The sequence below is a fragment of the Pristiophorus japonicus genome, chromosome 2 (genome assembly GCF_044704955.1).
Source record: "Pristiophorus japonicus isolate sPriJap1 chromosome 2, sPriJap1.hap1, whole genome shotgun sequence".
Lineage (NCBI taxonomy): Eukaryota > Metazoa > Chordata > Chondrichthyes > Pristiophoridae > Pristiophorus > Pristiophorus japonicus.
Window position 1 is genome coordinate 174,832,625 of NC_091978.1, and position 144,179 is coordinate 174,976,803.

At 44.7% G+C, this 144,179-nt stretch overlaps 2 protein-coding genes across 4 annotated transcripts; one reads left to right on the forward strand and one right to left on the reverse strand.

Moving 5' to 3' along the window:
• Positions 1-8,797: 8,797 nt before the first annotated feature.
• lias (lipoic acid synthetase) lies at positions 8,798-64,232 on the reverse strand. Of its 2 annotated transcripts, XM_070870405.1 has the most exons (11): positions 64,123-64,231; positions 55,400-55,572; positions 52,318-52,411; positions 50,491-50,571; positions 46,377-46,533; positions 40,064-40,121; positions 39,648-39,776; positions 35,222-35,367; positions 34,049-34,119; positions 15,917-16,028; positions 8,798-10,049 (listed from the first exon to the last, which is right to left on the reverse strand). In XM_070870405.1, exons 1-11 carry the CDS (start codon positions 64,159-64,161, stop codon positions 9,997-9,999), a joined length of 1,113 nt encoding a protein of 370 aa, XP_070726506.1. In that variant the 5' UTR covers positions 64,162-64,231; the 3' UTR covers positions 8,798-9,996. The 2 variants fall into 2 exon arrangements, with proteins under 2 accessions (XP_070726506.1, XP_070726507.1); XM_070870406.1 differs by lacking the exon at positions 39,648-39,776 and having other exon boundaries at positions 64,123-64,232.
• A 4,017-nt stretch (positions 64,233-68,249) lies between these two features.
• On the forward strand, positions 68,250-79,959 carry rpl9 (ribosomal protein L9). Of its 2 annotated transcripts, none has more exons than XM_070870409.1 (7): positions 68,250-68,285; positions 69,925-69,971; positions 70,064-70,179; positions 73,477-73,572; positions 74,445-74,577; positions 74,666-74,746; positions 79,782-79,959. In XM_070870409.1, exons 2-7 carry the CDS (start codon positions 69,926-69,928, stop codon positions 79,889-79,891), a joined length of 582 nt encoding a protein of 193 aa, XP_070726510.1. In that variant the 5' UTR covers positions 68,250-68,285; position 69,925; the 3' UTR covers positions 79,892-79,959. The 2 variants fall into 2 exon arrangements, with proteins under 2 accessions (XP_070726510.1, XP_070726508.1); XM_070870407.1 differs by lacking the exon at positions 68,250-68,285 and adding an exon at positions 68,351-68,398.
• The last annotated feature ends 64,220 nt before the right edge of the window (positions 79,960-144,179 follow it).

The following is a 144,179-nucleotide window of genomic DNA, read 5'->3' on the forward strand; positions in this document are numbered from 1 at the left end:
GCTATTTACAATATACATCAATGATTTACATGAAGGAATTGAGTGTAATATCTCCAAGTTTGCAGGTGACACCAAGCTGGTCGCAGTGTGAGCTGTGAGGAGGATGCTAAGAGGCTGCAAGGTGACTTGGACAGGTTAGGTGAGTGGGCAGATGCAGCATAATGTGGATAAATTTGAGGTTATCCCACTTTGAGGGCAAAAACACACAGGCAAAATATTATCTGAATGGCAGCAGATTAGGAAAAGGGGAGACCTGGGTGTCATGGTACATCAGTCATTGAAAGTTGGCATGCAGGTACAGCAGGCGGTGAAGAAGGCAAATGGTATATTGGCCTTCATAGCTAGGGGATTTGAGTACAGGAGCAGGGAGGTCTTACTGCAGTTATACAGAGCCTTGGTGAGGCCTCACCTGGAATGTTGTGTTCAGTTTTGGTCTCCTAATCTGAGGAAGGACGTTCTTGCTATTGAGGGAGTGCAGCGAAGGTTCACCAGACTCATTCCTGGGATGGCAGGACTGACATATGAGGAGAGACTGGATCGACTGGGCCTGTATTCGCTGGAGTTTCGAAGGATGAGAGGGGATCTCATAGAAACATATAAAATTCTGACGGGACTGGACAGATTAGATGCAGGAACATAAGAACATAAGAATTAGGAACAGGAGTAGGCCATCTAGCCCCTCGAGCCTGCTCCGCCATTCAATAAGATCATGGCTAATCTGGTCGTGGACTCAGCTCCACTTACCCGCCCTCTCCCCATAACCCTTAATTCCCTTATTGCTTAAAAATCTATCTATCTTTGACTTGAAAACATTCAATGAGCCAGCCTCAACTGCTTCCTTGGGCAGAGAATTCCACAGATTCACAACCCTCTGGGAGAAGAAATTCTTTCTCAACTCGGTTTTAAATTGGCTCCTCCGTATTTTGAGGCTGTGCCCCCTAGTTCTAGTCTCCCCCACCAATGGAAACAACCTCTCTGCCTCTATCTTGTCTATCCCTTTCATGATTTTAAATGTTTCTATAAGATCACCCCTCATCCTTCTGAACTCCAAGGAGTAAAGACCCAGTCTACTCAATGTATCATCATAAGGTAACCCCCTCATTTCTCGAATCAGCCTAGTGAATCGTCTCTGTACCCCTTCCAAAGCTAGTATATCCTTCCTTAAGTAAGGTGACCAAAACTGCACGCAGTACTCCAGGTGCGGCCTTACCAATACCGTATACAGTTGCAGCAACACCTCCCTGCTTTTGTACTCCATCCCTTTCGCAATGAAGGCCAACATTCCATTTGCCTTCCTGATTACCTGCTGCACCTGAAAACTAACCTTTTGGGATTCATGCACAAGGACCCCCATGTCCCTCTGCACCACAGCATGTTGTAATTTCTCCCCATTCAAATAATATTCCCTTTTACTGTTTTTTTTCCCAAGGTGGATGACCTCACACTTTCCGACATTGTATTCCATCTGCCAAACCTTAGCCCATTCGTTTAACCTATCCAAATCTCCTTGCAGCCTCTCTGAGTCCTCTACACAACCCGCTTTCCCACTAATCTTAGTGTCATCTGCAAATTTTGTTGCACTACACTCTGTCCCCTCTTCCAGGTCATCTATGTATATTGTAAACAGTTGTGGTCCCAGTACCGATCCCTGTGGCACACCACTAACCACTGATTTCCAACCGGAAAAGGACCCATTTATCCCGACTCTCTACTTTCTGTTCGCCAGCCAATTCTCGATCCATGCTAATACATTTCCTCTGACTCCGCGTACCTTTATCTTCTGCAGTAACCTTTTGTGTGGCACCTTATCGAATGCCTTTTGGAAATCTAAATACACCACATCCATCGGTACACCTCTATCCACCATGCTCGTTATATCCTCAAAGAATTCCAGTAAGTTAGTTAAACATGATTTCCCTTTCATGAATCCATGCTGCGTCTGCTTGATTGCACTATTCCTATCCAGATGTCACGCTATTTCTTCCTTAATGATAGTTTCAAGCATTTTCCCCACTACAGATGTTAAACTAACCGGCCTATAGTTACCTGCCTTTTGCCTGCCCCCTTTTTTAAACAGAGGCGTTACATTAGCTGCTTTCCAATCTGCTGGTACCTCCCCAGAGTCCAGAGAATTTTGGTAGATTATAACGAATGCATCTGCTATAACTTCCACCATCTCTTTTAATACCCTGGGATGCATTTCATCAGGACCAGGGGACTTGTCTACCTTCAGTCCCATTAGTCTGCCCAGCACTACCTCCCTAGTGATAGTGATCATCTCAAGGTCCTCCCTTCCCACGTTCCTATGACCAGCAATTTTTGGCATGGTTTTTGTGTCTTCCACTGTGAAGACGGAAGCAAAATAATTGTTTAAGGTCTCAGCCATTTCCACATTTCCCATTATTAAATCCCCCTTTTCATCTTCTAAGGGACCAACATTTACTTTAGTCACTCTTTTCCATTTTATATATCTGTAAAAGCTTTTACTATCTGATTTATGTTTTGCGCAAGTTTACCTTCGTAATCTATCTTCCCTTTCTTTATTGCTTTTTTAGTCATTCTTTGCTGTTGCTTAAAATTTTCCCAATCCTCTAGTTTCCCACTAACCTTGGCCACCTTATATGCATTGGTCTTTGATTTGATACTTTCCTTTATTTCCTTGGTTATCCACGGCTGGTTATCTCTTCTCTTGCCGCCCTTCTTTTTCACTGGAATATATTTTTGTTGCGCATTATGAAAGAGCTCCTTAAAAGTCCTCCACTGTTCCTCAATTGTGCCACCGTTTAGTCCTTGTTTCCAGTCTACTTTAGCCAACTCTGCCCTCATCCCACTGTAGTCCCCTTTGTTTAAGCATAGTACGCTCATTTCTGACACAACTTCCTCATCCTCAATCTGTATTACAAATTCAACCATATTGTGATCACTCATTCCGAGAGGATCTTTTACGAGGAGATCGTTTATTTTTCCTGTCTCGTTACACAGGACCAGATCCAAAATGGCTTGCTCCCTTGTAGGCTCTGTTACATACTTTTCTAAGAAATAATCCCGTATGCATTCTATGAATTCCTCCTCCAGGCTACCCCCTGCGATTTTATTTGACCAATCGATATGTAGGTTAAAATCCCCCATAACTACTGCCGTTCCTTTTTCACATGCCTCCATTATTCCCTTGATTATTGCCCGCCCCACCATGAAGTTATTATTTGGGGGCCTATAAACTACGCCGACCAGTGACTTTTTCCCCTTACTATCTCTAATCTCCACCCACAATGATTCAACATTTTGTTCATTGGAGCCAATATCATCCCTCACAACTGCCCTGATATCATCCTTTATTAACAGAGCTACCCCACTTCCTTTCCCTTCTTGCCTATCTTTCTGAATCGTCAGATACCCCTGTATGTTTAATTCCCAGTCTTGGCCACCTTGCAACCATGTTAATGTAATGGCCACCAAATCACACCCATTTGTAATGATTTGTGCCGTCAACTCATTTACTTTATTTCTAATGCTGCATGCATTTAGGTAGAGTGTTTTCATCCTAGTTTTTAAACCATGATTTTTAGTTTTTATCCCTCCTGCAGCCCTTTTATATTCAGTGGCCCTTTTTGTTTCTTGCCTTTGGTTTCTCTGCCCTCCACTTTTACTCATCTCTTTTCTGTCTTTTGTTTTTGTCTCCTTTTTGTTTCCCTCTGTCTCCCTGTATTGGTTCCCACCCCCCTGCCATATTAGTTTAACTCCTCACCAACAGCACTAGCAAACACTCCCCCTAGGACATTGGTTCCGTTCCTGCCCAAGTGCAGACCGAAGAATGTTCCCGATGTTGGGGAAGTCCAGAACCAGGGGACATTGTCTAAATAAGGGGTAAGCCATTTAGGACTGAGATGAGGAGAAACTCCTTCACTCAGAGAGAGTTGTTAACCTGTGGAATTCCTTACTGCAGAGAGTTGTTGATGCCAGTTCATTGGATATATTCAAGAGGGAGTTAAATATGGCCCTTACGGCTAAAGGGATCAAGGGGTATGGAGAGAAAGCAGGAAAGGGGTACTGAGGTGAATGATCAGCCATGATCTTATTGAATGGTGGTGCAGGCTCGAAGGGCCGAATGGCCTACTCCTGCACCTATTTTCTATGTTTCCGCTGCCTGCGCTTGTTTTCTGCATGCCCTCAGTAATGAGATTCGAGGAGCACAGCGCCCTCTCGGATGTACTTCCTCCACTTAGGGTGGTCTTTGGTCAGGGTCTCCCAGGTATCAGTGGGAATGGTGCACTTTATCAGGGAGACTTTGAGGGTGTCCTTGAAACATTTCCTCTGCCACCTTTGACTCGTTTGCCGTGAAGGCATTCCGAGTAGAGCGCTTGTTTTGGGAGCCAGTTCATAGGGCATTGTGAATTGAGACTGGCAGGGCTCACAGTCTAGCTCGACAGTGGGAACACTCGCTGATTTTCCTTTTGCGAACCCAAAAGCGTTGTTGACAACTGTAATGGTACTGAATTAAAATTCCATCTGGTGATATCTCACAGGAAAATAAAGAGCCTTGCATGTGGCCTGCCCAGCGGAGCTGATCAAGTGCGGTCAGTGCTTCAATGCTGGGGATGTTGGCCTGGACGAGGACGCTAATGTTGGTGCGTTTGTCCTCCCAGGGAATTTGTAGGATCTTGCGGAGACATCGTTGGTGGTATTTCTCCAGCAACTTGAGGTGTCTACTGTACATGGTCCATGTCTCTGAGCCATACAAGAGGGCTGGTATTACTACAGCCCTGTAGACCATGAGCTTGGTGGCAGTTTTGAGGGCCTGAGCTTCAAACACTCTTTTCCTCAGGCGGCCGAAGGCTGTACTGGTGCACTGGAGGCGGTGTTGAATCTCGTTGTCAATGCCTGCTCTTGTTGATAAGAGGCTCCCGAGGTATGGGAAATGGCCCATGTTGTCCGGGGCTGCGCCATGGATCTTGATGACTGGGGGGGCAGTGCTGTGCTGGAGGACCTTTGTCTTACGGATGTTTGACGCACTCTACCACCACCCATGTGGTGACGTCATCGAGTGTGCAACACCCCTTTGGCGCCACGGCTGCGCTATTAGGTAGGCTTAGCGGCTGCACCAACAGGCATTTGTTCCGACTGGAAAAGCTGTCGGTACATTGGGGATCCCAGGGTGGTATCGCCCAGAGATCAAGATAAGTTGTTAAATATATGCAGAAAAAAAAAGTAAGATATTAATGGCACCAGTGGGGAAGTATGGGTGTGGGGGAAAGAAATTTTCAAAAACTTTTTTTCCCCATTTTATCCGCTGGGATGCCGGCAGCCGACCGTCGGAAAATTGAGTCGGCCTCCTGAGCTACTGCTCCGTTGGCACCTGAGGATGAGTGTGCAATGCCTCTTTTAGCACTGCACTCATCTTTGGGGCAAAATACTGAATTTGGCAATTTGAGGCAGTGATTACCGCCTGGCAGTAAAATCGCCCTTCAGGCGGTGTCACTGCCTCAAACGGCAGTACCGAATTTTGGCCCCTTTGTCTATTTTTGTAACTGTTAACTTACAGTATGATCTTGGGTTAGATATAAAAACTTTGAGTACACAACAGCAGTTTAATTAATCCGAATTATCAAACATCATACTATTTTCTCTTGGTAATTTTCTTCCCTCCCTGCGGGTTTCGACTTCTCGCTGGGATACGGTTCTACAGATTCCAGTCACCTCCAGTATCTTGAGCCTCGACAGTGAACACTACTAGCATTGAGGAATGGTTACAAGGATGTAGCAAGTATAGTAGCGAAAGTGTAAAATTGCAGGGCTCTGCAAATTATCTAAAACATACTATAGCGACAAACAGAATGCACCGCAGGAAGGAACTTCCAATGGTTAAATCACCCTGTCTCAATTCAGACTGTTAAAAGATGAATTTGCATATAAGTCAGGGCACTTAATAGTGCTATTTAATCTCAACATGCATCACTACTGAGCATGACCCTAAGCTGGTGACTACACACATGCATTTTTACCCAGGGTTGCTGACATAGCACCCTACCACTGCCCTAGCTGTGATCAGCTAGATCAATAAAGATCAGGGATCAAACCTGGGACCTTCCTGGTTTGTATGAATCAGCTGTTCCATGGATTAACTCACTGAGCCATCAAGGAAACATATTTGCGAGACATGGCAATTTAATCAAAAAGCTGAAACACACTATGAAAGTTACCACTGGTGAGTTGTGCTTTTAAACATAGGGCATTGTGAATTGAGACTGGCAGGGCTCACAGTCTAGCTCGACAGTGGGAACACTCACTGATTTTCCTTTTGCAAACCCAAAAGCGTTGTTGACAACTGTAATGGTACTGAATTAAAATTCCATCTGGTGATATCTCACAGGAAAATAAAGAGCCTTGCACGTGTGATAATGTCCATCCTACTTGTTCCACTCTGCAAGCAGTGCACTTTGGTGATGTAAAAACATAAGGGCATCGGGTTATTCAACATCTCTTTTTGAACTTTATGAAGCCTCTCATAACATGGTTACTTTCTAAAAAAAAACCTGCAAAATCGCTTTCGTATAATAGTATTGAACATATGTTTTTTGAACTTGATTTTAAAAATGTACTTGTGGGATCCATTTTATGTATAAAATTATCATGCGACAAATTAAAAATGTGTTCCATTAAAAGTAACACTCTAGTTGAGATGGTAGACAGTTTCACCTTAACTGCAGCTAACTCATCCCACTGTTGAATATCCCAATGTCACAAGAATAAAGGAATGCCAATAGCAGAATACATCCCGAGGTCTTGTCATTGGGGGAAACCACCGGTACTAATGTTACCACACAAATACAAAATAGTTTAATATGTTATGTTTTGCAACTTTGAAAGTTGTGTACCATTATACTTTTACATATTTAAACAATAAAATGGATTTATAACAAATGAAATTACAACACCTCTACTTAAGAATGATGGGTATTTGACATTGTTGAGTCCTAATCTTCAGGCCCTCAACCTAGAGTTGCCCTGGCGTCTCCAGGAATTGAAGATTCATCTCCTGGACACTGCTGTGAGCAAACATGAGAAAATGAATAGGGACATCAAAAAAAATGGTGTGTTTCATTTTCTTTGAATATTTTTGTTTATTAGTTGCAAAAATATTGGAGATGGGGAAAAGGGATGTTTTACTGGGTGGGGCAGTTGGAGGCAGGAGCTCATGTGGTGAAACCTCCATGAATATGTCTAACTACCTCACCTCATGCACCTAATTTGCTGTACATTGCATACTGCAACATGCGATTTCAGGTGTGAGGCTATGTTGAAAGCAGAGCAATCCCATGATCTACATGGAAATAAAGAATTGTAGTCAGGTGGTATCTGAAATCATGCACATGTGGTTGTTATTGAGGAATCAGCCATTATGTTTTTATTATAAGGCAGTCCTCAGTGCCCATGTTTGTTGAAGAAGCATTTGAAGGATGGTTCCTAGGACATGGGTTAGCCTCAACTTCCATGGTTGCTGACCCCGCAAGGAACCCCACCCCCCAACAAGTCTGAGCATGTTTGCTGTTCATGGGAAATGCCTATTTATAAATGGAAATGTCTAACCTAATGTTTGCGCGTTGACAATTTTAGGCAAGGCATATTTTATATTTCGGAGATGTAACTTTTAAATTTACTTTTAATTTCAAATACAAAACGTGTATTTCATTTCAAAGATTACATACTTTGTTTTATTCAAATGTTAATCATGATATGGATTTTTAAGAATTAAAGTTTTGATTAAATTTGGTGATGACGGTCCAGTGCATAGGTGGAAAAATATTTATCTGGTCACCTTGTTGATAGGTAGTGAGTAATATGGCTCAATATGTGGAAGATGTCCTATGATATATGGTTCAATTTGACAAAATCATGACCGCAGTGTAAGGTCTCTGATGCCAGGACCACAAATTGGGAATTCTGATATACATTTCCCATCCATTATGAATTTTAAATCTCAGGCTAGGAGAGATGTTTATAAAATCATCCTCCCGGAAACCTTGCCAGCTGGGTGTGTATATCGGAAACTTGGACAGAAAATCATGGCTAAATTCCAGATTTGTGCTCCCGGTGGGCAATCCTCCACACCAGGAGCTTGATTTTGTAAAATCAGCCCTCCAGTGAAATCTTAAAATGTAGCACCAATGGTTTTGAGTAGAGTAAGCACTGCTGTTATTGGTATAGTGTGGATTTGGGGCCATTATGATCATTTCACACATATTGGGGGGGGGGGAGGGGGGGAAAGAGGAGGAAAGAAACAGATTTGATTAACGAATGCAGTATTGCAAGTGAACAAAGCCAGTAAAAACTGGCCATCCTGGTGTTTTTGGATATGGTAATTTTTCCAAAAATAAACTCAAGTTACTTCCCCTTTCTGCATTTTTTCATGTACGAAGTGCTTATGTTCAAAATAATGAAGAATGGATTTATTATGAGTTATTGGGTGATCTGATTTTCCTCCTGATGAGATTTCCCTTTTTTTTTTACTTTTCCTGAAACTTAAAATCCTATCAATCATTGGAATTGTGCTGTTTGAGTGATGGAACCAGATGTGGGATCATCTAGAACCAGCAAGTACACTTGGCACAGTCCTCATTTTTAATAAATATTAGCTCAAATACAGATAATATGCTAAAAGTCATACTTTAGTCACTAAGAAGAACTTCAGAATTCTGCATTCTCTCAGATGGTGTTGAGTACTTGGATAGTGGAGAACCACTGGCATAGTGCAATTTCACAAGCAGTTTTCTTCAAATCTTATAGTCATTCACATAAAAAATAAAGTGAATAAATAAATGGTTTTATTCTTAGTAATAACTGCAAGAAAAGTAATTGAGTGATTATTAATTGTAGAATTACATGTTGTAGTTATTCTTATTAACAGTATCATATTTAGTCCATTACATGTCATTTATTTATGGAATAAGAGTACAATACCTCAATGCAGCTTCACTGTAGGGGGGTAAATATTCTGGCATTCCAACCAAAACCTAGTGCTGAAAAATGTATTCAGTTTTTATTTACATGCATCAATTTCACATCAAATTCAATACCTTGAATGTTGTACAAGTGTAACATTTAATTGATCATATTAGTGTGCATCGGATGACTCAATAAAACATATATAAATCAGCACATCAGTTAACCCATTTTACAAGGGATTTATTTCAAACTTAAATAGTCATGTACTGGTGAACGGGTTCACTTAGTAAGTGATTAGACTGGTGTAGGTAAGAGTGAGACAAGTCCAGAATTGCTTGCTGGTCAAACTTCAGATGGAAACCCTTTTTAAAAAAAAATTTTTTTTTCAATTCCTAGAGAAACCTTTTGATCAAGACTTTAAACTACAGCATGGTAGGAAAAAGTAACTTTCTGAATTCTCAAATTCTATCAAATGATTGCTTTCATAAAGTTATTTACTGGATCGCTAAATTGCTCAATTAACAGTTTTTATTCCCCAGGTCACAGAAACGTAGTCATATTGTGCTTGATGTTCACAAGCCAAACTCCTGTGCAATGACCTACCCGTACAAACAACCACTGTAATTAGTCACTAAATCAAATTGTTTGTTTCCACGGTATAATTTGCTCAAAAAATGCAATAAAGTTATTAAATATGTTATGGAATGCAACTTCCAAATTCCAGTCAAAATTTAAATGGATTTTCATTAAAAGATAAAATATCACCCCTAGGAGAGATTGCAGCTGAATTAGAGCAGCATGGCATTTTAACAAGTGGTTGATAACTGGTATCTACATTCTCTACCTAACACCATCGTGGGAAAACCATCACCACAAGGATAACAGTGGTTCAAGATCACCCCATACTACCATCTCAGAGCAACTATGGATGGTTAATTAATGCAAACCCCTTGAACAAATTTTTTTAAATTAAATTAGGTGGAATACTAGGAAGGAAAGTACAAAAAAATTCATCTTGGTGTTCAAGGTCATCGATTCGATTGTTTTCAGAGTCATCTAACTCGTCTCAGCCGTTCTTTTATTAAGTAGCTTCTTCAAGAAATATTCACCTGAATATAAACAGAATGAGGAGAAATTTATAAAAGAAAGATCTTTGTTAAGAGTACGTTTACCTAACTTTATTTATATATTTTTCTTTTTTTCCTGCATCCCTTCTCACCAGTTGAAGGGCCAGAGATGACTTGTCTCCTAGGCATCTACCAATGCCACTAGGAGATGTTCAAAACACTTTACTCGTATATGTCTCATGCTTAGTGTCAAATATCACTGCTGTAAGCAAGCCCTCATTCCCTATGGAGTGTGACTTTACATGCACAATGTGATAATACAGCCTCATTTAGAGGTCAAACAGAAACCTATGTTGCTGAAATTATACTTACACACACTGCATGCGCACACACACACTACTAGTCACCCAGCTGCCTCCCATCGCTACTGAACATATTAAAAATACCACTAAAAGTGAAAATTGTCCATGCATCAAAACATCAAGGTGTATGATAAAAGATGTCCACTGTTCCCAAGAAAGATACTTTATCTTCACTGCATTACATTTTCCAGTCAGACTAGTTTTACGTAAGATTACATAGGATATACGACACAGAAACTTGGATGAAGGGACCGAGTGTAATGTAGCCAAGTTTGCTGATGATACAAAGATGGGTGGGAAAGCAAGTTGTGAAGAGGACGCAAAAAATCTTCAAAGGGATATAGACAGGCTAAGTGAGTGGGCAAACATTTGGCAGATGGAGTATAATGTGGGAAAGTGTGAGGTTATCCACTTTGGCAGGAAAAATAAAAATGCAAATTATTATTTAAATGGAGAGAAATTACAAAATGCTGCAACATAGAGGGACCTGGGGGTCCTGGTGTGTGAAACACAAAAAGTTAGTATCCGGACACAGCAAGTAATCAGGAAGGCAAATGGAATGTTGCAAGGGGGATAGAGTATAAAAGCAGAGAAGTCCTGCTGCAACTGTACAGGGTATTGGTGAGGCCACACCTAGAGTACTGCATACAATTTTGGTCTCCTTATTTAAGGAGGGATATACTTGCATTGGAAGCAGTTCAGAGAAGCTTCACTCGGTTGAATCCTGAGATAAAGGGGTTGACTTATGAGGAAAGGTTGAGTAGGTTGGGCCTATACTCATTGGAGTTTAGCAGAATGAGAGGTGATCTTATTGAAACTGAAGGGGCTCAACAAGGTCGATGCAGAGAGGATGTTTCCCCTCGTGGGGGAATCTAGAACTAGGGGGCATAGTTTAATGAATAAGGGGTCGCCCATTTAAAACTGAGATGAGGAGAAATTTCTTCTCTCAGAGGGTTGTATATCTGTGGAATTCTCTGCCCCAGAGAGCTGTGGAGGCTGGGTCACTGAATATATTTCAGGTGGAGATAAACAGATTTTTGAGCGATATGGGAGTGAAGGCTTATGGTGAGCAGGCAGGGGAGTGGAACTGAGCCCAAGATCAGATTAGCGATGATCTTATTGAATGGTGGAGCAGGCTTTAAGGGCCAAATGATCGACACCTGCTCCTATTTCTTATGTTCTTAGAAACAGGGCATTTGGTCCAACCAGTCCATGCCAGCGTTTATGCTCCACTCGAGCCTCCTCCCGTCTTTCCTCATCTAAATCTATCAGTATAATCCTAAATTCCCTTCTCCCTAATATGCTTGTCTAGCCTCCCCTTAAATACATCTATACTGTTCGCTTCAACCACTCCCTGTGGTACTGAGTTCCACATTCTCATCACTCTTTGGATAAAGGATTTTCTTCTGAATTCTCTATTGGATTTCTTGGTGACTATCTTATATTGATGGCCTCTAGTTACACTCTGCCCCACAAGTGGAAACATTCTCACGGTATCCACTCTATCAAAACCTATCATAATTTTAAAGACCTCGATTAGGTCACCCCTCAGCCTTCTTTTTTCAAGAGAAGAGAGACCCAGCCGGTTCATCCTTTCCTGATTTGTATACCCTCGCATTTCTGGTATCCTTGTAAATCTTCTCTGCACCCTCTCCAGTGCCTTTATATTCTTTATATAATATTGTGACCAGAACTGTATGCAGTACTCCAAGGGGCTGAAATTTCCCTTCCTATAAGGCCTCTGGTCGCCTGAAAACGGCGGCCATGCATTGGTGTGGAATGGCCGCCAAGTCTCCACGGAGGGGCCGCCATTTAAAAAATTGCCCTTCCTCAGGTTTGGAGCGGTGTCTGGGACTGCTGCACCCATTTTCCCGCCACGACGAGCATGTGCTGACCCTTTACCGACTGGCGGGGACCCCTTCCCAAAATTGCCCCTCGGGAAATTGCCCCTTTCCCGGAATTGCCCCGCGGGAGCGGCACCGCTGCTGATCGGTGCCCCCGACGAGCAGCGGTGCTTTTGGTACACTCTCTGTGGCTTGGCGGCACGGCCGCCCTTAAAAGGGAAGTGACACTGCCGTCGGCGCCATGTTATTTTTCTTTGTTGGCCAAATGCCAGGTCGGGCCGACAATTATGCCCGCGGGTTCAGCCGGGCCCAGCTGAAACCCTCCCTAGTGTCCCAGTGTTTACCACAAAAGTGGCTGCAGAGTTCATGACTGCAGAATTCGCAGCGGCCCCCTCCCTGTAACTGAAGGGGAGAGACGTTATGATGCGTCAGCGCGATGCGGCACATCTGCATCGACATCATTAGCGCAGCGCTGATGACTGGTCAGGGCGGCGGACCTGCTGCAAGGGCACTTCTGCCCTGCATCCAACCAGAACAATGCAGAGGACAGAAACATTTCAAAGAGCTGAACTTCTCCGGTATCTCCACCCCATGGTCTGGGGCAAAGAAAAACTTTCAAAAACGGTATGTGCGTGCCGTTTGGGGCGGGGCTCAATTTCAGCCTCCATGTGTGGTCTAACCAAGGTTCGATACAGGTTTAGCATAACTTCCCTACTTTTCAATTCTATACCTCTAGAAATAAACCCTAGTGCTTAGTTTGCTTTTTTAATGGCCTTGCTAACCTGTGTCGCAAATTTTAGTGATTAGTGTATTTGTACTCCGACATCCCTTTGTTCCTCTACCTCACCTAGACTCGTGACCTTCAAGTAATAAGTGACCTCCCTGTTCTTCCAACCAAAATGTAATAGCTCACATTTATCTGTGTTGAACTTCATTCGTCAATTATATGCCCATTCTGCAAGTTTATTAATGTCCTCCTGTAATTTGTTGCAATTTAGAAATTGTGTTTTTGATTCCAAAGTCTAAATCGTCAATATAAATTGTGAACAACAGTGGTCCCAGCACTGATCCTTCTAGAATACCACTACCCACCTTCTGCCACTGTGAACAGCTACCTTTTACCTCACTCTCTGTCTTCTTCCTTAAAGTCAGCGAGCTATCCATTCTGCTACTTGTCCCAACTCCACATTCTCTGACCTTGTTCATCAGTGTATTATGGGATACCTTATCGAAGGTCTTTTGAAAATCTAGATAAATTACATCTACTGCATTCCTATTGTCTAATCTCTCTGTTACCTCTTCAAAAAATCCAATTAGTTTGGTCAAGCAAGACATTCCCTTTTGAAATCTATGCTGACTATTCATTATTATATATTTGGTTTCTAGATGTTCTTCTATTTTCTCCTTTAGTAGGGATTCTACTATCTTTCCTACCACCGATGGATGTTAAACTGACTGGTCTATAATTCCCTGGACATGTTCCATTCCCCTTCTTAAATATAAGTATTATGTTAGATTCCGCCAGTCCTCTGGCACTACTTTTTCTAATGAATTATTAAGTATGTGTATTTAGAAATCTGAATAAAAATTCTGCAAGTAATCTTCAAAAGTATGATTTTAATAAGAAAAATATTTTTTGAAATGGCTTCCATTTTATAAGCTGAAGTTAATTTTGGGGTATGGGGGCAGGAGAAGTGTTGCCTGGGAGAATGGCATCAAAACTACAATAAGAGAGGTGATGGATTCCTATATTCAAAAGATGTATCATCTCTTCCTCCGTAAGGATAAATTCTATAAGCAAGATATTAATGGCAATTAAGGTGTTCAGTCCTAAAGCTTAATTTGAGACAATGAATAATCTTACACAATCAGAAGCAATGGCTCTGTCCTTCACCTGGCATTTTGGGCGGTGGGGGTGGGGGAAGTATGCATAAAATTCATCATCATAGGCAGTCCCTCGGAATCGAGGAAGACTTGCTTCCACTCTTAGCATGAGTCCTTAGGTGGCTGTACAGTCCAATACGAGAACCACAGTTTCTGTATCAGGTGGGACAGATAGTCGTTGAGGGAAAGGGTGGACAGGGAGCCTGGTTTGCCGCCCGCTCCTTCCGCTGCCTGCGCTTGATTTCTGCATGCTCTCGGCGACGATACTCGAGCTCAGTGCCCTCCCGAATGCACTTCCTCCACTTAGGGCGGCCTATGGCCAGGGACTCCCAGGTGTCAGTGGGGATGTCGGACTTTATCAGGGAGGCTTTGAGGGTGTCCTTGTAACGTTTCCTCTGCCCGCCTTTGGCTCGTTTGCCATGGACGAGTTCCGAGTAGAGCGCTTGCTTTGGGAGTCTCGTGTCTGGCGTGCGAACTATGTGACCTGCCCAGCGGAGCTGATCAAGTGTGGTCAGTGCTTCAATGCTGGGGATGTTGGCCTGGATGAGGACGCTAATGTTTGTGCGTCTGTCGTCCCAGGGGATTTGCAGGATCTTGTGGAGACATCGCTGGTGGTATTTCTCCAGCAACTTGAGCTGTCTACTATACATGGTTCACGTCTCTGAGCCATACAGGAGGGCAGATATTACTACGACCCTGTAGACCATGAGCTTGGTGACAGTCTTGAGGGACTGGTCTTCAAACACTCTTTTCCTCAGGCAGCCGAAGGCTGCACTGGTGCACTGGAGGCATTGTTGGATCTCATCATTAATGCCTGCTCTTGTTGATAGGAGGCTCCCGAGATAGGGGAAGTGGTCCACGTTGTCCAGGGCCACGCGTGGATTTTGATGTCTGGGGGACAGTGCTGTGCAGTGAGGACAGGTTGGTGGAGGACCTTTGTCTTACTAATGTTTAGTGTAAGGCCTATGCTTTCATACGCCTCGGTAAATACATCGACTATATCCTGGAGTTCAGCCTGTGTGCACAGACGCAGATGTTGTCCGCGTACTGTAGCTCGACGACAGATGTTGGAGTGGTCTTGGACCTGGCCTGGAGATGGCGAAGATTGAATAGCTTCCCACTGGTTCTGTAGTTTAGTTCCACTCCAGCGGGGAAGCTCATCAACTGTGAGGTGGAGCATGGCAGCGAGGAAGACTGAGAAGAGGGTTGGGTTCCTCGCATAAAATTAGAGAACTCAAGAAAGCACCAAAATATCAAGTTTATTTCAGGATAAAAAGGATATCACTCATGACCTCCCAGCTTCAGAGTAATCTGAACAGTCCTGTTGTGCTTTCTCTATTTATACAACAGGTATGTGGAAAGATTGTTTAAAAAGTTTAATTTGTAATATTTATTTTTATTTGACATTAATCCAGTTCGAGCACATTATTTTTCCTCTGTTTTGTGATGCAACTGGCTGACACCTTCAAAATCCACTTACTAAGATCAAGTACTGAATATACCGAGTCACTTCAGGGCTACTGCAAATGTTTCAGCTGCAATTTTATCTCATAAAATTATTTTGAGTGGAATTGAATAAAGTTTATTTCTCACTTACTTGAACACCAATTATACAAAACATTCTGTCCGTGACACAATATAGCAATACCTGAATTTTCTGCTAATTATCTTAAACATGAAATGCACGAGATTGAATCAGACTTATTACAAAGAAGCAATAACTCTGTGCAAGATAGACAAACACTTAATATTGACTCTAGCTATATTTACATTGAGTTATTGGTGACAGAACAGTTCCACACAAATGCTAGCCCCTCACCTGCTTTATATGAAGAGCGCACCAGGGGTCCACTTGCTGTGTATAAGAATCCAAGCTCATTACCCACACTTTCCCAGTATTTAAACTTCTCTGGAGTTATATACTGATCCACCTAAGGAAAGGGAAGAGAATGCATATTGACTACAAAGAATCAACAATCGATAAGACTTATATTTATAGAGTACCTTTCATGACCACTGGATGTCCCAAAGCGCCTTACAGCCAATTAAGTACTTTTTGAAGGGAAGTTACTGTTGTAATGTAGGAAACGCAGCAGGTAATTTGTGCACAGCAAGCTCCCACAGACAGCAATGTGATAATGACCAGATAATCTGTTTTTTTGTTATGTTGATTGAGGGATAAATACTGGCCAAGACACTGGGGAGAACTCCCCTGCTCTTCGTCTAAACAGTGCTATAGGATCTTTTACATCCACCCGAGAGGGCAGACGTCTCGGTTTAATGTCTCAACCAAAAGACTGCATCTCCGACAGCGCAGCACTCCTTCAGTACTGCACTGGAATGTCAGTCTAGATTTTTGAGCTCAAGTCTCAAATGTGGGGCTTGAACCCTCAACCTGCTGACTCAGAGGTGAGGGTGCTACCAACTGACCACGGCTGACAAACTAAAAGGACCATGCTTAAGAGATGGGAAAGTGTTTTTCTTTTTTTTTTAAAGATAGCACATTCAACCAATATTAATGAACTGGCTCATTATTGGAATTGTCTCCTGGACGTGCAGTAGGTATAGCAAGCAGCATGTTTTTGCTGAATTAGTTGTAACCTTAAATAGCTCAAAAAACGTTGTTTTTAATATTACTGAGCATTTGAAAACTTTTCTTCATGGCATTAGATTCTCCGATGCCAAGACTTCTGCAATTCTTAGATGCTTACAAGTCAGTTCTGGAGACTTGTAAAAATTTATATTTGCTAACTTTACAGGAAAATGACAAGACTCAAAGTTTGACAGTACCGAAAAGACTGATTCACTTAAGCAACAGATCAAGGATTTGCAGATGGCAGAAATACAATTGCTTTCCTAACAAAATTGTTTCTGTAACTAAAATGATGGAGTCCATTATTAAGGAAGTGATAGCAGGACATTTAGAAAATCATAATACAGTCAAGCAGAGTCAGCATGGTTTTATGAAAGGGAAATCATGTTTGACAAATTTGCTGGAGTTCTTTGATGTAACGAGCGGGGTGGATAAAGGGGAACCAGTAGATGTCGTGTATTTGGATTTCCAGAAGGCATTCGATAAGTTGCTACATAAAAAATTACTGCACAAGAACTCACAGGGTTGGGGGTAATATATTAGCATGGATATAGGAGAGGTTAACTAACAGAAAACAAAGAGTCGGGATAAATGGGTCATTTTCAGGTTGTCAAACTATAACTAGTTTGATGCCAGTGATCAGTGCTGGGCCCTTAACTATTTACAATCTATATTTCATGATTTGGATGAAGGAACCAAGCATAATGTAGCCAAATTTGCTGATGATACAAAGATAGGTGGGAAAGCAAGTTGTGAGGAGGATGCAAAGAATCTGCACAGGGATATAGACAGGCTAAGTGAGTGGGCAAAAATTTGGCAGATGGAATATAAAGTGGGAAACTGTGAGGTTATCCACTTTGGTAGGAAAAAATTATGAAGCAAATTATTATTTAAATGGGAGAGATTACAAAATGCTGGAGTACAGAAGGATCTAGGGAGTCCGACTACATGAAACACAAAAAATTAGCATGCAGGTACAGCAAATAATTAGGAAGGCAAATGGAATGTTGGCCTTTATTGCAAAGGGGATGGAGTATAAAAGTAGGGAAGTCCTGCTACAACTGTACAGGGTGTTGGTGAGACCACACCTGGAGTACTGCTGATAGTTTTGGTCTCCTTATTTAAGGAAGGCTATGCTTGCATTGCAGGTAGTTCAGAGAAGGTTCATGAGGTTGATTCCGGAGATGAAAGGGTTGTCTTATGAAGAAAGGTTGAGCAAGTTGGGCCTATACTCATTGGAGTTTAGAAGAATGAGAGGTGATCTTATTGAAATGTATAAGATTCTGAGGGGGTTCGACAGGGTAGATGCAGAGAGGCTGTTTCCTCTTGTGGAGGAATCTAGAACTGGGGGGGGGGGGGGCATAGTTTCAGAATAAGGGGTCGCCCATTAAAACAGAAATAAGAAGGATTTTCTTCTCTCAGAGGGTCGTGAATCGTTGGAATTGTCTACCCAGAGAGCTGTGGAGGTTGGGTCATTGAATATATTTAAGGTGGAGATAGACAGAGTTTTGAATGATAAGGTTATGGGAAGCGGGCAGGGAAGTGGAGTTGAGGCCAAGATCAGATCAGCCGTGATCTTATTCAATAGAGGAGCAGGCTCGAGAGGCTAAATGGCCTACTCCTGCTCCTTGTTCTTATGTATGATACATACAGTCAACAACAACTTGTATTTATATAGCACCTTTAATGTAGTAAAATGTCCCGAGGCATTTCACATGAGTGTTAAAAAACAAATTTGACACCGAGCCACATAAGGGCAGTTGAGGAGGTAGGTTTTGAGGAGTGTCTTAAAAGGAGAAAACAGAGGTAGAGAGGCAGAGAGGTTTGGGGAGAGAATTCCAGAGTTTAGGGCCTAAGCAACAGAAGGCTCAACCACCAATGGTTGAGCGATTAACACAAGAACATAAGAATTAGGAACAGGAGTAGGCCATCTAGCCCCTCGAGCCTGCTCCGCCATTCAATAAGATCATGGCTGATCTGGCCGTGGACTCAGCTCCACTTACCCGCCCGCTCCCCATAACCCTTAATTCCCTTATTGGTTAAAAATCTATCTATCTGTGATTTGAATACATTCAATGAGCTAGCCTCAACTGCTTCCTTGGGCAGAGAATTCCACAGATTCACAACCCTCTGGGAGAAGAAATTCCTTCTCAACTCGGTTTTAAATTGGCTCCCCTGTATTTTGAGGCTGTGACCCCTAGTTCTAGTCTCCCCTACCAGTGGAAACAACCTCTCTGCCTCTATCTTGTCGATCCCTTTCATGATTTTAAATGTTTCTATAAGATCACCCCTCATCCTTCTGAACTCCAACGAGTAAAGACCCAATCTACTCAATAGTGAATCGTCTCTGTACCCGCTCCAAAGCCAGTTTATCCTTCCTTAAGTAAGGTGACCAAAACTGCACGCAGTACTCCAGGTGCGGCCTTACCAATACCCTATACAGTTGCAGCAACACCTCCCTGCTTTTGTACTCCATCCCTCTCGCAATGAAGGCCAACATTCCATTTGCCTTCCTGATTACCTGCTGCACCTGCAAACTAACTTTTTGGCATTCATGCACAAGGACCCCCAGGTCCCTCTGCACCACAGCATGTTGTAATTTCTCCCCATTCAAATAATATTCCCTTTTACTGTTTTTTTTCCCCAAGGTGGATGGCCTCACACTTTCCGACATTGTATTCCATCTGCCAAACCTTCGCCCATTCGCTTAACCTATCCAAATCTCTTTGCAGCCTCTCTGTGTCCTCTACACAGCCCGTTTTCCCAATAATCTTAATGTCATCAGGGATGCTCAAGTGGGCAGAAATCAGGGATGCTCAAGAGGGCAGAAATAGAGGAACGCAGATATGTCGGAGGGTTGTGGGGCTGGAGGAGATTACAGAGATAGGGAGGGGTGAGATCATGGAGGGATTTGAAAACAAGGATGAGAATTTTAATATTGAGGCATTGCTTAATCGGGAGACAATGTAGGTCAGTGAGCACAGGGGTGATGGGTGAACGGGACTTGGTGCGAGTTAGGACATGGGCTGCCGAGTTTTGGATGACATCAAATTTACATAAGGTAAAAAGTGGGAGGTTGGCCAGGAGTGCACTGGAAGATCAAGTCTAGAGGTAACAAAGGCATGGATGATGGTTTCAGCGGCAAATGAGTTGAGGCAGGAGCAGAGACTGGCAATGTTACGAAGGTGAAAATAGGTGGTCTTAGTTATGGTGCAGATGTGTGGTTGGCAGCTCAATTCAGCGTCAAATATGACACCAAGATTGCAAACAGTCTGGTTCAGCCTCAGACAAATGCGAGGGAGAGGGATGGAATTGTTGGCTAGGGAACGGAGTTTGAGGTGGGGACCGAAGACAATGGCTTCGGACTTCCCACTATTTCATTGGAGAACATTTCTGCTCATCCAGAACAGCCAGACAAGCAGTCTGACAATTTAGAGACCATGGAGGGGTCAAGAGAAGTGGTGATGAGGGAGAGCTGGGTGTTGCCAGCGTACATGTGGAAACTAACACTGTGTTTTCGGATGATATTGTCGAGGACAGCATGTAGAAATTGGATTGGGCCAGGTATAGATTCTTGGGGGACACCAGAGGCAACGATGCGGGAGCAGGAAGAGGAGCCTTTGCAGCCGATTCTCTGGCTATGATTAGATAGATAAGAATGGAACCAGGCATTCCCACTTGGCTGGGAGGTGGTGGAGGAGGATGGAGTGGTCAACCGTGTCAAAGGCTGCAGACAGGTCGAGAAGGACAGGAGGGATAGTTTACCTCAATTATTTGAGGAGAGTATAACTATACACTTAGACTTAATTATCGGCCCCTTACTTACATTATATGAAAACTATACCAGGGGCTGCTGTGTTTGCCTAAATGACAGAACTATAATATTGGCTTTCTTACTACATTAGCAAAGTTTGGAAATAATGGGCCCAAGTTTCCACACGCGCCTAGAACGGCGCAGTCCCGACCTGGACACCCATTTTTCGCGCCACAAAGTGCGCCGAAAAAAATCCTCCGTATTCTCCACCTCCCTGCAGGTCCTCTGGCCCTCGGCGCAGCGCAGCACGAGCTGTGGGGGGGGCAGAGCCAGGACCCTGCGCTGAAAACAGTGCCGGGGCCTCTGCAAATGCGCGCTACAGTGGGCATGCAAGTGCAGTAGCTCCAGGCGCCCGAAACTGTGTGGGAGGGGCCCAAAGCACGCAGCCCCTAGCCCTGGCCGAATGGCCTCACTGGGGCTGCGTGAATAAGGCTCCTCCCACGGCAGCTCCTGCTCCCCCACCTGACCAGACCCGACACCCACTCCCCCCCCTTGCCTCCGGACCCGACCCGACCCCCGCTCCCCCCCGGACCGGACCCGGCCCGACTCCCGCTCCACCCCCCCCCCCCGACCCGACCCGCGCTCTGCTCCCCACCCCACCCGACTGGACCCGACCCAACCCGCGCTCCCGCCCCCCGACCCGACCACCCCCTGGACCCGACCCGACTCCCGCTCCCGCTCCGCCCCCCCCCCCACCCCGACTGGACCCGACCCGACCAGCGCTCCTGCTCCTGCCCCCCCACCGACTGGACCCGACCCGACTCCCGCTCCCCCCCCTCTGCCCCCGGACTGGTTCTGACCTGACCTCCCCCTCCCCGACCTGACCTCCCCCTCCCCGACCTGACCTCCCCCCCCCTCCCTCCCTCTCTCTCCCTCCCTCCCCCCTCTCTCCCTCCCTCCCCCCCTCTCTCTCCCTCCCTCCCCCCGACCCAAACCGAACCGAACCTCTCTGACCTGACCCAACGCCACCTACCTGTAAATCTGGTGCTGGGGACGGGCCCTGCCCGAAGTCTCGGGCCGGCCCGTTCAGCCTTCGGTCCCGAAAGGCCTGCCTGAAGCACTTTCACACAGATAGGAAGATGGTTTATTTAATCTTTTCTTTGCTTATAAATGTTTATTCAGGTTGGATTTATTTGTATAAGTATAAATAAGGATTTATTACAGAATTTAATGACTTCCCTTCCCCCCCCTCCCCCCTCACCTCGTTCTGGACGCCTAATTTGTAACCTGCGCCTGATTTTTTTAATGTGTAGAACAGGTTTTTTTAGTTCAACAAAAATCTTCACTTGCTCCATTCTAAGTTAGTTTGGAATACGTTTTCACTGTGGAAACTTTGAAATCAGGCGTCAGTGGCCGGACACGCCCCCTTTTGAAGAAAAAATTCTGTTCCAAAGTGGAACTGTTCTACCTGACTAGAAATGCAGAAAAAAAAATGCGGAGAATTGCGATTTCTAAGATAGTCCGTTCTCCACCAGTTGCTCCTAAAAATCAGGCGCAAATAATGTGGAAACTTGGGCCCAATGTAGTACAATTTTATATAAATAGGAAAAATGTTGTAATTTCTTGTTTATAGTCTCTTCTTAGGCAGTCCCTCGGAGTCGAGGATGACTTGCTTCCACACGAAAAATGAGTTCTCAGGTGACTGATGTTTCCGATGCGGTACCTACAGTCTTTGTCACAGGTGCTGTCCATGAGGGTCCTGACGTTCCCGGTCCCGAACTTCATTTTAAGTGGTGGAAGATGCCTGTGCATGAATTCTTTTAATGTGGGGTGGCCGTTTCACACCAGCCGCCACACGGGCTTGACAGACCAACGTCTTGGTGCATTGGCGAGGGGATCCAAGATGATTGGAGACCACGCTCTGCTGCATGCGTCTAGTACATACACATAAACATACTTTTACTGTCCTCTTCCAATGTCCCAATACATAGAGGTGTACATACATACACAATTCTGTTTTGCACGTGGGTTTGTTTATTTTGCTAAAGCTCCTTTTGCCATTTATTGCAATCATCATGTGTGCCACTCACAGTAGGACAGCATCACATGAAAAGAAAGTGATGCATAGTACTGCATATCTCACCTGTCAGGAGAAAAAGGCAGGCAACAGGTTTTTTTTTCCTCTTGTATTCCTTTACCACAATATTCTTGTACTTAAAATACTATATTAGCATCTTACCTCATCGCAAATATTAGAAATAATATGACACATAGAAAATAGGTGCAGGAGTAGGCCATTCGGCCCTTCGAGCCTGCACCACCATTCAATATGATCATGGCTGATCATGCAACTTCAGTACCCCATTCCTGCTTTTTCTCCATACCCCTTGATCCCTTTAGCCGTAAGGGCCACATCTAACTCCCTTTTGAATATATATAATGAACTGGCCTCAACAACTTCTGTAGTAGAGAATTCCACAGGTTCACAATTCTCTGAGTGAAGAAGTTTCTCCTCAGCTCAGTCCTAAATGGCTTACCCCTTACCCTTAGACTGTGACCCCTGGTTCTGGACTTCCCCAACATCGGGAACATTCTTCCTGCATCTAACCTGTCCAATCCCGTCAGAATTTTATATGTTTCTATGAGATCCCCTCTCATTCTTCTAAATTCCAGTGCATATAAGCCTAGTCAATCCAGTCTTTCTTCATAGGTCAGTCCTGCCATCCCAGAAATCAGTCTGGTGAACCTTTGCTGCACTCCCTCAATAGCAAGAATGTCCTTCCTCAGATTAGGAGACCAAAACTGTACACAATATTCAAGGTGTGGCCTCATCAAGGCCTTGTACAACAGCAGTAAGACCTCCCTGCTCCTATACTCAAATCCTCTCGCTGTGAAGGCCAACATGTCATTTGCTGCCTTCACAGCCTGCTGTACCTGCATGCCAACTTTCAATGACTGATGTACCATGACACCCAGGTCTCGTTGCACCTCCCCTTTTCCTAATCTGTCACCATTCAGATAATATTCTGCCTTCCTGTTTTTGCCACCAAAGTGGATAACCTCACATTTATCCACATTATACTGCATCTGCCATGCATTTGCCCACTCACCTAACTTGTCCAAGTCACCCTGCAGCCTCTTAGCATCCTCCTCACGGCCCACACTGCCACCCAGCTTAGTGTCATCTGCAAACTTGGAGATATTACATTCAATTCCTTCATCCAAATCATTAATGTATATTGTAAATAGCTGGAGTCCCAGCACTGAACCTTGCGGTACCCCACTAGTCACTGTCTGCCATTCTGAAAAGAACACGTTTATCCCAACTCTCTGCTTCCTGTCTGCCAACCAGTTCTCTATCCACGTCAATACATTACCTCCAATACCATGTGCTTTACTTTTGCACACTAATCTCTTGTGTGGGAACTTGTCAAAAGCCTTTTGAAAGTCCAAATACATCACATCCACTGGTTCTCCATTATCCACTCTACTAGTTACATCCTCAAAAAATTTCTGGAAGATTTGTCAAGCATCATTTCCCTTTCATAAATCTATGCTGACTTGGACCGATCCTGTCACTGCTTTCCAAATGCGCTGCTATTTCATCTTTAATAATTGATTCCAACATTTTCCCCACTATCGATATCAGGCTAACCGGTCTCTAATTCCGTGTTTTCTCTCTCCCTCCTTTTTTAAAAAGTGGGGTTACATTAGCTACCCTCCAATCCATAGGAACTGATCCAGAGTTTACAGAATGTTGGAAAATGACCACCAATGCATCCACTATTTTTAGGGCCACTTCTTTAAGTACTCTGTTTTGCAGTCTATCAGGCCCTGGGGATTTATCGGCCTTCAATCCCATCAATTTCCCTAACACAATTTTCTGACTAATAAGGATTTCCTTCAGTTCCTCCTTCTCGCTAGACCCTCGGTCCCCTAGTATTTCCAGAAGGTTATTTGTGTCTTCCTTAGTGAAGACAGAACCAAAGTATTTGTTCAATTGGTCTGCCATTTCTTTGTTCCCCATTATAAATTCACCTGATTCTGACTGCAATGGACCTACATTTGTCTTCACTAATCTTTTTCTCTTCACATATCTATAGAAGCTTTTTCAGTCAGTTTTTATGTTCCCTGCAAGCTTACTCTCATACTCTATTTTCCCCCTCCTAACTAAACTCTTTGTCCTCCTCTGCTGAATTCTAAATTTCTCCCAGTCCTCAGGTTTGCTGCTTTTTCTGGCCAATTTCCATGCCTCTTCCTTGGATTTAACACTATCCCTAATTTCCCTTGTTAGCCACCTTCCCCTTTTTATTTTTACGCCAGACAGGGATGTACAATTGTTGAAGTTCAGCCATGTGATCTTTAAATGTCTGCCATTGCCTATCCACTGTCAACCCTTTAAGTATCATTCGCCAGTCTATCCTAGCCAGTTCACGTCTCATACCATCGAAGTTACCTTTCTTTAAGTTCAGGACCCTATTCTCTGAATTATCTGTGTCACTCTCCATCTTAATGAAGAATTGCACCATATTATGGTCACTCTTCCCCAAGGGGCCTCGCACAACAAGATTGCTAATTAATCCTCTCTTATTACACAACACCCAGTCTAGGATGGCCAAATCTCTAGTTGGTTCATAGAAACATAGAACATAGAAACATAGAAAATAGGTGCAGGAGCAGGCCATTCAGCCCTTCTAGCCTGCACCGCCATTCAATGAGTTCATGGTTGAACATGAAACTTCAGTACCCCCTTCCTGCTTTCTCGCCATAACCCTTGATCCCCCGAGTAGTAAGGACTTCATCTAACTCCCTTTTGAATATATTTAGTGAATTGGCCTCAACTACTTTCTGTGGTAGAGAATTCCACAGGTTCACCACTCTCTGGGTGAAGAAGTTTCTCCTCATCTCGGTCCTAAATGGCTTACCCCTTATCCTCAGACTGTGACCCCTGGTTCTGGACTTCCCCAACATTGGGAACATTCTTTCTGCATCTAACCTGTCTAAACCCGTCAGAATTTTAAACGTTTCTATGAGGTCCCCTCTCATTCTTCTGAACTCCAGTCAATACAAGCCCAGTTGATCCAATCTTTCTTGATAGGTCAGTCCCGCCATCCCGGGAATCAGTCTGGTGAACCTTCGCTGCACTCGCTCAATAGCAAGAATGTCCTTCCTCAAGTTAGGAGATCAAAACTGTACACAATACTCCAGGTGTGGCCTCACCAAGGCCCTGTACAACTGTAGCAACACCTCCCTGCCCCTGTATTCAAATCCCCTCGCTATGAAGGCCAACATGCCATTTGCTTTCTTAACCGCCTGCTGTACCTGCATGCCAACCTTCAATGACTGATGTACCATGACACCCAGGTCTCGTTGCACCTTCCCTTTTCCTAATCTGTCACCATTCAGATAATAGTCTGTCTCTCTGTTTTTACCACCAAAGTGGATAACCTCACATTTATCCACATTATACTTCATCTGCCATGCATTTGCCCACTCACCTAATCTATCCAAGTCACTCTGCAGCCTAATAGCATCCTCCTCGCAGCTCACACTGCCACCCAACTTAGTATCATCCGCAAATTTGGAGATACTGCATTTAATCCCCTCGTCTAAATCATTAATGTACAATGTAAACAGCTGGGGCCCCAGCACAGAACCTTGCGGCACTCCACTAGTCACTGCCTGCCATTCCTCGACATATTGATCTCGAAAACCATCCCTTATATACTCCAGGAAATCCTCCTCCACCATATTGCTACCAGTTTGGTAAGCCCAATCTATATGTAGATTAAAATCACCCATGATAACTGCTGTACCTTTATTGCACGCATCCCTAATTTCCTGTTTGATGCCATCCCCAACCTCACTACTACTGTTTGGTGGTCTGTACACAACTCCCACTAGCGTTTTCTGCCCTTTAGTGTTCCGCAGCTCTACCCATACAGATTCCACATCATCCAAGCTAATGTCCTCCCTTACTATTGCGTTAATCTCCTCTTTAACCAGCAACGCTACCGCACCTCCTCTTCCTTTCTGTCTATCCTTCCTGAATATTGAATACCCCTGGATATTGAGTTCCCAATATTGGTCACCCTGGAGCCATGTCTCCGTAATCCCAATTACATCATATCCATTAACAGCTATCTGCGCAGTTAATTCATCCACCTTATTACGAATGCTCCTCGCATTGAGACACAGAGCCTTTAGGTGTTTTTTTTTAAACACTCTTTGTCCTTTTAGAATTATGCTGTAATGTGGCCCTTTTGGATTTTTGCCTTTGATTTCTCTGTCCTCCACTTTTCCTTATCTCCTTTCTACCTTTTGCTTCTACCCCCATTTTACTTCCCTTTGTCTCCCTGCATAGATTCCCATCCCCCTGCCATATTAGTTTAAACCCTCCCCAGCAGCACTAGCAAGCACTCCCGCTAGGACATCAGTTCCAGTCCTGCCCAGGTGCAGACCATCCGGTTTGTACTGGTCCCACCTCCCCCAGAATCGGTTCCAATGTTCCAGGAATTTGAATCCCTCCCCCTTACACCATTCCTCAAGCCACGTATTCACCTTAACTATCCTGCTATTCCTACTCTGACTAGCAAATTCTGAGATTACTACCTTTGAGGTCCTACTTTTTAAATTTAACTCCTAGCTCCCTAAATTCAGCTTGTAGGACCTCACCCTGTTTTTTTACCTATATTGTTGGTACCTATATGCACTATGACAACTGGCTGTTCACCCTTCCCCTCCAGAATGCCCTGCAGCCGCTCCGAGACATCCTTGACCCTTGCGCCAGGGAGGCAACACATCCTGGAGTCTCGATTGCGCCGCAGAAACGCCTATCTATTCCCCTTGCAATAGAATCCCTGACCACTATAGCTCTCCCACTCTTTTTCCTGCCCTCCTGTGCAGCAGAGCCACCCCTGGTGCCATAAACTTGGCTGCTGCTGCCTTCCACTGATATACTTTTGAACAGCTGTTGGAGAAAATAAAACTCTGCATATATAGTTAAGGCACCGTATATTTAAGAAAGCCGTTCTGGCATGCAAGATCCCTCAATTAATCAATTACAATCCACTGTGTGCCTTTCAGTAAAAGACACTTCAGTTCTGTCACAAACATTTCATTATAAAATGACTGCTATCTGCTTCACTGTGTTATTTTTCTCATCCCTTTTCATTTCATGCATGATCTTTTTGGATAATTGCATAAATATAGAAGTTCCAGGCTTGCTTCAATGGGACTGCTGCTTATATCTCTCTAGTTTTTGAGTGATGTCAAAAGCATCATTGTCCAGGCATATTCTGTCTGCTTTTCTGTTGCTTGGATAGAAGTCACTATCGTCAAGTTGCAAATTAGGTTAGCAACTACATATAAAACATGGCTTTTCCCAAGGACATAGTGAAGCAGACAGCAGTCATTTTTTATAGTCTACAGATAACATATCAGTAGTTTCTTTTCCTGAACAAAGTTAAAACGAGTTTTATAGTTATAGAAAAATATATATACAAGAGAAAAGATTAATGAAATATTTAACTTGTAACATTAAAAGCTGTTACTTATGGGATGGATGTAGAATGTTTCAGTATAAGGGGTGTCGCAGTTGTGTGAGGCGGACTGGTTGGGCTGGGTGCTCTTTACTTTTCCGTCATTGTTCATAGGTTTATATGTAACCTTTAGGGCTGCTGACCAAGGGTCGTGCAGCTCTTTGTCGGCCGGCGCGGAAACGATAGACCGAAATGGCCTCCTTCTGCACTGTAAGTTTCTATGGTTATTACACAGATGAATTCCCCTTTGTTTTTAAGCTCTTTTCTGAAACCATTTGGCCCACACAATGGCAGAAATCTTCTCACCCTGCAACAGTGGGTCGGGATCTTGCTCTGAACCCTACTCTGTGTCAGTCTTTCAACTGTCCGATCTGCGTGCGGATCGCAGATCTGATACCAAGCGACGGGCCAGTTAAGTAAAGTACTTAACATGTAGTCTAATGCTATTTAAGAGGATTAAAAGCAGGCACTTACAATTTTACTAACTTTTTGACGAGTTTGCTGTCTCTCAGGGAACAAGCAAGGTAAGTGGAGTCGGGTTCTCATTGACTCTATTGCTTTGGCTAGTTGACAACTGCAGAAGTGGTATAAAAGCTACCATTTTACAGCTGTTCACTTTCAAATGTCAGAAGCTGAAGCCTTCAGGATTTGGAAGAAACTTTTGAGCTGTATGCAGTTTGGAAGTGTTTGAGTGAACTCTCTATTCACGGTCACCTCCTTGGAGCAACCACTCTCACCACTGACAGATCGCTTCTGTCATTTCAACTTCACCTGCCATCTTTTCCAGCAGCATCAGTGCCCTTGGAAAAAATCTCATCTTGGTCCTCAGAATCCCACCACGATCAGCCCCAACACCAGCATCACTAAACACACCAGCACCAACCTTCTCTGGTAATCACCTGATGCTGTACAGTACACAGGGCATCAGCACCCGCCCACAGTGCTGCCCATGAGGCCAGGGATGGCCTCACATTTATTTCACTTGACGCTGTGCACCCTGGCTGCCACATGATGCGCCAGGTTGGCATCACCCCACACCAGCACCATAAAGCATCCATGCAATACCCAAGCCATTCCTTTCACATTCATCACCATTGTGCAGGGTACCCTTATGTCTAACCATTCACTACAACTCAACTAAGCCACTTCCAAAGGTGCACACAAATCTGTCCAAGAACACAAAGTCTTCAACATAAAGATTTCAATGTTTGATAACACAATGTGTGAGGAGAACACAAAAAATCTGCAAAAGGACATAGACAGGCTAAGTGAGTGGGCAAAAATTTGGCAGATGGAGTATAATGTTGGAAAGTATGAGGTCATGCACTTTGGCAGAAAAAAAATCAAAGAGCAAGTTAGTATTTAAATGGAGAAAGATTGCAAAGTGCTGCAGTACAGCAGGACCTAGGGGTACTTGTGCATGAAACACAAAAGGTTAGTATGCAGGTACAGCAAGTGATCAGGAAGGCCAATCGAATCTTAGTCTATATTGCAAAGGGGATGGAGTATAAAAGCAGGGAAGTCTTGATACAGTTGTACAGGGTATTGGTGAGGCCACACCTGGAATACTGCGTGCAGTTTTGGTTTCCATATTTACAAAAGGATATACTTGCTTTGGAGGCAGTTCAGAGAAGGTTCACTAGGTTGATTCCGGGGATGAGGGGGTTGACTTATGAAGAAAGGATGAGTAGGTTGGGCCTCTACTCATTGGAATTCAGAAGAATGAGAGGTGAACGTATCGAAACGTATAAGATTGAGGGGGCTTGACAAGGTGGATGCAGAGAGGATGTTTCCACTGATGGGGGAGACTAGAACTAGAGGGCATAATCTTAGAATAAGGGGCCACCCATTTAAAACTGAGATGAGGAGAAATTTCTTCCCTGAGGATTGTGGATCTGTGTAATTCGCTGCCTCAGAGAGCTGTGGAAGCTGGGACATTGAATAAATTTAAGACAGAAATAGACAGTTTCTTAAACGATAAGGGAATAAAGGGTTATTGTGGAGGATGATTTCCTGGAGTGTATTAGGGATAGTTTTCGAGACCAATATGTCGAGGAACCAACTAGAGAGCTGGCCATTTTAGACTGGGTGATGTGTAATAGAAAGGACTAATTAGCAATCTTGTTGTGCGAGGCCCCTTGGGGAAGAGTGACCATAATATGGTAGAATTCTTTATTAAGATGGAGAGTGACACAGTAATTCAGAAACTAGGGTCCTGAACTTAAGGAAAGGTAACTTGGATGGTTTGAGGCGTGAATTGGCTAGAATAGACTGGCAAATGATACTTAAAGGGTTGACAGTGGATAGGCAATGGCAAACATTTAAAGATCACATGGATGAACTTCAGCAATTGTACATCCCTGTCTGGAGTAAAAATAAAACGGAGAAGGTGGCTCAACCGTGGCTAACAAGAGAAATTAAGGGTAGTGTTAAATCCAAAAAAGAGGCATATAAATTAGCCAGAAAAAGCAGCAAACCTGAGGACTAGGAGAAATTTAGAATTCAGCAGAGGAGGACAAAAGGTTTAATTAAGAGGGGGCAAATAGAGTACGAGAGGAAGCTTGCCGGGAATATAAAAACTGACTGCAATAGCTTCTACAGATATGTGAAGAGAAAAAGATTAGTGAAGACCAATGTAAGTCCCTTGCAGTCGGAGTCAGGTGAATTTATAATGGGGAACAAAGAAATGGCAGACCAGTTGAACAAATACTTTGGTTCTGTCTTCACGAATGAAGACACAATTAACCTTCTGGAAGTACTAGGACATCGAGGGTCTAATGAGAAGGAGGAACTGAAGGATATCCTTATCAGGTGGGAAATTGTGTAAGGGAAATTGATGGGATTGAAGGCCAATAAATCCCCGGGGCCGGATAGTCTGCATCCCAGAGTACTTAAGGAAGTGGCCCTAGAAATAGTGGATGCACTGGTGATCATTTTCCAACAGTCTATCGACTCTGGATCAGTTCCTATGGACTGGAGGGTAGCTAATGTAACACCACTTTTTAAAAAGGGAGGGAGAGAGAAAACGGGTAATTATAGGCCGGTTAGCCTGACATCAGTAGTGGGGAAAATGTTGGAATCAATTGTTAAGGATGAAATGGCAGCACATTTGGAAAGCAGTGACAGGATCGGTCCAAGTCAGCATGGACTTATGAAAGGGAAATCATGCTTCACAAATCTTCGAGAATTTTTTGAGGATGTAACTAGTAGAGTGGACAAGGGAGAACCAGTGGATGTGGTGTATTTGGAATTTCAAAAGGCTTTTGACAAGGCCCCACACAAAGGATTGGTGTGCAAAATCAAAGCACATGGCATTGGGGGTAATGTACTGACGTGGATAGAGAACTGGTTAGCAGACAGGAAGCAGAGAGTTGGGATAAACGGCAGAATGGCAGGCACTGATTAGTGGAGTGCCGCAGGGCTCAGTGCTGGGACCCCAGCTCTTTACTATATACATTAATGATTTAGATGAAGGAATTGAATGTAGTAGCTCAAAGTTTGCAGATGACACTAAACTGGGTGGTGGTGTGAGCTGTGAGGAAGATGCTAGGAGGCTACAGGGTAGGTGAGGTGGACAGGTTAGGTGAGTGGGCAAATGCATAGCAGATGCAATATAATGTGGATAAATGTGAGGGTTTCCACTTTGGGGGCAGAAACTCAAGGGCAAAATATTATCTGAATGGCGGCAGACTAGGAAAAGGGGAGGTGCAACGAGATCTGGTTCATCATGGTTCATCAGTCATTGAAAGTTGGCGTGCAGGTACAGCGGGCGGTGAAGAAGGCAAATAGTATGTTGGCCTTCTTAGCTAGGAGATTTGAGTATAGGAGCAGGGAGGTCTTACTGTAGTTGTACAGGGCCTTGGTGAGGTCTCACCTGGAGTATTGTGTTCAGTTTTGGTCTCCTAATCTGAGGAAGGATGTTCTTGCTATTGAGGGAGTGCAGCAAAGGTTCACCAGACTGATTCCCGGGATGGCTGGGCTGACATATGAGGAGAGATTGGATCAACTGGGCCTTTATACACTAAAGTTTAGAAGGTTGAGAGGGGATCTCATAGAAACTATAAGATTCTGACGGGACTGGACAGATTAGATGTGTAAGATTGTTCCCGATGTTGGGGAAGTCCAGAACCAGGGGACACAGTCTTAGGATAAGGGGTAGGCCATTTAGAACTGAGATGAGGAGAAACTTCTTCACTCAAGAGTTGTTAACCTGTGGAATTCCCTGCCGCAGAGAGTTGTTGATGGCACTTCATTGGATGTATTCAAGAGGGAGTTAGATATGGCCCTTACGGCTAAAGGGATCAAGGGGTATGGAGAGAAAGCAGGAAAGGGGTACTGAGGGAACGATCAGCCATGATCTTATTGAATGGCGGTGCAGGCTCGAAGGGCTGAACGGCCTACTCCTGCACCTATTTTCTAAGTTCCTATGTTATGGAGAGCGGGCAGGGAAGTAGACCTGTGTCCATGATTGGATCAGCCATGATCGTATTAAATGGCGGAGCAGGCTCGAGGGGCCGTATGGCCTACTCCTGCTCCTATTGCTTATGTTCTTATTAGCAAAAACTCTACATGAACATTGGCTAAATGACCCAAGTGCCTACTCTTGTGTGTTGTTAGTTGGTATGATTGGACAAGGATGAGGGTGAGTGTAAGAGGTGGCTAATGAGATGGGGAAGTGATAATGTAGATAGAGATGGATGAGTGGAGGTGCAAGGTAAGGTTCAAGGATGTGCAGGAGTAGGGTAGGGAATGCAGAGTGATGAGCATATGATAAGTGGCATAGCAGGATGGGGTTGAGTATTGCTTTGCAGTAACGTTTTGTGATCTACTGAGGTCAATGAAAGGTTTGCGCCACTGCAGCCAGGTCTTTCGGACGACATCCCTGCTTGTGCTCTCCTGTGCAATGTGCATCCAGGCTGTGTTGGTATCCTGGGGAGATCGCTCTGCCCATGCGAAGAGAAGAGAACTTCGCTGCGTTCTGTGACTCCTTCCAGAAGCCTATGGAGGGAGTCATGGGAGAGACTGGATGCAGCCTTGCTCATTTGTGCAGTACCGGTCAGTGGTTGCAGCACGTCAATGCTGCAGAACACTGACAGCACAACTGTCAAAATGAATGTGACCATGGTTCCTTTAAGGGAACCGGTTGATGATGCAACATCAAATGATGTCATCAGACTCACTTCCTGCTAATTGGCCAGGAACCTCGCAGGGCAGGCTTAACAAGCCCCATCAAAGGAAGATAGCTGTGAGAGGGCAGGCTGGAGAAGAGAGTGCGTTCCCCACACGCCACCAATGCTGGCCGCACCCGACTCGCCACCGAAATCGCGGTCAATAGATCTGTAAGCATTAGTCAAGCAATTTGATTAAGCAGAAGGGAGAGTCAATAATGGTCTGAAAATACGGACAAGTGACACCAAATATTTGTAGAAATTGTTTGGTTCATTTTCGATTGTAACACATAAATTATGTATTTTTATTTCTGCAACTTGAGGTTTGATTCCAGTTTAGATAGGTGAGATGAAATATCTTCTGTCTGCTGACTGCAAAGGGTTCTTATTTTAAATGAACATGGGAAATCTCAACCACAGTTTGTTGGATACAGATACACAGCATAAAATTTTCCACAATTTGCCACTGAACTGCAATCTCAGAGGCCACAGAGATGGAAGATGTGTGAAATGAAGGATGAAAAAACAGGTGTTCTTCTAAGGCTGGAGTTTTAGCATATTGCTGTGGCAGAGTCAAGGGAGCTTTACTCTGCATCTAGCCAACTAACCCGAGAGCTCCTGATGCTAACAGTGAGAAAAGTTAGCTATTCCACAGCACAGACATCCATCATGTTGATCAGAACAAGAACTCACCAAAAAAAACTAACAATAAAAAAGTTGCATTCCAAGTTGACATGGAGCAACAATACAGGGTGCTTGTCCCAGCCCATTGAAATGGCCTTACAGTAACAGAAAATGATGCTTCAAATTGTCATGAGTGCCACAACAATTTAGAAATCTCATCCCAGTGTGTGGAATATGCATGCCGGACAGATACTGCCCCTGACCTCCTTACCTTTAGATGTCGTTTTGTCGGTTGCATGTACTGCCCCAACGTTACACAATCCACACCAGTCTCTCGGAGTTCTGTGAGAGAGAACATGAAGATGATCTTTGTACTCATTACCAGAGACCAAAGTTTTGTAGTTCTAGTAACTCTGACTAGTGCATTCCTGCTTCATAGTTGCAAGCAGCCATTATCCTCATCTTAATTTTTTGTCTTGTTTACCTACTTATTTTTAAGCACTAGTCACAGTATTTATTTTGTCGATCAGGTAGAACCCCGGCTTAACCAGCAAGGTAAATGTTGTTAGATTGAGTATGCTAACACTGGTTTGTTAATCTGAATTTAAAACACTGATAGGTAAAAAGAAAGAAATACCTTGGATTTATATAACGCCTTTCATGACCACTGGACATTTCAAAGCACTTTACAGCCAATAAAGTACTTTTGGAGTGTAGTCACTGTTGTAATGTTGGAAATGCAGCAGCCAATTTGCGTACAATCAAGCTCCAACAAACAACAATGTGATAATGATTTGTTATGTTGATTGAAAGATAAATATTGGCCAGGGCACCGGGGATAACTCTCCTGCTCTTCTTCGAAATAGTGCCATAGGGTCTTTTGCGTCCACTTGAGAGCAGATGAGGCCTCGGTTTACTGTCTCATCCGAACGACGGCACCTCCGACAGTGCAGTGCTCCCTCAGCACTGCACTGGAGTGTCAGTCTAGATTTTCTTTATGCTCTCTGACTCAGAGGCAAGAGTGCCACAGCTGACACTAAGATTGTGTAAAATATACATTCAGTAATTAGGAACTCCAGATCCTGACCTAAAGTCTACATAGAAGAAATGGAACAATGCTTAAAAGCTCCAAAATGACATACCTGCAGATACAGAAACACACATATGTGGGAGAGTTTAATGCTCATCCTGTTACTACTGTGAACTACTTAAGGTAAGAATCCAAATTACAGGAACTGTGCTCCAAAGTTAAATTCTGTGGTTTTAAAATCAATCTGCGGTTACTGAGCAACAATTAGTTTTCATGTTATTATGATATAATTCTTGCATATTTACATCCAAAATATGTCAGTTTAGTAACAATAAAATAACTGAAAGTAATAAAATGAAAATGGAAAAGCATCACACTTTCCTATAGAAAGCTGTCTATTTTGTTCTCCCTCACCTTTCAGCGTTGCATACACCTGTTCATCAGTCTCGCCTAGTCCCAACATTATGGATGTTTTTGAAAGAAGACTAGGCTTTACCTTCTTCGCATGTTTTAAGACACTCAGTGATTGGTCAAACTTCGCCCGAGGGTCCCGAACAGTCCTAAAAAATTCAATGAAACCATGTGAACATCTAATGTGGCCACAAATTAAGGGAAAAAATAAGTTAGCCTTGTATCTTCTCTGCTTCAAATATTTATCCAATTTCCCCTTAGAAGCAGCAAGTGTCTCTGCCTCAAGCACTCCCTGTGCACAAGCATTTCAAGCTCCAACAACCCTGGGTGTAAAGAATTTTCTCCTAGTCGCTCTCTTCACTCTTGGTGACAATTTTAAATTGATAGCCCTTGTTACCGACTCTCCAACCAGACCACATAGCCTTTCCTTAGTCACTATATCAAAACTCTCCATAATCTTTAAAAATTCTATTCTTTGAGTGTTAGCTGTGGTTCAGTTGGTAGCACTCTCACCTCTGAGTCATAAGGTTGTGGGTTCAAGTCCCACTCCAGAGACTTAAGCACATAAATCAAGGCTGACACTCCAGTGCAGTACTGAGGGAGCGCTGCACTGTCGGAGGTGCCGTCTTTTGGATGGGACGTTAAACTGAGGCCCCATCTGCTTTTGCAGGTGGGCGTACTTTTAAGTGCAGGGGAGTTATCCCCGGTGCCCTAGCCAATATTTATCCCTCAATCAACATCACAAAAACAGATTATCTGGCTATTAGCACATTGCTGTTAGTGGGAGATTGCTGCATGCATATTGCCTGCCGTGGTCCCTACATGACAACAGTGACTACACTTCAAAAGTACTTTATTGGCTGTAAAGCACTTGGGGAGATCTGGTGATCGTACTTGCTTTATAAATGCAAGTCTTTATTCTTAGCATTTTCTGCTCTTTTGGAAACGGTCCCAATATCAAAAATCTCTCCAAATCCAAATCTCCAGTTTTGCATTCCTGCCATGATAGGAAAACAGGAACAGGAGTAGGCCATTCAGCCCCTCAAATCTGTTTCCACCATTCATTTAGATTATGGCTTCTCTGTCCCTCAAGTATATTTACCCACCTCAGCACCATTTCCCTGGATACCTTTACTTAACAAAAATCGATCATCTGTCTTGAAAATGCCACTGCTTTTTGGGAAATGAGTTGCAGATTTCCACTACCCTATTTGTGAAAAAGTGCTTCTTGAATTCATTCCTAAATGACCTAACTCTAATTTTAAGTTCCTCATTCTGGATTACCCCACCAGAGAAAAGAATTTCACTGCATCTACTCAATGGAATATTTTTATAATTTTAAAGACCTCTATTAGATGTCCCCTCAACCGTCTAAACTCAAGGGAATATAAAACCAAGTTTATGCAACCTGTCCTCATAATTTAACTCTCTAGGCCCCAGTATCATTCTGGTGAATCTATGCTGAACCCTCTCCAACGCCAATATATCCTTCCCGAAATGTGGTGCCCAGAACAACTCCAGATGACCCTACACAATTGAAGCATCACTTCTTCACTTTTGAATCCAATCCCATCGTGATATAGGCTAATATTCCATTAGCCTTTTTCTTACTACTTTTTGTAACTGCGCACTAGTTTTTATTGATCTGTGTACAAGGACACCAGAATCCCTTTGCTCTTTCACAGCTCCTACACTCTCACTATTAAGAAAATATTCTGATTTGTCTTCGATCCAAAGTGGATGATCTTCTACAACCACACACTGAACTCTTTTTTAAAAATTCATTCGCGGGATGTGGGCGTCACTGGCAAGGCTAGTATTTATTGCCCATCTCTTATTGCCCCTGAAAGGGTGGTGGTGAGCTGCCTTCTTGAACCACTACAGTCCATGTGGTGAATGTACTCCCACAGTGCTGTTAGGGAGGGAGTTCCAGGATTTTGACCCAGCGATGATGAAGGAACGGAGATATATTTCTCAGTCAGGATGGTGTGTGACTTGGAGGGGAACTTAGAGGTGATGGCGTTCCCATGCGCCTACTGTCCTTATCCTTCTAGGTGGTAGATGTTGCGGGTTTGGGAGGTGCTGTTGAAGAAGCGTGCATTTTGTAGATGATACATACTGCAGCCACAGTGCACCAGAGGTGAAAGGAGTTAATTTTTAAGGTGGTGCCAATCAAGCGGGCTGCTTTGTCCTGGACGAAGTCGAGCTTCTTGAGTGTTGTTGGAGCTGTACTCATCCAGGCAAGTGGAGAGTATGTAGGTACAGCAAGTAATCAGGAAGGCAAATGGAAGGTTGGCCCTTATTGCAAGGGGGATAGAGTATAAAAGCAGAGAAGTCCTGATACAACTGTACTGGGTATTGGTGAGACCACACCTGGAGTACTGCGTACAGTTTTGGTCTCTGTATTTAAGGAAGGATATGCTTGCATTGGAGGCTGTTCAGAGAAGGGTCACTAGACTGATTCCGGAGATGAGGGGGTTGACTTATGAAGATAGGTTGAGCCTATACACATTGGAGTTCAGAAGAATGAGAGGTGATCTTATCGAAACATACAAGATAATGAAGGGGCTCGACAAGGTGGATGCAGAGAGGATATTTCCACTCATAGGGGAAACTAAAACTAGGGGACATAGACTCAGAATAAGGGGCCACCCATTTAACAATGAAATGAGGAGGAATTTCTTCTCTCAGAGGGTTGTAATTCTATGGAATTCTCTGCCCCAGAGAGCTGTGGAGGCTGGGTCATTGAATATATTTAAGGCGGAGAGAGAGAGATTTTTTAGTGGTAAGGGATTAAAGGGTTATGGGGAGAGGGCAGGGAAATGGAGTTGAGTCTATGATCAAATCAGCCATGATCTTATTAAATGGTGGAGCAGGCTCGAGGGGCCAGGTGGCCTACTCCTGCTCCTATTCCTTATGTTCTTTTCACACTCCTGACTTGTGCCTTAGAAATGGTAGAAAGGCTTTTGGGCGTCGGAAGGCTAATCATTCACCGCAGAATACCCAGCTTTTGACCTGTTCTTGTAGCCACAGTATTTATCCAGTGGCTACAAGAACAGGTCACAAGCTGGTCCAGTTAAGTTTCTGGTCAATGATGACCTCCAGGGTGTTGATGGTGGGGGATTTGACGATGGTAATGCCATTGAATGTCATGGGGAGGTGGCAAGACTCTCTCTTATTGGAGATAGTCATTGCCATAGCCCAAATCTGAATGTTGTCTAGGTCTTGATGTATGCAGGCACGGACTGTTGCATTATGAGGAATTGCGAATGGAACTGAATATTGTGAAATCATCAGCGAACATCCCCCACTTCTGACCTTATGACAGAAGGAAGGTCATTGATGAAGCAACTGAAGATAGTTGTGCCGAGGACACTGTCCTAAGTAATTCCTGCAGCGATGTCCTGGGGCTGAGATGACTGGCCTCCAACAACCACAATCATCTTTCTTTGTGTTAGGCATGACTCCTGCCAGTGAAGAATTTTACTATGGTTCCTTGATACCACACTCGGTCAAATTCTGCCTTGATGTCAAGGGCAGTCACTCTCACCTCACCTCTGGAATTCAGCTCTTTTGTCCATTTTTGGACCAAGGCTGTAATGAGGTTTGGAGCCGAGTGGTCCTGGTGGAACCCAAACTGAACATCAGTGGGCAGGTTATTGATGAGTTAGTGCCGCTTGATAGCACTGTCCATCACTTTCATCAAAGGAACACTACTTTGATCGCCGATGCCACTTAGACTTTAAAGAATGAAGCCACTGGGCTTTCTAACTTTAGTTAATACTGCCATGATTTAGATAAGTAAATGTTGAAGTGGAGGCAGTTATTTGAAGTATCTACCATAAATACCAACATATGTGCCTCCGATTCCTTCCTTTAATGTGATAAATGTAAAATAATTTGTATGGTACCTAGAAACCAATAGGATTAACTGCACAACGTGATGATCACTAAGATCAGTAATGATTTTGCCATATGAAACTGAAAATTGTTTCAAATGAAATCCCATTTTTCTAGGCTATAGCTTTTTTAATTAAAATTCTTTATTGGAGGAGGAGTTGCTTCCCTTTACATTGATTAAGAAATTGAACAAAAATGCCACTCACAAAATCTCATTCACCAAAAATCAAGGGAGCAATTAATTCCTTGATTCAAGGGTTTACCTGGTGTCCTTAACCTGTGTGTGTGGAATCAACAAAGTGCAGGATTTAGAAACCATGGGTCACGTTGAGGTCTCTCAGATGTTTAGTGGTATTAAAACTGCCAGTGAAGTTTGACTGCTCATGGGTTTACCAGTGAAGGGTAGGATTAGATGCATGACTGTGGGAAGCCACAGAAGAAGATAAAATGTCTAAATGAAGCAGAGGAGAGGGAGGTGGTAGAAGTAGTTTCATCAAATAATTTACAACTAACATGCACATATTCATACCTCTGCAGTTCCCGGACAGTCTCCACATTGTGTGCGTATACGTCAAGTCCTGAGACTGCGACCGTTTCAACAGCTTTTAGATCACCTCTGAAGTCGGGGGTCAAGCATTCCACGATAATTTTGGAATGTCTACAGAATCAACTGCAAGGTTATATGGTCTGGAAGACCCACAAATTACAACAATGAAAATCTATGAAGGATATGCCTCTTTACAAACGCCAAATTGCCATAAAAACTGAAAGATCAAATTGATTAATTTCAGGCGGTCATCAATTTCCTGATAGAAAGATTTTGCTACAACCGTTCCAATTTGGCTAGCTTTTTAAAAAAATGAATTGCTTGAACCTTAATGCATTTTTTCTTGAACTGAAGTTATCTTAAGGAGTAAAAATTACAAATAAATTAAATAGCTTCACCTTTCTTTTAATCGTGACACTGTTGCTGCAAAGTGTTTTGCTCCACCATCTGGAAGATCTGTGGAAAAGTAGGAAATCACATGACAACAGTAGTTTTTCTACATCATCACCCTACTTTTATTGCATTAAAATATTCTAAGTTTAGATAAGCAGTAACACAAAATAAATAGGCAATCTAAAATTCCACCTATTTCTGTCACTGACTTTCCCATCTACATAGCATCAAGAAAACAACATGTACACAGATGCCCTCGGGCAGCTACCATTGGGCAGAATCCCATTTTGATATACAAGTCTTCGAGCTTTCAAAAAGTGTTACAGACCAAGGGGCCGAAATTCAGAGCTGCCACAAACCTGGCACACCTCCCGACTTTTGCACGCCATCACCGCCGGTGGCCCCCCCTCAATCGAAATTCACCCAAAAAATGAAAAAAATGGTCTCCTGCGGTAAGGAGCGGCTGGAATCGCCAATTTGCAGCGGTGTGGGTGGCTTGATTGAAGCGGGATCACCACAGAGAAATTTAGCATTGTGCTCATGTGTAGATAATGAGCCAGCTGCGGTCAGGGTTTGCAGCTAGGCCCTGAGGAGGGAAGGAGCTGGGTTGCAGGATGGCTGGTGCTCATGGACTAAGGAGGGCAAGCAGGTTTACGGATGCAGAGCTGGAGACCCTCATGTAAGGTGTCGAGGGTAGGAGGAGAGTCCTTTATCCGGATGTGGGGAGACCCACTCGTGAGGTCTTCAATGTATGGATGGAGATTGCTGGGGAGGTATCAGGGACCTTCATTCATAACCGGACTGCGATGCAGTGCAGAAAACATTTGAAAATCATCCATCTCATGAAAGTGAGTACCTGTTTCACCAACTGCTGACCTTGCATCTGCGAGCCTCTCTTTCAACATTCTCTTATTTCCCATCTTCACTGTTTAGTCACTGAAGCAGCATTTCATTGTTGACGCCTCACATATATATCATATTTGTGTGTGTTCTCGCAATGGAGACTCCCTTTCATCCCACACTTACAGCTGCATGTCAGGGACACACACTTGTGCACTCATTTCTGATGCGTTATCACAGTGGTACTCACCAACCATTCTTTGTTTTGCAGACCAAACTGGCTCACAATTGCATGGAGCAGAGGATGACTGGTGGTGGCGAGGCAGAGATCCAGGTCCTCACACCCTTGGAGCAGAGGGTCGAGGCACTCGTAGGCGGACATGGTGCCTTCCCTGTGGGTCACAGTACTGCTGACGCCGATGTGGGTAAGTGAAGGCCCTCCTTTAATGTTCTTTCTCGGTGAATGCGACAGCGCCTACTGTGCCTTTTCTTCTGGAAGTCTGCTAGTTGCAGCCTTCATGCGTCAATCCCCCCACCTCCCCCTCACAGCAGCCTTTCTCCCATTTATGCTTACAGATGAGATGGCCCGAGTGGCCTCCGGTACTGGCAACGCTGATGTGGGCAGCATGGGTAAGTGAAGCCCTCCTTTAATGCTCTCTCTCCCTGAATGCGCCAACATTAAAGGATCAAGCCCTGGTGATACTGTGGAGCGCACTCCATCTTTTGGGGAACTAACTGATGAGGAAGAGGAAGACGAGGACACTGCTGGCATCAACGCGTCACTGCTTCCACCCACACGTGCCAGCTCAGATACTGGGAGTGCGCGGCCTGATCTAATTGAGATAGTACAGGGGTCTGCATTGGGTGCTGCACCCGGGCCTAGTGGGCTGCAGCATGGTGACGGGGCTAGGCAACCTCAGGTGCCATCTCGCCGGGGGGAGCAAGGCCGCACCGGAGTTCTGCCGAGGAGGACTCAGATGATGCCATCGATGTTGCGGCTTGCGAGAGAAGGATGGAGGCCAGGCATTCGCAGATGTTGGGGGCACTGACGAGGGTGCCAGACAGGCTGTCGGAAGTGGTCAGGAGTGTGGAGGAGTCGGCCTCCCGCATAGTCGACAGCTCTGCGCACACCATGGAGCCCATCATTGCCAGTGTGCAGGTGGACTCCCAGAGAGACCGTGCGGATCCAGCTGTGATGCCACAACCTGCAGATGATGTGGCAGCTGCCATTTCAGCACAGGCTGAAGAACAAGTGCTGGATTGGAGAGGATGGCCAAGGCCCTGGAAGCTCAGAATGCTCTTATTCACTCTAGGCAACAGCTACCATGGATCGTCAAACTGCTGCCATGTCTGGTGGCTTTGAGACACAGGCTGCTCTCATGCAGTCTCAGCTCAATGCCACCCGACACCTCAATGTTGCGTTTGCGGCTGGGTCTACCACAGGCCACAAGGGTCTTTCCGGTGTGGTTCCACAGCACCGACCTAACCTCCCTCAGATTGATGGTGGTGGGTAATATGCCGCCCCTGGTGAGTGACGCAAGCTCCTTGGACCGTGATTCTGATGATGTGCTCGCTCAGGATCACATCATTCCTGGACCCAGACCTACCACTCCGCCAGTGCCTCCACGCATGGCCTCACCCAAGCCAAGCCAGACTGAACCCTCCCAGGAGGGTGCTGACCAGTCTACAGCCGGCCCTTCCAGGGCCAAAGTTGGTCGAGGGCATCCGAGAAGGACATCTGCAGCTTCCAAACAAGAAATACAGCAGCCTACCCAGACCCGATGCAGCCACAGGGGAAACACTGAGGCGCAGTAGCAGAATAGACACATGCAAGAGATGTTATAAGGAGGTGCACAAGGGTGAGAAATGATGTTTTTGTGTAAGTTTCTTGGACTGTTTTTTGTTGTGCAGTCTTTTTGCACTAACTTGGATCAGGTCACAAATCTTTTTTTGGGCAATTCTGTGTGAAGGCAGTCACTGGGATGGCCATAGAAAATAGGAGCTGAAGGGTCATGTGGGGATGAGATTATGTGAATCGTGCAGCAATCAGATGTGTCTGCACCTCCCTTGCATGGTTGCAATGGCCGCTGTCCTGGGGTTCCGAAGTGAAGTCAGAAGCCAAGTGGACAGGGGATATCGCTTGTCACCAAGCAGCCATCCACAATCCTGATTTGATGGAGAATGGACGTCGGCAGACCCTTTGATGGTAGGGCCTCCTTCCCTCAGGTCTGTGCTGGGCACCTCCGATGACAGCTAAATGATCGCCTTCTCCCTGTTCCTACTCATGTTCCAGAGCCTCTGCAGGCTGCTGCTGGCAAGGCTCCTGCCCAGTAGGTGGTGCGGCGGGGGGGGGGGGGGGGGGGGTCAGCGTATCTGACCCTCCTCCTCACACCATCTCCCTTCTGGCCACCCTCTCTATGTGGAGGTCTGTGGCCATCTGCAGGCCCTTCTCGATGTTGGGCAGCCATTGCTGCTGGCTCCCTTGCCCACTGCCTCTGTACCCATTGATGACGTCGCTGCCTTCTCCTGTGTGCCGCCCTGTGTCTCACAAGGTGGACAAGGCATTCCCGTCAACACTGAGCCCATTCTGCGTGAAGGCTGGACCCTCACAAGCAGGCCTCTGGAGCAGAGAATGAGGCCTACAACAGGGCTCCACTAATCAGAGAGAGTTAAAAAGTCTTTTAAACTCTCAAAAAGTGATGAAAAGTACTCTGCAGGTTTAGCAATACACTCAAACCAACAGAAAAAGTTGTGACCAAAAATACCTGATTGCGGTAATCCTCCGTTCTCCTCCTCCAGCGGTGTCGAGCAGCCTGGCAAAGTGCACCGACCTAAAAAGCTGGCGGAGGCACGGTCAAAAACAAAAGCTGGGGTTTCTATACTGAATTTGGGTGGCGTAGCCGCGGCGCACACCCTAATGACGTCATTACAGCCGCAAGCCCCTTACCGCAGCGGAAGCCGGCGGCTTGCGGTGGAAGTCGACACCGCCCCAAGAGCTCCTGCGCTGAATATACGTCGCGGGGGCCAATCAATTGGAACATGGCGGCCACTAGATTTTGCCGAATGGCCGCTGCAAACTGGCGGTAACAGGCCTTCCCGGGACCCTGAATTTCCGTCCCCAAGATTTCAATATCGTTAACTAATTTTACACAACCGGTGGAAGATTTAAGAGAACCAGATTTATTGATGCACGTGTTAGAAATCTGGGGTCAATGTGGATGGAGGACAAAACCCACCAAGAACCTGCACCGCAATGCGTTTAATATTTGTCCAGTGTAAATTCCTCAATGCTAGTCTAGTTCTATTTTATATACTAGGCGATGTCCTGTCATATTGCTCACAGGAACTGTGGGGCTGCAGCATGGGTGTTACTGTCAAAACATCACACGCAGCAAACATAGCAAGAAATGCTACTATCTTGTGTTTGTCGTGATGCTGCTGGAAGTTTATGGACTCTTATCACTCACGCCGCGAATGCCACTTTTTTCCCCAGGTTATATCCGGATAATTACCCAGTGCCACTGGCATCTTACAGGTGTGCATAAGAAGAAACTATGATTCCACTTTATATTTTTGCAATACAAATAGGATCCCTACACAAAAAATGGTTACCTATAAATAGATTTGTGTTTTTAAAATGTCTGTTTTGGTGCAAAATCAAAGAAGTCATTATTAATACGGTTCATCCGTAGAGCATTCATGTAACGGGAGAAATTCTTTGTAACAAAGCGTTTAAAATGTTACAATAAGACCTGTACTTTTAGAACATAAGAAATAGGAACAGGAGTAGGCTATACGGCCCCTCGAGCCTGCTCCGCCATTCAATAAGATCATAGCTGATCTGATCATGGACTCAGCTCCACTTCCCCACCCGCTCCCCATAACCCCTTATTGTTTAAGAAACTGTCTATTTGTGTCTTAAATTTATTCAATGTCCCAGCTTCCACAGCAGCAAATTCCACAGATTTACAACCCTCAGAGAAGAAATTTCTCCTCATCTATGTTTTAAATGGGCGGCCCCTTATTCTAAGATTGTGCCCTCTAGTTCGAGTCTCCCCCATCAGTGGAAACATCCTCTCTGCATTCATCTTGTCAAACTCTCTCATAATCTTATACGTTTCGATAAGATCACCTCTCATTCTTCTGAATTCCAATGAGTAGAGGCCCAACCTACTCAACCTTTCCTCATGTCAACCGCACCATTCCCGGAATCAACCTAGTGAACCTTCTCTGAACTGCCTCCAAAGCAAGTATATCCTTTCATAAATATGGAAACCAAAACTGCACGCAGTATTCCAGGCCTCACCAATACCTTGTATAGCTGGAGCAAGACTTCCCTGCTTTTATACTCCATCCCCTTTGCAATAAAGGCCAAGATACTATTGGCCTTCCTGATCACTTGCTGTACCTGCATACTATCCTTTTGTGTTTCATGCACAAGTACCCCCAGGTCCCACTGTACTGCAGCACTTTGCAATCTTTCTCCATTTAAATACTAACTTGCTCTTTGATTTTTTTCTGCCAAAGTGCATGACCTCACACTTTCCAACATTATACTTCATCTGCCAAATTTTAGCCCACTCACTTAGCCTAAGTCCTTTTGCAGATTTTCTGTGTCCTCCTCACACATTTTGTCACCAGAAGGTTTGGATTTTTCTTTACCCAAAATTTTGAAGAGCTAATTGGCATGACAATTAGATTAAATGAGACATGGGCTGAAGAGAGGGATAGTTGTGAGGACAATTCAAGTAGGAGTTTTTATTTTCATTTTTGGGTTGTGCGTGTTGCCAGATAGGCCAGCATTGATTTTCCATTATAAGTTACTCTCATGAAGGTGGTCATGAGCCTTTTTCCTAAACTGCTACAGTCCGTGTAGTGAGGATACTCCCACAATGCTGTTAGGTAGACAGAGTTCCAGGATTTTGACCCAGCAGTGAAGAAGGAACAGCGATATATGTCCAAATCAGGATGGTGCGTGGTTTGGGGAAACTTAGAGGTGTTCCCTTGCACCTGCTACCTTTCTAGGTGCTGGAGGTCGCAGGTTTGGGAGGTGCTGTCAAAGAAGCCATGATGACTTGCTGCAGTGCATCCTGTAGTTCACACTGCCACCACGGTGCGCAAGTGCTGAAGGCGGTGACATGTGGAGCAGGACCAGAGTAGGGCTAGAGTGGGAGGGAATATGGATGGTGGCATGGAGAGAAAACCAAATATAGGGCATTGCAAAGATCAGGGAGGAGGCCAATTGAGAAAGCCCAAACCATGCCTGGGATCTAAAATTAAAACAGCAATGAAGGTGTCACCTCTGTTCAAGGCTACAAATTCCTGAATCTTTGTTAGCGTCTTAGTTGATTTTTTTCCCTCACGATTTGATATCCCTATTAATATCTATAATAATAGCAGCAGACCATACATCTATACAAAGGGCTTAATAATAGGAAAACAAGTGAGTGATTAACAATCATTTTCCACATAGCTCACCATCTCTGTCAACAGAGGTCAGCACAACATAGTCAAGGCCCCACTCTGCTATTGCGTTTGCTGTGTTGAATGGTTCATCTGGATCTAATGGTGGAGGCTTTCGACTGGTTTTTACTGAACAGAACCTGCAGCCTCTTGTGCAGGTATCACCCATTAACTAATGAGAGAAAACAAGGTATGAATAAAACATTGAAGAAGAAACGGTAACTTGCAACTTTCATTTTATTTATCAAAGTACCGCCCACCTAAGAACCATAAAAATGTTATTACAGAGATATCTTCACTGATTTCCTCCCTCAGCCTCTGCAACGAGCAACTTCTCATCCTCGGTGATTTCAACCTCCATCTCAATTTATCATGCTCTCGCTCCTCCCTTAATCTCTCCCTCCACGTGAACTCCCTAACCCATATTCACAGCCACCCCCTTGACCTTGCCCATTTCTCGTGGTCTCGCTATTCCTACCCTATCAATTGCAGATCAGGCCATCTCTGACCATTTCCTTGTATCGCTCTCCACCCACATCCCCCTTCCCCCACCCAACTCCTTCTATGTCAAACCCTGGAAAAAACTTTCTCCCGACTCTCTTACAACTGCACTTAACTCCAAACTTTGGCCCTCCATTCACCATAACATTTCCGCAGCCACCGATCTGCTTAACAACACCCTCACCACCACCTTTGATGCCCTAGTCCCTATTAACACCATTACTCTCTCTCACCCTCGCCGTTCCCCCTGGTACGGCCCTCATCTTCACTCCCTCAAGTCCAAGGGATACAGACTTGAACGGATGTGGCAGATAACTGGTTTAGCCATTCACCGCCAGATCTGGTTGGACCACATAAAGCATTATCGGGTCCTACACTTGTCTGCAAAAATTGCTCACTAGTCCAGGATCATTCTGGAATGAAAAGATAACCTCCAGCTACTATTCTCTACTGCTAACTGTCTTCTTAAACCCCTCTCCCCGTTTCCACCACATTCACCTCCAACAAGTGCAAGGAGCTCATGGACTTCTTTGTCTCAAAGATAGAGACAATTCGATCGGCCGCCTCAGCCTCCCCCTCCTTCCCCTAACCCACAGGCCCAAACCTCCTTTAAGGAAGCCCCCTGCCCTCGCCCTGACCTCGCATCTTTCTCCAGTTTCTCTCCGATCTTCCCTCATGACCTTTCCGAGCTCATCCTGTCCACGACACCCACTTCCTGTTCCCTTGACCTTATTCCCACCAAACTGCTGACCTCCCAACTTCCTTTTCTGGCTCCCATGTTAGCTGATATTGATGACGGTTCTCTCTCCTCAGATACTGTCCCCCCCCCCCCCCCCTCAAATCTGCCATCATCATCCCTCTCCGCGAAAAATCAACACTCGACCCCTCCAACCTTGCAAACTACCGCCCCATCTCCAACCTCCCTTTCCTCTCCAACATCCTTGAACATGCTGTTGCCTCCCAAATCCGTGCCCATCTTTCATGCAATTCCATGTTTGAATCCCTCTAATCCAGTTTCCGTGCTTGCCACAGTATCGAAACAGCTCTCATCAAAGTCACAAATGACATCCTTTGTGACTGTGACAAAGGCAAACTATCCCTCCTCGTCTTTCTTGACATCTGTAACCTTTGACACGATTGACCACTCTATCCTTCTCCAACGCTTCTCCACCTTCGTCCAGCTGGGTGGGACTGCACTTGTCTGGTTCCATTCTTATCTTAGCCTAATCTTCATCTAATCTTAGCCAGAAAATCACCTGCAACGGCTTCTCTTCCTACCCCCGCATCGTTACCTCTTGTGTCCCCCAAGGATCTATCCTTGGCCCCCTCCTATTTCTCATCTACATGTTGCCCCTTGGCAACATCATCCAAAAACAGTCAGTTTCCACATGTACGCTGATGACACCCAGCTCTACTTCACTACCACTTCTCTTGACCCCTTCACGGTCTCTAAATTGTCAGACTGCTTGTCCGACAGCAGAAATGTTCTCCAATTGAATATTGGGAAGACCGAAGCCATTGTTTTCAGTTCCCGCCACAAACTCCGTTCCCTAGCCACCGACTCCATCCCTCTCCCCAACTTCTGTCGGAGGCTGAACCAGACTGTTCACAACCTTGGTGTCATATTTGAGCCTGAAATTAGCTTTCGACCACATATCTGCAGCATGACTAAGACTGCCTATTTCCACCTCCGTATCATCCGTCTCTGCCCTTGGCTCAGCTCATCCGCTGCTGAAGCCCACATCCATGCCTTCGTTACCTCTAGACTTGACTATTCCAAACCATTCCTGGCTGGCCTCCCACAATCTACCCTATGTAAACTAGAGGTGATCCAAAACTCGGCTGCCCGTGTGTTAACTTGCATCAAGTCCCGCTCCTGTGCTCGCTGACCTACATTGGCTTTCGGTTAAGCAACGCCTCGATTTCAAAATTCTCAACCTTATTTTCAAATCCCTCCATGGCCTCGCCACTCCCTATCTCTGTAATCTTCTCAAGTCCCACAACTGTCCGTTCCCCCGTTCCCCCCCACCCCCACTGAGATATCTGCGCTCCTCTAATTCTGCCTTCTTGAGCATCCCTGATTATAATCGCTCAACCACTGGTGGCCGTGCATTCTGTTGCGTAGGCCCCAAGGTCTGGAATTCCCTGCCTAAACCTCTCCGCCTCGTTATCTCTCTTTCCTCCTTCAGGATGTTCCTCAAAACCTACCTCTTTGAACAAGCTTTTGGTCACCTGCGCTAATTTCTACTTATGCGGCTCGGTGTCAAATTTTTTGAATCTCATAATACTCCTGTGAAACACCTTGGGACATAAATATATAAATACAATTTGTTGTTGTTGTTGTAGTAAAGTAGAATCCTTCAATTTTTTGAAATTTATCACTGCTAAAATATCAAAATTGCACTAAATTATATATCCACATTTACTTGATCACATAAAAACATTTCATGAATTCACAATATTATTCAAATACATTTTATCAAAAAACTTCCAGAACTGTAAACTCTATTTAGTCGCAGATGAAACACTAGAATACATTTTCACATACTATGACTTTTTGACTGGGACACAAAACCTCATCAAGACTGCATTTTAAACTCTACCAATGGCTCAGTGACTAATTGCAATACATGTGCCACTGACTCACAAATGCAGGAAGGTGCCAGCCCCAAACTCTGGTCTAGTCAGCTAGTTGATCTCAGCCAGGGCAATGGTGGGGATTGGGGGCATAATTGGCCACAGGGGTAAGGAAACCAGCCAACTAATCTCAGACTCGGCTTTTACCGACGAGGTTGAGCAGCTTGCTCTCATTGTCTAGGATGAGGCACTGGAGTGTATGTTGCACCATGAAATTATTAGTCAGCTCCAGCTCCAGGTGAGATTATATCTTAAGGGGTTGGCTCAACAAGAAAAGACAGGCAGACAGAAGCTTGCCACCACCTTCTCAATATTTTTTAAGAACTTTTAACAGTGTGGTCTTTACACAGAAACTTTAAATGAAAAGCACAGTGGTTAGACGGTTTAAAAATAACATTGCTGAAAATAACACCCAATTATGAGGTTAGAAACCAATTATTTAAAGATCATCCAAAAGGGGGGGCGGGGCGGAGAAGAAAATGAGGATGATGCAGCAAGTTAGGGCACTAATGCAGTATTCCACTAGGATGCCTATGCTGCATTCTTTAATTAAGTAACTGCAGCTCTATTTCTTTAATAATTATGTAAATCACATTTGTATTTATATTTGGAGCAAAGTATCTATCTAATGTCGAGATTGCATTATGTATTTCCAGTAGTTAAAGCAGTCCGCTAGGTACAGTAGCGGAGCATTACACTCCCAACTAAGGTACGTAAATTGTAATCTTGACTGGCATTTTCACTCAGATTTCCACAGCTTCTTCCGTGTTGCCTGGGCGACAGTAAGGAGTCTTCCTTTGCTACTCAATTATGCTCCCTTTGGAAATCCATCAAGTAGCAGCACTGGGCACCAATGAGATGTCCTGATGGAGGACAGTGTGGAACTGGGGTGCTACTGGGAAATATGGAGGAAGGGATGGGAAAATAATGATTTGACTTCAATAAGCATTTCGGAGCTGTCACAATTAAAAAAAATGTTTATACACCTTACCATAATGGTGGCTGTAGCAGTTCCTTTTTCTCCTCCTCCCCAGCATTCTCCAATATTTGGGCATCTTGCCTCTTCACATACCTAAAAAACAAGAACCTCATCTAATAACCAGGTATTTAGCATGTATTTGTAATAAACCCAGTGAGGAACTATGGACTCTCATTCAGATTGCCTAAATTTGAATCCCAGTCTATGATTTGAATCCCAATCTTTTAAATTTAAATGCCAGTTAGACAAACTCTGGGAGTCACTGATTGGATTGTGTCAGTGACAATTCATTCCACAAGCGACAAAGGTGAGTCACCTTGAAAAGTGCACTTCCTGTTGGCCAGTGTACAATAGCACCCAGGGCCCAGACCCTGCTGTGCTCCTGATCGAAAGGCAACTGAATGAGGGTGGGAGTTCAGGGAAAGGGGTTCACTTTTTTTAAAAACATCCACAATTTTTTTTTCTAACAGAAGATTTGAAATACAATTATGAAACAGGTCAAAAACAAATCTAGACTGGATATACATTTACTAATACAAAACCTTCTCGCATGAGGATTTGACTGGATCTTGAGGATTTGACTAGACTTCTTGTATTTAGTACAACAATAAAACATTTCAAAAAGACCAGGTTTTTATAACTAGTGTGAGTGCATTTTGATGCTAACTGAAGATATTGAAGGATTTGGGAAATAATGTTTACTTTCAAATGTCTCTTGAGGTTGCCTATTGATCAAAATATCTTGGTTTTGCAATTTCCTTGTCTGCATGCCTCTTTTGGTTGCAATGAATTGGGTTATTTCCCCAAGGTAACATGCTGGACTCCAGTACAGAACTGTCTAACGCAATATCAAATGTTAGCTACCACCACTTAGTCTTCATTCTTTCTAGGTTTAATTGGATAAACAGGTGTATACATTACAAGAGTGACTGCATTTCAAAAAGTATTTCACTGGCTGTAAGATGCTTTGGGGCATCCTGAGGTTGTGAAAAGCACTATATAAATGCAATCTTTTTTAAAGTTACTCACAAACTGAGTTCAGAGATAAACAAAAAAGACACAACAGGTTGGAGTGCCAATAAACTGTGCCACCAAGTGACAGGCATAGGTCCAATCTTCCAGTCTGCTGACTCTGTAGCATTTTTTTTAGGAAGGCCAGATTAGAGACCAGGTGCTTTCCCACTGAAAGAGAGAGATCAGAGGGACAGTCATCCCCTCCCCCAGCTTCTGCTGAGGGGTATTAGCATAACTGAGTAGGTTGTCCACTTTGCTAATTAGGCGCAAGGCCCAGGGAGACCACAAGAGAGGGAAGATAGACAAGAAAAGTTAAAGTGGGCAAAAAAAATCCAAACGGTATGAAGGTTCCAGGCTCAATCCCTAGTACGGAGCAACACAGGCTCCGGGGGGTGGGGGCTGGGGAGAGGAATCATCCAGACACTCTACAGTTGCTATACAGTGACCTGTGGTGGAAGTGTGTGTGTGGCAGTGTTAGGTGCAGGCAGGGAAAAGTTTGGCAGTTACAGCTCCAATAGATGAATTGCTAGTTGTTTACGCACACACACACACACACACACACGAAGAATAACGGTCAAGACAATATAACAGAGGACTGCCTCCACCAACAGAATTGTGCTCCACACACGTATCATCACCTTCATTACACGAGGAGAGAAACTGGGGGAGGAGGCTGGAGGAGGGGAAGCACCAGTGACATCTAGTGGCCAAACATCATACTGCATAAGCTTCTGTATTTCATTTTGTAAATAATGGTGCCTTTTATGCTGTTCTTCATTTGTTATATACTGGCTGCTTCAATGAAGACTCTCAGCAAGTACTCACAGTGTGCAGATTCAAATTCCGAAGAGTATTCTTCAATTTATTATAATTTTTCCCAAGAGGAATCTCGGTCTTCAACCATGGAGGCAATCTTAGTCTAGAAATTTAAAGTATATTATGAAAGAAATTATTGCAACAGTTTATTTCTCTTTAAAAATGAGCTCTGCAAGAGCTCAGCGGTGCTCCAACATCACTGTGACACAGAGGCTGATGTGGGCTCATCTGTAATTCCCCACTCACTGAACTGACCATCATCAGCTATCAGGAGCTTTTCCACTGAGAGGATAGAAATATCAATGGAAAGCCATACTGCATCGCTCGCGCACACTCCCAGCAGCCAATCATAAGGCAAAATAGACAGATGTACGAGAGCAGCTTTCTTGTTCCCCCACCCTCTTTTAGTCACAGAGACTTAAAGAATAGGAGAAGAAAATAACAAAGCGTCAATCTTGGGGATTTTGCTCTCAATTCTGTGGGCTTCTACCTTAGTTAACAGTCTTTTATGTGGGACTTTATCAAATGCCTTCTGGAAGTCCATATAAATAACAGCCATAGACATTCCCCTATCCACTGGATTGGATGTCACCATAATCTAGGTCGGTGATTGGAGCGTGGGCAGGTACAGCAGGAGTGGCGAGGTCGGTGTGAAGGAGCGGCGAAGTTGGGGCGAAAGAGCGGCAAGAGATTGCTGAGTGACGTGATCGGGGCCCAGGAGAGACGCGAGTTCGGGGCCCAGCTGAGGCGAGGGCTCTGGGGCAGCACGGGCCAGCCCACACTGTGATCTGTGTATGCACTAGGTCCGTGCTGCAGAGCTGGTCTCCAGTCGTCTTGGTTATTCCTTGCCACTGGACCAAGACCTAGCTCTGTCAAGCCAGTGTGGTGACTGGTGTGCAACGGCCACCACACATTAAAAAAATCCACGCACAAGCATCTTCCACCCTTCAACATGTAGTTCAGGACAATGTAGTTCATTGAAACACCTGTGAACTCATCCCTTTTTGGTGTGGAAGCAAGTCATCCTCGATACGAGGGACCGCCTAATAAGAAGCTTTAGTCACCTCTTCAAAAAATTCAATCAGGTTTGTCAGGCATGATCAACCTTTCACAAACCCATGCTGGCTCTCTCATTTTGTTTCCCTACTGTCACAGAAATGCTACAGTCAGATGTCCCTCCCTGCGAGGCTGCTTCAGAGATGTCACTGACAGCAGCTGCACAAAAAACAGGGTGGGACCACAAATTTAGATGGTCTGAGTCAATCCAGACCTGCCCAAACCAGGGAAACCATATTACTGGCTAGGAATGCAACCAGGAAGCTGGAACCCTGGGCAATATCCCCCTCCTTAGTTTAGAAGTGCTGAAAACGACTGCACCATTCCTACCACTGTCTCTGTTCAGATCAGCTAATTCAATGCAGAACAAGGTTCAACCTGAGGTCTTAATGGTTACTATGGCTCAGCTACTCAAGTCGATAAATTTGGTGAGCTGTTGGAGGAGCAGCTGTCTGTACTTCTGTTCAATTCTTGTACTGCCTTCATATTGCCTTCATCAATATAAATGGCCACTATCAGATCTTTTTCTTTATATAACGTTCTACTTTCCCCTTTTTTGGTGGGTTTGCTAATCTAACTTTTGTCTTATCTCCGACACTCCTAACTATTCTTTATCCCCATTAAATTTTAGATATTTTATTACTTCCAGATGAAACTGCCTTGTCCCAATTCATTCAATTTTTAAAAAAATCACTGGCTATAAAGTGCTGAATAGTAAAAATGTAGCTGAAAATTTACAACAATTTAAATACATAAATTGGCCCATTAATTAATAATGAAGGGAATTTTCCCTTCCCTGCAACTTAATACACCCCTGGTAAACCCATGTGAAGCAGGTTAGGAATATAGTCTACTGATAATTCAAAATGCATGGATAGCAACAATAATTGTAAAATGCTAGTTATGCATTTTCACCCAATGTGATATGAAATAGGGGAAGATTTCACTGTACTTCCAACAAAGTTCTCAAGCCTCAGCTGTGAAAAGCATAGTTTGTTAACTAATTTCACAATTACTTAAACACAATGCACTCCTGTTCCTATGTCTTCTCCTGCATGTGTGATCATTGTGTTTTCCGGACCATCCCCCTTTGTTCTTTATCCTTTATCCTTAAATGCAGTTCCTCTACAATGGCTCGGATTTTGCAGTCAGCGATGAAATAACGGCGCCAACCGTTTATTGCACGCACACTTGCCCACAGACTTTGTGGGTTTTTGCACTGGACCTTCTGGTGATTCGAAATCCATTGCCCTCTACAGGGGATCTGGAACCTGTGTGAACAGGCCAAGCAACTGTGTATCTCCTTAACCAATCAGATTGAAGAATTCTTAATGAGCAGCACAGAGACTAAACCAGGAAGTGTAAGTTAGAATATTTAATTCAATGCCATGTACAGAAAGCAAAATAGGGGAAGAATGATGGGCTTAAGAGATATAAATAAAAGAGACAGAAAGAAAAAGTAAAAAAATATTATTTACATTTTTTATTTTTTTAAATCTCCAACAATAACTAAAATCTGCATAAATGAGACTCCACGCTTGCAGAGGTTACTTTCCAGTGCCAGATATGCTGTTTGGCAGCAATTAAGACTTATGGTGCCATTGGGCAACCCCTAACTTTTTCTGGCTAGTTTGGTATGTATTTAGTTGGCCAGTACAGCAACTTCACACATTCCATGTGTTTCAATGGCGAGTCTCTCGGCGAGATACCGGTATAGTGAACCTTCTGCAGGAGCAGGGCAACTTGGGCATCACCTTCCTAATTTCCGCGTTTAACTGTGCATGTGCGGTCACCGGAAGTTGCTGTCCGATTTACATGTTAATAGTAGTCAGCATTGATAGTCTCACCATTATTTTTACCGCAAAATCCAGGCCATTATCTTTCAGTTCTGAGGAAGGGTCTATATCTAAAATGTCAACTGATTTGTGTTTTCTCAACAGATGCTGCCTGACCCGCTCAATGTCTCCAGGGTTCCCTATGTTTGCCTTTACATTTCTTTTTCCAGTATTTTTTAAAAAGGTGCTCAAACTTGTACCTTTCTCCTTTTTGACGCTTCAGGTTGCCCTTGTACTCTTCCCATGTTTTCTTGTCTGACAATTCACCAGATATAAACTCCCGCAGGTCAGGACCCTCTTCTAGAAGTTGTTTCTTTTTGTCTGGCTGTGTACTGAAAGCCCTTAGCTGGCTGCAGACCAGGCGAGCACAGACCTGAAATATTTCACACGCTATCAACACAGATTCCACATTTAAAAAAACATTTTTAAGATTGTTTTGATGCATTAAAAAACACAGCAGTGAGTTAAGACATTTACATTAAACAGCATAGCTCAAAGATTAAAACAGAATATAAACCACTACCATTAGCCACAGAATATGGAATAATACCCACCAAACCATGGACTCCAAATCCACTCCATCATGGACTCCACCCAATCCATTACATTTTATGAAGAAAAGTTCTGTGAAGATCCTCCCTGTCCCCCTGGCCAGAAGTTGGATTGAGCAAAACTTTAGAATAACTATCCAGATTAGTCATCCATTACTGCTGCCTTCTTCAGATTATATATTTCCAGTGCGCTAAAGGAATCATAACACTCCACAGTCATCACAAATAGCAGGGCACTAGGTTTATTCCACTTATGCGGCAAAACCTTTATAAACCAACTTGTAACTAGATACCCGAATTCTGAGGCCTTCCTTGTTCATATGTGAATTGTGCAAGGGTCTCTGGTAATAAAAACTGTTTGGGATTCTTCTTTCAAATTTTGAGGATGCTGCAGTGTTGATTGGCAGTGTACGGTTTCTGAATTATGTTGGTACAGATTTGCGTGAAAGAAGTTAATGAGCTGGATGGGAGAGAGGGAAAGCAGAGCCAGCTGCCAGAGAGACAATGAGCAAGAGATAAATACAAGAAATAATCATGCCCCAGTAAGAGGATATACCTACAGCCAACTTCAACCATCCCATGAATAGATGTCCAGTGCTGGAAATGTTTTACTGTACCCACCAGCTTGACTAAGGTAAGTGAATGCAGATGCTCATGTAGATGCTAAAAAACTGCTGGGAGCATGACGTACCTCCACACCACCAAGGGCCATATAGTGTAAAAGATCAAATGAATGCAACCCACACCATCCCTCTGTTACATAATATAAAAGCAAAATACTGCAGATACTGGAATCTGAAATAAAAACAGAGAATGCTGCAAATCTCAGCAGGTCAGGCAGCATCTGTGGCGAGAAAAACAAAGTTAACATTTTGGGTCGATGACCCTTCGTCAGAACTGCCGAATGTTCGGAAAGAGCACATTCTTAAGCACTGAAAGGGGGAGGGGAAGAAAGAACAAAAGGGAAGGTCTGTGATAGGATAGAAGGTAGGAGAGATTAGAGAGACAAAAAGGATGATGGGCCAAATTGAATTGGAAATGACAGAAGTTAGTTAAGCTGGATAGGGTGTGAATGGCAGAGTAATGATCAGCTGCCATTAGAGACAAAAAGGAAAATAAGAAAGAGGAGGTGGGTGGGGTGGCTTGACCCATCCACCTCCACGGAGGTGTGTGGGGGGCCTGACCCATCCACCTCCACGGAGGTGTGTGGGGGGCCTGACCCATCCACCTCCATGGCACGCACCTGGTATTGCAGTACTTCCAGGAACGGTGCAGTGGCTCTAGGCCTTTTGGCTAAGAGCATTGGCGCAGAGTGATCCTTGATGTGTGCAAGGTGACTTCTGGCGTTTGTGATTTGACAAAGAATTGGAAAGATTGGCAACGAATAAATTTTTAAAAAAAATAAGAAAGAGAAAAAAAACATAAGATGGCCAGAGGTTATGGTCTGAAATTGTTGAACTCAATGTTGAGTCCAGAAGGCTGTAAAGTGCCTAAATGAAAGATGAGGTGCTGTTCCTCGAGCTTCATTGGAACAGTGCAGGAGTCCGAGAATGGAGATATCAGAGTGGGAGTGGAGTGGAGAATTAAAATGACAGACGACCGGAAGTTTAGGGTCACACTTACGGACTGAATGGAGGTGTTCAGCAAAGCGGTCACCCAATCTACGCTTGGTCTCCCCAATGTAGAGACCACATCGTGAGCAGCGAATATAGTATACTAAATTGAAAGAAGTACAAGTAAATCGCTGCTTCACCTGGAAGGAGTATTTGGGGCCCTGGATAGTGGGAAGGGAGGAGGTAAAAGGGCAGGTGTTGCATCTCTTGCGCTTGCATGGGGAGACGGCGTTGGAAGGGGAATGCGTGCTGGGGGTGACTGCGGAATGGACCAAGGTGTCAAGGAGGGAATGGTCCCTTCAGAATGCTGAGGGGGGAGGCGAGAGGAATGTGAGATTGGTGGTTGGGTCCCGCTGGAGGTGGTGGAAGCTGGTGGGGTGAAAGGTGAGGACAAGGGGAACCCTGTCATGGTCCTGAGAGGGAGGGGGTCGGGTGAGAGTAGATGTGGGAACTAGAACGGACATGTCAAGGGCCATGTTAACCACGGCGGAGGGGAATTCTCAGTTGAGGAAAAAGGAAGACATGTCAGAGACACTAGTGTGAAAGATGGCAGTGTCAGAGCAGATGCGACAGAGCCGGAGAAACTGTGAGAATGGAATAGAGTCCTTACAGGATGTGAGATGGGAGGAAGTATAGTCCAGGAAGCTGTGGGAGTCAGTGAGCTTATAGTGGATACTGGTCGAAAGCCTATCATCAGAAATGGAGACAGAGAAGTCGAGGAAGGGAAGGGCAGAGTTGGAGATGGACCTTGTGAAGTTGAGGGAAGGGTGGAAATTGGATGCAAAGTGAATGAAATTTTCAAGTTCAGGGCGAGAGCAGGAAACGGCACCGATACAGTCATCAATGTACCGGAAAAAGAGATGAGGGAGGGGACCCGAGTAGGACTGGAACAAAGAATGTTTCACATATCCCACAAAAAGGCAGGCATAGCTAGGACCCATGCGGGTTCCCATAGCAACACCTTTAATTTGGAGAAAGTGAGTGGAGTTAAAGGAGAAGTTGTTCAATGTGAGAACAAGTTCAGTCAGGAGGAGGAGGGTGGTGGATGGGGACTGGTTGGGCCTCTGCTCGAGGAAGAAGTGGAGCGCCCTCAGGCCATCCTGGTGGGGGATGGAAGTGTCGAGGGATTGGACGTCCATAGTGAAAAGGCGACGGTTGGGGCCAGGAAACTGGAAACTGTTAAAATGACGGAGGACATCGGATGAATCGCAGATGTGGGTGGGAAGAGAGTGGACAAGGGGAGAAAAAAAGAGTCGCAATAGGAAGAAATAAGTTGTGTGGGGCACGAACAGGCTGAAATGATGGGTCTACTGGGGCAGTCCTGTTTGTGGATCTTGGGAAGGAGGTAGAAGCGGGCTGTGCGGGGTTGGGGGACTATGAGGTTGGTGGCTGTGGAGGGAAGATCTCCAGAGGCGATGAGGTCAGTGACAGTCTGGGAAATGATGGCTTGATGTTCAGTGGTGGGGTTATGATCCAGGGGGAGGTAGGAGGGGGTGTCAGAGAGTTGGCGATCAGCCTCTGCAAGGTAGAGGTCGGTTCGCCAAACAACAACAGCACCACCCTCGTCAGCAGGTTTAATGACAAGATTAGTGTTGGGTCTGAGTGAACGGAGTGCTGCAACTTCAGAGGGAGGTAGGTTGAGGCAAGTGAGGGGAACAGAGAAATTGAGATGGCCGATGTCCCATCGGCAGTTTGCAATGAAGAGGTCTAGAGAGGGTAAGAGGCCAAAGGGAGGGGTCCACGTAGAGTGAGAATTCTGAAAATGGGAGAAAGGGTCAGCTGTGCAGGGGCCGGGGGGGGAGAAGACTCCTGGCCGAAGAAGTGGGCACGGAGGTGAAGGCGGTGGAAAAAGAGCTCAGCATCGTGCCGAGCACGAGATTCATTGAGGTGGGGGATGAAGCTCAGGCCTTTGCTGAAGACAGATCGTTTGGGGTCAGAGAGGGGAAGGTCAGGGGGGATAGTGAAAACATGGCAGGGGGTGAGATTGGAAGAAGGGATGTGATCAGAGGGAAGTGAAGGGGTAGAAGGTTCCGGAGGGGCATTGGTGTCCAAGAGTTGTTGAAGTTTACGATCCTCAACACCTGAAAAGGAAAAATGTTTTTGGTTAAAGCGCCAGATGAAGCGAAGGATAAAATGGAACTGTGGAACTTCCTCTCCCCCTTTCAGTGCTTAAGAATGTGCTCTTTTCAAACATTCGACAGTTCTGACGAAGAGTCGTTGACTCGAAACGTTAACTTTGTTTTTCTCTCCACAGATGCTGCCTGACCCGCTGAGATTTCCAGCATTCTGTTTTCATCCCTCTGTTATACCTCATTTACCATTCCACTTTCCCTTACCAGTTCCTGCAATTTTTGAAACATACTGCTGCATTGCCTGCATCTGATGGTCATATTCAAAGTTAAACCTGGGTGAAAAGACATTGCGAATTTGTCAAAATCTCTTCTTTGCAAGAGAAATGTGCATACCCAGTAGCAAAGGAATGCCATGGGTGATTGACAACATGAGAGGCCTCCTATCACTGCTCAGTCACATATTCTTTTTTTAATTTGTTCGTTCATGGGATGTGAGCGTCGCTGGCAAAGCCAGCATTTATTTCCCGCCCCTAATTTCCCATGTGAAACTGATGGTGAGATGCCTTCTTGAACCGCTGCAATCCGCTAGTGCTGACATATAGGCCAGACCAGGACAGCAGATTTCCTTCCCTAAAAAGGTCATTAATGAACTAATTGAGTTTTTACGACAATCCGGTAGTTTCATGGTCACCATTTTTTTTAAATTCCTGATTTATTTGATATTTAAATCACCCCACTGCAATGGTGGGATTTGAGCTCATGTCTCTGGATTATTAGTCCAGTGACATAACCACTCTGCTACCCTATTCTGATTCACAAGTCAGCGAGCTTCAGGCCTGGAATCGTAACCAATATGATAGGTCCTGAAAGGACATCGCCTTCATTGAGATTAATCTTCCTTGTGTTCCTCAGAAGTGCTGAGCATTTATAGAAATAATCAATTGAAGAGCAGCCTGAAAACTTCAGAGGGATCATACTTCCACCAGATTCACCCAATCATAACATCTTACTTATTCAAGAACCAACCCAAATATGGCCACCTGGGACGAGGGTGTGACAATGATAGAGAGGGTATGACTAGGTAAATCACAGAGCACCAATGAGGAGAGGTTGGGAGTGAATGATAAGAAAACAGTTATACCAGAGGATACAGAAATAGCTGCCCTTGACTGAGGAGCCCAGGGAAAATAGACCTCAGATGTAGGCAGTGGAGACAGTCCCCTCTCATGTGGTACAGACGGTGAAAAAGAGTCAACAACTCTCATCTGTAATATAATGCAGGAAGTCTGGCATGATGCGAGGAACACCCAAGTGGCTGCGGCAGTCCAGATCATTGTAGTTTCAAGACGTCAACAAGAGCCTCCAAATGTAGTTATTGGTTTTGGTGTGTCAGCAATGACTGCTTCTATGGATGTCTTGAAGAGCACCCGAGTTCAGGACTTAACTGTGACTATTGGGCCTGTTCTCACACAGACCCTTAGCTAAAATGAGCCCAAGCCCTGCAAGATGTTGTACAGATGTTGCTGCTTCTGATGGCAATGACAGTGCGCCTGCATCGACACAGCCAATTCAACATCAGCACAGGAGTGAGCTTTTGGTCTGAGCCTGGTAGGCAATGGATGCACAAGCAATGAGAGACCAGAAGCAGGTCCTATTGAGCCGAATGCCACCTTGAAGGCTCCATCAGCACTATCCCAGCCACAAACCTCACAACCGTATCACACTGAAGGAGTAAGAAGTTAGGATGACAAGTGAAAAGAGTTTTAGGTAAAAAGGATAGTCATGGTGATTCGTAGTAATAGGGCACAATGAAGGGATAAGATGGTAGTAAACATGTACATTATTGTCAATTTGGTGTGTTTTGTGTATATTTCCAGGGAGGCCACCTGTTATCCCTCTTATATAGTGATCAATGTTTGCAACTGTCCTCTCCTAGAGGATGTTAGAGGTATTACAGATTAGCACAATAGTTGTTGGAAAACAAGGCAAGGGACAATGAAGAGCTTTATTGTGTCATGCGGATGGAGGGCACCCTTTTTACTGGAGGAAGCGGATAATGTGCTGCTGGCAGTGGGCTGTCTGGGTCCAGCTCCCCTCCCTCCTGGGCATCGTTATGATTGTTCGATTGGTCGCCACCACCTTTGGAAGAAGTGCAACATACGGAAAGGATTCCTTATAGAGGACCCCACGGTACAACCTGAAGGATCAAACCTTCCTCGCAAACAGTGGACAACCATCAACCGTCTCAGAACTGATCATGGTAGATGCTGTCACCTTCTCCATAGATAGAAAATTAAAGCAAGCCCAACATGCAATTGTGGAGCTCCTAATCAGACCTTGGAGCACATCATTGAGCACTGCCCTCAGAGGAAATTTGCAGACAGCCTACAAGATAGCCATGCTATTACACCGGAAGCTTTGGCCTGGTTATCCAATTTAGATACTGACATACGAAAGAAGACGACTGTGTTTGAACGGCCTTATCCCTTTGTAATGGCCAAATTATGGAGGATGCAGAAAACTGCAATACTGACAACCCTCGTCAAGGGGGGAATTTATTATTTCAAATGCACAGCTCCTTTTAAAATCTCAGCAAATTTCACAAAAACTGCAGCTTCAAAGTAGTGGAAGTACCACCTGGCCAAAACAGTTTTGCAGAATCGCACTCCTATGTAATCATTCACCATCCTGATCTCTGTCCACTTGGAGCACCATACAGGCTCAGCATTGGTAGTGATTTACAGCAGTAGGTGGCTGCAAACATAGGAACATTTTAGGGTTATTTGGACACACATGCTGCTTAGTTAAAATGCTGCAGGTGGTGCCTCTGGTGGACACATCAAGGTAATAAGAGGATAGTTTTGAGAGAAAAAAGACCTGCATAGCGCCTTTGAAAACCTCAGGATGTCCCAAAGTGCTATGTAAATCTGGAATTCTCTGCCCCAGAGAGCTGTGGAGACGGGGTCATTGAATATATTTAAGGCGGAGATAAACAGATTTTTTAGCAATAATGGAGTAAAGGGCTATGGGGAGTGGGCAGGGAAGTGGAGCTGAGCCCATGATCATATCAGCCATGATCTTATTGAATAGTGGAGCAGGCTCGAGGGGCCGAATGGCCTACTCCTGCACCTATTTCATTATGTTCTTATCCTATGGTTGCAAAGCAACATTTGCTCTCCTGAGAATGTGAAACTAAAAATGGCATATTCCTTCTTTATGTCTCCTTCATAAATGTAAATTACACATTACAGGTATAACCAGTTACAAAACACACTGTCCAAACACATGACAGCCACACATGTAATGACACAAGGGCCCCAGGCGTGATAGCTGCTGTGTGCCAGAGCCAGAGGTGGCGCTGTCGGCGGAGGAGCTGCCGGCAGCTCGGCCTTGTCACTGTCTTTATTTCTCCTCACTCTCTGTACCCGATATTATCCAATCCCTTCTCACTTACTCTCTATCTTGAGAGTTAAACTACAGAACCAGTGGGAAGCTGTTCAACCTTAGCAGTCTCCAGGCCAGGTCCAAGACCACTGCAACCTCTGTCGTCGAGCTACAGTACGTGGACGACGCCTGCGTCAGTGCACACAGGCTGAACTCCATGACATAGTCGATGTATTTACCGAGGCGTATGAAAGCATGGGCCTTACGCTAAACATTAGTAAGACAAAGGTCCTCCACCAGCCTGTCCTCGACGCACAGCACTGCTCCCCAAACATCAAGATCCACGGCGTGGCCCTGGACAACGTGGACCACTTCCCCTATCTTGGGAGCTTCCTACCAACAAGAGCAGGCATCGATGATAAGATCCAACACCGTCTCCAGTGCGCCAGTGCAGCCTTCAGCCGCCTGAGGAAAAGAGTGTTTGAAGATCAGTTCCTCAAAACTGTCACCAAGCTCATGGTCTACAAGGCCATAGTAATACCCGCCCTCCTGTATGGCTCAGAGATGTGGACCATGTACAGTAGACACCTCAAGTCGCTGGAGAAATACCACCCAGTGATGTCTCCGCAAGATCCTACAAATCCCCTGGGAGGACAGACACACAAACATTAGCATCCTCGTACAGGCCAACATCCCCAGCATTGAAGCACTGACCACACTTGATCAGCTCCGCTGGGCAGGCCACATAGTCCGCATGCCAGACACAAACCTCGCAAAGCAAGCGCTCTACTCGGAACTCGTCCACGGCAAACGAGCCAAAGGCGGGCAGAGGAAACGTTACAAGGACACCCTCAAAGCCTCCCTGATAAAATGCGACATCCCCACTGACACCTGGGAGTCCTTGGCCATAGACCGCCCGAAGTGGAGGAAGTGCATTCGGGAGGGCACTGAGCTCCTCGAGTATCGTCGCCGAGAGCATGTAGAAATCAAGCGGAAGGTGCGTGCGGCAAACCAGTCCCACCCACCCCTTCCCTCAACGACTATCTGTCCGACCTGTGGCAGAAATTGTGGTTCTCATATTGGACTGTACAGCCACCTAAGAACTCATGCTAAGAGTGGAAGCAAGTCTTCCTCGATCCCGAGGGACTGCCTATGATGATCTTGATATCACCCAATCCCCAGTCTCTCTCTCTATCCCTGATATTCTCCAATCTCTCCCCCACCCCCGGACATTCCCCATTCACTCTCCCTGACATTCCCCCACAGTCAGTCAGTCAGTCAGTCTCTGTCCCTGAACGCTCACCTGGGGCAGCTGTAGGCGGCCGAGTTGCAGCAGCTTCATGTCGGCCACTGGCGGAGTGACGAGCCCGAGCTGCCGGCAGCGCCTCCTCCGACAGCGCCACCCCTGGGGCTCCTGTGTCATTACGTCATGTGTTTGGACAGTGTGTTTCCTCATTTCGGTTAGTGTGTTCAGTTCGTCTGATTTTTAGATGATGGTAATTGATGTTTTGTAATATTTTATATTGATGCGGCAGAAGATATAAAAAAGGAATTTGACTTTGCCTTTCATATCCTCACGAGAGCCAAGATTGCTATGCAGCCATAGGATTTTTTTTGAATTGCAGGCACTGTTGCTATATAGACAAATACAACGGCCATCGTAAGGTCCCGTAAACACAATCACATTAACCGATTTTCGTGGTATTGATTCAGCAAGGAATTTTATCCAGGATAGAGCATTTAAAATCAGTGTGGGCGAATTTGAGTGGTGACAGAGCGGAAGAGCATTAAGAATGAATACAGAAGAGGCAAAGACAAAAACCTAACTATCAGCTATAAATAATAGGCTAAATACACTAAAACTGAGCAATATAATGAACTAATAGAAATGTAATCTTCCCTCATGCCTTCTCTGAGCTAACCTGTAACAACTTCTCTTCCCACCCCCGCATTGTTACCTCTGATGCCCCCCCCCCCTCCCCCCAGGGTCTATCTCATCGATTTGTTGCTCCTTGGAGACATCATCTGGAAACACAGCGTCAGTTTCCACATGTGCGCTGATGACACCCAGCTCTACCTCACTGCCACTTCTCTGGACCACTCCATGGTCTCTAACTTGTCAGAATGCTTGTCTGACATCCAGTTCTGGATGAGCAGAAATGTTCTCCAACTGAATATTGGGAAGACTGAAGCCATTGCTTTCGGTCCCCGCCACAGACTCTGTTCCCTAGCCACTGACTCTATCCCTCTCCCCACCTTCTGTCTGAGGCTGAACCACACTGTTCGCAACCTTGGTGTCAGATTTTGCGTGGGATAGCAAGTTGTGAGGAGGACACAAAAAATCTGCAAAGGGATGTAGACAGGTTAAGTGAGTGGACAGACATTTGACAGATGGAGTATATGTGGGAAAGTGTGAGGTTACCCACTCTGGCAGGAAAAATTAAAAAGCAAATTATTATTTAAATGGAGATAAATTACAAAATGCTGCAGTACAGAGGGACCTGGGGGTCCTTGTGCATGAAACACAAAAAGTTAGTATGCAGGTACAGCAAGTAGTCAGGAAGGTAAATGGAATGTTGGCCTTTATTGCAAAAGGGATGGAGTATAAAAGCAGGAAAGTCCTGCTACAGCTGTACAGGGTATTGGTAAGGCCACACCTAGAGTACTGCATACAGTATTGGTCTCCTTATTTAAAGAGGGATATACATGCATTGGAGACAGTTCAGAGAAGGTTCACTCGGTTGATTCCTGAGATGAAGGGATTGACTTATGAAGAAAGGTTGAGCAGGTTGGGCCTATACTCACTGGAGTTTAAAAGAATGAGAGAGGATCTTATTGAAACGTATAAGATACCGAGGGGTGCTCGACTAGTTAGATGCAGAGAGGATGTTTCTCCTCGTGGGGGAATCTAGAACTAGGGAGCATAATTTCAGAATAAGGGGTCGCCCATTTAAAACAGAGATGAGGAGGAATTTCTCCTCTCAGAGGGTCATGAATCTTTGGAATTCTCTACCCAGAGAGCTATGGAGGTTGGGTCATTGACTATATTTAAGGTGGAGAGAGACAGATTTTTAAGCGATAAGGGAGTGAAGGGTTATGGGGAACCAGCAGGGAAATGGAGCTGAGTTCAAGATCAGATCAGCCATGATCTTATTGAATGGCAGAGCAGGCTCAAGGGACCAAATGGCCTACTCCTGCTCCTATTTCTTATGTTCTTATGTTCAGATTTAACCCTGAAATGAGCTTTCAACCACGTATCCACAGCATAATGAAGACCGCCTATTTCCACCTCTGTAACATAGCCCGTCTTCGCCCTTGCCTCAGCTCATCCACTGCTGAAGTCCTCATCCATTCCTTTGTTACCTCTAGACTTGCCTATTCCAATGCACTCCTGGCTGGCCTCCCACATTCTACCCTACATAACCTAGAGCTGATCCAAAACTCAGCTGTCAGTGTCCTAACTCACACTCCCGCTCATCCATTACCCCTGTGTTCGCTGACCTACAATGGCTCCCGGTTAAGCAGTGCCTCGATTTAAAAATTCTCATCCTTGTTTTCAAATCCCTCCATGGCCTCGCCCCTCCCTATCTCTGTAATCTCCTCCAGCCCCACAACCCCCCGAGATATCTGCACACCTCTAATTCTACCCTCTTGAGCATCCCTGATTATAATCGCTCAATCATTGTTGCCTAGGCCCTAAGCTCTAGAATTCCCTGCCTAAACCTCTCCGCCTCTCTATCTCTCTTTATTTCTTCAAGATACTCCTTAAAATTACCTCTTTGACCAAGCTTTTAGCCACCAGCCCTAATTTCTCCTTCTGCGGTTTGGTGTCAAATTTTTTATCTCATAATATTCCTGTGATATAAATACAAGTTGTTGTTGTTGTTTGAGACCCATGTTTTGTTTCTTTACTTGTCCCATTACCATCTCCTTTTGCCTTGCACCATCATCCCTCTTGTCATTTAATCTTTCTTGCCTTCCACCCTATCACAGACCTTCCCTTTCTTCTGTCCTCCCTTCACCCTATCCCTGTCTCTGCACGTGCTTAAAACCTGTTATATCTCTAAAATTTTCCAGTTCTGGAGAAAGGTCATTGACCTGAAATGTTAACTGTTTCTCTCTCCGCAGATGCTGCCTGACCTGCTGAGTATTTCCAGTATTTTCTGTTTTAATTTTAGATTTCCAGCATCCGCAGTATTTTACTTTTATATCATTGGTAGCTGCTATTTCAGCCATTATGCTCCCACCTTCTGGAACTCCCTTCTCCAGCAATTCTGGCTTTTTGCCCCACCAACCCTTATTTGCTCTCCCCCTCCTGCTCAGTGTTTACTCTTTGCCAAATGCCCTTAGACTTCTCTGTGCACACGCAGAATGCTGTAGAAATGTAAGTTGTTGTTTTTTCTGCTTCCCTTTGCTTATTCATTCTCACTTTCTCCATCTTTGAAACCTTTTGTCTCCTTCCTTATTTCATGTTATCTACTTTCTTTAAGATTAGCCCAGGCGTACAATTGATATTGATGTTCATTGAAGTCATGAATGCCTTTGATCAAAGAAAACTGTAAGAAATCAAGTGGAAATATTTTTGCTGAGCTCAGGCCTTTTCTATGCATTTGAACACAAAATCTGGCACAGAGACAGCTCATCAGGTGAGGCACCTCACCTGGCGTATTGTATGCACAATCAAATGGGGAGCCAAGGTTGCTTTCAGCACACAGATGTGCAGAATCACCTTTTACATTGCACATTCATTGGTAATTGCCAAAATATGAGCCACAGTATTGGATTATGACCATGAAATTGGATGAAATTTTGTTGCCAGAATCTAATACTGCTGTTCTGACCATCTGTCAACTTTTACCTGTCTACACATAACACTGGCTTTAATTAACATTAAGAGAATCCAAGGAGATTGTGGATAAATGTTGCTTTCATGGTGGTTGCTGGTTGTTCATTGGGTGTTTTTTAGTGAATGGCATTGTTTTATAAAGTGGTAGTGAATAGTTTATTTTTAGAAATTATTAATTTTTGTTATACAATTGATGGTTTTGATTGGATTTTGTGAATAGGACATTTGATTGAACCTTACTGCTGCATCAGGTATTTTCCAGGTGAACAATTCTTATTATATAAATAGATATGTATCTCCAACAGTTCCTTGGAGCCAACAGTCAGAACATTTTATAAAAGAAATTCATCACAACCCAAAGGAAGAAATAGTTATTAAAAATCTGTAATGCACTAAATAAGTAATCAAAAAAATCAGGAAATTTGCTAAATAAAAGTGTATATTAATAACACAAAAAGTCAATGCTCCAGTAGATTGAACTACGTATAGGAGGGGGTAAATCTGCAGGAACTGATAGTCCTGGATGATTGTGCGTGATGACGTTTTACCGTGACGCAGGACGCCACCCTTCAACTGTGGGCGGATGGGAATGTAACTTTCTTTCCTCCATCTTCAGCGAGGTGAGGGAGCGCGTAGGAGAGCCGGTTGGCGGAATCTTTCTTCATCGGCTGTCTGCTGTAGTGTGCGAGGCTGAGAGCGGCGGTAACAAGAAACCCGTACTCTCCGGCCGCAGGTCCGGACGGTATTGCCGGTGTTTTTAAAGCGGATGTGGGTTAATTTTGAGTGTTTATGGCAACCGACTCTGCGCTTCAGGCCCAGAGAATCGCCGGCCTGCGCCGGAGGCCGGTTTGAGGTCCATATTACTAGAGCCGGGCGCAGGTTCAGTGAGCTGTTGAGGAAGCCGGAGCTGTGCGAGTGTCGGTCCGGCGGCGGTGCTGTGAGAGCTGTGGTGATTGAAAGTAGTGAAGAGCACAGACTGGTCCTCTGTGGATCCTGCCCTCAGAAGGCAAGGGTGTAGTAGCCCAGAGTCCCCTTGGCCAGAGTGGTGTTCCCTTGTAGAAACACACTTGTGTCTGTGTGTCTTACATTTGTACCTCAAATTGCTCTAATTATATTTGGAAGTTAGCCCTTCAAAAGCCCCCAATGACGCTGTTGAAATCTGCTGTCAATCAGACTTAAAATAAAATATCATAACTTTCAGCCTAATATGGTAAACTCCTAAAATCTTTCCATAAGCAAAGAACTTACTTAGAGGCTTCCACAGCCATAGGATGCCCTCACAGGCAATTAACAATATGTTGTAGTCACTGTTATCATGTAAGGAAATGTGGCAGTCAATTTGTGCACAGCAAGGAGATAAATGATCAGATAGTCTTAATGGTGTTGGTTGAGGGATATATGATGGCCAAGATGCTGGGTGAGCCCCCCTTGGTATTTTGAGTTGTGCAATGACTTCTACTGCGAGGGCAGATGGGGCCCCAAGTCCAGAGACATGAGCACAAAATCCAGGCTGACACACCAGTACTGTGGGAGCACTGCACTATTGGCAGTGCCTTCTTTTGCATACGATGTTAAGCCGAGGCCCCGTCTGCCTTCTCAGGTGGATGTAAAAGATCCCGTGGCATTATTTTGAAGAGGGGGGAGTTATCCTGCAGAGTCCTGGCCAATATTTATCACTCAACTAAAACAGATTAGATGGTCATTTTACAATTGGTGTCTGTGGGAGCTTGCTGTGTGCAAATTGGCTGCTGTGTTTCCTTTGTTACAATGAGTCCTTAGGTGGCTGAACAGTCCAATAGGAGAACCACAGTCCCTGTCACAAGTGGACAGATAGTCGTTGAGGGAAAGGGTGGGTGAGACTGGTTTACTGCACGCTCTTTCCGCTGCCTTCGCTTGATTTCTGCATGCTTTCGGTGATGAGGCTTGAGGTGCTCAGCTTGCACTTCCCCCACTTAGGATGGTCTTTGGCCAAGGGCTCCCAGGTGTCAGTGGGGATGTTGCACTTTATAATGTGCTTTGGGATATCCTGAGGTCGTGAAAGGTGCTATATAAATGCAAGTCTCTTGACAACGTCTGATCCAAAAAATGGCATCGCTGAACAATGCAACACTCTGTACTGCACTGGTGTTGAAAACACTAATTAACACTCTTTCCATAAGACACTTGCATGTGCTCACCATTGCTGTTTTATGCTCCATGCAAGTTATGGTGTTATATTGGTTTTTGTAGTGCCTTAAACCAAGTTTTCTTTTGTTTTAGAATGAAGACCATTCTCAGCAACCAGATTGTTGACATTCCTGACAGTGGTACAGTTATCATCTTCTAACTTTTTGTCAAAGCTTTATGATCACTTACTGTACCCCTTGTGTTGTAACCAGCATTGTATTCTTGTTTATAGTTGATGTAGTTTTGAAAGGGCGAACTGTCATTGTAAAGGGGCCCCGAGGAATATTGCGCAGGGAATTTAACCACATCAATCTGGAACTCTGTCTTCTTGGCATCAAGAAAAAGAAGGTAGGATGTTTGTGTCTATCAAATATTTATCTAGAATATATTGATCAGGTTGTTTTGCAAGACTCAGTGAAACCTTGGTGCATCTACTTCAGTGTCAGCTTGGCTTATTAGTTGCATGCTCTCCTGAGTAAGAAGCTTGTGGGTTCAAGACCCACTCCTGGGATTTGAGTATATAATCTAGGGTGACAGTTCAGTACAGGGAGTGCTGCATTGTTGGAGGTGCTGACTTTCAGATGAGGCATTAAATCAATGCCATGTCAGTCTGTTAAGTTTGAGGGTGAAATATCCCACAAGAGCAGGTAGTTCTCTTGGTATCCTGACAGGAAAAAATAGAAAAGCAAATTATAATTTAAATGAAGAAAAATTGCAAGTGCTGCAGTACAGAGAGACCTGGGGGGTCCTTGTGCATGAAACACACAGTTAGTATGCAGGTGCAGCAAGTGATCAGGAAGGCAAATGGAATGTTGTCCTTTATTGCAAGGGGGATAGAGTACAAAAGCAGAGAAGTCCTGCTACAACTGTACAGGGTATTGGTGAGGTGGCCACACCTGAAGTACTGTGTACAGTTTTGGTCTCCATATTTAAGGAAGGATACACTTGCATTGGAGGCTGTTCAGAGAAACATAGAAACATAGAAAATAGGTGCAGGAGCAGGCTATTCAGCCCTTCTAGCCTGCACCGCCATTCAATGAGTTCATGGCTGAAGATTCACTAGGTTCGGGAGATGAGGGGGTTGACTTATGAAGATCGGTTGGGCCTATACTCATTGGAGTTCAGAAGAATTGAGAGGTGATCTTATCGAAACATAAGATAATGAGGGGGCGAGACGAGGTGGACGCAGAGAGAATATTTTCACTCGTAGGGGAATCTAAAGCTAGGAGACATAGTCTCAGAATAAGCGGCTGCCCATTTAAAACTGATGAGGAATTTCTTCTCTGGGTTGTAAATCTATGGAATTCTCTGCTCCAGAGAGCTGTGGAGGCTGGGTCATTGAATATATTTAAGGCAGAGATAGATAGAGATTTTTGGGCGATAAGGAACTAAAGGGTTATGTGGAGCTGAGACCATGATCAGATCAGCCATGATCTTACTAAATGGCGGAGCAGGCTCGAGGGGCCAGGTGGCCTACTCCTCCTATTTCTTATGTTCTTATGTAAGCAGTCATCCCTTACTCCATCGTGAAAACAGATTAACTGGTGATTCATCTCATTGCTGTTTTTAACATCTTGCTGTGTGCAGTTTGACTAAAGTGTTTCCTTCAAAACATGACTACATTTCAAAAAATAATTAATTTGTCTGTGACTCTTTAAGGCATCATGAGGATATGATTAGGTGCTGTACAAGTTCTTAAGATGTGATTTTGGAGACACATGGAGAAAGTGAAGTGGGTAGACAAAAAGTAAGGTGGTGGCAATAGGAATGTAATTTGATACAGAAAAAAGGTACAAAAAGACTAATGGGATGCAATGTTAAAAGGGATGCGGGGGGGAGGGGTCGGGCTGGTAGGGGAGGGGGTGTGCAGTCGGGCTGTTGAGGGCCAGGGTGGGTGAAGGCCGTGGGGGGGGGGGGGGGGGGTCCAGAGTTCGGAACATTTTCCGGTTTCCAAATGACCCCACCACGGATTGGCCTGGATTCCGGAACATTCCGAATTATGGAACTCCGGATTTCGGATGCTCAACCTGTATACCAGAACTGGCTGGCTTGATGCTCTGGCCTTTTCTGAATCTGCTGTGTTTTCAAAACTTGGCTGTACATAGGATCATTTTTATTGACCAGGCCTTAAAGGTAAAGTTGGGGTGAGGATGTAATAATCTACCTCTTAAAATTTGAGTGCATACTCATGAGCAGATTTCATTTGGTTGTGTGTATTTGCACTGCTGGAGACCCACCACTTTAGTTTCCTGCTGCTGCTTCTGAATATATTGGTTGTGGATTTTCTGGTGTCTCAGATTAACGTCAGGCTAGTACAATGTGCTAAAATGATGGACCCACTGGAAAGGTGGATTGTCCCTGTAAGCTTTCTGTTGTGACAAATCTTAATGATGCTGAAAATGTGCAGTTAATGTGTTTTTTTGGGGTATTTTGAGGTAGTTGTTTGTGCAACTCCAACCTTTTAACACTTGCTGCTAATGTTGCCATTGTGGAATTGACAAGTTGCCAGGCTATCTCCTGTATTTTCTCTGTCCTAGTGCTTCCTAGTCTCCAAATACTGCCATCAGCTGGCGTAGATCTTCAGTATTTTGCTGAAGTTAGAGATGAATGACCAGGCATTACTAACAATCCTGTGGGGCGAAATCCTTATCTGCGCTCTACAATTGCAGAAATATTGTTAAGATTGTGATTTTGTGCGTGATAGAAGTGTTTACATTACAATATCAGTGGCAGATTGTTTCACCATGGCCATACTTCCATAACATTTGATGCATAGAGAAAGTGCATTACAGATTTCAGATACACCAGTATTGAAGTCATTACCTAATAACCTTAAACCACATTATACCTGTACACTAAATTCCATTAACTTTAGTATTTGTAGATTTCAATTAGTTAACAAATTACACAACACTGCCTCGGTCCAGAAATCCAGTGTGTTGAAAATCAATGGCCCAGAAATCCCAGTCGGCTGCTTCCCACAGGCGATTTGAGGGGGGAAAAGTTTAAAAAAAAAAAAAAATTTTTTAAAGATGCGCACTTACCTATTCCTGCTGTGCCTACATGAGTTCCCAGTCCTGAGGTCTCCACTGACTGCATGTCGGAGCACATCTGGATGTACGCAGAGCTGGAGCTGCAGTCACATGGCACTGGGCAGCCAATCCAGGTAAAGTATATTATCATTCATAGTAATGAGCTCCGTAAGTTGGAGTTTCCATTATTATGAATGAGAACCGTCTCCACCAAACACATACAACTCTAATTAAAAAAGAAATAGAAAAAATACACCTCATTTTTATTAATTTAAATTCGTTATTTTTTTAAAAATCCAGTTTTTTAAATTATTGTTTAAAATAAACTTACTGTAGTGGGGAGGGTTTTAACAATAAAATCTCTTTTTTTGTGTATTAAAATTCCTGCACCCGTAAAAGCAGGCTATGCGCCTGCTTTTATCAGGTACAAGGGCTTTTAGGACATCTGCTGGGCAAGATGTGGGTAAATACTAAATTTTGCCCGTGCGAATGTCCTGGATGTGGAGATATAGACGATCTGTTAAACCTGGGAGGCTGGAATTTCTGGTTCATTAAGATCCATAACTTGTGTTTACAAAAGTCATTAGTAACATTTTTGCCTCCTGTTTCCAAGCTTCGAGTTGACAAATGGTGGGGTAACAGAAAAGAGCTGGCCACTGTAAGGACAATCTGCAGTCATGTACAGAACATGATCAAGGGCGTCACAGTAGTAAGTAACTTCTTATAAGTGGGCTAACTTGATAGTTTTGTGCTTGCTCTAAATGCCTTTAAAGTTTTCTTGTGCTGAAGTTAAGTCCTTGCTAGTATACAATTCCATGGGCACTAGATATTCTCCAGTAACTTGCCCAAATGGGAATTTATGGTTTAATCTTGGTCCTGAATGTCCAGCTATTTGTTCATGTAGGCATGACTGCCGAACCCAATCCATCCACTGTGCTTTCAGCAGTGATTGCTGCCAAGTGATTAGTGATATTCCTTACTTTTTCTTTCCCATAACTCCGACGCTACCAGCTGATGGCTAGCTTAACAACAACCTGTATCCTCACATCTGTGAATTAGATTACCTCCTTAACTAACTTGAGTCACCAGGGTTGGGAGTTGGCACTGGCTTTCATGATCATAAATGCATCATTCATTTCAGACAACAATGAGACTTGCTTTAACTTCTGTGTAATACTAACGTAGCAAGTTTTCTTAGTTTCCTTAGGTTTGGAGCATCCTTGATACCTTGGCTAAAAGGTCTTTCAAAAAAACAATGATCCAAATTCTGTTTATGAAAATTCATTACTCCAAATGGCGCTCACTTCCTAACTGCACGTGTGTCTTGTCTTTTTTTTCCCCTCCTATCTACCCAATGTGAAATATTCAGTGAACGAGAACATGTTGAATAGTTAGCATGAGATTCATAATTGAGATCTATTAACATTTTAAATTCTGACAAGCAGTTAGTTTAACTCTTATTGTCTTCACTAACGGTAGAGGGGAGGGTGTTTAATTGCAAGCCATTTCATTTCAACATTGGGCTAAAAGTCTAAAATATATTATATGCATCTGACTTCTTTACCCATTCTGAAAAATTAGGGTTTCCGTTACAAGATGAGATCGGTGTATGCTCATTTCCCAATCAACGTGGTTGTTCAGGAGAATGGATCTCTGGTAGAAATCCGTAACTTTTTGGGAGAAAAGTATATTCGTAGAGTCCGTATGAAGTCCGGTGGGTGAAGCACACGTTACTTTTAATTTCTGCAAATGTTTTGAAGGGTAAAGAGCTCCATTGTAACTCTTCTTTCTCCTTGCATCAGGTGTTTCATGTATAGTTTCCCAGGCCCAGAAGGACGAGCTTGTTCTTGAGGGAAATGACATTGAACTGGTGTCCAACTCTGGTTAGTATGCTACAATCAAAATCTGTACACCACATGGAGTAGAAGTGGAAGTAAATTGGTGACTCTCATCCACCCACATTTTATAAGGTCTAACTTGCAAAATCTGCACTTAGTCTTTCATGGATACAGGTAGTCTGTAGCAGTTGGGGTTTGTGTAGTGAAAAGGAACACTTGAACTAAATGTTTGCCTCCATTTTATTAAATAGATTTGTAGTGTTCGTATCCAATGGTGATGGATTTTTTTTCAAGCTTTACAGTGAACATTTTGGATATAAAGGAGCTAGAAAAGTCAATTTGGCCCAAATTGCCTGCCCCTTCATGATCTTAGCTCTACTTTCCTTGCTGCTTATCATGTCAATTCAAATATTTTTCAGAACTCTGCTTGGTCACCGAGACAGCATGCCTTAATTTTCAAAATGTGCTAAAGTTTTCCTAACCAGCCTAGTTTATAAAATCTTCCTTGTGATTAATTATCTTGGTTGGTACAATTGCCTTCCTTGGCTAAGGTGGTCAGCAGCACATGTTCTCCAAAAGGAATCTAATCTATGCAAGATTCCATTTCTAACTGCCCTCATCTTTTTGTTAACATCTATTGCATTGTCTTCCTCTACCATAATATCCTTCAAAAAGAGAGCTCCAATTATGGGAGGTGAAATAGAAACTGGCCCTTTGGCATCAAAAATAGAAAAGCAGTGCAACATTATGGCTATGGGAAATCTCTTTGCTGGATCTGCTATTTATTTTCCTCATTTTCTGTTTATCTTTTAGTTATGCACAACCCCTTTTGAATTACGCTGGCTGTTGTGCTTTTCCATATATTTACCCAATAGATTTCTTGATTTTATTTGATTTTTCTCAATGTGTTTAAACATAATATCAATTGGTATATTTAGTTCTCTCAAGTGATGAAGTTGTGTTTGACATACTCCAGTTCTCTGATCTCTGGAATCGAATGAACAATTAAAATTATTTGAAGCATCAGTAACTTCTATTCCTACCTCCTAGAAACTTGTAGAGATGTAACATGTAGCAACATAGAAAATAGGTACAGGAGTAGGCCATTTGGCCCTTTGAGCCTGCACCACCATTCAACATGATCATGGCTGATCATGCTTCTCTCCATACCCCTCGATCCTTTTAGCCGTAAGGGCCACATCTAACTCCCTTTTTGAATATATCGAACGAGCAGGTCTCAACAACTTTCTGTGGTAGAGAATTCCACAGGTTCACAATTCTCAGTGAAGAAGTTTCTCATCTCTGTTCTAAATGGCTTATCCCTTACCCTTAGACTGTGACCCCTGGTTCTGGACTTCCCCAACATTCTTCCTGCAACTAACCTGTCCAATCCCGTCAGAATTTTATATGTTTCTATGAGATCCTCTCTCATGCTTCTAAATTCCAGTGAATATAAGCCTAGTTGATCCAGTCTTTCTTCATATGTCAGTTCTGCCATCCCAGGAATCAGTCTGGTGAACCTTCGCTGCACTCTCCCAATAGCAAGAATGTCCTTCCTCAAGATTAGGAGACCAAAACTGTACACAATATTCAAGGTGTGGCCTCACCAAAGCTGCAGTAAGACCTCCCTGTTCCTATACTCAAATCCTCTCGCTATGAAGGCCAACATGTCATTTGCCGCCTTCACCGCCTGCTGTACCTGCATGACAACTTTCAATGACTGATGTACCATGACACTCAGGTCTTGTTACACCTCCCCTTTTCCTAATCTGTCACCATTCAGATGATATACTGCCTTCCTATTTTTGCCACCAAAGTGGATAACCTCACATTTATCTACATTATACTGCATCAGCCATGCATTTGCCTACTCACCTAACCTGTCCCAAGTCACCCTGCAGCCTCTTGGCATCCTCCTCACTGCCACCCAGCTTAGTGTCATCTGCAAACTTGGAGATAGTACATTCAATGCCTTCATCCAAATCATTAATGTATATTGTAAATAGCTTGGGGTCCCAGCACTGAACCTTGTGGTACCCCACCAGTCACTACCTGCCATTCTGAAAAGGACCCGTTTATTCCTACTCTTTGTTTCCTGTCTGCCAACCAGTTCTCTATCCACGTCAATACATTACCCCCAATACCATGTGCTTTAATTTTGTGCGCTAATCTCTTGTGTGGGACCTTGTCAAAAGCCTTTTGCAAGTCCCAATACACCCCATCCACTGGTTCTTCCTTGTCCACTCTACTAGTTACATCCTCTCACAATTCTAGAAGATTTGTCAAGCATGATTTCCCTTTCATAAATCTATGCTGACTTGGACCGATCCTGTTGCTGCTTTCCAAATGCGCTGCTATTACATCTTTAATAATTGATTCCAACATTTTCCCCACTACCGATGTCAGGCTAACCGGTCTATAATTCCTTGTTTTCTCTCCCTCCTTTTTTAAAAAATGGGGTTACATTAGCTACCCTCCAATCCATAGGTATAAGTATGATGCTTTCCCCTTTATACTATGCAAGTGAAGTTTGTGAAGACTGGTGAAGTTTAAGACTGCTTATAGAACAAATAGTTTCATCAATGAAATGTCCTGGATTTTGACTCTAAAATTAGTGTACTGCTTTAATCATGACTTGTATTGTGTATTTGGTGAAGCTTGGTGTTCTGAACACTTGTAGTAGTCTTGTGGTCTCTGGTTGTGGTCTTTAGCTGCTTCAGGAGTTTCCATTCATGTTTTCAAATAACTTTAAATATGAATCAATTTTCTTTCACAGATTTTGCAATTTCCTTATTAGTATGCTAATCTTGAAGCTGATCGTTCAGTTTAGGTGATTCTCTGGAAAAACAATACGTCCTTAACTTCTCGTTTTCCTTCCCATCCCACCCAATAAGTGTTTAATACACATTTGAGAATTGGACATGTCCTCAAGAATTTTGTATTACCCCGAGAAACATCTATGATTTTTGCTGTTTTTTGCACATCCTGTTTCTCTTCTCACTTTCCCCGTGTCATTCCATCAGCCCATTTGAACACCGTCTAATGTCTGGTATAGTTTCCATTAATGGGTGCCAAACTTTATTTTACATTTGTTTTCTGTCTTTTGCATTATACAGTAATTGGTGTACTTCTGCCTCTGATGGCATTCTTGTGTTTAGTGATCCAGGGTTACTCACTGGCTTATGTTTCCTTGGCTATCTCTGTTTCTCCTCCTTCCCCAGACTGGGTGATGCTGGAGTTGATGTAGTGATGAGACAAAACTTAACCACTACATGACTGCTTGCTCGCTATGTTTTTAAGGCTATTTTTTCCTGAGTGTCCTGTTTGTCAGCTAAATTGTGAAAATCCTAAACTGACTTTAATCTTGCTTTTCAACTTGATGGCTTTATTGGCTTAACCCTTGAGCTGCTGTTTGAATTTGTACCAAATGTTTCTAGTTGGCAGCTTAAGGGTTACGTAATGCTGCGATATGATTTGATGTGCTGTCTTTAGTTTCCCTTTCAGCTCCTATTTGCATGATGCCCCTTTTTGGTTAATTTTCCTGCATGGATTATTTATCTTCTAGCTGCCCTGATCCGACAGTCAAAAACAAGGATATCCAAAAGTTCTTGGATGGTATTTATGTCTGAGAAGGGTGCAGTTGTTGAGACCACAGCATTGACATAATTCATTAAAGGTTAGAAAGTGCCTTGTGTCTTCTCCATTGGAGCAGACATGCATGGTGTTGTATGAAGAGGAAACATGCTCATCTCTACACAGATGTCCTGGTATTGCTGAGGTTTATTTTTTTTAAGTTGTGCTTGTGCTCGTGGAAAATAAATCTTTAAAATTCAGTAAAAAGCAAGGTGGTATAAAAGGGTGAAGAGTAGAGCAGGCAGTTTCCTTGATGAATTCTTGTTATCTCAAAAGTCTATTTTAACCTGTTAATTGTAAACAGGTACAAACATGAAGTCTTGAGGTTTTGCTACTGCTAAACCTGGTTTTTCACACCTGGATTTTTGGTCAAGCAGCCAAATCAAAACCAACTTTTCAAACATGAGGAGGATAAACTGTTGTTCTTGCATTGCTTGATCATTCTGTCAGCTGAAAGGTTCTGCTGTCCAGACCATCCAATCCTCCTGACTAGGGGTGGAGAATAGTCTGAAGCAGAACAGACCCTTTATAAAAACTTCAAAATTCTCACATTTATCAATTTATGAATTTCAGCTAAATGAAGTTTTTTTTTTAATTAAAAATTCTTCAGCCTCCCTTTCTAATGGTCTGGACTCAGATGGGTGCTGTTCCATGGATGCTAGAAGTCCTTCAGTACATTACCTAAATGCCCCTCCTTCATGGTAAGCCAAGATGGAAGGTTACACTGAACAATATGAAGGAGGATTGACTTTTTTTTTAAACTTAATTTTAAAAATGGTTACTTTTATTAAGATAATTAATATGAATCCTGATTTACAGTTAAATGCCCATGATGCCCTTCCCATTGGGCAGCAAAAACCTGTTCATGGCAAGCTATGGCACCAGAAGCCATTGTGCCTGTTTGTGGTGGGCAATAACATTGTCAGGAGGCTATCATTCGTACCCATGCCCAATCCTATCCTCATCTTGACAACTACATAAGTACACTTGCAAGTTGTGCAGGAAAGAAAACCTTGTCTGATTTACTTTATGATCCTTCCTAATTTGCCATGGAGCACAAACTAAACCTTTTTTAGTCTGTTTAGTGCAGCCATTAGAGGGGGCTGAAAAGAGGTGCTGTAAATGATCACGGGTGGAAGTTGAATGTACATTTAATCCACAAATCTAACCTTTTAAATGTGGTGGTATTAAGATGGTAATTTTCCAGTGTTTTAGTTGTAGAATGCAACAGTTCATTTCAGTAGGTGCACATGACTGTACTTTTGTGCTACTTAGAAATGTAAGCAGCATATTATCTGCATTTCCTCTGAAGTGTGATTAAATACACTTTTTTTTTCAAGAAGTTAGAGGGATGCTGGTAAAATATTGAAGTTAAAGCATAACCTCACTGTTTCCTGTGGTGAGTTTAGATACTTCTGTACTAACTTGTACTTTGTTTTGTCTTCAGCTGCTCTCATTCAGCAAGCAACAACAGTGAAGAAGAAGGATATTCGTAAATTCCTGGATGGTATCTATGTGAGCGAAAAGGGCACCGTTATTCTACAGCAATCTGAGTAACTCACTCAGCTCTTTTGGATACTCAGTTCTTTCAGATAGTAACAGTTGAATAAATGTTATGGACTGAACATGGTCTTGTTGCTGTATTTTCTGATGCTGATCTGATTTAAATCTTTGAATAGCATTCCATTTTTGCGTTGGCAGGCTGTAACTAGTGGGGTACTGCAAAGATCGGTGCTTGGGCCTCAGTTTTCACTAGATATCAATGATTTGCTGGAGTTCTTTGAGGATGTAACTAACAGGGTGGATAAAGGGGAACCAGTGGATGTGGTGTATTTGGACTTCTAGAAGGCATTTGACAAGGTGCCACATAAAAGGTTACTGCACAAGATAAAAGTTCACGGGGTTGGGTGTAATATATTAGCATGGATAGAGGATTGGCTAACAGAAAACAGAGTCGGGATAAATGGTTAATTCTCTGGTTGGCAACCAGTAACTAGTGGGGTGCTGCAGGGATCGGTGCTGGGACCCCAACTATTTACAATCTATAACGACTTGGATGAAGGGACTGAGTGTAACGTAGCCAATTTTGCTGATACAAAGATGGGAGGAAAAGCAATGTGTGAGGAGGACACACACAATCTGCAAAAGTACATAGGCTAAGTGTGTGGACAAAAATTTGGCAGATGGAGTATAATCGGAAAGTGAGAGGTCATGCACTGCCAGAAAAAAAATCAAAGAGCAACTTATTAAATAGAGAAAGATTGCAAAGTACAGCAGGACCTGGGGGTACTTGTGCATGAAACACAAAAAGATAGGATGCAGGTACAGCAAGTGATCAGGAAGGCCAATGGTATCTTGGCCTTTATTGCAAAGGGGATGGAGTATAAAAGCAGGGAAGTCTTGCTACAGTTATATAAGGTATTGGTGAGGTCACACCTGGAATACTGCGTGCAGTTTTGGTTTCCATATTTACGACAGGATATACTTGCTTTGGAGGCAGTTCAGAGAAGGTTCACTAGGTTGTTTCTGGGGATGGGTGGGGGGGCATTGACATGTGGAAAGGTTGAGTAGGTTGGGCCTCTACTCATTGGAATTCAGAAGAATGAGGGGTGATCTTATTGAAACGTATAAGATGAGGGAGCTTCACAAGGTGGATGCAGAGAGGATGTTTCCACTGATGGGGGAAACTAGAACTAGAGGGCATGATCTTAGAATAAGGGGCTGCCCATTTAAAACTGAGATGAGCAATTTCTGCTGAGGATTGTAAATCTGGAATTCGCTGCCTCAAGAGAACTCTGGAAGCTGGGACATTGAATAAATTTAAGACAGAAATAGGCAGTTTCTTAAACGATAAGAGGTTATGGGGAGCGGGTGGGGAAGTGGAGCTGAGTCCATGATCAGATCAGCCATAATCTTGAATGGCGGAGCAGGCTCGAGGGGCCGTATGGCCTACTCTTGTTCCTACTTATGTTATGATTTGGATGAGGGGAACAAATGTAATGTATCCAAGTTTGCTGATTTTAAAAAGCAAGGTGGGAGTGTAAGTTGAGGATACATAGAAGCTTCAAAGGGATATAGACAGGCTAAGTGAGTGGGCAAGGACATGGCAAATGGATTATAATTTGCAGAAATGTGAAGTTATAGACTTTGATAGGGAAAAATAGAAAAGCAAAGGAAGTTTTTTTTAAATGGAGAGAGATTAGGAAATGGGGATCTGGGTGTCCTTCAAACACATCACTGAAAATTGATGTACAGGTACAACAAGCAATTAAGAAAGCAAATGGTGTGTTCACCTTTATTGCTGCAATTAGAGGGCCCTGGTGAGACCACATATGGAGTATTGTGGTTTTGGTCACCCTACCTAAGGAAGGATATACTTAACCACAGAGTGCAGCAAAGGTTCACAAAACTGATTCCTGGGGGGAGGGGGGAAATTGTACTATGAGGTGAGATTGAGTAGACTAGGCTTATATTCTTTACAGTTTAGAAGAATGAGAGATGATCTCATTGAAACATACAAAATTCTTAGAGCTTGACAAGAGTAGATGCGGGGAGGATGTTTCCCACCGCTGGGCATTCTAGAACCAGGAGTCTCCTAATAAAGGGTCGTCCATTTAGGACTGAAGTGAGGAGAAATTTCTTGAGGGGGTTGTGAATCTTTGGAAATCTCTACCCCAGAGGGCAGTGGAAGCTCAGTCGTTGAGTAGATTCAAAACAGATCGTGAGATTTTTGGATATGGGTATAGTGCAGGCAAGTGGTGTGGAGGTGGAAGATCAGCCATGATCTCATTGAATGGCAGAGCAAGTTCGGCTCGGCCAAATGGTCTACTACTATTGTTATTTACTTAACTAGATTTTTACCACGGCCAATATGGATTGAATGATTGAGACTATAGGTATCTTAGCTCTGACCATGACTACATTCAATCCTTCCTCATCTCCCTGCCTACAAAACACCTGCTCTCTGCAACTAAGGGTGGGTGGGGACTGGCAGAAGAAACTGCATCATCCAACTAACTCACAAACACATGTAATCTACCCCTCTCCTTTGGCCTGTTGCTTCTAACATCATTGTTTCCCCATCACCTTTAAACCTCTTGTCCCCAGATTTGCACAGGGCCCCTTGGTACATGATTGCAAGCATGTAAACATGGCAGGAGCCCAATCTGCAAGTCTCATTTTGGATGCTTTTCCCCTGTTCTGATGGCATCTCTTTCTTTCGAATGCAACAGTTTAAAAGTCCCTCCAATCTGCACAAGACCAGTAATTTCCTTGGGTGCTGTTGGGGGGCGGGGGGGATGACTGATCAGGGGAGGGCAGCAGCAGCCAAGTTCATGGCACCGTGGGTGGCTCTGCTGCACAGGAGAGCAAGAAAAAGAGTGGGAGAGCTATAGTGGTAAGAGATTCTATTGTAAGGGGAATAGATAGACGTTTCTGCGGCTGCAATAGAGACTGCAGGATGGTATGTTGCCTCCCTGGTGCAAGGGTCAAGGATATCTCCGAGCGGCTGCAAGACATTTTGGAGGGGGAGGGTGAACAACCAGTTGTCGTGCTTCTAGGTAAAAAATGGGATGAGGTCCTACAAGCTGAAGTTAGGGAGCTAGGAGTTAAATTAAAAAGCAGGACCTCCAAGGTAGTAATCTCAGGATTGCTACCAGTGCCACATGCTAGTCAGAGTAGAAATAGCAGGATAGCTAAGATGAATACGTGGTGCAGGAGAGAGGGATTCAAATTCCTGGGACATTGGAACCGGTTCGGTGGGAGGGGAGACAAGTACAAACTGGACGGTCTGCACCTGGGTAGGACCGGAACCAATGTCCTAGGGGGGAGTATTTGCTAGTGCTGTTGGGGAGGGGGTAAACTAATATGGCAGGGGGGTGGGAACCTAGGCAGGGAGACAGGAAAGTAAAATGGGGGCAGAAGCAAAAGACAAAAGAAAAGTAAAAGTGGAGGGCAGAGAAACCCAAAGCAAAAATCAAAAAGGGCCACATTACAGCAAAATTCTAAAGGGACAAAGTGTGTTTAAAAAGACAAGCCTGAAGGCTCTGTGCCTCACTGCGAGGAGTATTCGTAATAAGGTGGACAAATTAACTGCGCAGGCAGCTATTAACGAATAAGATATAATTGGGATTATGGTGAAATGGCTCCAGGGTGACCAAGGCTGGGAACTCAACATCCAGGGGTATTCAACATTCAGGAAGGATAGACAGAAAGGAAAATGAGGTGGGGTAGCGTTGCTGGTTAAAGAGGAAATTAACGCCATAGTAAGGAAGGACATTAGCTTGGATGATGTGGAATCTGTATGGGTAGAGCTGCGGAATACCAAAGGGCAGAAAACGCTAGTGGGAGTTGTGTACAGACCACCAAACAGTAGTAGTGAGGTTGGGGACAGCATCAAACAAGAAATTAGGAATGCGTGCAATAAAGGTACAGCAGTTATCATGGGTGACTTTAATCTACATATAGATTGGGCTAACCAAACTGGTAGCAATAAGGTGGAGGAGGATTTCCTGGAGTGTATTCGGGATGGTTTTCGAGACCAATATGTAAAGGAACCAACTAGAGGGCTGGGTGATGTGTAATGAGAAAGGACTAATTAACAATCTTGTGTGATGCCCCTTGGGGAAGAGTGACCATAATAAGATGGAGAGTGACAGTTAATTCAGAGACTAGGGACTAAGGAAAGGTAACTTTGATGGTATGAGACGTGAATTGGCTAGAATAGGCTGGCAAATGGTACTTAAAGGGTTGACGGTGGATAGGTAATGGCAGACATTTAAAGATCACATGGATGAACTTCAACAATTGTACATCCCTGTCTGGAGTAAAATAAAACTGGGAAGGTGGTTCAACTGTGGCTAACAAGGGAAATTAGGGATAGTGTTAAATCCAAGGAAGAGGCATATAAATTGGCCAGAAAAAGCAGCAAACCTGAGGACTGGGAGAAATTTAGAATTCAGCAGAGGAGGACAAAGGGTTTAATTAATAGGGGAAAAATAGAGTATGAGAGGAAGCTTGCTGGGAACATAAAAACTAACTGCAAAAGCTTCTATAGATATGTGAAGAGACAAAGATTAGTGAAGGCAAATGATGTAGGTGCCTTGCAGTCAGAATCAGATGAATTTATAATGGGAAACGAAGAAATGGCAGACCAATTGAACAAGTACTTTGGTTCTGTCTTTATGAAGGAAGACACAAATAACCTTCAGGAAATACTAGGGGACCGAGGGTCGAGCGAGAAGGAGGAACTGAAGGAAATCCTTATTAGTCAGGAAATTGAGTTATGGAAATTGATGGGATTGAAGGCCGATAAATCCCCAAGGCCTGATAGTCTGCATCCCAGAGTACTTAAGGAAGTGGCCCTAGAAATAGTGGATGCATTGATGATCATTTTCCAACAGTCTATCGACTTTGGATCAGTTCGTATGGACTGGAGGGTAGCTAAGAGAAAATGGGGAATTATAGATCGGTTAGCCTGACATTGATAGTGGGAAAATGTTGAATCAATTATTAAAGATGTAATAGCAGCGCATTTGGAAAGCAGTGACAGGATTGGCCCAAGTCAGCATGGATTTATGAAAGGGAAATGATGCTTGACAAATGTTCTCGAATTTTTTGAGGATGTAACTAGTAGAGTGGACAATGGAGAACCAGTTGATATGGTATATTTGGACTTTGAAAAGACTTTTGACAAGGTCCCACACAGGAGATTGGAGTGCAAAATTAAAGCACATGGTATTAGGGGTAATGTATTGACATGGATAGAGAACTGGTTGGCAGACAGGAAGCAGAGAGTCGGGATAAACAGGTCTTTTTCAGAATGGCAGGCAGTGACTAGTGGGGTGCCGCAGGGCTCAGTGCTGGGACCCCAGCCATTTACAATGTACATCAATGATTTAGATGAAGGAATTGAGTGTAATATCTCCAAGTTTGCAGATGGCACTAAGCTGGGTGGTGATGTGAGTTGTGAGGAGGATGCTAAGCGGCTGCAGGGTGACTTGGACAGGTTAGGTGAGTGGGCAAATGCATGGCAGATGCAGTATAATGTGGATAAATGCGAGTTTATCCACTTTGGTGGCAAAAACAGGAAGGCAGAATATTATCTGAATGATGACAGATTAGTAAAAGGACAGGTGCAACGAGACCTGGGTGTCATGGTACATCAGTCATTGAAAGTTGGCATGCAGGTGCAGCAGGCGGTGAAGAAGGCAAATGGCATGTTGGCCTTCATAGCGAGAGGATTTGAGTATAGGAGCAGGGAGGTCTTTCTGTAGTTGTACAGGGCCTTGGTGAGGCCTCACCTGGAATATTGTATTCAATTTTGGTCTCCTAATCTGAGGAAGGACGTTCTTGCTATAGAGGGAGTGCAGCGAAGGTTCACCAGACTGATTCCCGGGATGGCAGGACTGACATATGAGGAGAGACTGGATCGACTGGGCCTGTATTCACTGGAGTTTAGAAGAATGAGAAGGGATCTCATAGAAACATAAAATTCTGACGGGATTGGACAGGTTAGATGCAGGAAGAATGTTCCCAATGTTGGGGAAGTCCAGAACCAGGGGTCACAGTCTAAGTATAAGGGGTAAGCCATTTCGGACTGAGATGAGGAGAAACGTCTCCACTCAAAGAGTTGTTAACCTGTGGAATTCTCTACCGTAGAGAGTTGTTGATGCCAATTTGTTAGATATATTCAAGAGGGAGTTAGATATGGCCCTTACAGCTAAAGGGATCAAGGGATATGGAGAGAAAGCGGGAAAGGAGTACTGAGATGAATGATCAGCCATGATCTTATTGAATCTTGGTGCAGGCTCGAAGGGCCGAATGGCCTACTCCTGCACCTATTTTCTATGTTTCTATGAAACCTTTAGTAATGACTTCTTGATCTCCATGACTTTTAAACTAGATTCCTTGTTTGGTCCACGTCTTCACTCAACCTCACTTGTGCATAATTGCATCTATCTGTACTCTTGTGCCACCCTCTGGACCTTGCATTCACATTTGATTTCATCCATCTCGAGGTTTTGATTATTGACACCCTTCTTTCTACACCTTCAAGAACATAAGAAATAGGAGCAGGCCATTCTGCCCTTTAAGCTGCTTCTGCCATTCTGTAAGATCATGGCTGATCTACTTCAAATCCACCAGCCCTATTCACTTGTGTCCACTTGGTTCACTTTGTGTCCAAAATTCTGTTGATCTCATTCATGAACATAATCAATGACTGATCATCCACAGCCCTCCGGGCTACAGAATTCCAAAGATTCACAACCCTTTTGAGTGAAGAAATTTCTCCTCATCTTGATTCTAAATGGCTGACCTCTTAATCAGATGCTGATCCCTAGTTCTAGACTCCCCAACCAGGAGAAGCATCTAACCTGTCAAGCCCCCTTTAGAATTTTATAAGTTTCAATGAGATCACCTCTCATTCTTCTAAACTTTAGGGAATATAGGCCTAGTCTACTCAATCTCCTTGTAGGACAACCCAGGAATCAGTCTAGTGAACCTTTGTTGGACTGTGTCAAGTATAGCCTTCCTTGGGTAAGGAGACCAAAATGGTACACAGTACTCCAGGTGTGGTCTCACAAGGCCCTATATAATTGCAGTAAGACTTCTTTAATCTTTTGTACTCCAAGCTTTTGTAACAAAGACTAATATCATTTGCTTTTGAAATGGTTCACAGTTGTGGATGTCGTGAATGGCTTCCTGTCCCTCTCCTTACATCCAGACAGTTAGTATCGCACTGCCTTTACCATGGCTGGAGTGCAGTACTGCCGGACTGTTTTGCCACAGGGGTACTGTGATGTGCCTGTGATCTTTCACGCAGCAGTGAAACGTGTTTTAGACCATATTCCCTTTGGGGATCAAATCATTCAGTATGTGGATGACATATTGATCCAGTCTTCGTCTGTGGAGCAACACAAGCAGGTCTAGTATGTACTCCAGATGTTGTTGGAGGAAAGTTTGCTGTGTAATCCCAGTAAAGCTCAACTGTGCAAATCATGGGTTGTATATCTGGGTGTTTTGGGGATCGAGAGGAAGTTCATTGCGCAGAATCGAGTAAGCCAACTTAAATTACTCCTCCCCACTGACCACAAGTCCTTGGGACTCACTGGGTTTCGTAACGAGTTTGTACCCAACTGCACGAATTGTTGAGCTGCTCCATCAGTTGTTACACAGCTCCTCTTAACTGGACGGAGGAGCATACTGACACTTTAACACGTCTGAAACAGCAGCACAGTAACATTCATTTGAGTGCTGTTTCCATGTATGGATTCTCTCCTGTCTACTAATGTTATGTTTGAATGGCTAAAAAGCCTCACACGGAGGTTGTGGGCCTTATGATGGGTGAACCACATGAATGTGAAGCACTCACAGCCCCTGCAGCACATCCAGTGTTTGTAGGGGGTCGTGCAGTTGAAGCGGAAACGGCCTGGTTTTTAGATGGTGATTCTTTTATTCAGGACGGTAGCCATCACACTGGGTTTGCAGGTACTATTATTACTTAGGGCCAGGTATAGCAGGAGTCTGGATTCAGAGTTAAAAATGGGGGCACGCAGATCGGAACTAATGGCTCTGGTACATTTGGTGGTCGAAGTCTTCAACACTAATCAAGATATTACAGTTGTTGTAGATTCAGATTACGTCTTTAAGGGCGCTCTACTCACTTTAGTGTGGTCTTGCAATGGCTTTATGGCAACCGATGGGTCAGACATTAAGCATGAGCAGTTATGAAAAGTTTTACTGTCAGTGTAGAGTGTTTGTTTTTTCACTTTACTCTGATTCTTAGACCTTGGAACTTATAGTGGGAAAGAACAACACGTGGCACAAAATTTTAGGCTTAACCAGTGTCAGTTTTATTACACAACAAAAAATGACTAAAACTACAGGACTAGACTTCCGAGAGAAATTTGACTTTAGACATACAATCACCAGAGATTCGTGGTCCTTGATTCCGTGACCTGCTGTTTCTTCTTCCGGCTGTTCTCTGCAGCTGCTGTTCCTTTTCTACCGCTTCTTCTTGTGTTGCCTGTCCTCCTTCTTCTGTTGCCTGTTTCTGTGTCTCTGTGTCCGAATATTTATATCCATAGTATGAATTGGTTTCTTGCTTCCGAGATCCGATTACCGAGGTGGTGATTTGTTTAACTGGTTGTGGTGATGAGTTTGAATGGCTACTAATTTGCACATGGAGTCGATAATGCAAAAGATATTTCCTTATGCTGGATGCTGTTATCCAAAAATTTGCATTCCATGGGGTCCTTTGTTGTCTGGTCTTTTTACAGACTTGATGTCTCCACTGGCCGTTTTCCCCACCCTCGTCAATCAAGTTCAAAGCCTCACGTAACAACTCCATTGTTATGCATGAAGTCAGTTTTATGTTCTTGACAACAGAATGTCCTTAATTGTCCAGCTTAACTCAAAAAGCTTGGATTAATCAATTTTTAATTCATGGTCTGTGTTTTTCTGAAGATTAGTAATCTTATAATCCCTCCTTTTAATGTCTCTTATAATAAACTCAGAGACATTATTCTGGGTGGCGTCTTTTTCCACGAGCGTTTTGGGTGATGGCAGTCTTCAGTCAAATCTCACCATTACATTTCTTTTTACACACAAAACCCAATGTTTTTACAATACAACAGTGTTGCTTACAACGAAACCATGTTTGACCGTTAATCTGACTTCAGTTTATACCCTTTTTACAAACACTTCGGCCTGGGTTTACTTTAATAAACCTTCCAGATTCCCTTCCCTCGTCCTTTTCTTTAATTTACAGGACAGGACAAGTACATACAACACTATTATCAACTGTACAATTACTAATGAGTGCGATACGATTCGAACCCGGGGGGGGGATTTCAATATTGAGTCCCAGATCCCATCATGGAGGGGCCATCATTTCCTCGATTTCTCCCCTTTATCATCCTCCTGGTGTAACGTGTAATAATGTTTGTGGGACAGCTCGATGTTCTTTAATAGTTCAGTCAGATGTTCGGGTAACGGCAGGGTATTGTATCCAAAACGTGATATGTATTCCTGGATGTTTGGTAAGGTGCCGTTGACTGTAATACTTATGTGTTTGTGGTCAGAAACAGGAATTACCCTTGAGCTACTTGTCTATCTACCTGGGGTTTGATACAAAAAGTAGAATCCCTCACTGGACACCAAGTGTCCTGGTGTATTCTGTACCGACTATCGCTGGTGCTGACACAGTATGTCCCGTTTCCCTTATACGCAACCTATGGCGGGACATGGTCGTGAGCCATCAATTCCATGATATCGTTTATAGGCTGCCCGTCCTCGTACTTGAACCCACATACTGGCTGGTCAAAAGGGTTCAGATGATCGGGGCATAATATCACATGTGTACCCCCTCTCTGGCATCCCTCCAGACTAGCACCGGTTATTGAGACTCCCAATTTTACCACATACTGCGGGGTTTTATGATGTTTCACTTGTACCCTGTTCTGAATTACCCCAATGTTTTCCACCCAGTATACCAGTAAGGGTCGTATTCGAAGCACTATCCCCATTATGGATTGTTTACTCTGACCACAGTTGACCGGGACTGAATACGCTTCGGAGGCTGACCGTAGCTGGCAAAAATTCAGGAGATTGTTATAGATGCTCAATGCTTTTAGATGCTTGTTACTGACCCATGACGGTAAGTGGCCTTGTGTTAAATCCTCTAAATTACTGCATCCTTCATTTAACAACCAAGCTCCGTACATGACACACACATCATTCTGAGCAGCTTGATCTGATGCGTTTCTACCCTCCTTGATTAAAGCATTGATGGTCTGAGCGTGTATTTCCACCTCAGCTACCATCTCTTTCAAATGTATTGTCATTGCCTGGTCCTCCTGTAGTTCGTTACCCTCTATGTTGCTACCTACCTCCAGTATCTTCTTTAACTGGTCCCTTAAGGTATTCACTTGGACTTTCAACTGCGTGTTGTCCATACTATTTACCAGCGTAGTCCCAGTATTAAATGCTGTAGCTACATCACTCATTAGCCCCTTTTCTGTCTCGGTTTGTACGCTTCCCCCGACTCTCCCTGTAATTCTTTTGATAGAATTGTTTGAACATTTCTTTTAACAATTTTTCATATAACTTTCCCGTTTCTGGCGGGCACCACCGGGATAATTGTAACTCTGTTAAATTTAGAATAATGGACGCTACTTCATAATACACAGAATGACACAACATTTTCCCTGTTGGGATTAACACCAGCCCATTCTTAGGCCAGGGTTTTGGGATAGGACATGGAATTTCTTGGTTTGGAATCTCCAGCATTTTAGGGAGAGGTTTTAATTTGCTCGCGATCAGTTCGGTTGCATTGATTGTTTTTGGAGGGTCTGGTTACACAAGAATCAAAACCCTGCATCCAATTCATTCCTGACCCAGAATCCTGCCATTGCCTTTTAAAGACAATCCCCTGCACTTGTGGCTAAATCCAACCACACAGACATAAATCCCTTGTTCCTCCTTCCACCACTTTCCCCAACACAATTTCGCCCCTTCTTTTGTTCCTGTGGTTCGCCTGTTAAAACTATTACCCAGTTTCTCCCATTCTGTGGATGCATTAGTTTTTCCCGTGTCTGTTTTCCGTAACCACCACCATCCTCCCATGGGGGTAATCCCTTTGCACCCCTGACAAACTCGTCTACCCTCTCTCACCCGTACCTTCCTGGTCATGATGTTTAACCTGGGGCAGGACACTGACACCTCCCCAAGTTTTTTTTAATTTCAAAATATATACTTTATTCATATAAAAATTTGCATGATACATTGGAAGGCAGTTCAGTACGTTTGGATGCGGTCAGCAATTCCATACAATACATTTGGATGCTGACGGCAGTTCCATTCAGTACATTTGCTTGCTTTACATTTCAGGGTACAATTCAGTACAATCCAGGATACATTGTAATACAGTCATCAAATTACGTTACATGTGGCACTATACAGTACATAGAACGGATGAGGGTACAGTTACATTTCTTTACAACATACATTACTAAACAGTTGCTGAACTTGCATTATACATGGCACTGCATAGGTGTTTTTAGATCATGGTGCTCTATGTATACAAAGGTTTACAAGTACAGCCCAAGGGGAGTTTTATACTGATTCCAACCCCTGGGTTTACCGTGGCGGAAGCGTCCCTCAGCACGGAGTCCTGGATCTTGGATTGCGCCAGTCTGCAACAAGCAGACGTGGATATCTCCTTGCTCTGGAAGACCAGCAAATTTCGGCAAGACCAAAGTGCGTCTTTCACCGAGTTGATGGCCCTCCAGCAACAGATGATGTTTGTCTCGGTGTGTGTCCCTGGGAACAGTCCGCAGAGCACAGAGTCCTGTGTTACGGAGCTGCTTGGGATGAACCTCGACAGCAACCACTGCATCTCCTTCCAGATCTGCCTTGCAAAGGGGCAGTCCCAAAGGAGATGGATGACAGTCTTGTCCGCATCACAGCCAACTCGGGCAGAGTGCCGTGTCTCTGAAACCCCGGCTGTGCATGAAGGATCTGATGGGTAGGGCCCTTCTCACCGCCAACCAAGCTATGCCTTGGTGCTTGTGTGAAAGTTCTAGCGATGAGACATTCTGCCAAACGAGTTCGACAGTCTGCTCGGGGAACCGTCCGACAAGATCCATCATCGCCGCCTTTTGTAGGGCGTTCAGGACCTTGCGTGCCGACCACTGCTTTATGGCCTTGTGGTCAAAAGTGCTTTTCTTGAAAAACTTTTCCACAAAGGAAAGGTGCTGAGACATGGTCCAACTGCTCGGAGCATTCCGCGGCAGCCTGGCCAGAACCATCCTTCGCACACCGGGACATATAGAATCTCAGCATGTACTGACACTTGGCGTTTGCGTACAAAGGGTCAATGCACAGCTTGATGCAGCCGCACACAAAGGTGGCCATCAGGATGAGGACCACGTTTGGAACGTCCTTTTCCCCCCTTGTCCAGAGATTTGTACATCGTGTCTCTGCGGACACGGTCCATTTTCGATCTCCAGACGAAGTGGAAGACGGCTCGGGTGACTATCACGGCACAGGAGCAGGGTATGGGCCAGACCTGCGCCATGTACAACAACAGCGAGAGTACCTCACTCCTGATGACCAGGTTCTTTCCTGCAATGGAGATTGAGCGCAGCTTCCACCATCCCAGTTTATGTTTCGCTTTAGCGATACGCTCCTTGCAGTTTTTGACGCACGCCCCGTCCGCTCCGAACCATGTTCCCAAAACCTTCAGGTAATCTGACTTCACGGTGAAGGGAATAAAGGATCGGTCGGACCAGCTTCCAAAGAACATGGCCTCGCTTTTGCTGCGATTTACCTTCGCTCCCGAGGCCAGTTCAAACTGGTTGCAGATTGTGATCAATCCGCGGACCGACTGTGGATCCGAGCAAAAGACGGTGACGTTGTCCATGTACAGGGAGGTCTTGACCTGAACGCCTCTGCTGCCTGGGATTGTCACCCCCTCCCCAAGTTTGTTTCCGGTTTGTCTGGAGTACTTGGTCGAATTTGACCCTAACCACCCTGGCCAACTCCCAGCGTGAGCATAGGCGTTTGTGCCCTTGTTGCTCCGTATGGCTCCCCCTTGCATTACAATGGGGCCGGTTCCTCCCCTACACCCGTGTGTAAGGGATGTCTTGGTGTCTCCCCGATCTCTTAATCCTTTAATGATAATGGCCATCCACAGCGTCCACCTCATCTCGTATCCCTGGCTCAATTCGCTCCTATTAAGAAAAAAATGAAAGAAAATTCTTCTGCTCTGTGGGGGCCTCCCCCTCACAGGTCCTTGTTCAGTTATTCACATCTTTACATAACACCTTTTTCCGATCACTGCTTCCCTCTCAGAGTTCAAGTTCGGTAACAGCTTGAGGTCATTTCCATGTTAAAGGACCTCTTTCGGTAATTTGCACTCCTGCTTAAAAGAAAAGAAAAAGAAAATCCACTGTGGCTTTTCTGCCCACCCAATGGGTTAATTCATCAATTCTGACCCCCTTCTGTTACTGAGAGAAAGCATCCACTCAAATTCCAAACTTAAAATTTTCTTTAAAATTTTACAAATGCTCAGAATATTTATTCGACTCTTCACAAGGTGTTGCTTTCTGAAGTCTTGTACAGAGAACCTTTCTTTTTTTCGCATGTTAAAAGTTCGACAAATGCATAACAATAGTACCACGCATCTGTAAAGCAACACCACGCATACCAATAGCTTTCATATTACAATGGTTCTCTCTCTCACGCATAATTGAAGCACATACCCTTTTTCTCCACTGGTCACACGTTCTTGAATTGGTTGGAAATTTTTATTTTTAAAATACCAAATATGTGATTGCCTCGTGTCCAGAACTAGAGATTTTTCACACAATTTAAACCAACTAAAATTTCACTATGGCCATAGTAAAAGTCTGATTTTCACAGGTTAATTAACCTCAATAACTCCAAATTAATTCAAACTAATCTCAAACTAATCAGTGCCAGTTGAAAAAAAACTACAGACACAGACAAATAAACATCCACATGTTTTTAACTTTAAACATACTCCCTGAAAACATCAGAGGGTTTTACATAGAAATTCTGTATTTTATTTCTCTCAGTACGAAAGTTAGCAGCTTAAGTGTCGGGGCTCACCTTCTTAGACTCATAGAAATGCTTTTCTTTTTTTCTTAAATAAACGGTTTACTACCGTAAACACAATGCTCCCCTCTCCTTTTATCCTGATGTTACGGAGGCTCGGGGATGGAGATAGAGGAGGCGTCCAGGGCACCCTTGGTCGCCGTACCCAATCAATCCGCCTTATTGCTCCGTCCCTTATTTCTCCATCCTCATCATCCCACAACATTGGTGAAAAGCTTACACTGATCAAACTCATCACAGTTCCTTGGGCCTTCGCCCGCTTTTTACTTTACTCTCTGGGGTTGTACAGCTTACACTGGTTTATATGGAACCATTTTATACATTTTGGCAGTTGGATCACATACACCATAGAGCTTGCCTTGTCTACAATGCTTTTTGGTCCTTTGCACAATGGTTCAAATGCCCCTATTCTGGCATAATTCCTGACCATTACCTGATCCCTACCCTCCATTCCTGTATAACCAGGGTTCCAGCAGCAGTTTATTCTGCTGGTGCTGCCCGCCCATATTGTTCGCTGCTTCCCAATGCAGCCCCTTCAGAGTATCATACAGATCTCTGACAGACCTGTCCCGTGAGACCTCTTTAACCTGCTTTTCGGTCAGGACTGGTGCTAGGATATGGGTCGGGGTCCTTATCAGTCTCCCTGTCATCAGCGCATGTGGGGAATGTCCCGTACTCTCAGAGAGACTGGCTCGGTGGCTCATCAGTATTAGGGGTAGGATCTTATCCCATTTCTTCGGGGTATTTCCTATCTCCTTTCTAAGCCTCTTTTAAGGTCCGGTTTGTCCTTTCTACTGGACCTGATGATTGGGGGTTATGCACCGCATGCCATTTTTCCAGTATCCTTAATAGCTTTAGGATGGCCTGCATTACTGCTCCGGTGAAATGACTCCCTTGATCTGATTCTACTATCAGGGGCAGTCCCCATCGAGAAAATACTTCTTGCACCAAAATCTTTGCAGTGACTACTGCGATGGCCGCCCTACAAGGAAAAGCTTCTACCCATTTTGTAAAGAGATCTATTAACACCAAGCAATATTTATTGCCTCTGCCTGAGGTGGGCAGTGCCCTATGAAATCTATCTGTATATACTGCCATGGCCCCTCTACCCTCCTTGTGTGTCCCAACGGAGCCTTTCTCCGGTGGGGGTCTGGATTGTTTGCGGCACATACCAGACAATTCTGGTAATAATCCCTTACCTCACTTCTAAGCCCGGGCCACCATCTTTATTCCACGTTGTTTCTGGCCCTGGATGTCCAGTTCCTGGACCCCCATGTACTAGTTGCAAGAATTCTTCCCTGCACTACCCTGGCACAATCCAGCTATCTCCCTTAAACAACATTCCCTGTTTTACTGCTATGTCTGCAGCTCCCAAAGGTCCCGCTGCAGACTTCCCGTCAATCTTGTCCCTAATCGCAGCTCTAAGATCCACATCCCGTAGCTGAGCCTGTTTTAAATCAGGCGGCAATGGTACTTCTTTGGGCCCCTCTCTGCCTGTTATAGCCATAATCTGTCGACAGTGACATGGGTCCCAAGGTGTCCCTTCTTCTGCCCCTGTTTTGGCCAGTGTGTCTGCTTTTTCCTTCCCTTTCCACTTGGGCTCTGTCTTAGAGTGTGCTTTGACCTTTTGGATGTAGTAATCCTTCTGGTCCCTATGCATGATGTCCAAAATGACTTAACAACGGAGCCGTCACCAACGGCTTTGCATTTGAGGACTTAAACCCTCGCCTAGCCCATATTGCTAAATACTCTGTACAGGAGTTACAAGTGAACATGGAGTCTCAACATATCGTATAGGGAGTTGGGAATTCGTTAGGGTGTGTGACTACATACGCTACCACTGCTAGCTCGGCTTGTTGTGCACTTAAAGTGTTAGGGGAGCCTTATGGCCTTTTACAGCCGTTAGCAAAGGTGGAAAAATCCAAATGGTTAAGATGAAAGCACTCGTGAGTAAACGGAATCGGGGCTCCGTTCTGACATCGGGGATTGTGGTGGTTAATAAGAAAGACAAGACAGTGGTTACCGAGTGTCCATTATGGCCAAAAGAGACATCAATGGCCTGTAATAAAGGGGCATCAACTTTAATCGTGAAAACCAGAAGAATGTCTTCAGCAGCAGCAGAGTATAATCGGTTGGGGGATATGCAACACTGCGATCCAGAGGTACGCCTATGTTTGAGGGTCCAGGGACCCTATGGGATATAAAACACAGGTCCTGCATGATATGGTTATTTTAGAAGTAGAGGAGGGCCAGTGGGTGTGGTTGGTTCCTGAACTTGTTAGGAGACTTCTCATGCATACATGGCTCAGGGGGCAGTCAAAAGTAGAGGAGGCAATTTCATGGTTAATGGAATTCGCCTGGCGGCCGGGATTAAAATGCAGTGTAGCTGCACATATACAGCTATGTTTAACTTGTGCACAGCAAGATCCCGCTCGCTACTAATCAAAGGGGGTGCTATTGCGGCAAGCTCGCAGGGTCCCGTGGCAACGGACTCAGATTTGATTCTGTTGGACCTCTCCCTGCAGTTCATAAGAAAAGGTTTTTGTTGTTTGTGGTGGACACATTCACTCGGTAGGTGGAGGCATTCCCTACAGCCAACCAGACCAGTGCCACAGCTGCTCGGGTATTAGCATAGGAAATCTTTGTGTGGTGGGATTGCCACAGGTGATTGATTCAGACAATGGCCCAGCCTTTGTCGGGAAAGTGTTCAAGGAGCTAAACAAATTCCTGGGAATCCCACGCCAATTTCATATTCCATATCATTGCCAGGCCGCTGGGCAGGTGGAATTCATGAATTGCACTCTTAAAGCTAAGTTATCCAAAGTATGTGATCATGCTGGAGGAGATTGGGTTAATCTTTGGCCATTCGTACTCATACGAGTGAGTTCCCAGGTGAATCGAATGATTGGGATATGACCATATGAGGCCTTGTTTGGCTGATTCATGCCAATGTGGGAGAACCAGTTTGTACCTATGGAACCGAGCCTGACATCCACCCTCGTGACGGAGGAGTAGGTCACCTCGCTCCAGAGGCACCTACATTTGATTAATAGCTTGGCAGGACACATTGATGCTGAGCAGGCAGCTTGCATGAAAAAGGAATTTGATCAAACTTTGTGCTTATCAGGTCAGTGATCAGGTTATGGTGATCAAAGATAGGAAGAGGCAAACATTTCCCGAGGGAGATTGGGATGAGCCCTACAGAGTAATCGATAAATTGAGTTCCTCTGTGTATTTGATCCAGATGGGTACCGCATTTGTCTGGAAAAGTGCGATGCAACTGAAGTTTTTTTGGAAAACAGTGGAGCACACAGATTAATGTCATGAATGAAGTGGGGAGGCGGATAATGTTGGGTTATGCGTTTTTGCTGTCATGTGTTTACCCTTTCAGGATGGAGAACTATGAGACGGTGTGTGAATTGGTGGTTAGGGCTGTGGGCGATGTCTGGACTTTTGAGTTACAAATGTGCTACCCCTTCGGACGGATGCAATATCTCGACGAGCAACCTGATACTTAGTGTCTTCCTGGGACGTCCTGTAAATGTGACATGGAGCTGGTCTGAGAGTGTCAGCTTGGTCCAGCTGGAACTCAAAATGGGATGAATCAGACAATGCACCATGGTAAATTATGTTGTGAATAATCTGATTCTCGGTTTAGCACGGCACAGGGCCTTTTGGGAGAAGGGGCAGGTATGTGTGTAAATGTGACTTCCAACTCCATTACGGTGTCAAATGTAAACATTACACGATTCTGGCTGGGCATCGGTCAATTGACATTGAACACATTCCCACAATGTGTCGGGTAGATTAGGCGAATATTAATCTTAGGGGTGAGTAATCAGGCTGTGTGGCAGCCAGCTGGCCCTCTGCAGGTACAACTCAATCACCCAATCTGTGTTATTCTAGAAGCTCAGTTAAGAATGACCACTTTTTAATTTTTCCCCAATTCTACCACGGTTGCTCAGACGTACCCAGAGTGCTCTGATTATATTAAAAATGGGGTGTCTTTTCAGAAGACGTAGTTCACCTCTTGGCACCGACAAAAAGGGAATTGTTTGATACTATCTTGGGATCCATAGGGGTCGGCACGGGATTATTAAATTCCCAATGGATGTTGAGATTCTTAAGAATAAACTACTGGTGATGATCCAGGCTGAAACAAGGGAATGGGCACACGAGATTCTGATGACAGAGGACTGGAAGGTCCTGACAAATGACACAATCAATTTCAACCGGAATATGCTCTCAGTCCTGATAGCATTAGGGAATTTAACACTGCAGGGATTAAATGCGGCAGCATGGGCTAGCCTTTGCCAAAATGTGCAGTTGAGTCTGAATGAATTAGTAAGGAATATCATGCGAGCCTTATTCCTTCAGAATTGGTCACTGGTCTTGACTCGAACGACCCAGGGGCCATTTGGGCCTGAATGGGATAAGGCTCACTTGGGAGATTGTCAGTTTGATGGTTGTTTATTTGTGTCCCTGTATCCATGTAATGGCATCCAGAAAGTTGCACTTCCCGTTGTAAATTTTGGTTATCTGAGTGACAACATTACAATGAGAGCTACTGAGAGCCCGATGTACGTTCTATATAACAAAGCTACTCGGACCTACACTGAAATTGATGAGATTTTGTCGAAAGGTTGATGACAAGTATGTGTGTGATAATATCCATGGTAATTTAACATCTTGTGGAAAGATCTCGCTCATGCAATGTTGAAATTCGGTGGTTAAACAAATCTATGATTGTGGCTATGGGGTTTGGGCGATTGTGTGTGCATAAAGTGAATCCTTGTAACGATTTTGTTGTTACTAATGACCAGCTACAAGTATATATGCGTCAGGAAGTTGGATCTTATTATTCTAATCAATCTCTTCTAATTGTGGAGTGTGGTAATTTACAATTCTATCAACACAAAGTTATCACAGACCAACGGATTTTAAAATGGCATCCTGAGAATCTGAGTCTGCAGCAACCCTACTTCGAGCCGAATCATGCTGCTATTTGAAAAAAGGAGATGCGCAAATGGAGTATGTAAGAATTCAGCAAAAACACTTTTTGGACGTTGCTACTATATTCACTGTACAGCAGACGGGCTAACCTGAGCAGGTCCAAACATGTTTAAGTTGAATACACATCAACTGGGCGAGAATGAGAATGGCTGAAAGCAGGAATATCATGGTTGATGGGCGCCTTTTGTCATGGAATGGGAACCCATCAGTGAGACGTTAAGTAAAGTGGCCGGGGTGGCCGGGGTTTCAGACCATCGAAAGACAAAGGAAAGCTATTTGACCACAGACTCGTCGGAGCCACACATCGAGGTACAGCCGAGTTGACAAAGGAACAGGCACAGACTTGAGTTTTTTTTTCAGTTGGACAGCCTCAGAGAAAAGGACAGTTGGAGTTTTGGCATGAAAAGAAGCAGTCTTGCAGGTATAAGAGAACAGCAGTTGCAGCCAGCTCTCTCTCTCTCCCCTCTTCTGCAACGCCTGCTTGCAACGCACAAGGACTAAGCACTCCGTCTGGGATGGATAGAAGAAACACCAGAGAGCCTTGCTACTTCAACTGGGAAGCTGACCTTTAGACTGGACTTGAAGACCCAGAAGATACGCCTCATCGGGAGAAGCAGCGAGTAAGCCAGAGGGGTAATTGGTGAGAATTTATCCCAGCCCATGCATCTTTAAGACCACCGCATAGTGTAAAAGGGTTTTTGTGGAAATGTTTTTGCAAGGATCATAAGCGTACACACATTCTGTTGGACAGATTTCACTGGTGCAATTTTGAATCCGAGCAGGGGTGTTTTAGACCTGGGTACTTCGCATTAGGGGCCTGTTTAGACAGGCCAGACTGTGTTGTACTATGTTTGTTTGTATTGCACTACTAGGGTGTGTTTTTACTGGGTGCAGGTGTGTTTTAACTTGAATAAAAGCATTGTGACGGTGGAGACCGAAAAGATCTGTCTAAGACTGTATATTACTGTGCACGACTATAATTCTGGTGTCTAGAACTATTGTAAGAGGGGTGATTCGAAACCACCAGGAGCAAAACCACTTACAAGTACAAGGTTTCAACCGCTACGGAATTTGAATCAAGCAATTGTTGTGGACATTAACCATCACACTGCTGAAATTGAGAACGTTCGAACGACTTTGGATCAAATTGTACATTTGAGCTGGTGGGAGTCGTTGGTCGGATGGAGTCTGATGGCAACTGGTGTGATGAACACAAGGATACACCCAATTCTTATGCTGGTGCTGTTTCAGTTAATTGTACTGGTAATTTTGATTATTCCGGATGGCGTGTTCGAAAACAGTGATTACAACTGGACAATTCTGTTGAACAAGCTAAAGTAACTGGACAAAAAACACCCAGATAAGGCCTTCCAGAGAGACAAAGAGAGAATTGGGGTGATGTGGGACCAAAAGCCCATATTTCCTGAATACCTCGCTTTCGACGCAGTCTATGAGATGACATATGCTGGGTTAAAGGTTCAAGCAGCTAATCTGATGAACATGGATTGTAAATTGAAGTTTAGATCAAAGCAGAGTATGGCTCCACAGAAAAGAAGATGCTAGAAGGTGCAAGAGTCATTCAGCCATTTGAATGTGTCAATTTGGTCACTTGTGTGTTATAGTAATAAAATTCAAGGCAGGAGTCGATTGCAGAAATAAGACCTGATTTCAGGACGTTGGGTGGCTGGCTGTTTAGCTTACGTTGTTATTCTGTTAGTATTTGTTTGTACTTTTGATGATTTATTGATAGTATGTATGGAATATAGACTATGGACCTGATTTTGTGTAAGAGATGTGAGCGAACACTTTTAGCAGAGACACTGGAAAACAGAATTTGTGTGTTTTAAGAGTAGAGAGCATGCATTGGTTTTGTGAAGTATATGTCTCAGTAACTTTCATACTAATTTTTGTGTAATATGAAGTTCCAATAAAGACCTGATCCTGCCATTACTACAACTGAGTCCGTGTATAATCTGATGTTTAAAGCAACAAAATGAAAAAGAGTAAGAAAGCAGTCCAACAGCAAGTATATCCTTCGTTAGGTAAGGAGACCAAAACCACAATACTCCTGGTGGGGTCTCACCAGGGCCCTATATAATTGCAGTAAGATGTCTTTACTCTTATACTCAAATCCTCTTGTAATAAAGGCCAACATACCATTTGCGTTCACTTGCTGTACCTGGATGCTAACTTTCAGTGATTCACGTACAAGGACACCCAGGTCCATCAACATTTCCCAACCTCTCACCATTTAAAAATACTCTGCTTTTCTATTTTTCCTACCAAAGTGGATAACTTCACATTTCTTCACATTATATTCCATTTGCCATGTTCTTTCCCATTCACTTAGCCTGTCTATATCGTCTTGAAGCCTCTTCACAACCTACATTCCCACCTAGTTTTGTATCATCAGCTAACTTGGATACATTACATTTGGTCCCCTCATTCAAATCATTGATATAAAATCATAGAATCATAGAAATTTACAGCGTGGAAGGAGGCCATTTCGGCCCATCATGTCCATACCGGCCAACAAAGAGTTATCCACCTCAATCCCACTTTCCAGCTCTTGGTCTGTAGCCCTTTTGGTTTCTGCACTTCAAGTACACATCCAAGAACGTTTTGAATGGGTTGAGAGTTTCTGCCTCTGCCACCCTTTCAGGCAGTGAGCTCCAGACCCTCACCTGCCTCTGCGTATATATTTGAATAGCTGAGACACAAGCACTGATCCTTGTGGTATCCCATACTTACAGCCTGCCAACCTTAAAATCACCCATTTATTTCTACTCTTTGTTTTCTGTCTGTTAACCAATCCTCAATCTATGCTAGTATATTACCCTTTACCCCCAATCCCATGAGCCTTAATTTTGTTTAATAGCCTCTTGTGTGGCACCTTATCGGATGTCTTCTGAAAATCCAAATACACCACATCCACTGGTTCCCCCTTATCTATTTGCTAGTTTAAACCTCAAAAAACAGATTCGACAAACATGATTTTCCTTTCATAAATCTGTGTTGACTCTCTCCCCAATCCTATTATTATTTTCAAAGTGCCCTTTTACTACTTCCTTAATAATAGATTCTAACATTTTCCCTACGAATTATGTCAGACTAACTGGTCCGTAGTTCTCCATTTTCTCTCTCCTTTCTTCCATAGTGGCGTTACATTTGCTACCTTCCAATCTGAGGAAACCGTTCTAGAATCTATGGAATTTTGGAAGATGACAACCAATGCTTCCACTATCTATATAGCCATCTCTTTTAAAAACCTAGGATGTAGCCCATCAGGTCCTGGGGATTTATCGACTTTCAATTCCATTAATATCTCTAGTAATATTTCTTTTCCAGTACTAACGCAAAATGAACTATCGTTCTCTAGGAACTTCTACACAAACAACTACATATAGTCCATTACCTAGCATGGTCTTGCAAATTTAGCATTAAGAAAATGATATATTCTGCAGACTCATCTCATTTCGTAGCTAATTAATGATCTGCCCTTGACTATATCCTGGGTTCTAACATAACAGAGCAATTCAAATTACTTTAGTATATTTCTTGCAGTTAACATAATGTTGGCTTAATTTACCATCATGCTTTGCTTCTCGACCTTGTATCATGGTTAGCTAAGTTTACACACATTGCAGTTATTTTTTAAAATCATATTATAGGTAAAAAAGCATTTTTAAACATTTTAAAATATTATGCAGGTAAGTTCAATCTTACAGGGGTCCCTTTGAGAAGTTGTAGATATGTGACTCAATACGGTTTTCTTTGTTTCTTCTTGTGTATGAAAATGATTGCAGCAAACAATACAGTGGTGAGCAGGAGACAGAATCCGAAGAATATAAATATTTTTTGCTCTTTTATAAGCACACACTTCGGGCAGGGTCTCGGTCTGTCCTCCATGGAGCATTGTTTGCCTGTCATTCCCAAAGGAAAACCATTGGCACTGATAAGTTTTTTGTAAAACTCCATTGAAGTCTTAGGTTCAGAAGCATTGAAGAATCTCAGTGACCGCTCATTTGTATTTGTATCCTTTAATTTCAATGCATAGTATCCTTTGACATTGATTTGGTCTAGTAGGTGTGCTGTGGACAAAAAGGAGCATTTATTTCTTAAAAAGTAAATTAAATTCTTACATTTCAAAGTTATTTTTCTCTCCAACACACACATCATTCCCTGATGATAGGGTGGGTACCTCAGTGTTCCAGGCTTATTTTAATGCCAGTTTGTAACCAGGCTCTATAGAGTTTGCAAGAGTGGCACAGGGGTGACTTGCCTTCTGATCTTTCCTTTCTCACTCCCTGGGGAAGGACATCACCTTCAGTCAGAACAGCCCCCTTCCTCCCCCACACACAAAGTTCAGCTAAGACTTGGAACTCACTGTTTGAGGAAGATAGCAACAAAGTTTGTTTGAAACTCCGTTTCTGCTATCCTTGTAGCTCATTGGCAAATGGCCTGCTCTGTGTAGTACTGAGCCATGGAGACCAGGAAGGACTCAGGTTTGACCCCTGGTCAGTGCTTGGTTTGCTGCTCTTAGCTAGACCAGTGGTGTAAACATTAAAATTGGCCTCAATGTTCCTGAGCTGGGGGAAGAAAATCGGACATGGCTCCAACTCCTGATTCTATCCAGTGACCTATACTAGACAGAGTGTGAGTGTGGGCTTCAGTTGAGGATAGGATTGGACATGGTAGTGATGGTCTTTGCAGTGGAGTAGCCTGCTGCCAGTCACTGTTCTGAAGACAGTAACCCACGCTGGAATACAATTCCACCAGTGTCTCAGCACACTACAACCTAGCCCAAGTGTCATTCTTCCTCTGAGAATGTCAGCCCGTCATTTTACCATGGAGGGAGGGGGAATTACTTGTGAGTTCATTCCTTCCTTCACTAACTCTCCATACATGGTTGCTTCCAGTAAGAATTGATGGATAACAATTAGGAAAAGGAATTCTGCCTCAGTTTTTTCTTCCCTGCTCACTGATTCAGCATAGACCAAGGATGGACTGCAGGATCTTCCTGGTCTGTATGGTTCAGTGCCACACCATGGGTTATTGGGATACATGCACTTTGCAATTACTGGAAAAACATTTCCCTTGAAAGTTAAATTAGGAAGAAAATCAAAATATAAGCATTTTAAGCTCACATTTACAAGCAATAGACAAATCATCACTTGCACTGGCTCAGCTGCACTGGAACCAAACATGGAGGAGCACAGTGAAGCATTAAACCCAACCTTTCTACCTCTTCAACGGAATTGTTTTACCCATATACTGTTCCCCTTTTCTCCCCCTCCCCCCTCCTACCCCCCTGCCTCTTGCTGGTGTACAGATCTGTGGGTGACAGCTGTCCTCCATACTTCACCACAGTTACATTCATCCTGTATTAAGGGGCATCACAGATGAGCCCTGTCCTCACCCAATATCCACACATTCATATTTTCTAGCAGGAGTCACAGGACAACAATCATGAGTAGGCACTCTGGCTGGTATTCCTCCTGGTAGCTAAAGCCAATCATAGCTCAGATAAGTTGTGTTGTATATGTATAACATAAGTATATACCCTGTACACTCAATGTATAGTTACATAAGACTACTGGATGTATCTTCACACTGTATACACTATGCCTGTACCACCAGAGGGTGCAACTGGTGGAGACCTAGGGGTCACCTGTACACGACAGGTAACCAGGTATAAAAGGGAGCTCACCATGCTGTACCCTCACTCAGGAGCTGCAATAAATGGACTAAGGTCACCACAGTTCAAGTACAATACCTTACCTCGTGGAGTCATTACTAGCGTGCTTACAGACACAATAACTGGCGACAAGATTACAAATTGCCAAGTGAAAAATGGCTAACCTTGGCAACTTTCAGCAATTCGCCGATGGGGAAGATTGTGATGCCGTTGTGGAAAGGCTTGAATACTTTTTCATTGCGAACGACCTGGCGGGAGACACACCGACCTCGCTGGCTGATAAGCGCAGAGCTATCCTGCTCAGCAGTTGTGGGCCCAACATCTATGGCCTTGTCAGTGACTTGCTAGGCCCAGAGAAGACAACAACCAAAACATATGCGGAGCTCGTAACGATGATACAGGGAACAGCTCAAACGTAAAGAGAGCATCCTCACAGCCAGACACCGGTTCTACACACACCGGCGGCCTGAAGGCCAAGAAATCGCAAAATAAGCTGCAGACCTCAGATGATTGGCTGCACCGTGTGATTTTGGCGATCTCCTCACCGAAGCGCTGCAGGACATCTTCGTTATCGGAATCGGCCACGAGGGCCTTCTCCATAGGCTGCTTTCTGCGTACTCCACAGTCGCCCTGCAGAAGGCAGTTAACGTCAGCCAGGTGTTCATGGTCTCGGCCTGCGATTCCAAGCGGATGATGACTCACCTCCAAGACTTTAACCCGGCAAGCACTGTGAACCGACTGGCGCCTTTTAAAGGCAAGGCTGCTGCTAGCAGTCTCTCTCAGGGTAGAGAGAACAGAACCAGAGTCCCGCAACCCTGAGTCCGCCACAAGGGGGCCAACTGGCCAGCCTAATGCTGGCGCTGTGGAGGGAATCACAGGGCCCACCAGTGCCGCTACAAAGACTATATTGGCAAAGGCTGTAACACGAAGGGCTATGTCCAGTGAATGTGCAAGAGAAATTGTACTCACCGAGTCGATGAAGAGTTGGCCGATCATCCAGACTCCAGCGATGATGAAGAGAGAGTTCATGAGGCAGCTCAGCCCCACGACGAGGTTTACGGTGTGTTTACCTGCATCACCGAGAGTTCTCCGTTGAAAATGGAAGTTGAAATCAACGGTGTTCCAGTCACGATGGAGGTGGACACAGGGGCGAGCCAATCGCTGATGAATCAGGCAGCCTTTGAGAAACTCTGGGACAATCCAATCGAACGACCTAAGATGATCCCGATCCAAGTGAAGCTGCTCACCTACACAAATGACACCATCCCAGTCGTTGGCAGTGTGGATGTCCAGGAGTCCCATTGTGGCACCTTTGTGGATCGTTGCTGGTGATAGTCCAACGCTGCTAGGAAGAAGAGGGATGAAACAAATCTAAATCTGTTGGAGCTGGGAAAGCTTCCAGTGCAGCCTTAGGGAAATCAGATGGGGACCAGATAATCCAGGTCCCAACCCAGGCTGCAAACTTCCGATGGGCTCTGGGGTTGACGGAACCTCTGTCCATCCTAAACATTGTCCATGATGTCAGAGGTGGCGGGGCCAAGGGGAGGGAATGCCCATGATAAAAATTTCCTCAACCCCAGCCTCCCTCCCAACCAAACACTTGGACTCCGGATGAACCAGGTGTAGTCAGCTAAACGTAGAAGTGGGGCCCACCGGGGTCTCCCCTGGAAATCCTTCAGGTTAGCCCTACTAACAAAGCAGCCGATCCACCGGTCTGCCGGCACTGGTGGGTGAGACGGGTGCCAGCATCCATGCAGCACCACATTTACTAACCTGCCCACTAATGCCTCAAGGTGTTCCCACATTGGCCCTAGTACCTACAATATCCATGTGAATTCAGTGACCCCACCCTCGATATTAAAGCAAGGTCTGGAGCAGAGGTCATTGGCCCCTGCTCTGCTGCACTTTCACTGCCAGAGCCGGGCCAAGGATTTTCAGCCCGCTTGTCTCCAACTTCAGAAGAGCATCTCCATCTTCTACATTTTCCACAGCAGCCACCCTTATCACAGTGATAATGCCAATGTTTTGCCAAAATGAGATGCAGTTATGTGCAGTGACCGTTGGGAACTGGGTTGCGATTGCCCAAACGTAGTTCACAGAGAATGCACCTAGTGATGAGGCAAAGGAGGCTTTCCATTGGTCTGGACCAGTTTCAAGCCCCAGAAGTGGAAGGACAGTGTACCTATTCACTTCAACACTCACTACATCCTCCACACCCAATTTTGCTCATCAAATGATCCAAGAATATTCCGTGAAGGCCCATGGGTATAAATGTTTGTAACTCGAGTGACATTTCAACCCTGTTTCCACAACAAAATAGTAATATTCTTACATTAACATATATAATCTTGCTTTGTTCATTCATTAAAATAGAGATAAACGTGAAAACAAAGTCTATTTATTGGATATAGAGGTGTTTACACTCTGAAATATACTCACCTCTTAGCAACTCATTTATGAATTTTTTCATCAGGTAAATAGCAATGGTGTCTTCTGTTTTAACATGACTGTCAGAAAACCATCCATTCTCTGCAATTAAAATTCTGGGGCTGTTGTATTCCAGCTTTATCCAGTTCAGGACATGCCCAAGATGGAGAGATATACGATCTCCAAGTATGAGACTGTTTTGCAGTGATCGAAAGTTATTTGGGCCAAAAGAAAATGCAAAGAAATCTGCAGTTCCGTTAATGAAGCTCTTTTCTTTTTCAGTGATCAGAGATTCAAAACCTCTTTTAAATATATGGAGCTATGATTATTCTTTAGGTAATGCCTCATATTGTGACAAATAAATGCCATTGTGCAAATATCCACCCTGGAAGCCTATAGTGGGGATTATACGATCGCGGTCCCAGCACTTTGGGAAATCACAGATGTCCACCATCTCCCAGTGTGTGCTCCTTGCTCTCCACTGGGAGTGCTGGATTGCGGGATCGCTCCTTATATGTGAGTTAATACAGTACATCAAAACAGGTCACATCTTAAATAACAGTGAGTGACTATTGCTCCTAAAGAGTGACACCTGGCCGGTCCAGCAACGTTATATTCTTGGATTATTTTCTTTCCCTCCAATGTTTTTCCCTCTTTTTCTGAATTCAGCCGCTGGTGCTGGGGTACAGATTCATGGGCTCCTGCAGATTGTGGTCAAACATGGGAGAGCAAAGGGGAAATGGGAGAAAATATATAAATGTGAAATCAGCAACAGAACTAGCAGGTGAATGGGAGGAGACTGTGCTTCCCACTTTACCATGTTCCCAGTTTGTATTTCAGTGCTCATCCGATATTTGGGATTGATGGTTGGTGCCTTCCTGTGGAGAAGATGGCAAACTCCATTTTAGTGCTGGCGTTAACTATTTTTCTACCTGTGGACCACCAACAAGCAGCCCCAAACGCCTCTTCGATACAAATGTTAAATTCTGGGAGACGAGCCACAGGCAATCATTGAGAATAGTGGATGGACTAGAAAACCACACCTTCTCTGTATCAAACCAGGAACATGGTCAAGTGAGAAGCACAGTATTCTCCTGCTATTTCTCTTGCTTATTTTACATTTATATATTTTCTCTCATCTCCCTATTGATTATTCTCCTCTTTAATTTTAACATCTGCCCTTTGCTGAGAGCTTCATTAGTTACAATTAAAAAAAACATTTTTGTGAGTGGGGCCATTGCTGACTTGTGCTCCTTTGGGAACAATGGGCTTTCTCCCAGGCATCCCTTGTTCCTCTGCTGTGAGGAGAAAGATGAGAACGATCAAGATATACACCACATTATCCCTGTTAGTAGGCTTGCTGACTTTTCCTGGTGACCCCCTTCCACAAGCTTGGATCATGCCCTTTTATGGGCCTTCTTCCTTTGGGGCTAAAAAGATGGGCCCTCCTTTGCCGGATTTTGGCCAACTGGTGAGTGTGTACATGTGGGGGCTCGGTGCCCTGAACAATAACCAGCTGCAGACAATGTATTGATTGGAAAATGTTGCTGGCAGAAATGCCTGACCTACTCCTTCAAGTTGCTGCAGCTGCTTTAAGTCTACAACAATACCCCATTTCTGTCTGTGCCCCAGCAGACATGGGCTCCTTATCGGGGGTGCTAATTGTGTTGGCACTTCACCCTGATTATTTAATGAAGGTCCACTAAGGAAAATTGGACAGGGTCACAGTGATGTAACACTGGCTGGAGCAAGTACAGCTCCACCGCACTTCTGGCGGTAACCTGTTCAAAGGGAAAAATCTAGCCCCAAGTGCCAGAGGTGTATTTGATTGTGGAGGACATAACAGCCAAACCCAATCCTATCCTCACCTAATATCCTGTGCACTATCTAGTAGGGTATCACAGAATAGTGATCAGGATCCCTCTCTGGATCAGAAACAAAAGACATTTTCCAGAGATCCTATTGCTGGCCCAGCTAAGCTCAGCTAACTCAACAACATTGTGTATTTATATAGCGCCTTCAATGTAGTTAAACTTCCCAAAGCTCTTCACAAGAGCAAAATTTGACACCAAGCCACATAACGAGATATCAGAACAGGTAACCAAATGTTTTGTCAAGGAGGTAGGTCATAAGGAGCATCTTAAAGGAGGAGAGAGAAGCGGAAAGGTTTAAGGGGAGATTTCCAGAGCCTCGGCAGCTGTAGGCACGGTCGCAAATGGTGGAGCAATGAAAATCAGGGATGTGGAAGGGGCCAGAATTGTAGGAGTGTCGAGATCTCAGAGGGTTGTAGGGCTGGAGGAGGTTACAGAGATAGAGAGAGGTGAGTCCATGGAGGGATTTGCAAACAAAGATGAGAATTTTAAAATCGAGGTGTTGCCAGACCGAAAACTAATGTAGATCAGCAAGCATAGGCGTGATGGGTAAACGGGATTTGGTGTGAGTTAGGGCATGGGAGCAGAAGTTTGGATAAGCTCAAGTTTATGGAGGGTGCATGATGGGAGGCCGGCCAGAAGACCATTGGGATAGTCGAGACTAGAGGTAACAAAGGCAAGGATGAGGGATTCAGCAGTAGAAGAGCTGAGGCAGGGATGGAGATGGGCGCTGTAATGGAGGTGGATGTAGGCGGTTTTGGAGATGTAGCAGATATGGGGTCAGAAGATCAGCTCAGGGTCAAGTAGGATGGTAAGTTTGTGAATGGTCTGGTTCAGCCTTAGACAGTGGCCCGGGAGAGGGATGGAGTTGGTGGCTAGAGAATGGAGTTTGTGACAGGAGCTAAAGACAGTGGCTTTAGTCTTCCCAATATTTAGTTGGAGGAAATTTCTGCTTATCCAAAATGGATATCGGACATGCAACGTGTCAAATGAGGGGTTGAGAGAGGTGGTGGTGAAATAGAACTGGGTCTTATCAGTTTGATGTTATGTTTTCAGATGATGTCAGTACAGATGAGTGGTTACATTTTCAATGCTTCACGTCTACTTGGCTCCATTCCACACAGGACAGGAGCCTCATTAACTGAGCCATCAGGGAGCTCTGTTGGAGATTTATGAATACTGAATCATAACTGTACAATGTACTGCTGGTTTATCAATATTTGAATGGGCTTGTTTTAACAGTACAGTATTATAGGTGCAACATGGTAGCCTAATATGAAGATTGCAGATTTCATATGCTCCTGGCTGCAGCTTCCTGTCCTGTGGCGTTAGCATTCAAATCAGCCCACTCAATTATAATGAGTTTACATAAGAACATAAGAAATAAGAGCAGGAGTAGGTCATTTGGCCCCTCGAGCCTGCTCTGTCATTTAATAAGATCATAGCTGCTCTGATCCTGGCCTCAACTCCACTTCCCTGCCCGCTCCCCATAAACCTTGACTCCCTTAACGTTCAAAAGTCTGTCTATCTCCACTTTAAATACATTCAAAGACCCAGCCTCCACAGCTCTCTGGGGTAGAGAATTCCAAAGATTCACGACCCTCTGAGAGAAGAAATTCCTCCTCATCTCCGTTTTAAATGGGCAACTCCTTATTCTGAAACTATGCCCCCTAATTCTAGATTCCCCCATGAGGGGAAACATCCTCTCTGCATCCACATTGTCAAGTCCTCTCAGAATCTTATATGCTTCAATAAGATCACCTCTCAGTCTTCTAAACTCCAATGTGTATAGGCCCAACCTGCTCAATCTTTCTTCATATGACAACCCCTTCATCTCCGGAATCAACTTAGTGAACCTTCTCTGATCTGCCTCCAATGCAAGTATATCCCTCCTTAAATAAGGAGACCAAAACTGTACGCAGTACTCCAGGTGTGGTCTTACCAATACCCTGTACAGTTGTAGTTCCCTACATTTATACTCCATCCTCTTTGCATAAAGGTCAGCATTCCATTTGCTTTCCTAATTACTTGCTTTGCCTGCATACTAACCTTTTGTGTTTCATGTACAAAGATCCCCAGATCCCTCTGTACCGCAGCATTTTGTAATCTCTCCACATTTAAATAATAATTTGCCTTTTTATTTTTCCTACCAAAGTGGATAATCTCACATTTTCTCACATTATACTCCACCTACCAAATTTTTGCCCACTCACTTAGCCTATCTATATCCCTTTGTAGATTATTTGTGTCCTCCTCACAACTTGTTTTCCCGCCTATCTTTGTATCATCAGCAAATTTGGCTACATTACACGCGGTCCCTTCATAGAAACATAGAAAATAGGTGCAGGAGCAGGCCATTCAGCCCTTCTAGCCTGCACTGCCATTCAATGAGTTCATGGCTGAACATGCAACTTCAGTACCCCCTTCCTGCTTTCTCACCATACCCCTTGATCCCCCTAGTAGTAAGGACTTCATCTAACTCCCTTTTGAATATATTTAGTGAATTGGCCTCAACTACTTTCTGTGGTAGAAAATTCCACAGGTTCACCACTCTCTGGGTGAAGAAGTTTCTCCTCATCTCGGTCCTAAATGGCTTACCCCTTATCCTTAGACTGTGACCCCTGGTTCTGGACTTCCCCAACAGTGGGAACATTCTTCCTGCATCTAACCTGTCTAAACCCGTCAGAATTTTAAACGTTTCTATGAGATCCCCTCTCATTCTTCTGAACTCCAGTGAATACAAGCCCAGTTGATCCAGTCTTTCTTGATAGGTCAGTCCCACCATCCCGGGAATCAGTCTGGTGAATCTTCGCTGCACTCCCTCAATAGCAAGAATGTCCTTCCTCAAGTTAAGAGACCAAAACTGTACACAATACTCCAGGTGTGGCCTCACCAAGGCCCTGTACAACTGTAGCAACACCTCCCTGCCCCTGTACTCAAATCCCTTCGCTATGAAGGCCAACATGCCATTTGCTTTCTTAACCGCCTGCTGTACCTGCATGCCAACCTTCAATGACTGATGTACCATGACACCCAGGTCTCGTTGCACCTTCCCTTTTCCTAATCTGTCACCATTCAGATAAGAGTCTGTCTCTCTGTTTTTACCAGCAAAGTGGATAACCTCACATTTATCCACATTATACTTCATCTGCCATGCATTTGCCCACTCACCTAACCTATCCAAGTCACTCTGCAGCCTCATAGCATCCTCCTCGCAGCTCACACTGCCACCCAACTTAGTGTCATCCGCAAATTTGGAGATACTACATTTAATCCCCTCGTCTAAATCATTAATGTACAGTGTAAACAGCTGGGGCCCAGGCACAGAACCTTGCGGTACCCCACTAGTCACTGCCTGCCATTCTGAAAAGTACCCATTTACTCCTACTCTTTGCTTCCTGTCTGACAACCAGTTCTCAATCCACGTCAGCACACTACCCCCAATCCCATGTGCTTTAACTTTGCACATTAATCTTTTGTGTGGGACCTTGTCGAAAGCCTTCTGAAAGTCCAAATATACCACATCAACTGGTTCTCCCTTGTCCACTTTACTCGAAACATCCTCAAAAAATTCCAGAAGATTTGTCAAGCATGATTTCCCTTTCACAAATCCATGCTGACTTGGACCTATCATGTCACCTCTTTCCAAATGCGCTGCTATGACATCCTTAATAATTGATTCCATCATTTTACCCACTACTGAGGTCAGGCTGACCGGTCTATAATTCCCTGTTTTCTCTCTCCCTCCTTTTTAAAAAAGTGGGGTTACATTGGCTACCCTCCACTCGATAGGAACTGATCCAGAGTCAATGGAATGTGGAAAATGACTGTCAATGCATCCGCTATTTCCAAGGCCACCTCCTTAAGTACTGTGGGATGCAGTCCATCAGGCCCTGGGGATTTATCGGCCTTCAATCCCATCAATTTCCCCAACACAATTTCCCGACTAATTAAGATTTCCCTCAGTTCCTCCTCCTTACTAGACCCTCTGACCCCTTTTATATCCGGAAGGTTGTTTGTGTCCTCCTTAGCGAATACCGAACCAAAGCACTTGTTCAATTGGTCTGCCATTTCTTTGTTCCCCGTTATGACTTCCCCTGATTCTGACTGCAGGGGACCTACGTTTGTCTTTACTAACCTTTTTCTCTTTATATATCTATAGAAACTTTTGCAATCCGCCTTAATGTTCCCTGCAAGCTTCTTCTCGTACTCCATTTTCCCTGCCCTAATCAAACCCTTTGTCCTCCTCTGCTGAGTTCTAAATTTCTCCCAGTCCCCGGGTTCGCTGCTATTTCTGGCCAATTTGTATGCCACTTCCTTGGCTTTAATACTATCCCTGATTTCCCTTGATAGCCACGGTTGAGCCACCTTCCCTTTTTTATTTTTACGCCAGACAGGAATGTATAATTGTTGTAGTTCATCCATGCGGTCTCTAAATGTCTGCCATTGCCCATCCACAGTCAACCCCTTAAGTATCATTCGCCAATCTATCCTAGCCAATTCACGCCTCATACCTTCAAAGTTACCCTTCTTTAAGTTATGGACCATGGTCTCTGAATTAACTGTTTCATTCTCCATCCTAATGCAGAATTCCACCATATTATGGTCACTCTTCCCCAAGGGGCCTCGCACAACGAGATTGCTAATTTATCCTCTCTCATTACACAACACCCAGTCTAAGATGGCCTCCCCCCTAGTTGGTTCCTCGACATATTGGTCTAGAAAACCATCCCTTTTGCACTCCAGGAAATCTTCCTCCACTGTATTGCTTCCAGTTTGGTTAGCCCAATCTATGTGTATATTAAAGTCACCCATTATAACTGCTGTACCTTTATTGCATGCACCCCTAATTTCCTGTTTGATGCCCTCCCCAACATCACTACTACTGTTTAGAGGTCTGTACACAACTCCCACTAACGTTTTTTGCCCTTTGGTGTTCTGCAGCTCTACCCATATAGATTCCACATCATCCAAGCTAATGTCTTTCCTAACTATTGCATTAATCTCCTCTTTAACCAGCAATGCTACCACACCTCCTTTTCCTTTTATTCTATCCTATCCTGAATGTTGAATACCCTTGGATGTTGAGTTCCCAGCCCTGATCATCCTGGAGCCACGTCTCCAAATCCAAATCATTAATATAAATTGTAAATAGTTGAGGCCCCAACACTGATCCCTGTGGCACTCCACTAGTTACAGTTTGCCAACCTGAAAATGACCCATTTTCCCAGACTCTCTGTTTTCTGTTAGTTAGTCAATCCTCTAGCCATGCTACTATATCACCCCCAACCCTGTGAGCTCTTATCTTGTACAGTAACCTTTTACATGGTACCTTATCGAATGCTTTCTGGAAATCCAAATGAACGACATCTACTGGTTCCCTTTTATTCACCCCACTCGTTACATCATCAAAGAACTCCAGAAAATTTGTCAAACATGATTTCCTTTTCATAAAATTATGCTGACTCTGCTTGACCACATTATGATTTTCTAAATGTCCTGCTATTACTTCCTTAATGATGGATTCCAGCATTTTTCCAATGACAGATGTTGGGCTAGCTGGTCGAAAGTTTCCTGCTTTCTGTCTCCCTCCTTTCTTAAATAAGGGCATTACATTTGTGGTTTTCCAGCCCACTGGGACCTCTCCAGATTCTAGGTAATGTTGTAGATTACAACCAATGTATGTATCTCTGCAGTCACCTCTTTTAACACCCTAGGATGCAGGCCATCAGGTCCAGGGGACTTGTCCACATTTAGTCCCATTAGTTTGCCTAATACTTTTTCTCTAGTGATAGTGATTGCTTTAAGATCCCCCCGCCCCCCACCCAATAACCACTTGATTATCAATTATTGGGATGCTTTTAGTGTCTTCTACCATGACGACCGATACAAAATATTTGTTCAAAGTCTCTGCCATTTCCCTGTTTCCCATTATTAATTCCCCAGTCTCATCCTCTAAGGGACCAATGTTTACTTTAGCTACTTGCTTCCTTTTTATATACCTGTAGAAGCTCTTACTGTCTGTTTTCATATTTCTTGCTAGTTTACTCTCAAGTTATCTTCTCTCTCTTTATCATTTGTTTAGTCGTCCTTTGTTGGTTTCTAAACATTTCCCAATCCTCTGGCCTTCCACTATTCTTCGCAACATTGTATGCCTTTGTTTTCAATTTGATACCATCCTTTACTTCCTTAGTTAGCCACGGATGGTTCATCCTACTTAGAGTCTTTCTTTCTCCCTGGAATATATCTTTGCTGAGTGTTATGAAATATCTCTTTAAATGTTTGCCACTGCTTTTCTACAGTCTTGCCCTTTAATATATTTTTCCAGTCCAATTTAACCAATTCTGCCTTCATACCTTTATAATTGCCTTTATTTAAATTCAGGACATTAGTTTGAGACCAAGCTTTCTCACCTTCAAACTGAATTTGTAATTCTAACACGCTACGATCACTCTTCCCAAAAGGACCCTTCACTACGAGATCATTCATTAATCCAGACTCGTCACACATTACCAGATTTACAATAGTCTGCTCCCTAGAAGGTTCCACACTGTGTTGTTCCAAGAAACCATCCCCGCATACACTCTATGAACTCTTCCCCCAGGCTACCTTTGCCAATTTGATTTGTCCAATCAATATGAGTTTAATTGACTCTCAGCCAAGTTACTTCTGATAAGAGCTAGACTCTCCTGGTCATTTGCGCATTTTTTTGGCGCGCTCTGATTTTCTGCCGTATTTATTTTTTTCAAAGTTTCCCCCTGCGATCTGCGCCGGCGTAACTGAGTTAGTTATGATTTTTCTAGGTGAATTTTTTTTACCTAATAGTACCCTCATGTCTGCGCCGGTTTTCATAATTTTTCGCAGTTTGGCCAAAAAATTTTCCTCCTAGGTCGGTGTATCTGATCACTCCCGAAAAACCTTCTGGTGAGTTAGCAGAAAGCAGTGCACATTGACAAATCGGTGCTGAATGACGTCATTGTTTTTAACTGAAGATTTTGGAGAGAGTCAAGAACACTCTTAAAAATTAATAATAATTCAACTTTTTTTACCTGTCAGCGCAGTAAATGGAACTTTTTGAGATTTCAGAAGTTTTCATTTTTTTTCTTACTCACACGCCACCACCGAACGTCTTGAAGCAGGGCTGGAGGGTCGCAGCTTTGGCTGGCAGAATCGGCCCTGCGCTCGGACACAGGGGCTTGAGGCTCAGCTGGAAAACAAGCCTGTGGAGGGGTGGGAGAGGGTGAGAGTGAGGTGCCGAACGATCGAAGGCTTATGCACTGAGCCCGAGGAGCAAGGTGCCGATCGGAAGGCTTCTGAAGACTGGAAAGAGTTTGGCAGAAGAGATGGGAGGAGGGTGGTGGTGAGGGGAAGGGGGGAGAGAGAGGGGGAGAAGTCACAAGGCTGCAATTAGTTGGAGGGGGTGGGGGAGAGAGCAGAAGTTTTAATAATCGAACAAATAATGGAAATGATTCAGTTTTAATGTAAAATATATTTTATTCAAAAGTTTAACAAACAGTTTGTAACTAAGTTAACTTTAATAACATTATTCTTGTGTCAAACTTTAAGGGTCTGAATTTGATGAAGGCCTCCGCCCACCAAAGTGCTGCCCAAAGGAGCACCGATAGCCGCTGAGGTACCTGACGGTACTTTGAGCGTGGTTTTCATCAGAGAGGTCCCTCGAAGGTCGCTGGGCAGCAAATGAGTGACTTACGTTGCCAATCTGGGCGGCAGCCGGCGGGAACTCTCATTCTCGGTAGCAAAGGCGCTTTCCGCCCAAGTGCCGCCAAGGATGGAGTCTGGCCCATGAAGGGTCGAAGAGCTGAAAAGCAAAAGCTTTTAAAAAAAATACATCTGAAGACCTTCAGAGGACCCCATCCAGGTAAGTCGCTGTGAAAATGTTTTTTTAAAGTTCACTCACCTTTTTTTCAGGTCTTCCTACCTACCGTCGGGGACAGATCAGCCTCCTCACAACGGTCCACCCCCGTTCTGGCGGCGACTCCCGCCCGCACCAATCTGGCAGCTCGGCGGGTGGGAGGTCACTTACGCCACTCGGCCATCCGCTGACGTCAGCGGCCGGTTCCCGGCAGCTCTCCCCTCACGCCCACTCCAGTCCACCTCGAAAGTGGCACTGGGTGGATCTTCACGAGGAATGTCAGCGGCAGTGGGCGGCAGTGGGCAGTAAGGTGATCAAATTTGGGCCTAAAGTTTTCAGTTGCGATCATCACAAACTTTAAGATCACTTACAAACTTTAAGATCATTTAAAAACTTTAAGATCACTTACTAATAAACGTGTACATTTACATGATTTACAAAAAACTTTTAATTTGAGAACAACAGTTACAACAGTAACAATAATAATAACAACATCAACAACAGCAGCAAAGAAAGGCTGCACCCAGCTCTCCTCCACCTTATTCTAAGACCGCCCGCTGCGCTTGTTCTTGGTGACTCCACCACCCCTGCCCACAGGCGGTGGCGCAGTACTTTTGGGGTTGGTACCAAGCTTATTCTTTCCAACATCTTGGGTAGTGACCACCTGTTGTGGGAGGTGGCAATGTGAAGGGCTCAGGTGGCAATGTGGAGGGCCCAGGTGGCAATGTGGAGGGACTGGCTTGGGGCTCTTCAGAGGCTGGTGTGGGAATTGGAGTGGGAGTGGCAGTTGATTCTGTCAATGGATGCGGGATCTGGGCCTGTTCCCTTACTGCAGCAGCTAATTGCATGCCATCCCTCATGCGCCCTGACAGTGTCTCAATGACCTGCAACGTTCCCTCCCTCATGTTGAGAAAAACTGTCTCAACTACCTGTGACATTCCCTCCCTTATGTTCAATAATAGTGTTTGCACTATCTCTGACATTCCCTCCCTGATGTTCACTGACAGCGCATCAGCTACCTGTGACATTCCCTCCCTTATGGTCACTGACATCATTCCCATTTCTCGTGAGAGTGTTGTTACTTCTCCCGATAGTCCTGCTACCTCGTCGCCCACCCCACTGATGGTGTCCAGGAGTGATCAGGTAAGGGCAATGCTCTCCACACTCATCGCCATCATCTGTTAGATCCTGCACCTCAGGAGAGTGCAGTCCAGCTCTCCGTCCTCTCCTCCCCACGGGTGTGGCTCGCACCCCACCACTGGGACCCGCAGCCTGGGATGGTAGGGCCCTGGGTGTGCTGTGCTGCATCCCCTCACTGGGACCTGCAGCCTCGGAAGGGGGGGTCTTAGGGTGTGCCCTGCTGCACCACACCACTGGGACCCGCAGCCTCAGATATTCAGAAACCATGGAATGTCCCACCAGTACTCAAACCACTAGTCACAGAAGGGGCTGTCACCTCCTCCAAAGTCAGTAAAACAGTGGGGGCTTCATCCAGCTCCATCCCCTCCCATCCCCCCATGTTCTTGGTCTAGAGCATTGTGTTGTGTATGTAAACTTTATAATAGTGTAAGACTTGCCACCAGGGGGCGCACCTGTTGGAGACCCAAGGGTCACCCGCACACCCCACGCAAGCAAGTATAAAAGGTTGTCTGCCCCGCTGCTTCAACACTCTGGAGTTTGATTAAAGAAACTATGGTCACATCAGTTTGAGCTTACAGCATACAGTCTTGTGGAGTTATTCTGAACATAACAATTGGTGACGAGTAACATATCACGAACTTTCATGCAGTTATCGCTGCCATTGGTATTCTTGAGAGATTTGTTGAGGGTGATGATTCGGAAGCCTTCGTTGACCGTCTTGACCAGTACTTCGTGGCCAACGAACTGGATATGGACAGTAACGTGGTCAAGCGCAGGGTGATTCTCCTCACCATTTGTGGGTCTACAATATATGGCCTCATCAAGCATCTGCTAGCACCGATGAAACCAACGGAAAAGACATATGCAGAGTTGTGCTCACTGGTTCGGGAACACCTCAAGCGAAGGAGAGCATCTTAATGGCCAGGTATCGCTTTTATACGCACCATCGCTCCGAGGGCCAGGACGTGGCAAGCTATGTCGCCGACCTAAGATGCCTTGCGAGACCGTGCGAATTTGCTGGATTTTTGGGGGAGATGTTGTGGGATTTTTTTCGTGCTTGGAATCGGCCACGAGGTCATTCTTCGCAAACTGCTGTCTGCCGAATCCCTAGATCTGAGCAAGGCCATCACGATTGCCTAGGCTTTCATGTCCACGAACGATAACACTAAGCAGATATCTTCTCAGCATCGAAGCTCACCGGCAAGTACTGTGCATAAAACAACACCTTCAGCAAGCAGAACTGTACATGGCAGGGCCTACACGCCTGCAGAGGCCAGACCTAGGATGACTCAGAGTTTGCCTTGGGGCGTGAATGTGAATCCATTAACACCATGTTGACGCTGCGGGGGTAATCATAGAGCCCATCAATGTCGATTCAAGCACTACGTGTACAAAGGCTGCGGAACAATGGGGCACCTCCAGCAAAAGTGCAAACGTGCTGCGACTCACCACGTGGCAGAGTCGGCAGAAGATGACCGATCCGGCGTGGATCACGCTGAACGAGTAAGAGAGGCAACTCCACCCGAGGCTGAAGAGGAAGTGTATGGGGTACACACCTTCATCACCAAAAAGACTCTGATAATGTTGAAAATCAAATTAAATGGCATTCCAGTTTCCATGGAATTGGACACGGGGGCGAGTCAGTCAATTATGAACCAGAAGGCTTTTGAGAAACTGTGGGGCAAAAAGGCACAAAGCCCAAAACTAAGCCCGATTTATACAAAGCTGCGCACTTACACCAAAGAGCTCATACCAGTCATTGGCAGTGCGGCAGGGAAGGTATCGTACAATGGAGTTGTGCATGATTTATCACTATGGATTGTACCAGGTGATGGCTCAACGCTGTTCGGCAGAAGTTGGCTAGGAAAGATCCGATGGAACTGGGACGACATCAAAGCACTGTCTTCAGTGGATGACGCCTCGTGCGCTCAAGGGCTAAACAAATTTCTGTCGCTATTTGAGCCAGGCATCGGCAACTTCACAGGCACCAAAGTGCAGATCCATCTAGTCCCTGATGCACGACCCGTTCATCACAAGGTCCGAGCGGTTCCATATATGATGCGGGAGAATGTCGAGATCGAACTGGGCAGTCTTCAACGAGAGGGAATTATAACACCAGTCGTGTTCAACGAATGGGCCAGTCCAATTGTTCCAGTGTTGAAAAGCGATGGCACAGTTAGAATCTGCGGAGACTACAAGGTAACGATCAACCGAGTATCATTACAGGACCAGTACCCACTACCCAAAACGGAGGACCTATTCGCAGCGTTAGCAGGGGGGAAGTAGTTCACCAAGCTGGATCTAACCTCTGCTAACATGACACAGGAGCTGGCTGAATCTTGAAAAGATTGACGTGCATCAACACACACAAAGGATTGTTCATATATCACAGATGTCCTTTTGGGATTCGCTCGGCTGTTGCCATCTTCCACAGGAACATGGAGAGTCTGCTGAAATCGGTTCCGCGCACCGTTGTGGATGAACTTCAACAATTGTACATCCCTGTCAGGAGTAAAAATAAAACGGGGAAGGTGGCTCAACCGTGGCTAACAAGAGAAATTAAGGATAGTGTTAAATCCAAGGAAGAGGCATATAAATTGGCCAGAGAAAGCAGCAAACCTGAGGACTGGGAGAATTTTGTAATACAGCAGAGGAGGCCAAAGGGGTTAATTAGGAGGGGGAAAATAGAGTATGAGAGGAAGCTAGCTGGGAACATAAAAACTGATTGTAAAAGTTTCTATAGATATGTGAAGAGAAAAAGATTCGTGAAAACAAACGTAGTTTGATTCAGGTGAATTTATAATGGGGAACAAAGAAATGGCGAACCAGTTAAATAAATACTTTGGTTCTGTTTTCACGAAGGAAGACATAAATAACCTTCTGGAAATACTAGGAGACCGAGGGTCTAGTGAGAAGGAGGAACTGAAGGATATCCTTATAAAGTGGGAAATTGCATTAGGGAAATTGATGGGATTGAAGGCCGATAAATCTCCAGGGCCTGATAGTCTGCATCCCAGAGTACTTAAGGAAGTGGCCTTAGAAATAGTGGATGCATTGGTGATCATTTTCCAACACTCTTATCGACTCTGGATCAGTTCCTATGACTGGAGGGTAGCTAATGTAACACCACTGCTTAAAAAAGGAGGGAGAGAGAAAATGGATAATTATAGACCGGTTAGCCTGACATCAGTAGTGGGGAAAATGTTGGAATCAATTATTAAAGATGAAATAGCAGCGCATTTGGAAAGCAGTGACAGGATCGGTCCAAGTCAGCATGCTTGACAAATCTTCTGGAATTTTTTGAGGATGTAACTAGTCGAGTGGACAAGGGAGAACCAGTGGATGTGGTGTATTTGGACTTTCAAAAGGCTTTTGACAAGGTCCCACACAAGAGATTGGTGTGTAAAATCAAAGCACATGGTATTGGGGGTAATGTACTGACATGGATAGAGAATTGATTGGCAGACAGGAAGCAGAGAGTTGGGATAAACGGGTGCTTTTCAGAATGGCAGGCAGTGATTAGTGGAGTGCCACAGGGCTCAGTGCTGGGATCCTAGCTCTTTACAATATACATTAATGATTTAGATGAAGGAATTGAGAGTAATATCTCCAAGTTTGCAGATGACACTAAACTGGGTGGCGGTATGAGCTGTGAGGAGGATGCTAAAAGGCTGCAGGGTGACTTGGACAGGTTAGGTGAGTGGGCAAGTGCATGGCAGATGCAGTATAATGTGGATAAATGTGAGGTTATCCACTTTGGGGGCAAAAACGTGAAGACAGAATATTATCTGAATGGTGGCAGATTAGGAAAAGGAGAGGTGCAATGAGACCTGGGTGTCATGGTTCATCAATCATTGAAAGTTGGCATGCAGGTACAGCAGGCAGTGAAGAAGGCAAATGGTATGTTGGTCTTCATAGCAAGGGGATTTGAGTAGAGGAGCAGGGAGGTCTTATTGCAGTTGTACAGGGCCTTGGTGAGACCTCACCTGGAATATTGTGTTCAGTTTTGGTCTCCTAATCTGAGGAAGGACGTTCTTGCTATTGAGGGAGTGCAGTGAAGTTTCACCAGATTGATTCCCGGGATGGTAGGACTGACATTTGAGGAGAGACTGGATCAACTGGGCCTTTATACACTGGAGTTCAGAAGGATGAGAGGGGATCTCATAGAAACTTACAAGATTCAGACGGGACTGGACAGGTTAGATGCGGGAAGAATGTTCCCGATGATGGCGAAGTACAGAACCAGGGGACACAGTCTTAGGATAAGGGGTAGGCCATTTAGGACTGAGGTGAGGAGAAACTTCTTCACTCAGAGAGTTGTTAACCTGTGGAATTCCCTACCGCAGAGAGTTGTTGATGCCAGTTCATTGGATATATTCAAGAGGGAGTTAGATATGGCCCTTACGGCTAAAGTGATCAACGGGTATGGAGAGAAAGCGGGAAAGGGGTACTGAGGGAATGATCAGCCATGATCTTATTGAATGGTGGTGCAGGCTCGAAGGGCTGAATGGCCTACTCCTGCACCTATTTTCTATGTTTCTATGTTATGTTTCAAGATGACATCCTGCTCACTGGTCGTGACACCACCGAACACTTGCACAACCTGGAAGAGTCTAATGCGACTGGACAGAGTAGAACTCAGGCTGAAACGCTCCATGTGTTTTTCCTGGCACTAGAGGTCAAATTTCTGGGGAGAAAGATTGCGGCAGAGGCATCAGACCCACGGACTCTAAGACAGAGGCCATCAAGAATGCACCCAAACCACAGAATGTGACGGAGCTGCGTTCGTTCCTGGGACTCCTCAACTATCTTGGTAACTTTCTACCCAGGTTGAGCACTTTGCTGGAACCTTTGCATTTATTGCTACGTAAGGATGACGACTGGGTTTGGGGTAAATCTCAAGAGACAGCCTTTGCGAAGGCCAGAAACCTGCTATATTCTAACAAGTTACTTGTATTGTATGACCCGTGTAAACGTTTGGTACTAGCTTGTGATGCATCTTCGTACGGGATCGGTTGTGTGTTACAGCAAGCCAATGTGTCAGGCAAACTGCAACCGGTTGCATGTGCGTCCAGAAGTTTACCTAAGGCTGAAAGGGCCCACACTATAGTTGAGAAAGAAGCATTAGCATGAGTATACAGGGTTAAGAGAATGCACCAATACCTATTTGGACTCCGGTTCGAGCTTGAAACCAATCACAAACCGCTCACTTTGCTGTTTTCAGAAAGCAAAGGTATTAACACCAATGTTTCGTCCCGCATCCAAAGATGGGCACTAACTTTATCTGTGTATGACTATGTAATCCGCCACAGACCAGACACTGAGAACTGTGCTGGTGCCCTCCGTTGGCTACCATTGCCCACCACCGGGGTGGAAATGGCGCAACCCGCAGACTTGCTTCTTGTAATGGATGCTTTTGAGAGCGAGGGGTCACCCATCACGGCTCGCCAGATCAGGACCTGGACTAGGCAGGACCCTGTGCTATCACTAGTAAAAAACTGCGTCCTTAATGGAAGCTGGTTGACTGTTACCGCGGAAATGCAAGTCGAAATTAAGCCCTTTTACTGATGCAAGGATGAAATGTCCATCCGATTGGATTGTCTCCTTTGGGGGAATCGTGTGGTTTTCCAAAAAAAGGCAGGGAAACGTTTATATGCGACCTACACAGTACCCACCCAGGCATAGTCATGATGAAGGCTATCGCCAGGTCGCACGTTTGGTGACCTGCATTGACTCGGAATTGGAGTCATGCGTACACCAATGTAACACTTGCTCACAGTTGAGCAATGGTAGACTAGTCATGAAGGTTAAAGCCCATGGGATACAGGGCAAAGTGGCAAGTTGGATCCAAAATTGGTTTAGAGGTAGGAATCAAAGGGTAATTGTTGATGGATGTTTTTGTGACTGGAAGGATGTTTCCAGTGGGGTTCCGCAGGGCTCAGTACTGGGTCCCTTGATTTTTGTGGTATATATCAATGATTTAGATTTGAATATAGGGAGTATGATTAAGAAGTTTGCAGATGACACTAAAATTGGCTGTGTGGTTGATAATGAAGAGGAAAGTCATGGGCTGCAGGAGGTTATCAATCTACTGGTCAGGTGGGCAGAGCAGTGGCAAATGGAACTTAATTCAGAGAAGTGTGAGGTAATGCACTTTGGGAGGTCTAATAAGGAAAGGATATACACATTAAGTGGTAGGCCACTTAATAGTGTAGATGAACAAAGGGACCTTGGAGTGCTTGTCCACAGTTCCCTGAAAGTAGCAGGCCAGGTGGATAAGGTGGTTAAGAAAGCATACGGAATGCTTGCCTTTATTGGCCGAGGCATTGAATATAAGAGCAGGGAGGTTATGCTTAACTTGTATAATACTCTGGTTAGGCCACAGCTGGAGTACTGTGTGCAGTTCTGGTCGCCATATTATAGGAAGGACGTGATTGCACTGGAGAGGGTGCAGAGGAGATTTACTAGGATGCTGCCTGGAATGGAGAATCTTCGTTATGAGGACAGATTAGATAGGCTGGGTTTGTTCTCATTGGAACAGAGGAGGTTGAGAGGAGACCTCATTGAGATGTACAAAATATTGAGGGGCCTGGACATAGTCGATAGTAAGGGCTTATTTCCATTGGTGGAGGGGTCTATTATGATTGGACATAGTTTTAAGGTGGTTGGTGGAAGGTTCAGAGGGGATTTGAGGGTGGGCTTCTTCATGCAGAGGGTTGTGGGGGTCGGGAACTCACTGCCTGGAAGGGTGGTAGATGCAGTAATCCTCACCACATTTAAAAGATAGTTGGATCAGCACTTAAAGTGGCGTAACCTGCAGGGTTATTGGGATTAGACTGGATAACCTCTTGTTGGCCACGCGGATATGATGGTAAGTATTGCAGGGAATCGAATACGGCCAGGGTGATCTCCTGTACTAGTTTCGATCACCTGGATGGGTCAGAGAGGAATTTTCCCAGCTTCTTTCCCCCCAAATTGGCCTGGATTTTTATCTGGTTTTTGCCTCTCCCAGGAAATCACATGGCTCCGGTTGGGGTGGAGCGTAGAATGTTTCAGTGTAAGGGGTGTCACAGTTGTGGGCGGCAGACTGGTTGGGCTGGGTGCTCTTTACCTTTCCGCCATTGTTCATTGTTCATAGGTTTATATGTAACCTTCAGGGCTGCTGACCGAGGGCCGTGCGGCTCTTTGTCGGCCGGCGCGGACACGATGGGCCGAAATGACTTCCTTCTGCGCTGTAAATTTCTATGTTTCTATGTTTAATCCATGTCAGCATTGCAAACTTGTAAAATGACCCTTGGTATTGTCTCTTGCCCCTTTTAGGCCTTGGGCACACAGGAAGAAGGGAGACATCTGATATTGGATTGGAGGAAGATGCTTCAGAAATACGGGCAGTCAATCAAGACGGTGTTACTGAGAGTCAGGCTGTAAGGAATTGGAGTGCTGCCTCTGAGAGGAATCGAAGAGTTTGGGGTTAGAGGCTGGGCAGTAGTAAAGGGAATCCTGGACCTGGAAATAATAAAAGGTAGGCTCAGGGTGGAAGTGTCGGGGTGTGGGAATGCTCCTGGTACTTTAGGGATGACTAAATTCTGGGAACACTCATGGGGGGATTGAGCATGGAAATATGAAGTGGGCGATGAGACCTGGAGGAATGAAAGGGAATAACGCCTGAGAGTAATTAGTAATAGCACTCAAGAAGTCATTGAAAAGTTGGTCTGGGAGAGCTGGGAGACTAAGGTCTGAGGAGGGAGGGGGTTGGGGACATGAGGGCTGGCAGCATGGAGTACTGGTGTGGGTGGGATTTAGAAGTACTACAGGTAGGTGGGTTGTGGCAACACTGGAAGGGAGGGTGGGTTCTGGAACAGTGAGGGAGGTTCTGGAGGATGAAACCACAAAAGCTATGGGGGTGGAAATAGTCCCGGCACCAGTCAAGGAATGGCCCAACATAGGAAAGGTATGTAGGCTCCAGGAGCAGGAGCACGATAGAGGTGCTGTGCATTGTACAACAGACAGGAGCTGCTGTAGTGAAGATACATCTGAAGAGCTCAGGAAGAAGCTTTTAGAGTAGGAGTGAATCAGAAGTGATAGAGGAAAGCAAGCACAGTTATAAAGTATTACCAGTACCTCGCTTTGGAGGATGGAGACAAGCAAAGAGAATAGTAAGGGAGTTAGGGTAAGAGAAGCTCAAGAGGGAAACAGAAAAATAAAGACAGGTAAAAGAGACCATATTCTCAAACTTATTTGTAAATCTGAAGTGTTTAATGTTTGTAAACTTCCCTTTAAACCCCCCCCCCCCGCCCCACCATTCCCTACGCCTGATTTTCTAAAGTGTAGACAAGGTTTTTTCGAGTGTACAAAAATCTTCACTTACTCCATTCTAAGTTAGTTTGGAGTAAGTTTTCACTGCCGAAACTTTGAAAACAGGCGTAAGTGGCCGGACACGCCCCCTTTTGAAAAAAAAATTCTGTTCCAAAGTGAAACTGTTCTAACTGACTAGAACTGGAGCAAACTAAATGACGAGAATTCCGATTTCTAAGATACTCCGTTCTACACCAGTTGCTCCTAAAAATCAGGAGCAAATCACGTGGAAACTTGGGGCCATTGTGTGCAACACCCCAGGAGATTCAGTCTCGAGGACCCGAGGGAGTCTGAAGAAGTTAAGCAAATTTGCTATTTATAATACGTATCATCCAAGCTATAAACTGATTAACTGCCACACAATGCTGCTATCCTTCAAGTTGGATATCAGAATGAGCAGCAACCACACAAGTTAAAAATGATAATCATGCCAAAATGGTCAGTGAGGGGAGCAGGTCAGCTGATGCTCAGTTGCATGAATGGTGTTGGCTTTTAGACCATCAGGAAATAATTGAAACTTACATAGGTTGCAATTCCCTGTGAATCCACAGGACGGAGGCAAAGAAAACCAGGCGGGAACATTATTTAATAAAAATAAGTCAGGTACAATAACATTTAAAATGTTTTATTTAAATACCACACAACCTCAGCATCTCGGATGCAAGGGGTTTATTATACTAACCACCATTTATGTCTGGAGCACTTTGCTTTCAACTTGGGCCGATTTTAAACCTGTCTGCCCAAAGGAGACATTTTCTAAGGGAAGATAGATTCCATATTAAATATATTCTGACAAAAGGACATGGACGTGAATCTTGAACTCTGTTTCTCTCTCCACAGATGCAGACTGGCCTGCTGAATATTTACAGCATTTTGTTTTTATTTCAGATTTCCAGCATCCGCAGTATTTTGCTTTTCCATATTAAGTCTATTTACTTGAAAAACTTTCTGAAATGCAAGTCAAAAATTTCTCTAGTTTATCATAGTAATACCGGAGAGTTATGGACAGTTTTCCAGTCCCAAGGGGCTAGAACCTCCATTTTCTTTGCCTGCTTAACGGCCACTTAACGTCTATTTTACCGCTGAAATGATGCATAATGCCCAAAAATCGCCCATTCTGGCACAAAATGGAAACTGACGGGCTTTTTTAGGGGACTTATTGCCGAGCGTTACTTTCCCAATGGGCTTAACGCCAAGAAAAAAATAACACCGCCCGCCCACCTTTTTGGGGCGGAATCAGCAGATTGGGCGAATTCAACGCCCATAATATCACCCAGCGTTACTTTCTAAATGGAATTAACGCCAAGATTCAATATTAACGCCCGGTGACTGTTTTTTGTCACAAAGAGCATATTTACCCAAACTAGCGGCCATGGAGATCGCCCATCGTCAATTTCACCACCTCAGACACATATCCCCCACAATATCGCTCGTTCAAAAAACCGCCCACAAAAAGTGGAACTAACCGGAACAAGTGTCAGCGGTGTGGCTGGCATTTGTTAAATCCCACTCTTATGTGAGGAGCTGATATCAGAAAGATTTGACCGAAAGAGCGCTGATGTGAGTGACAAAGCTGACACACTGCTGTGTGTGTGCAGCTCAGACATTAATGGTGCCCATCAGCTTGGTGTCAGTTAAAGTTTACGTTGATTGAAGTTAAGTTGTATTTAACCTGTTCATGGTAAGGAATCACCAGTGTGTAATGGTCCAGCTATCTGAGACAATGCACAACAAGGTTACGTTCAATAACAAAAGTTTAATACCAACATTGGTCTGAAATCATAAGTATCACAGCTAATAACACCCAAACCCTGCCCACACCCTGCTTTTTCCACCATTGATATCAATCACATGTTCAACATGTCCAGCAACACAGAATACAAAGGCAAAGCAGGAGCGTGGTCGCCAGCCTCCATACATTGCAACAAATTGCATACACCCAGATGGAGATATAACACAGCCATCACCTGCAGACATGCACCTCACTTTCCTTCCCCCCTCTCCTTCTTCTCCCCACCTCTACCCCTTCCCCTCCTTGCTCCATGGCGTCTGGCCGAGGAGCTCCTCAGGTGGTGCCTCATTCTTGGGGATGAAGGCAGATGCGTTGGTTGCATGGGTACGGGAGCGGGGGCTGCCGAGGGGGCAACCTTCTCTGATGCAGAAGCAGGATCTTGGTCTTTGCTCTCCTCTGTCGTTCATAGTGGTGGTGCGGAACCTTGGGGTGGAGTGCCGCGCTTTGGGACCACTGCGAGGGCTTTGGCAGCAGTGTTCTTGGCTATCATAGAAACATAGAAAATAGGTGCAGGAGTAGGCCATTTGGCCCTTCGAGCCTGCACCACCGTTCAATATGATCATGGCTGATCGTGCATTTCAGTACCCAATTCCTGCTTTCTCTCCATACCCCTTGATCCCTTTAGCCGTGAGGGCCACATCTAATTCCCTTTTCAATATATCTAACGAACTGGCCCCAACAACTTTCTGTGGTAGAGAATTCCACATGTCCACAACTCTCTGAGTGAAGAAGTTTCTCCTCATTTCAGTCCTAAATGGCTTACCCCTTATACTTAGGCTGTGACCCCTGATTTTGGACATCCCCTGCACATTCTTCCTGCATCTAACCTGTCCAGTCCCGTCATAATTTATATGTTTCTATGAGATCCCCTCTCATCCTTCTAAGTTCCATTGAATATAAGCCGAGTCGATCCAGTCTTTCTTCATATGTCAGTCCCGTCATCCCAGGAATCAATCTGGTGAACCTCCCTCAATAGCAAGAATGTCCTTCCTCAGATTAGGAGACCAAAACTGTACACAATATTCAAGGTGTGGCCTCACCAAGGCCCTGTACAACTATAGTAAGACCTCACTGCTCCTAGACTCAAATCCTCTCGTTATGAAGGCCAACATGCCATTTGCCTTCTTTACCGCCTGCTGTATGCCAACTTTCAATGACTGATGCACCATGACACCCAGGTCTCGTTGCACCTCCCCTTTTACTAATCTGTCACCATTCAGATAATAATCTGCCTTCCTGTTTTTAATCACCAAAGTGGATAACCTCACATTTATCTACATTATTATACCGCATCCGCCATGTATTTGCCCACTCACCTAACCTGTCCAATTCATCCTGCAGCCTCTTAGCATCCTCCTCACAGCTCACACTGCCACCCAGCTTAGTGTCATCTGCAAACTTGGAGATATTACATTCAATACCTTTATCTAAATCATTAATGTATATTGTAAATAGCTGGGGTCCCAGCACGGAGCCCTGCGGCACCCCACTAGTCACTGCCTGCCATTCTGAAAAGGACCCTTTAATTCCTACTCTTTGCTTCCTGTCTGTCAACCAGTTCTCTATCCACATCAGTACATTACCCCCAATACCATGTGCTTTAATTTTGCACACCAATCTGCTATGTGGGACCTTGTCAAAAGCCTTTTGAAAGTCCAAATACACCACATCCACTGGTTCTCCCTTGTCCACTCTACTCGTTAAATCCTCAAAAAATTCCAGAAGATTTGTCAAGCATGATTTCCCTTTCATAAATCCATGCTGACTTGGACTGATCCTGTCACTGCTTTCCAAATGCACTGCTATTACATCTTTAATAATTGATTCCAACATTTTCCGCACCACCGATGTCAGGTTGACCGGTGTATAATCCAGGGTTTTCTCTCTCCCTCCTTTTTTAAAAAGTGGGGTTACATTAGCTACCATCCAGTCCATAGGAACTGATCCAGAGTCTATGGAATGTTGGAAAATGACCACCAATGCATCTACTATTTCTTGGGCCACTTCCTTAATTACTCTGGGATGCAGACTGTCAGGCCCTGAGGATTTATCGGCCTTCAATCCCATCAATTTTCCTAATACAATTTGCTGACAAATAAGGATTTCCTTTAGTTCCTCCTTCTCCCTGGACCCTCGGTCCCCTAGTATTTCTGGAAGGTTATTTGTGTCTTCCTTAGTGAAGACAGAACCAAAGTATTTGTTCAATTGGTCTGCCATTTCTTTGTTCCCCCTTATAAATTCGCCTGATTCTGACTGCAAGGGACCCACATTTGTCTTCACTAATCTTTTTCTCTTCACGCATCTGCAGAAGCTTTTGCAGTCAGTTTTTATGTTCCCTGCAAGCTTACTCTCATACTCTAATTAAACCCTTAGTCCTCCTCTGCTGAATTCTACATTTCTCTCAGTCCTCAGGTTTTCTGCTTTTTCTGGCCAATTTATATGCCTCTTCCTTGGATTTAACACTATCCTTAATTTCCCTTGTTAGCCACGGTTGAGCCACCTTCCCCGTTTTATTTTTACGCCAGACAGGGATGTACAATTGTTGAAGTTCATCCATGTGATCTTTAAATGTCTGCCATTGCCTATTCACCGTCATCCTTTTATGTATCATTCGCCAGTCAATCCTAGCCAATTCATGTCTCATACCATCGAAGTTACCTTTCTTTAGGTTCAGGACTCTAGTCTCTGAATTAACTATGTCACTCTCATCTTAATGAAGAATTCTACCATATTATGGTCACTCTTCCCCAAGGGGCCTCACACAACAAGATTGCTAATTAATCCTCTTTCATTACACAACACCCAGTCTAGGATGGCCAGCTCCCTAGTTGGTTCCTCGATATATTGGTCTAGAAAACCATCCCTTATAAACTCCAGGAAATCCTCCTCCACCGTATTGCTACCAGTTTGTTTAGCCCAATCTATATGTAGATTAAAGTCACCCATGATAACTGCTGTACCTTTATTGCATGCATCCCTAATTTCCTGTTTGATGCCATCCCCAACCTCACTACTACTGTTTAGTGGTCTGTACACAACTCCCACCAGCGTTTTTTGCCCTTTGGCATCCACGGACTCCGCCATGCGCAGAATGTACTCGGTCATGGTGGCCAGGTGTTGGGGTATGCCCCCTAAAGGTTCGATGAGCTGGTCACCAATGTCTGCCATCTCTCCGCTGTCATGTCGCACTCGTGGAACAGACCTGCCGCGTCCACGAGACCTCCGTGGGGTCGGCGCCATCCTTGGGACAAATGGGGTGCTCTGTTCTTGGGGCCGGCACCTCCAGAGTGGAGGCGAGAATGATCGTAGGACCAATAGATGGCCTTGGGGTGGAATGGGTTCTGGAGTGTGGCGATGCAGGTTCTTCGAAGTCCGAGCTTTCATCCATCAAGAACAGACCTAGCGGATTGACAGGCGAGAATTGGAAATGGAGTAGGATCGTCCACCAACTCCTGCCCTGCGCCCCCATCTTCTGGCTTCTGTGGCCTTGCCTGGCTGAGCTGCAAGACAGAAATGAGGTTGTTAGAGGAGAAGAGGGTGCTAGGGTGACAAGAATATGCACGACAAAAGCACTACTGCTCTCAAAATCATCGCAGACGACACATTTCATGACCAGCAACACATTGTGGATTGCAATGATATTCATTAGGCCAGTATTATTTCTATGACACTTTTAGAAATCATCTATCATATATGATTGTTCGGATATGAGTTGGTGTAGCATCTATTGACTTTACATCACGCAATGGTGTAAGCTTTACTCACATGGCATCACTTCAGGGTCTGCAAATACGTCTGTGGCTGTCCGGGTGTGCTTCCCCATGGGTGCTAGCACTCACTCCTCCATCTTTCTGATGTCGCTGGGGACTGGTGGCCCCCCACCCGTTCGCCTCTGCATGAACCTCATCGTCGATAGCTTCTTCTGTAAAAGGTGACAGGACGATATGGCATGAGATCATTGCGTGATATCATTGCTAGGTACTGTCACAGACACTAATACAACACATAACCGACAGATGTTATCATAATTATTATGATTATTATCATTCTTTACCTAAAGACGTACACCGTGACTACAGGCTTTGAGTAAAACATTCCCGGTAAAAGTGCAAGACCTCACATCTGCTGATAATCACTCATGACTGTTACAAATCAAATTATATAAATACATAAGCACATGTAAATCAATGTAATATTTACTCTTGCACATCCCACCAAGGTCGTTCCATCATTTGTGGCATTGGTTGCCCTCACGCACCTCGTTGGTCGCTGACGAGACCACCTCTGTTATCTCGGTCCATATCCTCTGGTAGGCCTTTGGGGTGGGCTTCCCATGCCCTCCCTGTGTCAAATCACCCCAGCGTGACTCGACCTCCTGCAGGAGGGAGGCCGTCCGAGAACCTCCTGGCTCTTTTGCGGCCTCCAATGTGCTCCTCTCCCACCTCATTGCTCTCTCCAGCGTCAGTCTCCACAGTGTGTTGTGATGCCTCCTCCTCTCCCTCCATTATAGGGCAAATTTGTGACTGTTAACCTACTTGCTGTGAAGCTCTAAAGTCTCCCGGCAGGTAAAGGAACACACAGCTTGTTGTCAGCACTCAGGAGCTGCTAATAAAAGACTGCAAGTTTGCACAGTTAAAGCACCATACCCTGCCTCGTGGAGTCATTACTAAAGGTGCCTACATACACTACAACTGGCGATGGGAATACGGGATCACGAACTACACGCTCAACACGTCTAAATTCAGCAACTTTCAGCAATTTACAGAGAGGAAAGATTGAGATGCTTTTGTGGAAAGATTGAAACACTTCTTTATAGCCAACGACCTGGACGGAGATACACCGGCCACACTAGCAAACAAACGCAGGGCCATCCTGCTTAGCAGTTGTGGGCCCACCATCTACGGTCTCATCAGGGACTTACTAGCCCTGGAGAAGACAACCACCAAGAGCTATGAGGAACTTGTAACAATCATACAGGAACAACTAAAACCAAAAGAAGGCATCCTCACAGCCAGGCACCGGTTCTACACTTACCGGCGACCTGAGGGCCAAGAAATTGCCAACTGTGCTGCACACTTAAGAAGACTAGCTGCTCCGTGTGAGTGTGGCGACCACCTTAATGAAGCACTAAGGCTCATATTTGCCATGGGAATCGGCCATGAAGGCCTCCTACACAAATTGCTCTCGGCTGACATTACGGTCATCCTGCAGAAAGCAATTCAAGTGAGCCAGGCCTACAGGGTTTTGGCCAGCGACTCCAGGCGAATACTGACCAGGACTCTAAACCGGCAAGCGCAGTGCACCGCATGGACACTTCTAAAGGCAGAAATGCTGCCACGAGTCCCGCAACCCTGAGTCCGCCACATGGGGCAAAACGGATGGCCCCGTGCTGGCGCTGTGGAGGAAACCACAGGGCCCACCAGTGCCGCTACAAAGACTATGCAAGCAAAGGCTGCAAAAAAAAAGGGCACCTTCAGAGAATGTGCAGAAAAGGCTGTACTCACTGTGTCTCTGATGAGTTGGCTAATCACTGGGGCTCCGACACAGATGAAGAAGAAGCTGTTCTAACCCGGGGAGAAGAGTATGGAATCTTTACCTGCTCCAACGGAAGTTCTCCGTGGATGATGGAAGTGGATATCGACAGGGTCCCAGTCTCCATGGAGATCGACACAGGGGCGAGCCAGTCTGTGATGAGCCAAAAGACCTTTGAAAAAATTTGGAGGAATCCTGCCACTCGATCCTGCCACCCTGTCCAGGCAAAGCTGCTCACCTATACCAAAGGTAAAATGCAAATCATTGGCAGTGTAGACATCCAGGTCTCCCAGGGCGGCGTGTTAAACTCCCCCTGTGGATTGTAGCCGGCGACGGTCCAACGCTGCTGGGCAGGAATTGGATGAACCGGGTCCACATCAGGTGAAGTGGTGCTGTGGAAGAAAAGAGCACCACAGCCTGCCTGCAGCAAGACCACAGAATGACTGCAGCATCACAAACATGTGGAAGAAAAGAGCACCACAGCCTGCCTGCAACAAGACCACAAAATGGCTGTAGCACCACAAGAATGTGGAAGAAAAGAGCACCACAAAATGGCTGCAGCACACCAAGCAGCAGGCAGCAGACCTCCTCCATGCCACGAGTAAACATTGAGGAGCATCATGTGACATCGAGCGGCCAATTGGATCTGAAAGCTCCCTTAAAGGAGACCGGTAACTAAAAAAATTTAAAGGGGAAGTTCCAACTATTTGAGTACACGGACTTTAAAGCTAAAGATGCAATTAAAGGGTGCAAGTAAGGAAATGTATGCAATGTAACCATGAATCGTGATGCTGGTTTAACTAATGTGACTAATGAGATGAATGCAGATGTCACTAAGGTTAAGAACAAGTTTATTATGCTTAACAATAATGATAGAGATTGTGAAATGCCTAATGTAACCAGGTCTGTTGAAACCAGGACACCCAAAAATGATGCAAGTGCTAGAATGTATAATGCAGGCTCAACTATGTGTGATCAGAGCCAAGGTGTCATGTATGCCGGTAGGACACTGCCAAAGGACATTGGGTCCTACAGGGATCAAGCTAATGCCAATGGAATTCCCCTGTGGGAGACTCCCAGGTCCAGCAAGCTACCTGACCATGTAGCCTGGACCTTTGGAATGAATGTGATGCCCCTTGCAGGATACACGCACAAGCAGTTGGAGCAGATCCACTACAGGAACAGTGGTCAATGGGCAGCCCAGCCACCACCAATGGCAACCAGACCAGCCCTACAGCCCCTGGCCACCAGGGCCAACACCAGAAGCATGAGGCCAATATCCTCCAGCTTCCCTGGCAAACCCTGGGATGACCTGACCCTCATCCCCATTGGTGGATAAGGAGCCCACCCAGTCTTGTGGCCCTGCTCACCACCCCACAACTACCCACATCACAGTATATACACACCACCCACTGCCGCTGTGGCTACCTCCCCGAGGGATCCCACAACAGTGACACCCACTTAGTTTGTGTGTGAGGGAGGGGAAACGTACGAGGCCAGCCTCAAGCACAGGGGTCACACCTGGCAACCACACAACCCTCACCACAACTTCCCATAGCCCACCACTGATCACCTCCCCATGTCATGACAATTAGGATATGAAAAATGCTCAGGGGGGAGTATTGTTGTGTATGCATGCCTGTTTACTGTGTGATGTCTTTAACTCTGTATGCAACATTGAATGTACCCTTGTACTCTACACACCTTAATGGTACACTAGAGGGTGCTGTTGCTGGAGATCCAGGGGTTGCCTGCACACGGCAGGTAACCCAGTATAAAAAGGAACACACAGCTTGTTGTCAGCACTCAGGAGCTGCTAATAAAAGACTGCAGGTCTGCACAGTTAAAGCACCATACCCTGCCTCATGGAGTCATTACTAAAGGTGCCTACATACACTACAATTACTATACCCGGGTGTGTGCTGTGGAGATCCGAGATGACCGTCTCCCTGCCCTTTTTGGGTAGCACTACGCGGATACTCCACAACAGGCAGTCTGCCTGAATGGACAGCTCGCTCTTTCACCACTGGAACTGCTTGATTATCTCTTGCATTTCAACAGGAATGTTGGCCCAGCTCCCATGCAGTACACAGTTTTTTTACTAAGGACAGCAGAGGATCTTGGCTGGACTAAGTCCTAATCTGGCGGCCGTGACAGGTGATTTTTCATTTTCAAACGCTTCCATGACCATCAACAAATCTGCGGGCTGCGTCACCATCAACAAGTTTGCAGGCTGCGCGATTTCCACCCCCGTGGTGGGCAATGGTGGCTGACTGAGAGCATCCGCACAGTTCTCAGTGCCTGGCCTGTGGCGGATGGTATAGATATTCGCTGATAGCGTGAGTGCCCACCTTTGTATACGGGCTGAGGCATTAGTATTTATCCCCTTGTTTTCAGCGAACAGGGATATGAGGGGCTTGTGATCGGTTTCCAGCTCAAATTTGAGGCCAAACAGGTACTGATGCATTTTCTTTACTTCGAACACACACGCTAATGCCTCTTTCTCAATCATGCTGTAGGCCCTCTCGGCCTGAGACAAGCTCCTGGAGACAGAGGTGACAGGTTGCAACTTCCCCGCAACGTTAGCTTGTTGTAATACACACCCGACTCCGTACAACGACGAATCACATGCTAGCTCAAGTCTTTTACATGGGTTATACAATACAAGCAGCTTGTTGGAGCATAAAATGTTTCTGGCTTTCTCAAAAGCAATTACTTGTTTTCTTTCCCCATACCCAGTTCTCACCTTTACGCAATAACACATGTAGGGGCTCTAAGAGGGCGTTTAACCCCGGTAGAAAGTTACCAAAATAGTTGAGGAGCCCCAGGAACGACCGCAGCTCCGTGACGTTCTGTGGCCTGGGCACGTTCCTGATAGCCTCTGTCTTGGTATCTGTCAGCCGAATGCCGTCCGCCGCGATCTTTCTCCCCAAAAAATCCACTTCTGTTGCCATGAAGACACATTTCGACCTCTTCAGCCGCAGCCCTACGCGATCCAGTCGCTGGAGGACTTCCTCCAGATTTTGTAGGTGCTCGACGGTGTCCTGACCCGTGACCAATATGTCGTCCTGAAAAACCACCGTGTGGTGGTACCAACTTGAGTAGACTCTCCATGTTTCTCTGGAAGATCGCTGCAGCCGACTGAATTCCAAACGGGCATCTGTTGTCGATGAACAGTCCCTTGTGCGTGTTGATGCAGGTGAGGCCCTTCGAAGACTCCTCCAGTTCCTGCGTCATGTAGGCTGAAGTCAGGTCGAGCTTGGTGAACGTCTTCCCTCCTGCCAGCATCGCAAATAGGTCATCTGCCTTAGGTAGTGGGTATTGGTCCTGTAGCGAGAAACGATTAATAGTTACTTTATAATCGCTGCAAATCCTGACCGTGCCATCACTTTTGAGTACTGGATCAATTGGGCTGGCCCACTCGCTGAGTTCCATTGGGCAGATGATGCCCTCACGTTGCAGACTGTCCAGCTCGATTTCCACTCTCTCCCTCATCATGTGAGGTACCGCTCGCGCCTTGTGGTGAATGGGTCATGCCTCTGGGACCAAGTGGATCTGCACCTTCGCTCCGGAAAAGTTTCCAATGCCTGGCTCAAAAAGGGAAGGAAATTTGTTAGAACCTGGGTACATGAGACCTCATCGACATGTGATAGCGCTCGGATGTCATCCCAGTTCCAGCGGATTTTGCCCAGCCAACTCCTTCCAAGCAGTGTGTGGCCATCGCCCGGGACAATCCAGAGTGGCAGTTCATGCACTGTGCTCTTGTACATGACCTAGACCATGGCGCTGCCCAGGACAGTGATAAGCTCTTTGGTGTACGTTCTCAGTTTCGTTTGGATGGGGCTCAGGGCTGGTCTGAGTGCTTTGTTGCACCACAGTCTCTCAAACATCTTTTTACTCATAAAGGATTGGCTAGCGCCAGTGTCCAGTTCCATGGCTATGGGTAAGCCATCCAATTTGATATTTAGCATTATAGGTGGACATTTCGTCGAAAATGTGTGCACCCCATGTACTTCAGCATATGCCTCCTCTCTCTGAGGCTCAAAATTGCTTTGATCCACCATGGACCGATCTTCCTCTGCCACGTGGTGGTTAGCAGGTTTTTCAGAGCTTGCAGCTCATCTGGAAGCTCATTGGAGGTGCCCCATTGTTCCACAGCTCTTGCAAACATACCCTTTGAAGCGGCATGAATAGGCTGAATGAAAGCCTCCACAACGCCAACAAGGTGTGAATTGCCTTGAATTCATCCTTTGTTGCAGACTCTGAGTCATCTGGGTCACCTGAGGCCGGCTGGCAGTTGCAGACTTGTGGTTTCTGCCCTGTACATTTCTGCTCGCAAACACAGTTCCAGTTAATTTATGAACATTGCTTGCACTTGTGTGCTGAGAGATTTGTTTGGTGTTATTGCTGGTGGACATAAACACCTGTGCTTTTGCAATGGCCTTAATGAGGGTTGGTGTCTCTACAGTCAAAAGTTTTCATAGGATGGTCTCGTGGCCAATGCCCAGTACATAAATGTCTCTGAGCATTTGCTCCAGGTAGCCATCAAACTCACATTGTCCTGCAAGTCGCCTTAGCTCGGCGACGTAGCTCGCCACTTCCTGACCTTCAGATCGCTGGCACGTGTAGAACCGATACCTCGCCATCAGCACGCTCTCCCTCGGGTTAAGATGCTCCCGAACCAGTGTACACAGCTCCTCATACGACTTATCTGTGGGTTTCACCGGAGCCAGAAGATTCTTCATGAGGCTGTAGGTCGGTGCCCCGCAGACTGTAAGGAGGACCGCCCTCCTTTTTGCAGCGCTTCCTTCTCCGTCCAGCTCGTTGGCTACAAAGTTCTGGTCCAGCCGTTCGACATAGGCTTCCTTGTCCTCAACCTCCGAGAACTTCTCCAGGATGCCCACAGTTTGCTGCATCTTTGCGTTGGATTTGTATACTCGTCGCCAGTTATTGTGTTCCTAACACAGATGAGACTGCACACAGGGAGGTTAAAGTAACAGTGACCTCAGTCTTTATTAAGACATTCCAGAGTGAGAAACAGGCCTTAGGGGCCGGCTTATATACAGTGCTCCCAAGGGATGCTGGGATTCCTTGGGACTTCAGGGGATGCGCTCCCTGGTGGCAGAACATGGGAGTGCATGCTTTACAGATACACAACAAATATAAAGTAAAAAGAATGGGGAGAGAGAGAGAATGTGAGTAAGAGAGAGAGAGAAAGGAAAGAGAAAAAGAGAGAGAGAGAGAGAGAGAGCTAAGATAGAGAAAGACAGACAGAGAGAGACAGAGAAAGAGAGCGAGAGAGACAGAGAGTGACGGAAAAAGAGAGAGAGAGAGACAGAGAGAGAGAGAGAGAGAGAGAGAGACAACCAGGAGCAAGAAGAACTAAATGGAAAAAATGATATCCAAAATCTGGTGCTTGATGAAGGTAGTTGGCAAAATAATGGGAAGTATCCTGAAAAGAGAATAGTGAAGCATCAGGAAGACAATGTCGTGCTTCCCCTCAGCTTCCTTACAAAAGGGGCCAATAATAAAAATAGTAGAAATTAATTTTTACCCAGTAAGTCAGACCCCATAATCGCCATTGAAGATGCCTCTTTCTGCTTGGCATCCAGCATTCAATGATCCCCCAGGCCTCATAGGCCCAGGATGTGGACACTCCCAGCATTAGGAGTCCCCACCACCAGCTGTGCACTCTATCCATCAGTTCCTTTGGTGGGTGGAAGCTCTACCTCCAGACCATTGGAAATTCCTGTGGTAGGTTAGGACGCAACATATCCAGGTCCTCAGCCCTTTTGCTGCACTCTGCAAGTTTTATAGTGGGAGTGCACCAGAAGGGCCAAGGATTTTCTGTCTCACGAGAGAATTCTAGTAGTAAAAGTCCAAAAGTCTCTGAAGGCAATGTTGTTCAATGAACTGAGATTAAAAACACCATAGCAGTGGGGGTGACTGCATATCATGTTAATAAATGCTCTTACATACTTTAATTGCTTTGATCATACATAATTCAAATCACAGCTGTATCTTGTCTAATTTCTAGTTCAATCACTAGGCCTGTGTCCACTAGACATCTGTATAACCCTTCGGATGGATGTCTCCAGGCTGGTGCTTGGCGAAGTGAATGACAGCAGGTGTTATACTGTGTTGACATGTCTGGTTGCTTCGTGTTGCTGTGTCACATCTAAAGGAGAAGAAGAAAAAGAAGAAGAGGGGTTAGAATGGGCCACTGAGTAGCAGAGTTCATATGTTCCTTTCAGCAGAAGGACTGAGAGGAGGAGTGCATGATCTGGGTTGCTGCCATATAATGTGTGGTCCAATAGAATGCAAAAGACAAGCAGATACCTACAGCTGACACCTGCTCTCTGACTCCCACCTTTCAAACTACCTCTGCTTTTTTCTCTCCAGGAGCTTCAAAACATTCTCCTCAGAGACCATGAAAGGTTTGGGAGGTCCACCACCTGTGGCCAAGCTCTCTCACATATTATGGGCTGTCTTTTCCTTTAAGAAAAATGGAACAAATGAGAATACCCTCTGGTTGCCATGAGGTGCAGTTAGACCCAGGCACCATAAGGAGGGTGGATGATGACAGGCGCATGAAAATAGCAATTATGTGCTATGTGGGTCCAACTTATAGATAAAGGACATTGCAAAGTGGGTCACAGGTGATGAAATATTTTTGAAAGATAAAGAACAATTTGAACCCACCTCGCCTGGCACAAATGGGGTGTCCTCACAGTTAAAATTGCCTCTGAAAAAGTACCATCCTGTTACCATCCATTCTCGTCCACCTCCACCTGAGCTGGGCCATAACTCTTGCGAGAGTCCAGCGGAAGTGCTGACTCAAGGAGAACATTCATTAATATATGCAAATTGGAGTCCTTTGATGTCATTAGGACTACAAGGGCATTTTGACCACTGACTGAGTCTGTTGTGGCCGCCCTGCTCAGTAGAACCTGTCGGGAAGGTAGATTTTAAACATACTCAATGAACTCTTTTGGGGCAAACAAAAAACATTAAACCAACATACTCAATGACCCCTACAGGAAAGTGTGCAGATGTGACTGGTAAACACAGGATCAGGCTCAGCAGTGATGAATAGAATAGCCTGTGGACACTCGTTGTCAAGCGTAAGGGTTTCTAAATACCTAGTCCCCGTTACACAAGTTCTTTGACGTCAGGATTTATAAGAACAAAATTACACACGGCACAGGGTTTTGGCTCAACCAAGATTTGTATGTTTTATTGAACATACATAGACACAACTACCTCCCTATATAAATCACTATGATCTAAGTGGGACTAACAATCCAAGAATACAAACCCCTGCAAAAGGGTCATTTGCATCGACACAATTGAACAAAGTTACACCTGTCCGCGATTTGACTGTTACATAGAAAATTACCCAAACCAAATCACAAAACCCTTCTATGATTTGGCTGGAACAAAGATACACTTATCAATTCCTTGGCTGTCTTCTGAGGTTGACTGTAGGCCCTTCTCTTGTTTGCAGCTTGTGTGCCGAACACTGGCTGCCTTCTGTAGCTGTTCCTGTACTGCTTTTTGCCTTTGAACATGGGTCTTCTTTATACCAAAAACCAACTTGCAATCTTGGAACAGATTTAACACGATGGCCGCATCAAATGCACTTAATGGCTAATTGTCCCTCATTTAGAGTCATTGTCCATGATTACTTTGGCCACCGCCTGTCTGTAGAGTGAGGTCCTTTACAAAGTAACTTTCCCAAGGTGACTTAATTGTCAGTTTCTAGTAGCATTCATATTCAAATAGTTCAGGGTCTAGTCCATTGTATAGGCCTACCTTGATATCAGCCTTTCTGGCCCCATAGTCCAAGATACATCTTTTAAACAATGTAACCCCTTAAGGAAAATGAATATGTGAATGTTCCTGTATATTTTCAGACAGAAAACCATTCAAGGTGTGAATGTCTCTCTTCTGGTGCTCTGATGATGAATGTCTCTCTTTGGCTGCCATTGTCTGGTGGTTTAGATTGATGCCAGATATCCTGCATCATTGTCCATCATCATAAGCAGTCCCTTGCTTCCACTCTAAAAATGAGTCCTTAGGTGGCTGAACAGTCCAATACGAGAACCACAGTCCCTGTCACAGGTGGGACAGATAGTCGTTGATGGAAGGGGTGGGTGGGACTGGTTTGCTGCTCTTTCCCCTGCCTGCACTTGATTTCTGCACGCTCTCGGCGATCAATTATTAAAGATGCAATAGCAGTACATTTGGAAAGCAGTGACAGGATTGGTCCAAGTCAGCATGGATTTATGAAAGGGAAATCATGCTTGACAAATCTTCTGGAATTTTTTGAGAATGTAATTAGTAGAATGGACAAGGGAGAGCCACTGGATGTGGTGTATTTGGACTTTTAAAAGGCTTTTGACAAGGTCCCACACAAGAGATTAGCGTGCAAAATTAAAGCACATGGTATTGGGTGTAATGTATTGACGTGGATAGAGAACTGGTTGGCAGACAGGAAGCAAAGAATAGGAATAAACGGGTCCTTTTCAGAATGACAGGCAATGACTAGTGGGGTACCGCAAGGTTCAGTGCTGGGACCCCAGCTATTTACAATATACATTAATGATTTAGACAAAGGAATTGAATGTAATATCTCCAAGTTTGCAGATGACACTAAGCTGGGTGGCAGTGTGAGCTGTGAGGAGGATGCTAAGAGGCTGCAGGGTGATTTGGACAGGTTAGGTGAGTGGGCAATACATGGCAGATGCAGTATAATGTAGATAAATGTGAGGTTATCCACTTTGGTGGCAAAAACAGGAAGGCAGAATATTATCTGAATGGTGACAGATTAGTAAAAGGGGAGGTGCAACGAGACCTGGGTGTCATGGTACATCAGTCAATGAAAGTTGGCAATGCAGGTACAGCAGGCGGTGAAGAAGGCAAATGGTATGTTGGCCTTCATAGCGAGAGGATTTGAGTATAGGAGCAGGAAGATCTTGCTGCAGTTGTACAGGGCCTTGGTGAGGCCACACCTTGAATATTGTGTACAGTTTTGGTCTCTGAATCTGAGGAAGGACATTCTTGCTATTGAGGGAGTGCAGCGAAGGTTCACCAGACTGATTCCCGGGATGGCAGGACTGACATATGAGGAGAGACTGGATCGACTGGGCCTGTTTTCACTGGAGTTTAGAAGAATGAGAGGGGATCTCATAGAAACATATAAAATTCTGATGGGATTGGACAGGTTAGTTGCAGGAAGAATGTTCCCGATGTTGGGGATGTCCAGAAACAGGGGTCACAGTCTAAGGATAAGGGGTAAGCCATTTAGGACCGAGATGAGGAGAAACTTCTTCACTCAGAGAATTGTTAACCTGTGGAATTCTTTACCACAGAAAGTTGTTGAGGCCAGTTCATTCGATATACTCAAAAGGGAGTTAGATGTGTCCCTTATAGCTAAAGGGATCAGGGGGTATTGAGAGAAAGCAGTAATGGGGTACTAAAGTTGCATTATCAGCCATGATCATATTAATGGTGGTGCAGGCTCGAAGAGCTGAATGACCTACTCCTGCACCTATTTTCTATGTTTCTATATTTCTATGAGACTCGAGGTGCTCAGCGCCCTCCCGGATGCACTTCCTCCACTTAGGGTGGTCTTTGGCCAGGGACTCCCAGGTGTCAGTGGGAATGTTGCACTTTATCAGGGAGGCTCTCCCTGTCCCTCATGCTGTCTGATGGTTTGGCTGCAATGTATGAATTGACCCTTTCATGACCAACTCTTTTTGCGGGCTGCAATGCAGTTCTGGATTTTAATTTTTAATATTCCAATATTTACAGTTGGAGAGGGAGGAACGGATCCAGAACAAGAATGGCCACTTGGGCCAAGTACCAGGGGCCACAAGTGCCCCTAGTACAATCCCAGCAAGAGTCAAAGCCTTCAGGAACAGAAAAGGAAAAAAATGATTAATAAAGTACCATGCATAGTTAGCCAGGAGTTGAAAAAATTTTGAAATTCAAATTTACAATCACAGGGCTGGATATTCGGTCTTCTGCTGCCCCTGTTAGCGCCCTGGAGGGGTGGCAATGGTGGCGGTAAGTACTTCCGGGCGACGGCCAGCTTCCAGGACCTTGCCAGGACATTCAGTGCCGGTTTCGAGGGGGCGCAGAGCATTGTTGCCCGGAAGTGGCGAGCCAGTGTGCAACATCCCTGGTTACGAAAGCAGCTCAATTTTTGGCTGCCACCCTACCCGTAGCGCTCCGTAGAGTACCCTGGTGGGAACATCTGTGGAAGGTGGCGGTCCAAGCTGGAGCGGCTGCTGTGAGGTAAGTAATGTCGACCTCAGGTAAGTGTGATTGTTGTTTTTGCGATTTAGGTTGGTGGCATGAGTTATGTATTGGGAATGCTTTTGGTGTTTTTTTTCAGGTGTTTTTTCCCCGAGGCCTCTCTCATGGTGCTCCGAGGCCAGCTGTTTAGCTCAGGATTTTCCCTTACTCAGTTGGCCTAGCACCCTAAAATAGCAACG

Excerpts from the sequence above, each read along its gene's own strand:
- lias (XM_070870405.1), bottom strand. The coding sequence starts at position 64,161 with ATGAAGCTGCTGCAACTCGGCCGCCTACAGCTGCCCCAG. Across the intron at positions 52,412-55,399 it reads AAGCGTCAAAAAGGAGAAAG|ACTAAGATTGCCTCCATGGT; the intron begins GTACAAGTTTGA and ends TTAAATTTCTAG. Across the intron at positions 34,120-35,221 it reads GGTGTATGCAACGCTGAAAG|AACTCCGAGAGACTGGTGTG; the intron begins GTGAGGGAGAAC and ends TCTCTCTCACAG.
- rpl9 (XM_070870409.1), top strand. The coding sequence starts at position 69,926 with ATGAAGACCATTCTCAGCAACCAGATTGTTGACATTCCTGACAGTG. Across the intron at positions 69,972-70,063 it reads TGTTGACATTCCTGACAGTG|TTGATGTAGTTTTGAAAGGG; the intron begins GTACAGTTATCA and ends TCTTGTTTATAG. Across the intron at positions 74,578-74,665 it reads TAGAGTCCGTATGAAGTCCG|GTGTTTCATGTATAGTTTCC; the intron begins GTGGGTGAAGCA and ends TCCTTGCATCAG.